At 41.5% G+C, this 134,570-nt stretch overlaps 3 protein-coding genes across 9 annotated transcripts; 1 reads left to right on the top strand and 2 right to left on the bottom strand.

The window, feature by feature from the left end:
- Positions 1 to 17,467: 17,467 nt before the first annotated feature.
- Positions 17,468 to 24,351, bottom strand: THOC7 (THO complex subunit 7). The gene is made up of 8 exons (XM_062007950.1): positions 24,182 to 24,351; positions 23,599 to 23,716; positions 22,677 to 22,804; positions 22,271 to 22,357; positions 20,792 to 20,849; positions 19,217 to 19,283; positions 19,022 to 19,091; positions 17,468 to 17,850 (listed from the first exon to the last, which is right to left on the bottom strand). Exons 1-8 carry the CDS (start codon positions 24,198 to 24,200, stop codon positions 17,783 to 17,785), a joined length of 615 nt encoding a protein of 204 aa, XP_061863934.1. The 5' UTR covers positions 24,201 to 24,351; the 3' UTR covers positions 17,468 to 17,782.
- Positions 24,352 to 24,387: 36 nt separating this feature from the next.
- ATXN7 (ataxin 7) lies at positions 24,388 to 111,208 on the top strand. Of its 7 annotated transcripts, none has more exons than XM_062007943.1 (15): positions 24,388 to 24,428; positions 32,508 to 32,595; positions 41,429 to 41,521; positions 48,816 to 49,004; positions 49,139 to 49,399; positions 50,058 to 50,126; positions 72,353 to 72,457; positions 98,877 to 99,129; positions 99,785 to 100,047; positions 100,791 to 100,873; positions 102,517 to 102,782; positions 103,201 to 103,399; positions 104,384 to 104,505; positions 104,783 to 105,740; positions 107,000 to 111,208. In XM_062007943.1, the coding sequence occupies exons 5-15, from the start codon at positions 49,150 to 49,152 to the stop codon at positions 107,015 to 107,017; spliced, it is 2,586 nt and encodes an 861-aa protein (XP_061863927.1). In that variant the 5' UTR covers positions 24,388 to 24,428; positions 32,508 to 32,595; positions 41,429 to 41,521; positions 48,816 to 49,004; positions 49,139 to 49,149; the 3' UTR covers positions 107,018 to 111,208. The 7 variants fall into 7 exon arrangements, with proteins under 7 accessions (XP_061863927.1, XP_061863932.1, XP_061863931.1 ...); XM_062007945.1 differs by lacking the exon at positions 32,508 to 32,595 and adding an exon at positions 25,184 to 25,329 and having other exon boundaries at positions 24,389 to 24,428; XM_062007948.1 differs by lacking the exon at positions 72,353 to 72,457.
- Positions 111,209 to 114,883: 3,675 nt separating this feature from the next.
- Positions 114,884 to 121,624, bottom strand: PSMD6 (proteasome 26S subunit, non-ATPase 6). The gene is made up of 8 exons (XM_062008548.1): positions 121,369 to 121,624; positions 120,356 to 120,561; positions 119,667 to 119,812; positions 118,174 to 118,393; positions 117,964 to 118,072; positions 116,713 to 116,881; positions 115,315 to 115,392; positions 114,884 to 115,191 (listed from the first exon to the last, which is right to left on the bottom strand). Exons 1-8 carry the CDS (start codon positions 121,511 to 121,513, stop codon positions 115,095 to 115,097), a joined length of 1,170 nt encoding a protein of 389 aa, XP_061864532.1. The 5' UTR covers positions 121,514 to 121,624; the 3' UTR covers positions 114,884 to 115,094.
- Positions 121,625 to 134,570: the final 12,946 nt, after the last annotated feature.

The raw sequence follows: 134,570 nt of genomic DNA on the forward strand, positions 1-134,570 counted from the left end.
GAGCCCAGAGATGCAATGGTGATTTTTGAAACATCTTGGCATGAATCCATAAAGAGTGAGTGTTATTGTTCCATACTTGGCCCAGGGATATGTCCCCATTTGCCCTCCGCACTGGGTGTTTCTCAAGAGCTGTCCCAGCATCCTGAGTAGCTAGCACTCAAATCACCATAGCTGGCCTTGTCTTGCAGCTCTCTCCCAGGAGTAAGCTGCAACTACATTTAATTGATGTGGATACTGGTGCCCACCTCAGCTCTGCCAGGAAAAAAAATGAGAGAGCAAGGTGGGCTAAAAATGCAACTCTGCACATTTACATGAAGGGACTAATTTTCACATTTAACACTCCGTTAGATCTAATGGAAAGCTGATATTTTTCTGTAGGTGTGAAATTAACCTTTCAATAAAACTAAAAGCTATCTTGAGCATTTTCAAGTTGAAGTTTAAAATAGAGCAATTATGAAACTTGCTGAAAGACTGCCAAGTTTTCATGTTGAGAACTGCTGCAAATGAATTACGTTTCCCTTGTGATTTGCAGCACAGTGTGAGGGAACTTTAGTTTGTATTTAAATCTGTTTCCATTAAAGACTATTTGCAGCTTAAAGAAATTTGATTTTTGTTTTTGGGACAAAGTTGTCAAACTCCATCAGAGAAAATTCCTTTCAATGTTTAATGCTACCAATTGCTAAACATGGCATTGTTTTCATGAATGCCACCTGTAGCAGTTGTATGTCTTGATGAAAGATTTTCTTCCTGAGTGAGGATAGCTGATGCTAAACAAAGCAACTCCCCATCTTACACACACTGTTAGGGAGCAGACAGGGGGGTGAGGGGAGCTTTGTCTTTGCTTAGATCCCAATATGATGTAGGATCTTCCACATCACGCTCCATTATCCTTACTTAGAGCAAAAAAAGAGAAGCTGAAACACACGTAGATTTTGCTCTCACAGGTGTCTGTGAACTCGTGGTGTCTGTGCAGAGATCAATGTATAATACCCAACAGCATTGCTACAGGACACTGGAAAAAGTAAGCCAGCATCTATTCTGGAAATCCAGCCAACTTTGCATCCTACTCCTAGAAACTAGAGATTAAATACCAATTCACAGCTTACTGCTCTTTTTTTATGCAGTGGCATTCACTGCAGACCACAGGGAAGAAGTTCCTGGGGACACAAAATTTCTGGGGAAATGGAGCAAGAGGAAGAAAGTCAGTCACAGTATCACAGCTTTAGTGTCTCAAGGGACAAGTGGGAGCTGCTTCACTGTCTAGTTTTCTAGGGAGTGGGTTGAGCTCTCTATGAAATACAGCTTATAAGCTATGAAGGACGGGAAAATAAGATGAGTCTGCAGAAAGGATTTTGAAATAATGAATTAACATTTAAAATATTCCTGTATGGAACAGCCTTGCATCATCATGTACAGATACCATCATTTCACATACATTGGCAGCTGCAGCTTCAGTTGGAACCATGTAAACTAACTGCTCAGTGACCTTGAAAGCTTGACAAAGTAAGCCATACTGCTAATGCTAGGTGGTTATTAAAAATATACATGGTTGGAATCACATATTCCACATAATTGCAAGGTAATTCTTTGAGGTATTCATATCTGAGGTCAAAAGTAAAAGAGCATTCATCTATTTACTTTTCCAATTGCATTCTGAAAATAATAACTAAGAGACAATCATCTCCTGCTCAAAGCCACCTCCATCCCCAGTAGTAGTGAGGCAGAAGTGGCAGGTCCAAGGGTGAGCACCATGGTAAGTGCTGGCTCCCACAGAGCAGAGGGTGTCCACTGGTGCTCTCCCCTCAGACATCTCCTCTGGCAGCTGTGCCTGGCAACCTCCTCCAGCCTGACTGAATACTGACAGGTATCCCACAGCTTCACAAAATCAAAGCATTTTGCTGTTTATTCTGGTTTAAATAATTAAAGGCATGACTAAGCTCCCAGACCCACAGCACACTATCTACAACTCTGTCCCACCTGTGTGGGGTTAATCATCTCAGAACAACCTGCCAGGGGCTCACTCCCTCCCCCAGATATCTCTCCTCCTTTCCCTGCTGCAGCTTGTGTACACCCAAGCCCTGTAGCACCAGCTGCTTTATGCCACATCCACCTTGCTTTCAGCTAGGGATGAGCTTGGGCCAGGCTAGATACCACCATAAATGTGGCAGTTTGTGGCAAACAAAGCACTTGGTCTCAGTTTTACTTCACAGATGGTGTTCTCAGCCTTGGCCTTGCTTGAGGAGCTTCTCCATACTTGATGGACTGCTCTTTGGCACATAATGAAGTACATCTAGAGACCTGTCCTGGTAAAGACACGTTATCTCAGCAACAACTGAATTACTTGCAATCACCTCTATGCCTGTGTATCTAATTAAAAAGAAGCCATTAAAATGTCAAAGTAACTGATATTCTTGCAGTCTCCATAATTATCCTCCATAAATGTCTGTCAGCTGTACCAGGTTCATATATTGCCATCCATCCTGATAGGAGATAGGCTCTTTGCCTGGCTCATGCAGATGGGCTCAGTGCTACCAACTCCAGCAAGCTGACGATGATTTACACCCCTGGAAACCTGGTTTGATAAACGTAATAGCTAATAGATCATTGATTTCTTGGTAAAATTCAGCTGAGAGCATGTCATGATTCTTGATAAACACAGCAAAGTGGCTTCTAAAAGTGATGAATCACATTTCTGATCTCATTTATGTCAGCTTTGCATTAACACGGCGGTGACATTTTTTTGGGAGGTAGGTTCAGCTGTGCCATTGCTGAAGTCAGTATTGATTTAAAGGATGCTGAATCCCACTCTGCTGCCCCAGAGCCATCTGTGCAGCCTCATGAAAGGCTGGCTCCTAAAAACACAGAGGACCTGATCCACTCTTGGTAGTGTTGGAACTGGTGTGAACTGAGCATCCAGCGCAGGTATTGAGGCTGGGATGCAGGTCCTAAAAGAGCAGGAAAAATATTTTTGTCATGGTTGTATAGTGTGTCAAGTCAGTATAAAAAAAGTGTAGGTGCAGAATCCAATGGTGAGGCACAGTGCTCTGGCACACAGCAGTAGGTACAGGGGGACTCCAGGTCTTACACTCAGAATAGTGCTGTGCAGGAACTCTTCTTGAGAGCTGGGATTTCCAGTAGTATTTTTAGCATACAGGAATCACTAAAGATTGCAAAGGATAGAAAAATAGAAGAGGAGGTTTTTTTCTTAAAGGGAAAAAAGGTGCATTTTCCCCTCATGCATTTACTCTGCACGAACCTGAACTTCTCCACAAGTGTTCAGGTAGGGAGGGTGTTGCAGAGTGGATAACTCTGGGAAGTCATTTGCTCTCCTGTCTGAAATCTCTTAACTGCAGTTCCAGCCATAATTATAAGTTGTCAAAAAGCTGCAACAGATACTGATTTTGTGCCAAAGTTTTTCTTGAGAAATGAGCTATACCTGGGCTTGTGCTATAAACAGCACCAAAAGCTCATCAGAAACTCTTCATCATAATGAGTATTGAAGATGCTGCCACACCAACAAACAGGAGCTTAGCAGCAGCCATGGCTTTGAACTGCTCTTGGTTCATGATGTGTTGCCAGTAGCTGTGGGACATTTTGGACACCACTTATTTTCTGAGAGTTCCCCTATCATTCTTCTGTCTCCAGTTCTTTCCCTGCAACCTCATCAGGATGAACAAATGATCTGAAATTAATTGACAGGTTTCCATGGATCTACTTGGGCTGAATAGTTTGCCATTGCAAAATGTAAGAGGGAAATATTTGTATTGGAATTCTGGAAGGATTAGGTTATTTTAAAGCTATTGATCTTGGAAGCTGATAAAAAAGTGGAAGACCCCATTTCCTATTCCAGGGTATAACACCATTCCTTATGTAGTTAATAGCACAACCAGCCTCATTTTCATGGGAATCTCCAAAGTTTTAAGTTTTCTGTTGCCAAGAAAGCAATATGTTCTTCAGTACACCTCCTCTCCCCAAGGTCCTTCAAAATGTCTGTTTACATGAAAAACCTATTCAATAAAACACAGTTGAGAGATTTCAACCAGCTCTCATTTCAGTCAAATAAATTAACAGACTCTTTTTACCCTGTAGAATAAAGATTTCTTTGAGAGCAAGTTACCTGCTGCTGCTGCCAAGACTTTCTGGTTTTGAGTTACTTGAGAGTATCAGTGGTGTTGGGTTGAGTTGTGTGGTGTGAAGCTGAGCTGTAGAGAGGACAAGGGGTTGCTGCAAGCTCCTTTGCACTTACCACTTACACTGTTTGTGATTACTGTTTCTTATTCTCCCCACTGGATCCTGTTTATAAGCGTGTGACTAAGAGAGAAAAGTTCTGTTGATTAAACTACGTCTCCACAAAGTGGAAAAGTGGGTGTGCAGTGCAAATGTTTCTAAGTTTCCCATCAAAATGGGTGTCAGTACAATACCCACAGACCTCACTGGTCTGCCCCAGCCCCCCAACAGTAACAGAGGGCCATTTGGCAAATGTCACAAACTTTTTGGGGTTGGGATAACTCATCAATTATTTTGTGGCTACCCCTAGGAAAAAAAAAAGCCAGTTAAAAACAGATTAAAAGAGAATAGGCTTCTATATTTAATAAGGCCAGAAAATATTAATATGCAAGTGAAGGGAAATGGCTAATGGATAGGATTTGTTCTTACTAAGGCAATCTATGACCTCTTTGAGTGCCACAAGTGGTGGGGGAGTCACTGCTGAATTGACTAGAATTAATGAGCTGTCTCAGGAATTTCATCAAGTTCTTGATAAAAGTCTTCCACTGAGTCCTGAGGAGATGGATATACTCAGAGAGAGGCAGAGGAAAATATTCTTTGTATCTGCTTAGAAGTTGAATGATCATGAAGGCTATCAAACCCCTGAGCTTAGGAAGCTCTTCATGCTGAATTTTTATGGGAGCTTTGAACTGCATCAGTCCCATTAGTAAAGAAATGCATTTCACCTCTTCAGTCTGCTGCTTTACCTCCTACGGCTCCAATCCATCAGGATTCTTCAGCGTATGAGCACGTTTAAAATGAGTGCAGCAGTATGAATAGGCCAGACCAGGCATGGGCTTTGATGTAGGTTTTTAATAAAGACACCAGTCTGCAGCTTGCACAAAACTGTTATTACTTAACGTTTTCCCAGGGCCAGACTGATGGAACCATCCTACACTAACCGGATTATTTATGTAGCAATTAGAGGAGTTTTAAAGGAAAACAAAACCTCAAGGGTATTAACATATTTTTGCAGTGGCTGGATCTCAGGTGAACCTGCGTCGTTTCTTTGGTAGCTACATTTAGGGTGGAGTAGAAATGAAACGCCACTCTTCCCTCCTGCAGAGGAAAGCTGATGATCAGGGGGATGAAGCATCTTTCATACGAGGAAAGGCTGTGGGAACTGGGGCTGTTTAGTCTGGAGAAGAGGAGACTGAGGGGGGATCTTATTAACATTTATAAATATCTAAAGGGTGGGTGTCAGGAGGTTGGGACATCCCTTTTTTCTATAGTAGCTAGCAACAGGACAAGGGGTAATGGGATGAAGCTGGAACACAAAAAGTTCCACTTAAACATAAGAAAAAACTATTTCACTGTGAGGTGAGGGAGCCCTGGCACAGGCTGCTCAGAGGGGTTGTGGAGGCTCCTTCCTTGGAGGTCTTCAAGACCTGCCTGGACATGTTCCTATGCAACCTGATCTAGGTGACCCTGCTTCTGCAGGGGAGTTGGACTAGATGATCTCTAAAGGTCCCTTCCAACCCATTCTATTCTATTCTAATTAGTTTTATTAATAAGTCTATAAAATTAGTATCTCTTTCTTTACCTTTATGCTGATGCTCACAATCACCACGTGAAGCAGTTACCCCTCCCTATGTCCTTCCGTGCAGTAACTGGAGGGTAAATGTGTATTTACTAGAAAAGCTGTGCTGTGCCTTGCTCAAAGTTAACTTATTCACATGCCCATGTCACAAGATAGCACTCTCTCTTAGATCAGAGATCTTGAGGAGGGTTCAGGTGCAAATTCACTCTCTTCCCTGCTGGGCTCCCCATTTGAGTAAGAGCTAACAGAAGGGCATCACCCTTCTTTAACAGTATTTCCTGCAAGAAACTGCAAGGTCTCAAAGGCTGTGGGTGCATGTTTGAGTGTGTGTAGATATGCATGTATTCATAACTTCCTGTGGCAACTGTCATCCTCTTTTTATTAAAAATCTCTCACACATATCTACAGATATATATAAATTGCATGTAGGAGTTGCTCTCTCCTGTATCCTGAGAAGAGCACAGAACAAGTAAGGGGAGATAAAGGACAGAAATGTGCCTCCCTGACATTAACACTTTGTGCCTGTGTGTAAAAGTACTACCTATAATTAGCACAAGCAAAGAACAGCATTTTTTTCTCTTGATTTTTGGCCTTTTGACACACTCAGGCCTGAGGGGCTCACTTCCCAGCAAGTGAAGGAACCTGCTGGACTGCAGTGGGTGAGTCAGCCCAGGCTCTGCCTCTGCCAGCCAGGAAGTGATGCTGGAGGAGCTCTGCTCCGAACACTGCTGGGATGGAAGTGGAAGGGAGGTGGCCAAGGGCAAGTTTGCAAGGCAGCTGTGGCCAAACTGCAGAGGGGAAAAGAAGTCCTTTCATGGGGTTTTCTCTTGATTATTTTTATTCTTAAAATCTGGAACAGAACAGCTCAAGAAACTGCTGAAAGTAAGCAGATGAGAATCGTGTGACACCTGAGGAGCAGAACACGTAAATGAATTCAGTGGTTGCCAACAGCCTTCTAAAGATGCAGGTCCAGGGTTCAGCAGAGTTTGTTCCAAACAGAAAAAAAATGGGAAGAAGCTGTTTTCAACAGCTGCCTATGATTTCAGTAGGGAAACACAACCTGCTCAGGGCAGATTCTCTGAAGAGTGGTAACCTCTTTGGTGGGTCTATCTTTATAAAGAGAGACATAGCTGAAACACATTTGTCTAGGGAGAAGAGAAATACATTCCAGAATGAAAGATAGCATAACACTGATTCTAGCATCAACAATAAATGCTTTGCTCCTGCACAAAAGCTGTAGGCAGTCCTGTTGCATACATAGAAAGGAAGGATGCTGCAAATCCTAAGGGGCATAACCCCAACATTTCTTAGTGTCCTATACTGTGAGGAAGCTCAAGCCAAGCACAGGACACTTCACAGTAATAAAATTCCACCCTTTACCCTTTAGAGTGTGTATATGTTCTGTACTAGCATTGGATGTCATTGCAGCAAAGCTTGAAGTAAGTTCTATATTGGAAAACTTCATTATAAGGTCTTAATATTATGAAAACTAAATTCCATGGTAAATGTTGGGGCTGACTGGTGTTCTGAGATGTCTTTATGTAAAATCTGCTGCCAGTTCAAATTAACATCTCACATAACTAGCCCTGGAATGAGAAGCAATCATCTGAGTGATGAGCAAGCCCCAGTTCCTGTCTTTGTTCATGCCCTGCCCTGAGGCTAATCCTCTCTCCTTCAGCACAGCTCCTCAAAAGCTTATGGAAAAGGTGTCAAATTATGGTTCATAAGGTTTAAGCAGGAAACAGACATATTTTATCATAGCTTAAATGTCACTAGTGCCTGCTAGAAGCTTGTATTTGTAGTGCATTTGGCACCTACATCCTTCTGGGGGAAGGAGATGGCCTCTCCTCTCTGCTGGAGGAGCCCAGCTCTGAGCCCTGGAGTTAACTGTGTCCATGACAGCAGGTAACTGCACAGGAACAGGCTGTCCCTGCACAGGGCACAACACTAACAGCAATTACTTGGCTGCCTCTGGATTCAACTGGGCATTTCTGTGGTAATGGGTGCTGTGTCATGCCCCTGCATGCTCAGGTATTTGAGCTCTTCAGAAGAGCAAGTCATGCTTAATAAGCTGAGGTTTAGAAAAATCTGTATGTTAAATGTAAGTAATGGAAACAAATGAGTATGTTTGTGGCATTTAGAATCACAGGAGGCCAGGCAGCAGCATCTGCTTCTGCAAAGGGCCATCCTCCTCCTTGGGAGGAGCCTCCCAAGCTGCCACAGGTGCTGTTGGTGTAAGGTCCTTCCCTCCATCCTATGACAGACCTCGAGACACATGTTTTAAAAGGCCCTTTAGGGGCTGAGTGCGCAGGCAGGTTCCTGGCCAAGATTTTCAGTGTGGTCAAGGAGGGAGAGAGGTCTCACAGTTTTCTCAAGATGTTTCTAAAGGTCCTGGTAGGTGCCTCTCTCTCTCTGCACATAAGCATCTAAAAGCTTTGCACCTCTGCCTTGTGAGCTTGTGGAGGCTGAGGGGCTGCTGCAAAAAGCAGGTTTTGTTTCTGCTGTTTGATGAGTGAGGTACTAGAGGGAAAGGGGGTACAATGCCTGTGGAGTGTAAATGAGTTGATGCCTCACCTGCTGTCACAACTTCTCTCTTGCTGCCCTTGGGGTGAGTGGTGCTTTCAGGGCTGTGGACAAGAGCATAGGCTCTGGACCTCACTTGATGCAGGTACCATTGTGCTAACCCTGACAGGCTGCATGTCTTACCCAACAGTGCCAGTGTCAGCAGGGCTGGGAATATAGCTCTGTGTAATTAAGATATGGTGTATCTCATTTAACAGGTTTTTATTCCCAAGTGTTGCTTCTGCTGAGCTCTGTGGGGACTTTTCCCTTGAGCCAGGCCTGAAGGGTGGGAATGTTTTCTCAGAAACGCATGCTAGTGTGGGTGACTTTCCAGGCAGTGAATGTCTCTGTGCAAAGCCTGAACATCCCTGTGTGTCCCCAGAGAGAGGATGAGGAAAAAGCCTATATGGTTGTCCTCTCATCCTGGAAAGGGCAGAGAGGTGTGGAACAGCCCTGCTCTGGCTGGGATTTTGTCCCCACTTCAGCAAGGGCTGGAGTAGCTGTGTAAGCCAGGCAATCTGGCTTATAACTCTTTGCTCTTGGGAAATCAGAGGTAGCTGCACACTCCTATCTTGCAGGCAGGTAATATGGGCTGCCCTGAGCATTTCTGCTGCAGCCTGTCTGTCCCAGGACCAGCCAGCAAACTCCAAGCCAGCAAAGGCCTGTCTGAATGATCAGTGTTGTGCCAACTGAGCAGCCACAGTCTGGGCAGGCTTCCTTGGATCTGAGTTTGTCATCTTTGTTATCCTTTTTCTAGCTCAGGCTTGGCTTGAAGACACTTGGCCTAATCACAGCACTTAGTGGGGGTATTTCCATCTCAGTCCTGGGATGTGCAGTGGCTGCCGCAGGGCTGGGAAGTTTTCAGCAGCGGGCTTGATGTGTAGATGATGCTCATGTGTCTGGTAACTGTCTTCACCAGGATCATGGCTGGGTGGCTTCTTGGACGGGTGTTGTTGGCTGCTCTGCTCCACTGCCAGGTTGAGCATGTGCTCAGAGGCTGAGCAGTGACAGGCAGCCTGGAGGAACTCTGGGTCTGACAGGTTTGAACTCTTTGTCTGAATTCCTGAACAAAAAATACATCCTGCTGAAGTATCCATGTAATCAGTTCATTTTGGTCAGTTACTGTTATTTCTTGGTGAAATTGTTGCTCTGTGTGCCTAAGTGTCTTCCCCCACCACTCCCCTGACAGATGAGCAATTGTAAAGCAAACAAGCAGAGGAAGCTTGACAATGGGTGATAACAGGACAATGTGAAATAGCAAGGTAGCCAAACTTTCCACTGCTTTCCTATGTGTCAAGACAAGTCTAATGAGTATTTGCTCCTCCACTGTGTCTCTGTTTGTGTTGGTGGCAGAGGCGTGGGAGTGGAAGAAGCAGAGAGGGCTCTGGGCTGGTTCCCTTGAGGAGCTGTGGTAGTGACAAGTGTGAAGCTTTGAGACATGGGTAGGAAAAATTTGAGCCACTGAGATGTGTGTATGTCAATTTAATCAGTTGAAGCTTCCAGAACTGCTTTTGTACAGTGTACCTGGCAGCTTGCAGGGTTTCCAGTTGCAGGGCTGGGGGAGGTGTGAGTGTGCATGTACATGCACATACAGAGGATTTAAGTCTAGTCCTGGAGAATGGAAATAACGCAGGAGCAATCAGCTCATGGTTAACTTGCTTTGCTTTTGTGCTGCTTTCTTTTTCTTTCTGCTCTTCCAAGAAAATAAGCCCACTGGCTTGCATCTCTTACATGGTCATTCCATGCAGACAATGCAGTGGTTTAGTGCTACAGCCTGTCTTCGAGTACTCAGCCCTGAGGAACTGTTGATTTAGCTATTTCTCCCTATGGAGCTGTGTCCCACAGCTAGCAGCCAGGCTTGGTTTGCAGCTGGCTGCATGCAGGTTACAAGGTTTTTGAAGCCCTTTGTTTGCCACTTGCATTAGCAGGAGAAAATAAATATTCCCACTGCTCTTCAGCAATTCTCATCCTCAGGCATTGTTAATGGCATAAACCATCTATCAGTTCGCAGCAGGCTACAACGGGAGTTGGCAACCTCAAAAACCCCATGACATTGGATTAAAAAGCATCCACAGGCCAAGTAAACAGTGGGGAAGGCCTGTGGGAGCGGGGAGCTGTGGCACAGTCCCCTTCCCTCACTGCCTCACCAAGGCCGAGTTCACCCAGCACAGCCTTCCCACTGCCCCTGCCACCAGAACGCTGCAGAGGGGCAGAGCTGTGCTGACAAACAGCCCTTCTGCATTCCCTAGCATTTTCACCTCAAACCATGCTGTGGTGTTTCTGTTCTTTCTCACTTGATTGTTTTCACCTGAGTGGTTTTGCAACCTCCCTGCATTGCATCACTTTCAACACAGCCCCTTACCCAGGTATGGGTTGTGTTATTTCCTCCATAAGACTGGCCACCACTCTGTCCCCAAAGAGAAGTGCTGGTTGAGTGCTAGCTGCAGCCCTTACAGGGTATCTAGTGAATCAGCATCATGTAAGAGGCCTGAACTGTTCCTTTCTCATTTCATGTTGTTATTTGTAATGTAAGTGTAGGATGGTATAGGCATACCAGTGGTAGCTGATGTGCTCGGAGTACTGGGGTCTGAGTTTAGTCCTGTCAAGCTTAAATATCTCTGTGTGCACCTTGAGAGATGCTGCAGTGGAACACAAATCACTTCTTACATCTCTTTATGTTCAGTAAATCTGATGACTATTTATTGGAGAAAGGGGCTTCCATGAGGGATTTTCCTCATGTGTCTCAAGATCCTTGGCCACTGCTTGGTGTACTTGGTGAAGCAGCTGGTGGGTTTGATGAGTTAGGCAGTAAGAAGGAGAAAGGGAGAGTTAAGCATAAGTACAAATTTAAGCATAAGTACGAATATAATCTGTCTCTTCAAAGAGGGATTTGCTGCCTCTTATGGCATCTTCCTGAACAAGTAGCACTGAAAAGTCAAACCCAAATACACCACTCTGCTCTCCCAGCTCTTTGTCACAGCCTTTATGTGCAGGCTGGTTTTGAGGAGCCAGCCCAGTGCCTGTCCCCCCTCACTGCCACCCTCTGCCTTGTGTACACAAGCAAAGGGACCCACAGGCATTGCCAGAGCCCACGCAACATATGGGAAGAAATCATCCCTTGGCTTTATTGAGTTTTGTGGGGCTGGGAAAGATCAGTGCCAGCGATTTTGTTCTCTCCATCAATGTGCCAAGAAGTGCTGAGAAGAACTTGATTTATACATGAGAAACTGAGTCAATATGTGCCCCTAACAGGATGAATCCTGAGATGCACAAGTTGTCTCATTCTTTCAGTGATTCCTGCTGCTGTTATATACCAGCAAATTGTTTTGATGCTCACATTTTATTTGAGCAAGGCACAGGTCTCTCAGGGAAGGTTTCTGTCATCAGGACCATCAGTTTGCCTTCAATCTCTTTGCAAGTCATCTCAACAAAATGCCACACTGGTATGTCAGAAGGGCAGAGATCTCTCACAGCTCTACAAGCTTTGAAAAACAACCAGTTCATATCAGTCAGTCTGAGGAAAAGCTCCAGAGTAACCTGGGGCATTCATGGATGTGTAGGCAGGTAGTGGATGTTCCTGCCATGGGAGATGTTCCTGCTGTGTTTTTTTCACCTTGCTGATGACACAGATGGCAGGGGGTGGTGGCATTCACTCTGGTTCCAGCAGTCACAATATCAAAGTGAAGCAGAGTTGATCCAAAAGCTTTCTGGGAATTCATGCAGAGTAAGTCAAAAGATACCAATGCTAACAGCACTAAGAAAAAGAAAGATATCAAGCTTTTTCCCCTACCTTCCCCCCAAGGTCTCCTGTCAAACAAGGTAAAACATCCCCCCCTTCAAATGTCCACCACAATGCAAGAGTCTTCTGAATGTAACAGGGTGAAGCTGCTTTGGGCAGTGGTGGTTGTTTCCATGTGTTGTGTCTAAACTTGTCCGTTGTGCTTGGTAATCAAGTAGAGGCTTTTGGTTTCAGCTTTGAAGATGAATGTAATTTAGGGAGGTTTTTTATTTGGAATAGGAGCTAATGCATGGGGATTTGGGTGCAGCAAGTTCAATGTAAAGATGAATTTCACCTAGGTTCATGTAAGGACACTTAAGTGTAGAGTAATACTTTATGTAAGAGTCACTGGAAAAGTGGCTGCAGACAACTTGTCCTGCCAGCTCATAAATTATATGTTGGTTTTTGTTTCAAAAGGGCTACTAGTGGGGCCTATTTGTTACACACAGTACACATCGTTATTTCCAGCCATGTCTTTGTGATGAAACAATGTTTTTGTTGAGAAGAGCGTGATCTTTACTTCCTTGGAGATAAACCATCACTTTAAATTCCCTTGGTGCTGACTTTTTCATTGCAAGGAAATTGGCAACACACAGAAAAGGTTTTGTTAGGTTTTTTTCCTCTGTGTGAGAGCAATTTAAACACACCTGTGTCCAGCCTGTTGCCTAGTTTAAGAATTCTCATGCAGCATAACCCTTTCAGCAAACTTTTGACAGGTTTCTTGCATGATGCTGTAAATTCTGAGCATCCTGGTATTGAGCAATCCCAAAAATGCTCTCACCTTGGCCTCACGCTGCTGGGACTGGGTGTGCTGGAGGCAGGAGAGCCTCATACCCAAGGGTGCTTGACCCTTGGCGCTGTCAGGCTGTGCTTGGACAGGTAGCTCAGGGGGGTTGATATCTGCTCTTCAGCATCAGTAGGAAAATGAAGTATTGGTCACTGTGTGCTGTGTCACTTCACGGGGCATTACAAAGAGCAGAGGTTTCTGCATTGCACCTCTCACTTCTTGGCAATGGTTTATGTATTTTGAGGTGTTTAAGGAGGGGCGTTGAGAATCAGGGTTTTTCAGGTGAGACACTGAGAACCGTGGCACAAGACAGAGGGGAGGGTGAGCAGAGTGGCTTTTAACCACTCCAGAGGCCGGTGGGGCTGCCCGCGCACGGAAAATTGAAACCCATAGAAAGGGTTTAAAAGGTACGGCGAGGCCGGGGAGTGATGAAAACAGCCACGGAGGTCCGTGCCGACCGCCCGAGCCTCTGCTGCCCCCTGGCGGCGCCCCCGGCGGGGCACGGGCCGCGGCTCCGCGCCTCAGCCCCCGCGGCACGGCGAGAGGGGAAAGGCTGGCGGGCAGCTCGCTCTGCGCCGCTGGAAACGAGGAAATGCGGCAACGGAACGCTGCCTCTGCCGCGCTTCAGCAGCCGCTCGCCTGGGTGCGAGTTTCAGAGCTGTCGGTAGCCCACGGCGCCTAACCCAGCTTGCCCTGCTCCCGCTCCCCAGAGCCGCCGTAGTTTGTGTCATGCAGATGCGTGGCCCCATGCAAAAGCGACACGAAGTGCAAACGTCACCCAAGTAGACAAATGAGTTTGCATAAGTTTGTTCCTTCTAGTTTCCTCGATTCAGCCAGCAACTAGCTGACAGGTGGTTGTAGCAAGGTGGAGGTTGGTCTCTTCTCCCAAGTAATGAATGACAGGACAAGAGGAAAGGGGCTCAATGCACCAGGGGAGGTTTAGATTGGACATTAGGAGGAACTTTTTCACTGAGAGGGTTCTTAAGCACTGGAACAGGCTGCCCAGGGAGGTGCTGGAGTACCCATGCCTGGAGATATTGAAAAGACACATAAGTAAGGTACTGAGGGACATGGTTTAGTGGTGGGCTGACAGTGGGAGGTGAGGGGTTGGACTTGATCTTAAAAGGTCTTTTCCAACCAAAACAATTCTGATTCTATACCCAGCACAGCCAGCTCTGCTACTTGGAAGGACAGACCTGGAGCTGCTTCTTTTGGAAAGAAGCTCCCCAGCATTTCACCTAGCATAGATGTGCCAGGCCCCTCATCCTGCCCTTCAGGATGCTGCTAACCTGGACAAAGACCACAGTGTACCGTGTCCCCAGCTTTGGGATCACTCTTGCATACCTCAGAAGCTCCTTGGTGTGAGGATGTAGAGTGAGGATGCTCTGCCTCCCGGCTGTCCCAGTGCTGCCTGGGACACAAGAGCAGGAGCAGCCTTTGCATTCTGCCTTGGCACAGAGCCTGGCAATACACAGGCCCTGTGCTATGAGGGGTGCTTGTAGGAACTACTGCCACACAGCTAAAAACATTTATTGAAACAGACTTGGGAAATGAAGGCTGAGGTAACCTAGGAGTTGGACAGTCAGGATGAAGCATGAAAGGTGCAGTGCTTCTCTGTTGCTGACTTGCTTCCCCTGGGGTCTGTTGTGTACATAAATAAGTGGTTCATACACTAGTACAGTATTTCCCTAATGCATATATTCTAGAAAGTAATGGTCATACAAGTTCCCCAAGCAAAACTAACAGTATTTGCCTCTATTTCCAAAATTTCTCTTCTTTTAAACTCACAAAGCAGAACCACCTGAGACTTGAGTAGAAGAGTGGGAGAAAAGATACTACAAGGTAGCTGTGACAGCTGGAAAACTTACATGACAAGTATTTAAAATAATTAATAATTTCCATCTCACAAATCTTTGTGATGCATTTTTTTCCATTTTCTTTGCTGGCAGCAGCTGCCTTCAAATTACCCTGGTTTCAGAGATATCTATCACTTGGCACTATGTCGCTGTGACCTTCTTTCTCCTCTTTCCTGTGTCAAGCTTGCTAAGTCTCTTAAAAACTCTGCCCATGTCACCAGTTCTGTCCAACATTCCATTCTATCACTCTCCTGTTGGGAGAGGACAGAAAAACAAGCCCCAGCATACAAAATGTCAGCTTGTTACTTCAGCATCTCTCTTTCTGCTTGTATTTTTGCATCCATGTGGCAATAGCATGAAGACAGAGCATTTAGGCACGTGGTAATCTTTCAGCTCGGATAGGGCCAAGACAAATCCTAAGAACAGGAAAGTTTTCTTATGTAAATAGTGTGGTGGTTGAGATCCTGAGTTTATGTACCTATGGATTTGTATATGTGTACATTTAGAGTCAACACAGGGAAGCAGCATCATAGAGGACCAGGTAGGAATGAGGCAGTGACTGTCATCTGTGCATTGGCAACAGGCCACAAAGAAAGCTTCAACAGATAAAGGGGATGAAGATACAGGTGTTCAACATATGCAGCACAGATTCCAACCTGGGCCTGAAGGGCCTACTAACAGAGTCAATATTGCCTGATATGAGTCTCATTTGGTTTTGTTTCTCTTTTGGTACAATTGTCTAAGAGGTTAGAGGCATAAACACTGAAAAAATACTAGAAACAAACATTTTGGATGTCTCACTGAGGGTGCATTTGCAATGTCTTGATGCTTCTTTTTGGTTGCTCAGGAAGGTGGGATGCTGACATCACCCTCTTGCTGCCACATGGCACTAGGGTGACTTGGCTTTCTAGGACAGCCATTGCTTTTAAAGACTGTATCACTAATTCAACCTAGAATATCGAACTACAATATCCTCCCTCCTTCGCTGTGTGTCTGTATTGCTTCTCTTACATGCAACTTCTGTTTCTGTGTATGTATTCTCTGCAGGAGGGACAGACTCACACACTGGCATATTTCTGGCAGCTTCTATAAGGAGCAGCACAAGTTCTGAGAAGGTACTTGAGTGATCCAAGCAACTTCTAAAGAACAAATGGAAAAACCTGAGGCTTTCATGACACTGCTGTTAAGATACCATTTTTAGCTGGTAAAAGTCATCCACCTCAGCAACAAAACACATTTCAGGTAGCTCAGAAAGGGCCTTTCACCACTCTCTCCCCCCCAAAAAAGTTAATATACTCTAAAAGTGTCTTGTAATTTTGTCAGTTGTGATCTTCATAATTCATACATTGCTGAAGGTGACCCCTCCCTGATTTGGCAATAATTTGGTATTGCTGTTTTACAAAATATTTCTCAGTTCACTGTTGTTAGGAGGGGAAAAAACACAGAACACTAAATACTTTTTGACAGTGGCTTTTTCACATTAAATCCCTTCTGTTTGTTCACCCCCCACCCCAGCTTGCAAACTCTGGAGTGCACAAGAAGCCCTGCATGTCTACACAGGCTGTATTGGGCAAACCTGAGATTTCCCTGCATTCTGAGTTGACCAGCTGTGAATCAGAAGACTTTTGACAGTTTATCAGTCCAGGGCTGCACTGCACCACTGATATTGTATGACTTCTCATTCAGCTGGCTTGCCTTTAGCAAACTTAGAATGTGAACAAGCTCAGAGATGTCTGTTCAGCCCAAGACACATAGATCCACAGCCACTGAGAGTGGGAATTATGTGGCATTTAAGACTATAAAAGGACAAAGTCACAATCCTGGAAATCCCCCTCAGCTGTCACCTCATTTGAAGAGGAGGCTCTATTCTGTATAACATTGATATTTTACTTCATAAATGCATCTGACTCAGCCTGAGCAAGGTCCTAATCACATTCCTTTACCCAAACCCCTGGAAGGTTTGATCTAACAAGTAGTTTAGAACGTAGCTAACAGGTACTGACATGACCTACTACAGTCCTTTGTTTCTTCCTGTCTTACAAAAGCTTAGAGCACACTCAACTTTCCTCTCCTGTTGGGAAGGTTAAAACCTGCATTTCATCCTCCTACCAGACAGCTCAGACTTCAGAATAACCTAAGTGGACAGATTTCACCTTCTCATTAACTTTTATTATTGAGATACTTTAAGATCATGATTGCCACTCTACTGCTCCAGTTTGTTATCATGAGACAGGAAAGGTTCAACCATCAGCTTCAGGAACTGTGACCTATTTCCTAACAGTAAATTGACAGATAAAATCCAGAAGCAGATTACAAACACTGTCAGGATTAGACTCCTGGTTCTACAAGAACAAAGCTTCTAAAAGGCAGTTTGTAATGTGTCACTTCAAAATGCAACTTCTGCTCTGGTTGCACAGAACACTGCACAGCAAGGCAGTGTTTCGTTGTTTTACACCCCTTGACCAGCATTAATTCTATAGAAGTAATCTGTTTTAGATGAAACTACCAAGCTCTAGTCCAATCACAGTTAAGTTCTAAAATGGCAGCTTTTTAGTTCAGTTTTGGGTCCCATCTGGACAAGAGTGTGGAAGCTGGGACTCTTGCAGAGACACACCCTCAGTCTAGTGTGAAGGAGGAAAAGGAGCCCTTACTATCAGGCACAATGCCTACTAGAAATATGAAACTCTTTCTACACACCTTTTATTGACAATGCTTTGCAAACACCTTAGTTCACAAGTACTGAGCAGAAGCTTCATCCTTTGTAAACCAAAATACATTTCTTGTCACAAATTACAAAGTTTGTGGATTATCACAAAGTGCCTGTTGGATCAGTTTTGTAACTGAAGCACAAGCAAAACAAGTATTTTTTGTATAAAAATTCACAGAAACAGTAGAAAACTATTCTTCAGTTTCATCTCTCTTACTGTGGGTTTCAATACGCACTGGAGACACTTGTATATTCTTCAGTAGTATAGCCAGACTTCATATCACATCTACTGTTTGGTCTCTGTTTCCATCGGAGTTTCTTGAGATTCTTCAGCTTCTGAAAGTTTTTCATCATCTGAAATTTGATATTACTGTTGGTCAAACAGGTTTGGTTGTATTTACAGACTATATTGCAGAGCTGTCCCCCACTTAAATGTTTTACGTTGATTGCCTTAAATGAGTAGTTGAGTATGTTGTACAAAATGCTATGTCCAAACAAAACCAAAATCCTTCCCATTTTTAAGGCTGTTGTCTGTAAGAGCTATTACAGGACACATGGGGTAAATCCCATAGTATCAATTCAGGCAAATAGTACCAGATTGCTTCAAATTACATGTCTTCTCTCTGCCTGTTAATGGTTTACCTCAAATTGAAGCTCTGCCTGTAACAAAAAGGTTACTTCCTTCACAAAATTCTAGAAGCTAAAAGGTAATCTATCCATTCATGTGAGAGTGTATTTTAGAGGCTAATACTTTAGCTAGTGTTAGTAACACAGTAAAAATAACCTTCTGCTAAAGTACACCTAGGATTCAGTTTATTCTGCTAAAGATCTAGATGGCCTTAGAGAATGAAAGTCTGCTCTTAAAGCCATCTCTGTATGCTCATCAGGTCATGCTCAAAGGTTCTACCAATTAGTCAGACATGGCAAAAATCCAGCAAATTGTGTTTTAAAAAATCCATATTAGAGTATGAAAAGTGCTGATTTGAAAATCTGAAGTATTTCTATGACAAAAGAGGAGTATGTTGAAATCCCTGAATTTAACTCTTGCGAATGACAGTTTTAGTCCCTGCTCTACTACAGACTCACTTTCTGAGTAGGTAAGTCATTTACCTTTCCTGTATTCCAATTTCTTTACAGTAAAGCCTCAAATGATACCATGATGGAAGTGACATGTTCAAAACTACCCTAACAGGAATTACACGAGTACTTTTCTTTAAGAAATACTTTTTCTGTTGAACAATTTGAGGTGGTGTGGGGATTTTTTTAATTCTCCATCCCCACACTGTAAAGAAGTCTGTTGTCTACCAGTTAATCTGAAGCTACTCAGGAATTGACATGATTTTGTACAATAAAAGAATTCTGAGGAGTCTCAGGCTCTGAACTACTACTGGGGAAAAAAGTACTGCTGATGCAAGAGCTCACACAACTCCAGTGCACATAACTAGCCCACTGCTGGAAACTGTGGCTTCTTTCCATCTGTTGAAACCCAACCTAGTTATAAATATTACCCAAGAACACTACTTACTTTCCAGGGTTTGCTGAAGTTCATGGATGGTGCTCAGAAGAACATGAAACTGCTTTCTTCTCAGCTCCAACTGGAACAATAAAATATATATTTTTAGGAAACAGAGAGCTAATATAGGCAAACAGCCCATAGCAGATTCTCCATTAAACATGCTCCTAATAAGTACTTACATAATGATCTCTGTAAAAAACCTACCTTATCTTCAACATTTTCTTTAATGTGAGAAAGATGTTGCAGCTCTTTTCCCAAAGCTTCCAGCTGCCTGGAAATAAATTGTCATAGTTTTTTTTTTTAAATTCTTGAAAAAAACAGATTTGATCTGAGTGGAGGAAAAGGAACTTAAAGAATATAGGTAAACAGAGCATAACAAAAGAAATGGCACAGAGACCTAAGTGTTACATTATGTCATAAACTTAGAATTTTGAGACTTTGACAGAAAAACAGGCCTCCAAGCTTGAATACAGCTGTGCAACAGGCACTTGGACTGTATTAATTCAGTCCTGCCGCAAACAGGTTATTTACTTGACCACACAAAGCAAGTTAAAGAAGTGGGTTCCACCAACCACCTATGGCGTTATCCAGAGTGAGTGCCTGGATAACATGTAGACTTTACAGTAGGTGTATGGAGAATAATCATAGAATCATAGGATGGTAGGGGTTGGAAGGGACCTTTAGAGATCATCTAGTCCAACCTCCCTACAGAAGCAGGTTCACCTATCAACCACATGATATAGCTTATGCCTCAGTGCACAGAGTTTAACACTGTGATCCATGTAAATACTCATTCCCTTCTCAAATGTCAGGGTTTTTATTTTAATTGATTGCCTCTGGCATTAAGAGATAAAGGAAACATGTACCACTTATAATCTTGTTATTCATATCCTTTTGAAACACATTCTCTTTCAATGCCTCTTCAGGATCCTTCTGCAAGCATCTATCTTTTCTCCCTTGGACCCACCACAAATCACCACAATCCTTTAAGAAGTAGGGCAAAGTACAGCAAGTACTATAATGGATACTAGCTTTCAAATGAGAATGGAGCATCAGCTCTTACACTTGAACCTTCAGCTCAGGCCTTGTACCTTTCCTCTAATGCCTACCATAATTTATGCTCTGTGCAATGAGACAGTCTGTTTAAAGATGAAGTGGATTGAGGTTGATCATCCCTGATTAATTACCAGACAGAGCTGTATATAAAGGTCAGCAAGAAAAGAAAATGGTTTTTTTCTGAAGCACTGACAGTTGCTGCAATTAGTCTGGAAGGGAACCACAAGGCCTCCAGTCCTAAGTAACTCAGGATGGAAGGGAAAAAGGTCTGTCTTAGAGGTAGCTGAGGGTGTTGTCTGTCTCTGAGTCAGTCTGCTTGGTACGTTGAAGGGGAATGCCTGAATGAGGGTTGGGTGTGACATTATCCCTTCCTATAATGGAAATAGGCTAACAGCTTACAGGCTCATACAGTGATTTTTGCTAATATTTGGTTTCTAGTTTCTGGAAGTCTTGTTTTGGCCAAATCTTGCTGTTTATACTGTGCTCATGTGTTCATCTCAATGATGGAAAAATGTGAAATACAAAACAATTAGCAATGCTTCTGAACACATCCAGATGCAGATTAATTAAAGCAAGCTGATAAGGACACAATTTGAAAACAAAACTTGTTTTTCTTGTGTCAAAAGAAATTATATAACAGTGGGGAAAGGTCAAACTGAAAGCAAGGAACTGTCAAATCTAGTGACTCTGGTTTACTGTAACTTAATGTAGTTTCATACTTACTTTAATGTTTCGTGTCTGTCTGGATGGTGCTGTATGACTTTGGCCAACGCATCGTATTCTGAAATGCATTTAAATAGTCTAAATGTTTACATTAAAGAACAAAAACTCAGGTACCATAGAATCTTGCACATTCTCTCTCCTTGAAAAACTGTTTTAACATTTTCCAAATATGTACATTACACCTTACATATATTTTGCAGTTACTTTTTTTATATAACATATCATTTATACCATGCTATAACCTTTCAAAGCAGATGACTATATCAAGAGATTTTAAATAAAGACATGATTGTAGGCCATCTCCTACTAACTCAATCAGTGGTAGTGATTCATAAAGGATGAGACCAGATAATACCACCTTTAGATGGCTCTGCATTTCTGCAACACATGGTCTTTTATGTACCATTCGTAAGCATTTGCTTTAGATACAGCTGAATGTGTACATAGTGAAAATGGTGCTGACGAGATGTTACACACAAACATTGGAATTTTAAGGAAAAAAAAAAAAGTATAAAATGCTGCATGAGAAACAATGTGATCTTTTTTTAAACTGTTTACACATTAACAGAATCATTATGCTTATACAGACAACAAACATGGCCATTTACTGACAGTAAGATTGTACATATGCCAGTAACCTTGTTTGTGTGAAAGAATCTGTGCTGCAGGCTGGACAGAACATATGAAAAACCTATCACTTCAGACCTATGTTTGTTAAGAGGTAAGAACTCTACAGTCCTACTGGCTAAGGTTATTTTAGTTTCCAGTTGAGTCTAAAATTATCCACAAAACTGATCAAACAGTTGCACTTAACCTTTCAGCTGTTATGCTTTTAATCATTTTTTTCACTTCATTTATCAAGAAAAAACAAATTATTGTTTCTCCTTGGTATCTTTTGATAAGACGGTATTTAAACTTAAAATACTTTTAAGTTTCAATTGAAAATATCAGCACATGCTTTTAAGAATAAGAAAAAAATACACCTCTCCTAACAGGGACTCTGTAATGACATATACATAGGTGTTGGGTGTGTAATTGGCACCACTGTCCCTGTGTATGCCAAGATGTTACCTTCCCTTAAGGGCAGAAGGAATACACCTGCAACATCTTCAGTGCTGGGTGTTAAGTTTATTCAACTCTCATTGTTAATAATGTGCTTGAGTTCTTCTTAAGATATCTGATTTATGGGGATTTTTTTGGGGTTTTTTTCTTTGGCCTGAAACCACCTCTCTCAACTACTGTTTAGGTTTTCCTGATGTTGCATGTCAGTGAGATTTACAGGTTCAAACTTGTCTATGTCATCCACCAAAAACTTTCAGCGGTAGGTGTGGAACCCACTACACTAAATAGAGTTCATAATGCCAGTATATTCTCTTTGTATGCCTTTTAAAAATTTGGAATCTACTTTCTGATATAATGTGTTTTAAAAGAGATCAAACAATGCAATTGGTCAGTGTAAATACAGATATTGCTCCTTACCCTGGCGATTTTTTCGAATCCTTTTTGCTTGCAGGATTTGTTTCTTGCATTCAGAAATCTTCTCATGTGCTGCAGCTATACTGTTTTCTTTAAGGAAAAAAAAAGGTTATTTTGAAATGGAACAATAGGTGTAAACAAGACAGAGCTATTTGTGATATGCTGGCTTGCTAGCTACACCAGCTTCAAAACTACATACACTTTCAAGAGGTTAGAAGCTTTTATTTGTGTGTATTTTACATACGCTGTAAGCATCTTATCAGCATTATACATAAGTGCTATATATTGAGAAAATAAGATACTCAAACCACTTGGCATATGTATATATCATGTTTACCAGAACTAGCTCAATAAAAGAGCTCCACATAAAAGAAATAAACGGAAAACAGTAATATTTTCTCATCTTTACCTATATCCTTATAGATTTTCTCATAATTTTCCATTTCTCTCAGGTTCATATCATACACCAGAAGAGTTTTTCCCATTGAAAATTCACACTGTGATAAAGTACTCAGCATTCGTTGGTACTGGCTGTAACTGAAAACAAACAAGATATTTATTCCTAAGCAGCATGAAAATATCCAAACCAAGTAAACAAAGCTTCATGTAGTACAAGGAACAGTTAAATAACAATTATAAAAGAAAGACAATATTTCAAAGATTCAATGTATCCTTTTTTTTTAAGTGCAGTTTGAAACATTGCACCCATTATTTCATCACATGCTTATGGGTGTATTGAAGCAATGGGCAGATGGGTCCAGTGCCTATAAACTTCCTAGTCACTGTGATTAGTATTTTAATATTCCAATACTGCAGTGTTTCTCAATACACAATGGTTATGTTGTATCCTGTGGGAATTCACCTCCAGTACTGGTAAGCACCCCGTGGCACACCACCACACTGTCACTCACCCTTACTACTTTAGCCCGTTTGTTTTTTTATATTAAGAGAATTGCAGCAGCAGAAATAACAGCAGTGCTACCCTTCCCTAACAGAACTGCCAACTAAAATATTCAGATCATGAGCCTGTTATAATAGCGGGACTCCCGGATGGATTGTGCAGCTGCACAACAATCCTGAGGATGTTCAAGTGGCAGTTTTCATGATCCAGCCTACAGCCTTTGCTAACTTCTGACCCATCTCTAGTCCTCACGTCCTACCATAGTACTCGGTGTTTGTACTAGAAACACCACAGAGCCACACTGAAATGCAGATGTACATGTTTTAACAGGGATCTCTTCAGCATGGATCAAGCCGAGTTTTCCACTGAAACGCAAGCTAATCAGTTCCACGCAAAAAAACAAACCGAAACAAAACCAGAAAACAAATACCCTTCCTCTTGAGATCCGGAATTACACCACTTAATGAAACTCTTCACCAACAAATTGATCCGCCTGTCGTCGCCAGCACCATCGCCATCGATCAGAAGTCGCTTGCGGATAACTTCATCTGAGGAGAAACTCATGTTTACTGCCTCGCGCTATGGCAGCCGCGTCCCGGAGCCGAGCGCGGCTTCCAGCCCAGGCCTTCAGAGAACGATTCGCGGGGCTCAACCGGGAGGACGTGTGAAACCGCAGGCGCCTCTGGGCCGCGGCCGAGGCGCGGGGCTGCGGGACCCTGGGGCCCAAGGCCCGGGCGTGCCCCGGCGTGAAGGGCTCGGGAACGGGGCTGTGGGGCTGGGGCCTGCATGGAGGCCCGTCTGCGGGGTGAGAGGCCGGGGGTCGGGCGCGGGGAACCGCGGGGAGAGGCCTGAGGCTGGGACGCTGGGAGCTCTTCCCCGGAGGGCGGCCGGGGCCGCGCGGCGGGAAGCCGGCGAGCGGGCGGCGAAGCGAGCCCGGCGCTGAGGGGAGCCGAGCCGGGCAGGGGTCGGGGCAGCGGGCGGAGGGAGGGAGGAAGGAAGGAGGGAGGTCTCACCGTCGGTCACGGCCCCCATGGCGGCGAGTGCCGGAGCCGGCGGGGCGGCGGCAGCAGCGAGTGAGGTCAGTTTCCCACAATGCAGCCGGCGAGAGCGGCGGCCATGGAGGGGGAGGCGGCGGCGGCTGGGGCCTGAGCCGGCTGGCGGCGGACGCGCGGCCCGGCGGCGGCTGCAGCGGGGAGGGCCGGCGGGCGAGGCCCGCGCCCCGCGTGGAACCGGCCCCCTGGCGAGGGGCGGCCCCGCCAGGTGAGGGGCCGACGGGGGAGGGAAGCGGCGGTCCCCGCGCCCGCAGCCAGGCTCCACCTCCCCGCCCCCGCCAACGCGCCCCCGGCCCCGCCGCCCCCCGCCCGGGCCGCCCCGCCATGCCCCCGGCACATGCTCCCTCGCCCTCGACGCGCTACGGCGGGGAGGTCACCGGGCAGAGGTGAGCTTCGGCCGCCCTCCTGCCTCGCTCCTGACTCGGAGCGTCCTCCTGGGGCCACTGTCACCGTCGCCCTTGGCAGCTCCGTCCTCCCCTCGTAGGGCTCCCGCATGGCCTCGACCCTGCGATGACGGCAGGGACGGTACAGGGCAGCAGGTGAATGGTCCCGCCATGGTGCCTGGCACCGAGGCGATGATGCTACAGGGTTGGTGGGACCCACTGCGGTGGCTGGCCGGTCCCTGTGGCTGGAGGGAGCAGGAGTGCTGGCCCTTTGGTGCTGGCTCCCAGGCAAGGGTGCAGAGGACATGTCCATGGCACAAGTGTGAGGGAGCTAGGCTGGCCTTCCCTGGGCCAGCCTTGGGCTCATCCCCACTTGATGGTGGGACGACAAGCAGCAATGTCCAGGGTGTGCAAATCATCATTATTCAGTTTGGGAGGAACAAAAGGTGTTTCTTCCTACCCTGAAAATTAAGGTGACAGTGGAAAAAAAAGCTAGAGGTGTCTGGAGAAAAGAGATATTAAGGTGTTGAGCTTTAGTCTTTTCGTCTTTGTCTTTGACACTTGGGCAATGTTATTATAGTGTATATGATGGTACTTGAGGCATGTGTCCAGAGCCTGACAACCTCCCAGTCCCTCTTCATTTTCATTTGGACACTTAAGTAGCTTATGGACTCCTTCTGCTCGGCACTTTGCACTGACATTTTTATGGTGATGGAGAAAATCACGGTAAGAAAAGAACAAAGTGAATGTGTGCTCTTATCTGTGCTTTCCTGGTTTTAGAGCTGTGAGTGATTACAAGGCGCTTTTTTGTTCTGGATGTCGGCATTTAACAGCTATTTATGGATTTGTAGATTGTTTCAAGCCAGTACTTTGTCTTCAATAGGCAACTGATTGAATTCTTTGGAAGGTGTTATTGTGGAAGCATTACAGGGAGCAGTCATTAAAACCATGCCTGAACTTTTGGGAATAAAGAGTTTCCAACATAGAAAACCTGGATAAGTGATTTCTGTTCTTGATATTTTTATGTATCATTATGTGATTCATGAGTTATATAATTTTATGTGAAAGCCTAATGCTCTGTTCAATTATACAAAGTATGGGCCAAGGAACGGGACTTGAATTCATGAATTATTAAAAAGCTCACTTTTATGAACTCTGAATTTGTTGCCATTTAATATGATTGGTTTGACAAAAAACTTTGGTTGTTATAAGGCTTTGGTCACTGTGATATAGCCCAAGTGTTTTGCCAAAGGGTGAGAAGAAGACCTAGCTGAACTTCTCTATGCAAATTTTGTACAGTGCTGTTTGTTACTGCCTTTTTCTTTTTACCTGCTGGTTATCTCTTAGAAGTCTTCAGCATTTTGAAGCATCCAATCTTATCAAAATATCTTTCTTGCCCTCCTATGAGCTCTTTCTGTTTTCTGAACCCTTTCTGGTCTGAACTGAAGACTGTTGTAGGCGATTCTCATGATGGAATACTTGCTTGTTAGTTTCTGTCATTTAATCCAATATAATGCTTTTTCTCTTCTTGTTCGTCATTCCCATGTTGGTCAGATAGCCTTATTAAACTCTCCACAATGACAAATAGATAGTCCTTGAATAATTAATTTAGAATACAGCAATCCATGTGATTAGTTAATAATATTTAATGACTTTTGTGCCGTTCATGTCTTCATATGTATTACTAATTACAAGATTCTTACAAATTCTCTGTTCTGAATCTTAGGCTCATCAAAACCGTTTTTGAGAACAAAGCCATTAGTTTTCTTTTAAAGACAGGGCTTTCAGGCATCATCAATGTTCATTAACTTTTCTCTTTTAAAAACAGGAAGTAGAACTCGATAAATACAATATCAAGAATCTCACTAAGGCTAGGTGTTGATGTGATAGCCTGTTCTCTTTCCTGCTCTGTTTTGCCATTTCAAAACATCCACAAGCTGTTTTAGCTCAGGAAGCCAGATCTAGCTTGTTGGATTTCACACCCTTGAGTATTCACTATGTCTTTGGAGTCTTCTTTTAATTTATGCCATTTCCAAGTAGACTTCTTCATGTTGTAAGTATGCAACAACCCTTGTTTTTCGTCGGGCTGTATACAAGCATGGGTTTTTTTCCATTAATTCAGAGTGTTCTATGATGTAGATCTCTGGAGCAGGGTTAACCTACTCTTACTTATTTGTCCTTCACCAGTGTGTGTATTCTGTGCAGATTCTATCAGCTACTGTCTTTTATATAACCCTTCAATTGACAGGCAGAAATACCAAATAGCATCAGACCTTTCTTAAGGCACCAGTATTGGAGAGTCATGCAATAGGAAAAAATGTCTTGCACGGGGTATTGCACCTTCCTGTGTGCCAGCAGTTTTGGAATAAGTACCTGTGCATGCAAGCTTTCAACCAAGCTAAATGTGATGTCGTTTTCCCTCTTCCTCTGAATTCCTTTATGTGTGCCATATGGTAAGACCCTGAAGCAGATTATACATAATAATTTGTTGCACACCTGTCCTTGTCAAAAGTGTTAAATGATCCCTTGTAATGTTTCCAGGTGACTCTGGATACATGAAGTAAAAGCTATGTTAGTTTAGTACTGCAAGATGTTACACGTGTGTGGAACTGGCTCAGATTTTTCGTCAGTATCCTTTCTGTGCTGAAAATGGCTTTTAGGTACAGCACATTTTTTTTTAATTGAGAAAACCTGTAAATGTTGAAGTTTTCTTTCATGAAGAAAAAAAAACAAACTATGAAAGACAAAGTTTAAAGTGACTTTTTACCTCCTCCCCCTTTCTTTAACTGTGTGTATATTAGTATTTTTTTTTTCAAGTGCAGAAGAAGTTAAAGGGGAAGAAGTTTTATATAGTATTCCAGGCTATAATGAGCTATGATTTTTAGAGCTAAGAAAACAGCTTTAACTATTGATGAGGTGAGTTTAAAATATTTTTCCTAAGCCTCCCTAATAATTTATGAGGTGGTTTTAGATTCCAGGTTTTCTTCGTGTTGAATAACTTCTAAATCAGGCTGATGTGTGGCACTAAATCTTACAGAGATCTAAGTATAGTAGGTCAGAAAATACAAGGTATTTTTATCCAGGCCGACCTATATTCTTGTCAGAAAGCCATACTGAATTTATTTAGTGAGACCTGTTTTCTGTAAGACCATGTTTAGCATTGCTTTTTACATCTATCCTTTATTTCTTTGTTGATTGAGTACCATGATTTTGTGCAAGACTGATGATATCAAACCAACTTATTGGTGTCACCATGTTTTCTCTTTTAAAATTATGTTAGTGTTGTATTTTTGTGTTGTCTTATTTAGCCTCAGCGTTTACTGAAAACTAGCATCAACATTTCAAGAGCTTGGCATCTCAGTCCGTAAAAATTCCTTAGACACTGGCTGCCCAGTTCTACAGTAGTAAAATACTCACTTTTGGCAGATAATCCCAAATTTTTTCACTCCAGTGGTTCAGGTGAAATGGTAATAGGGTTTTTCTTTTTTATTTTCTTTTTAAAATTTTTTCTCTTTTTTTCTTTTTTCCTTTTTTCTTTTGTTCCTTCTTCTCCTCTCCTTTCCTTTTTCCTACTTTTTTCTTCTTCCTTTTTCCTTCCTCTTCTTTCTTCCTTTTTCCTCCTTTGTTTGGTTTTTTTGGTGCTTTTTTCCTTCTTCTTTCTTCTTTCTTCTTTCTTCTTTCTTCTTTCTTCTTTCTTCTTTCTTCTTTCTTCTTTCTTCTTTCTTCTTTCTTCTTTCTTCTTTCTTCTTTCCTTCCTTCTTCTTTCCTTCCTTCTTCTTTCCTTCCTTCTTCTTTCCTTCCTTCTTCTTTCCTTCCTTCTTCTTTCCTTCCTTCTTCTTTCCTTCCTTCTTCTTTCCTTCCTTCTTCCTTCTTCCTTCTTCTTTCCTTCCTTCTTCTTTCCTTCCTTCTTCTTTCCTTCCTTCTTCTTTCCTTCCTTCTTCCTTCTTCCTTCTTCCTTCTTCCTTCTTCCTTCTTCCTTCTTCCTTCTTCCTTCTTCCCTCTTCCCTCTTCCCTCTTCCCTCTTCCCTCTTCCCTCTTCCCTCTTCCCTCTTCCCTCTTCCCTCGTCCTTCGTCCTTCTTCCTTCTCTCTTCTTTCCTTTTTTTTTTCCCTCTAACATGCTAAGCCATCTGGTTCCTAGCCTTGTAAAAAGCTTTCCTAACATGGACTCTTGAATTTCTGCAGAGCTAGCACATTTTCACAGAATTACAACATAGCAAAAAAAGGGAGAGTGAAAATACTTGTTGCAACTGTAGTGACAATAACAGTAATTGAAAAATGCAACATTTTATTATCCAAACAGTAACCAATTTTACTGCCTAGTGCCTATGTTACCAAGATTGATTAAATGTACTGTTAATACCGTACTTTAGAAAACAAGCTCCTGTCTGATAATAATGTAACCACAAATTGTGGGCTACAGGATTGGTTTTATTTCTCTCTTTTCATTTGTAACTGAAAGAAGCCCATAAAGTTCTAGAATTTTTGACAGAAGCAGTTTAAAAAATACGAGTACTAGAAATATTGAGTGTGTTATGAAGACATTTAATTACTACTACTTTTCTTGTGAAGACAGACAAAAGCATATGTTAGAGTGGTTTGTGTTATGTGTATTTTGTAAGGAAGCAGCCATTTATACTTTTGGAATTGTTTTCATCAGCATTAGTCAGTTATCTGGTAGCGTCTTGGTTTGTTGGCAGGATGTTTTCAGTGTGGCTTTCTATGTTTTTTATTTGGTAGTTATTTGGGTAGAACCCAGCATATTTTTATTTTTCCTTCCCCAGCCCTTCCATTGATGGGTTTGATAGCATTTACATTGTGCCCTGAAGATCATCAGTGGCATGCCAGAGTTTTCAGAGGAAGAGGTGGATGTTGAATGAGGTTTTACACTGCCTAAGAAAAAAAAGTCTTTGTTGGCATCAGACCAAATGGTAAATGTTTGTGTTTAACTGTGACTTGAAACATTGGATGAACAGTAAGAGAGTTGTGAATATCAGATTTGCTTGTATCATGTTTAAATAAATAACTGTGCTACTGAGGAAATTTTGCACAAAGATTACAAGAGAAAACAGGCATTTCCTCCTTTGGAAAGCAGCTCTTGCCCGACTTCAGAGCTACTTTTTCTGAATCACGTGGCCACATGCTTTGACTCAGCTAAGAAAGCTGAATCAGAGCTATTGCACAGCTTCTGAGTCAGCTTTTCAAAGGTTAATAAAAGTTGGTCATTTGGGATTGTTTCGTTCTATTATTTTTTTTTTAAAAGCAACCCAAATCTGTAAAAGAAGACCTAGAACTTTTGCAAGGCTTTGAGCTTGGCCACATCATGGAGAGATGTTGGAAGAAACTTCTATCTCAGAAGATGAAGAAAGAGAGTATCAGGTCTATATCAATAAACACATGTTTCTCATTTGTAATTGGGTTTATATTTTGCTTTGGGTTATGTTATGGTTTGTTTTCTTTTAATAGAGTAACACTGTCAGTGGGTAGTGTTTAAGCACAGCTACAATTTACAATTCTCATAAAACTTGATACACTGAAGCATATCCTCACCCCCTGATTTCTGAGTGAGGTACAAGCCTGAGCAGTGAAACAGAAATAATCAGAGGCACAGTCATGTGCTTTGGTGGTGCCTGCTCAGTTTTAATTTTCAGCATGTCCTGTGTTGAATGAGAACACTGAACTTCGTTTCTGAACATTGTTATCCCACCAATAGTGACTGGAAGAAGGGTAAAACCCCAAAAAGAAGTTGTGGCCTTCTTAGGAAGAGTGCGTAGTCTCCTTTTCTCTTCTGACTACACCAAATGTAGCTTCTAAACTAATGCTTCAGTTGTCATCAAAGAAGGTAGTTTAAACAAATATTTCAAGAGATGTATGAGGAGAAGAAAGCTGGTCTTTTCCAGTAGAGATTCTCAGATCCAGTGAGGCAGATCCAGGTTATGGCATTTCTGTATCTTCCTCAACCTAGTTGTACCAAAGGGAAGATTGGTCTGGCTGAGGCCAGTTGGGTGATGATTCCATTAAGGGGAACAAAAGCTTTAATATTTGGTGATATTTCATTAAAATCATTCCAGCTGGAGCAGCTTGAAGGAGATGGTGAATCTGCACATTTTCTGTGCGGTAGCTGAAGTAGGAATGTGCTTAAATCCTGCCTATATCCAGGCTAAGCACCTTTCTCTAGGGAGCATTTTGGATTCACGCTCTCTTGAAATTAGGATCATAAGCCCTTTCTTTCAAAAAGGGAGCAAAGGTCAATCTTTGCTTTCAAAACCCAAGAGGTGGCAATGGTTCTGGTTCCCTTTTCCTCGTTAGCAAAGTTGTTATCCGCTAGACTGCTCACCGCATGTGTGGGAGACTTCAACCCAGCTATCCTCCTTCCTGAGGGGATTAATGCACATAATTCTTTCTATCAGAGTGAATTTTGTAATCACCATCCTGTTGACTAGCATGAGGTGGTGTTGCTGTCAAAAAGAATGAACACAACAGTGTAGCCAGACACAGAAGCTATTAGACAACTGAGGACTAAGGCGTTTAAGGAAATAATCCATAAAAGCAAACTGGTAGTTTCAGAAGTGCAAGAGTAGAACATGCAGAATAGTTTTTGCATTGGAGATCAGATTCTGTTCAAAGATCTAGGAGTGCCTTCCTGGTGATCCAGGTCTTATTTGCAAGTAGGACTAGAGTTTGGACTTGAAAATATAGGCAAACAGGAAAAAAAACCAACTTGTGGAATAAAATTTTCTGCTTCCTAAACTGCTGTGTGGAGTTGCAAAAGGTAAATAGAAACGTTAATGTAGAACATCTATCTATAAAGCATGTGTATATATGTATATATTTATATAGACTTGTAAATTTTCAGTTGAGATGTGGCTATATGTGTGGCCAAAACCCTAAGCCCAAAATGTTACTTCTTTTGATAGTATTTACAAAACTCTCAAAGTAATTTTTCTTATAATAACATTTTGGTAGCGATTTGGTATAAACAAACATTCTGGTTTGCTTGTTGTTTTTTTTTCTTTTTCAAAACTTTACTGCTGAACTTTTGAAAACCACAAGAAGTTCTTTTTGCTCCTCTGCCTTTTGCCTTTATTTTAATAAAAAATTAAGTATTGGTTATACATGAAGAATATTCAACTAGTAAAAGAGGCAAGACAGATAAATTGGGATTTGTAGCTTACATGAATAAAGATTGGCTTGTAAGAGATGAGGTTAAAACAAAGCCATGCTAATAATAACTACAAGTATGCACCTGTGACTTTGTGGTTCATAGTAAATATTTTCACTTTAGTTTCATTCCAGTGTCGTTTCAGCAGTTATGGGTTGGTTTGTTGGTTTTTTTTATTCTCGAGACTGCTTGTGGTTTTTGGTATGTGGATGTGTGTATGTATATGTAAAGTCAGGATGATGTTGAACAATAACATGTCCTGGAATAAAATGATGTACATGTGTATTAAAGTAAAACACATGGAAAATTATTTTTTAAAGATCATTAGTTTGAAATGTAATTTTTAAAGTACCTAAATTGCACTTGAGCTGCAGACACATTGCCCAGATTGGAATAGGAGGATATTTACAGGCAGGTGTTCTGGTAAAGCTTTTCTTTCCTATTGTTACAGGAAAGATTTGCACCAACAGGAGCCACTGACTATAGCTGTGCTTTATGTCATCAGGCAAATGGAGGGAAATAGCTCAAGAGCTCCTGTTTTCAAATGTTTGTGCTAGAGAAGTTTGTCCTGTCATGCAAGCTCATGAAGGGATTTTGGTCTTTATGAGTCCTGTCAAATGTTTACATAACTAGTAATGTGATGATATTACAGGTAATAAGTTTCCTAATTTATGGATTATTCTTGTCGAATCTTTATTTGTAATTGCCTCTTTATAGAGTCTCTTCCCCATCATGTCTTTCTAGGACTGGCCTACTAAATTTGGCACAGAGAGTTACAACTCTAAGACAGCCATTTTGCAACCTACATTTTCTTCTCTTTCTGCTGGTATCAGTGAGTATAATTGCTGTTATGTATCTTTCTTACTGGTAGTGATTCTTCTTGTTGCTCTTCTGTGGAGATGGATGCTATGAGAATATGTTACTCCCTTGAAGAGGCCTCTTAATGTTACCTGGCAAGTGGAGTTGACTTTAAATAAGCAGTTGTTCTCTGCTGACTTCTGTGCAGGTGGTCTTTGCAGTAGCTGCAATGTTGTCATTGCTTGGGAAAAAAATAACTAACAGGTAGCCCTAGCAGGAGACAGCTTCCAGTAGGTATGGGTAGGGTGCAGGACTGCTTGTTGTGGTCAAGAAATGTATTGCAGTAATTCACATAAAAATGTTACTTTTTTAAAATAAAAAAATAAAATATTACCTTAAGTGCATGTCACTGTAATGAAACAATTATTTCTGCTAATCCAGTTGTTGACAGAACCCAGACTTTGCTAGGTCCTTTATCCTTTTTGTTGAGAAAGAAGGAAAGAATCGTTGGAAATGTCACGATCTTTTTTGCCAAAAATCATTTGATGTCAAGTCAAAGATCTTCCCAGGCAAGTGTCTTTATCAAGAGAAATGTTGAGACTGTGATATAGTTGTGTGTTGTTAGTGATGAGTTTAGAGCTTAAGAATAAAATTTACTTTAGAAATAGAAATACTTAAAAATAGTTTACGCATGTAAATGTAATATTGCAGGATATATAAGAGAAAAAACTCATTTTCGTGTCATATTCCACAAAGATTTACTTTGATGCTTTGAGATCAATTTTTTACTTTTTATTTTTGTTGTTTGACAAGCATTTTTCTGTGTTTCTGGTTGTTTACTAGCTCTTCTATGTGCATCATCTTTGATATCAACAGGAAAGTGCATATAGTTTTGCTGCAGGGCAGTGGTAACAACCTCCTTTTTATATTTGTGCTCATGCTGTTGTAATTAAATTTTATTGTTAAGGATCCTGACTTTGTGAAAATCAAATTCCTTGGTCTGCTTTCATTTTGAAATGAAGTATTAATTAACTGCATATGTGCAGGACAACAAGGAATGAAATTAGCAAAGCCTGGAGATGCCAGTGCAATTGCTTAAAGATCTGAAAACCACGATGCATAAACAGCATTGCAAAGTGAGGGCCTTACAGCAGATAGGGAAAGAAACAGATCAAGTTGCAGCAATAGAGATTAATCACAGACAAACACAGTTTTCTGGTGGAAGTATTGAAAGGTTGGAATGATCACCTGCAGGATGATGGAACTTCCATTGCCTGAGGTCTTTTAGGAACAGGTTCCATTGCCTGTGCTGTTCCCACCAGATAGTTCAATTATCATGCCCTGGGGCTGCGTGAAGGACTGACCTTTGGGAGTTCCTTCCATCCCTTCTTTGGTTAACAGACCTTTACACATTGCACAGATTTGGCTAGGATAAGAATACATGAGTGATACACTCTGAAACCTATTTTCCACCTCTGTAACCTTTTTAGCAACTTTGATTCGCTTAAAGAGTGTCTAGTGGTTGATTAATGCTTGAATACTGAGTATTGAATCGCTACATAAGTAAGTAGAAAATTATATTATTTTTATGTTATATATTAAACAGCCGTGAATTAATATGGTATATAAATATATGTCAAATATACAGAGTGTAAGCAGCATTATTAGCTTGTATTGGCTTTTTAAGCCATTATCAGTATGACTGTATTTCTTAAAATCCAAATGTTAAGGTTTTAAAATTAAGTTTCATGCCACTAGAAAGACAATTTTTGTCTCAGTAGTATCAGTAATGTCATTCATTTTAAAGCTTTGTTAGTGTTTTACAGAGGTAGCCTTTGAACAGTCACTATTGCATCTTCAGCTGCTGATGAAATTTTGTATTCAGTTTCTTAGCATGGCCTAGCCTATTTCTTAGCAAGCAATCTGAAACACAGGATTTACTTGAAAAGCAGTATAGTGCTGTTTTAAATGTGTTTTCTCTACACTTAAAACTTAAGTGTTTAAAACAAAATGCAATTGCAGTTTTCAAGAACAGCATGGGCCAAATGCTCATTAGTCAGAAGACACGTGAAGAATAGAAACCCAAACAATTTAATTTCTTAAACTAGTTGTAACTTTCTAGAATATGAATTATTGGGTTGGGTTTTGTTTTTTTTTTTTAATAAGAGTAGCATTTCTCACATTGCCCTAACATTTTTCTCCTCCTTGTTGCCAAGACCATGTTGCCTGTGAGGTGGTGTGCTCTGACTCTAGGTGGCAGTCAGTGGTAGGCAAAGAGGTTCTGGGTTGCTTGGCTTGGACCTGCAAGTCTCCGCACCGGTTGACTTCTCTAGTTGGAATTTTTATGGTATTGGACGGAAATAAAAATGTCACCTCAGCTTCTCTCCCTTCGAAACTGCAACAGAGATACTATGGAGAAAGGGAAAAGAAAAAAAAAAGGAAAAAAAAAAAAAAAGAGAAACTGAGAAAATGTTGCAGTGAAACAGTCACAAAAGAGAGCTTTAGTAATGCTGACAATAGTGATTTCTTTTATATCAACAAGAATTTGTCCTAGATTAACAGAAATAAATTTGTTTGGGATAGGAGGAATACTAGTTTCCCATTAAATTCAGTTTCAAAAAGTACCAAAGTACAACCAGAGACAGTAAGACTGTGTGATTGTAGTCTCATTTTAATAAATGAGGAATTCCTCACAGTCATGGGGGCACATGATGTTGAGAAGTAGTTCTTCTAGCTTAAGACATTGTGTCTTCCACCACCCCTTGCCCCCTCATCCTCTCTTTGCAGTCTCCATCCTCTCAACTTCTAAACTCCTTCCCTTAATTCTACAGGTAGTTCCTTTCCCCCATACCTGTTAGCAGTCTGTCACTTGACTCTCCACTCTATCTGTTCTCTTTAACGCATGAAAAGCTTTGATTTTGTTTTTTCTCTCCCTTTTTTTGTACAAGTGTTGTTTGCTTTTCTAACTTGTCACTACTGAACAGTTTGAAAAGGCAGCAGCACTCAAGCAAAAGAACAGCATTTTCTCAGCACTTGCTGTGTAGGGATGATTACACTTCATGACAGGAATACTGCTTGATAAGAAAGATATTATTATAATAAATTCAGTTCAAAATCAGGACTTAATCTGTACATTGTATTGATCTCTGGGTTCAAACACAGTGCCAAATTACAGTGTTGTTTACTTATGTGCAAATCCCAAGAAACTCTTTGCAAAGCTTTGGAGTTATTCTGAATTTACAGAGCTATACTTAAGACAAGTTTTGGCCTTCAGTATCAATAATAAAATCATTTACTGTTATATTGCTTATTGTATTAACATTAATAAATAAACTGTTATCCTCTAAGTGCTTTGCAAATATTCTGCAGGACATTTTTGCACAGAAAAAGAGTAACTGAAAAAGAGAAGATCCTGATTTTTACTTAATACAATTCTTGTAACAAGCTTTTAGTTTCTTAATGTACTATTTTAACTATGGAAAACTGATGAGTTTTGAAGGGAAAAGTGCTTTATTTGTGGAAGAATTAAAAATGGACCAAAGCTTTAGGTAGGTTTTCATTTTTACTCATTTATAGTGAAAAATACCACTGACAATAATGCCAAGTTTTACAATTGGCTGTCCAGTACATTTCCAGATGCAGTTTGAGAAATATGGTGTATTATTTGTGAGGAAAAGCTGTCTGAGAGACAGCAATGATCTAGTACAGTTTTCTGTGTGAAGTTCACACACAGAAAAGATAAAATAGAGATAATTTTGATATTATGTCAAGATTATATATTAGGATGACAGGTATCACAGTCCCTAATAGATTTGCACAGTGCAGAGATAATGACGAGTGATGCTTTCTGTTGCTAACCTTCTCTTGGGCCTGGTAGGTAACTGTGGGCACATCATTCCTTCCTCAATTTCTCTGTCTGTACAAATGATGGTAACGATGTGGATTATTTTGTGTTTCATTTTAGAACTAAAAGGAATACAAAGAAACGAAACAGTAGGAATGTGATGGTGGTAAAATAAGCATCTGTATTACAGACAGCTTTGTGCTGGCAACCAGTAATACAAAATTATCAATTTCACTGTTCTTTCTTGTTGAGGATATGACTATGTACTTGTTCGCAGGATTGCAGAAAAAAAAAATCCTACTATTTCTTATTCTAGCCTTTCTTTCAGCTTCTCATTCAGAATTTACCATAAGGTTATTCTACTTTTATTCTTGCCTGTTACCATCCACATGAGGGACAGTCAAAGCTGTAGTTAATGGAGAATAAGGACAGCAAAGGTCTGTCTTTCTTTTTCCTATCTCCTCCCTTTCTATCTCTCTGTCTCTCTTTGGCCATTGAAAATGTAGGTCATATTGCATCACCATAAAATGGAACAGTCAGAAAGGTGTTTGAAAAATGCTGACATCCTTAGCCTGGGGTGCATGCCAGTGTCCTTTGTTTACATTGAGAGTAGTGTTGTACCTGTGTAAGAACCAGCATCTCTGTTAAGGTTAGTGGTATGGTACCTAAATTATGAGTCAGATTTTAAGGTGTCTTTCATCTGCCTGCAGTAATTTAAAATTAGACAGATAAAATGCTACCACTCACAGTAATGATATACATGAGGAGCTAATTTGAAATCTTTAATCTGCAATAACTGTGATAGTGTAGTTTGAATAATATTATCTTTAACAGAGAAGCTCAGTAATAAATTTTGCAAATCATGTTAATCATATACTCTGCATTGTGTTGATTAGCTGTGCCTTTCTGTCTCAAAGTGTGTTTATATTACACATTTGTATATTCTTTTTAATATTGCTGGTTTACTCCCTGCACCTTTTTAAATGAGCCAGTTAGGATTTTATTTATTTAACAAAATAGAAAATCCTGCTGTCCAGTGTGTTGTTGCTTGCTACCAGTCTTTTGTTGTTTGTGTTTCTGGTGCAATGCCAGTTGTAATTGGTATGAAACGTTCTTATGGCATCAAATACTCACTGTATCTTTTTCTTCTTTACAGTTCTATGTAAATACCATTTTAAAGGAAATGTATAACTGTAATTTTAACTGTCCTTATTTACCTCAGATGCAGTAAGCTAATGTGTTTTATAGGTTGAACTTTCAAATGCTGATTTAAACCATGCTGCAAAATGCAGATGTTTTAATATATAAGACAATATACTAATTTAGATAATACCTTTATTTATGAAACCAAGTATTTTTTTAACCTATCTGTTCTACGCTTTGTGTGGTTGTAGTTAAGCAGTTGAAGTGCAATGTGCAAAGGCTTCTTATGACTTTGTTAATCTTACTGCTAAAGAAGGCTTCTAAGTTAAAAGAGAATTTGTTGGAATGTAAAACTTAAATTATTGTTATCATGGCTTGTTGAGCAAAATAATGAATGCAAATCTTTTCCTGTTGCCATTAGACAATGGAAAATGACAGCAGTCAAAGTTAAGACCCCTCAAGGGCACTTTACTGTCCGTAATTATTTTGCCATTTAAATGAATTTCTTTAGGGTGTTGTTGCTTCTCCATTGACTAAATATTAATTATTTCATAACTAAGATATTAGGTATTGAAGTTTGCCCCTTCTCATTATCTCTGAAGGTACCTGTGCATGTTTGAAATCGTTTCACAATAATTTGTGTCATTATTATTTGCACCAAACATTTTGTTGCTTTTTGTTTTCTCAAATAATAGTAAATATTTAGATAATTCTGAGAAATGCTTCATATTGGTATACATAGGAACTATATGAGATCTCAAAATGATGCAATTTTGTAATAAGTATTTTCAGAAGTTAGGTATCAAATCTCTGTTTAAGGCATGTAGCTGGTATTTATTTTTTAATCTGTGAAGATGTGAAGAATTGTGTCTCTCAAAGAGACTAGGAGAGCCAATTATGTATTGGTAAGAGCTTACAATTCTTATTCTGTCTTTGACCACCTGAGATTCTGTAGTTTGTAGGTCCTGAGCCAGTCTCCAGCAAAATGAGATTAGCTGAGAACTCCTGTGATTTACTCTAACTAGCAGGCCCAGCCTTCTGCTGGCCTGTTCCTCTATCTTCGACACACACCTCCTGCATCGATTTTTCTAAGGGACAGAATAAGAAAACAAAATGCCTCAATGAAGCCTAGTATTGGAGTGATCACACTTAGCATGCCCAAATACAATGTAGTCATATTTTATCTTAAGTTATATATTTAGTAGATAACAAAAGAGAAAGAATGTTGCAGTATTTAGGTATATTCTTTGATGCTTATTTCTGACATGAAAAAGAGTGAAAGTTTAGCTGAGGCATTAGTTTTGATACTTTCAAAAGTTAGGGATGCTCTGTCACATACATTTACATTTCCTTTATGTTAATGAGTTGCTTTGAAATTAAAATCGCTGTGGGAATGTGTTTCCCTTAAATGGCTAATATGTGTTAGTCATCACAAGTGTGCTTTTATTATGTATGTCTATGTAGGTACAGTTGTGACTGGGATATAGCTTTTGCTCTGCCAGGCTGTGGTTTCCTGTCTTGCATATCAGTAACTCCTCAAAGTGTAAAGTAGCGACTGCAATGAAGTTTCTGTGATAGTCAGGCATCAAGAGTGACATATTGCTGAATCTGCTTTGCTGGTTTGAAAATGCTGGCCTTTTTCTGTTTTCTTGGATTGCTGCTTGACTGTTTCTGTCATCTTTCCATCTTTGAACTAGTTCTCCCTTTTCCAGGGTGCCAAAGTGTCCACCTTCTGGAGAGACAGCTCCTCCTGCTAATTCTCAATCATCCCATCACATCCTTGCATTACTCTTTGCTGACAGTTGTGGTTGTAATTGACCTGCTGTAAATTATCAACAAGAATCATTCCTGTTCTTTGCCACCCATTATCCAGAGAGAGTTCTCTTTAAAGGGTCGTTAAGCTGTCACTTTACTCTTTTGAAACTTATTCTCTTAACTTCCTTCAAACTCAACTCCAGATGTAGTCCCTATAGCAGAATTCACAGGTGGTGACATAGTATGCTCTGATCTGTTGTATATAGGGATAATTTTTCTTCCTGATCCTTCCTTCACTCTCATCTGGTCTGGTATTTTTTTTGTCCTTACCACTTGTTGCCCTGTTTCTAGATTTGTAAGTCATTGGAGAAGTCTCCTGTTTTATGGGTGGTTTTTGTTTTCATTTTTACATGAAGCAACGGGACTTGTCTTTTATGTAACTATTTATATCATGATAAAACAGTGTTTTGCATGCAGAACTCTCATATCTCCTAAAGAAATTTGGGTAGATGGGAAGGAGTGAATTTCTTCCCCAGCAAGGAGGTCATGCACTTGAAGTGGTTGGGACTTAAGGCTTAAATGATCTTCTGTGAAAGGAATGGTCCATATGAATTCAGTTTCCTGCCCTAAACAAATGAAAAAGGATTTTTGACAAACTGCATTACTTTTCCCAGTGAGCAGCAGGAAGAGTTAAAGAGAAAATTCTATACTGTAGTATTCAATGAGATTTGTATGGGAAACAAAGAAATGCAATGTTTTGTGAGACTTCTAGTAGTGTAGAAATTTGTTAACGATTAGTTTTATTAACCATGAAGTGGAACAGTGACTGTAAGAGGAGAGAAAAAGTAATCACGGACTTGCTCTGAAATGTTGTCCACTGAAGACAAGAGTAACTAGAATATAATGAAGCTCAGCTATGCTTCTTAAGATCTCAAGTATGTCACTGAGCAGCGTAAAGCTTAGAAATGGTAACTATATCTATAGGTGGTCTCAGGCAAGGTAGTGTCAGCTGCTAAGCTGCATTTTAAAAGAAAACAATCAAAAAAGGAGTTATCCTCGGTGCATAAGATGACTTTAGAGACATGAACCCCATATGCAGACAGCTTCCCAGAGGAGCAGCAGAACCCAGGAAAAGCTTTATTCTGCACCTTCCACTAGGCAGAGCCCTACAGCCTGTGAGACATCTTGGATGCCCTCTTGGACTGCATTCCTCATGTCTGGACTTTAATCCTTAAGAGGGTTAAAAAATAGTTTTCTCTGAAGTGCCATCCGGTCTCAGCACTAGATTGTCTTATGTAAATCTATCTTCGTGACTTTTTAGTAAATGAAAAAAAAATCACCAATTTAATGTCAAAGCACTTATAAAAATCAATCATTTGGTCTTTAATATACCCTGTGTACAAGGATGGCTGATTTTTATTTTTTAACAGGGCTTTGATTTAGCATTAACCAATTAGGAATTGATTTATGCTCAACCAAAGCAACCTGCGCTTAAATTTGGTTTATAGAGACAGTAAGTTTATAAGCATTGAATCAAAGGATTTTAAAAAGCTGAGCTTGAGATGGTAACATTTCCTTTTGTGGGGAAGGCCTCAATCTGTACATCTCTCTAGTTTTTGTTAAATCCTTCATCAGTGATGCAGTAATAGTCACCAATTATGTGAGGGATCATTTTTAGCTATCTGTGTTCTATGACATGCTGGTAAAAAAGTCGATGGCTACTTATTGAGAGGCTCTGTTGTTGGAGTCATGCTATATTCTAGAAAAATCCTGTGTAGAAAATCCAGTGCTGTTGTGTTACCAGCTTGTGATAGAGACACAACTGTCTGCCTGGAAATCTGGTCAGTAGTAGTCAATGTAAGTGCAGTAACTGGGCTGAAGATTGAGATTTCATCCAATGCATACCTTTCTGGTAATGTCAGGCTGCCATTTAAAGAGCTGCTCTGTACATAAGAGTACATAACAGCTCCCTGCTTACCTTTCAATTTTAAATCCTTTGCAGAAACTCTATTTGTAAAATTGATAAAATACTTCATATTTGTTTTTAAATAGATACATTTATGGTTATGAAATGGAGATAAGGTTTCAAATGACTTATTGTTGTGCTCTTTTTGTTTTCTTTCAGAATTAATCAGGTATAAGTTAGAGAAAGCTTCCAAAATCTGAACAGATGAAGATCAATTGATAAATCAACCCAGCGATTCACCATACTTTCAAGGTACTGTGACATGCTTACCCAAATATTTTCTTCAAGTGTAATATTCACATACTTTAAATGTGAGAAGCGTGGAGAACAGGATATTAGCAGGGTTGCAAAGCAAGTCTGAAGTGTTACCAGATGCAGTGGGAGACTGGAAGCTTTTTGATTTTTATAATGCAGGTGTTTCAGTGGGAAATAAAGCAACCTTACAATCGACCTAAAGGGAGTTCAATGCACGGATCAGTCGAAAAAAAAAGAAGTTGAGTTGGATCTCTCAGTTACTTAGACAAAGTCATTTGGACAAGTAAGAGATGACAGGCAGGCAGTATTTTAAATGTATTCATTATATTTTAGAAGAAGTAAACTTTTTCTGAATAATTAGTTTTGGCTATTTCGTATTTCCATGATACTTTAAGGCATTTGAAGGCTGTTAGGCTGTGTTATATATTATAGCCTAACAGCTGCAATGGTTTTCTTATCTTACAAGTTCAGAAATTAGAAATGTAAACTGAAACAAAGACTATACAGTTGCCTGGCACAGGGGAGTTGTTCTCCATGACTAGCCTTCCTGGCAGAAGGTTAGGGAAAAGATAAAATGATGGTAATAAATTGAGATTTTAGCTAAAATGCTGCTAGTGCAGATTATTTTATCAAGTATGGCTAATTCATTCAAACAGTATCTGTATCTTTCTCTGTTTCCCTTACATTTATCTCTTTATCATCACATACATTTCACCATTTTGTGTATTTTTGCTTGACATCACAAAAGAAAAGACGTAATTCAAGTTTGCATTTGTCTTATGCACAGAGTTGAAAAATCCAGTCTGCTATAGCCTAGATAGTAATTGCTGGCAAATAATCTTTTAATATACTTTTAAACAGATTGCAGAAGAAAGTGCCATTACAGTTAGCATGGAGCTGGTCTGCTGAACTTGTTTATGTGGCAGTTAACCTGGGCTCAAGATGAGTGAGGAATGTGTGTCATGCTGTCGCTCCTGCAATATGTAACATTGGAAGCTGTTATATCTGAAGTTTCTACAACAAAGTGCTTCCCTGGATTTTCCATCAGCCTGAGAATTGGCTAAATCAGTGAACCCAGGGTGCCTGGATTTGCAAAAACTGTCGTTCTTGTCTACTCCCTTGCTCCTCATCACTAAATAGGGCCATGACATCTATCAGATTTTCATATAATCATAGGAAGATCTAGATTGGAAGAATCCTCTGGACATGATCAGGTCCACCTTTCTGTTGTTGAAGCAGCTCATCCAAGGGCTGGTCAGGCCAAATGTTAACAATTTCCAGCAAGAGGAAGTCCACCATTTCTGTGGGCAACCTCTTCCAATATTTAATTGTTCTCACAGTAAATGTTTTTGTCTTATATCCAGACAGAACTTCTGAAGCAATTTGTGCCTGTTGCCTCTTGCCCTGTCACTGTGTTTCTTGTGAAGAGTACCTCTATCTTCTCTATAATTATATTTCCCTTGTGATATTACCTTTTACTGTGATTACATCCCACCAGAGCAGTCTCTTCTTTAGGCCAAACAAACGCAATTCCTTCTCATTTCTTCAGTTAGACTCTCTGAGGGTTAGGTTTTCTGACCGTCTCATTCCTTTGGTTGCTCTCTGATGGACCCTATGCAGTCTTTTAACATATCTTGAACTGGCTCAGTCTACTTCCTGTAGGTGTATCAATCTTGTATCTGACTTCCACGTGTTCTGTAACGTGCAGATTTGGTGAGGACGCGTTTACTCCCATCATCCAGATAATTTTAAAAGATACTGAATAAGATTGAGCCTAGTATTTACCCCCAAGGAACCCCATTTGTGACGGATTACCAGTTTGATTTTGAGCCATTACCACCCTTTAAGCGCAGCAGTTTAGCCAGTTTGCCAGCACTCTCATGGTCTGCTTCCATGACCTTTCAAACTAACACCCTTGCATGCATCCTGTCAAGTCCCATAGACCTGTCCATGTCCAATTTGTATGATATTCTGTTGCTAACTTGCTAAGCATGTGGTCATTGCAGGTATCATTAGCAAGCAGTGATCAAATGTGAGAAGAATAGTATGATTTTCAATTGCCTTGTGCCAGAGTTGTCTGCATCCTCACTTTGATGTTCATCAGCAAGTCAAACTTGAGGGTATGCAGACTTGGGCAGTGTCACATCATAGGTGGGAAACCATTGTGGCCCCAAGGAACTCTTGAGTCCTGTGGGCTATGCTTAGACCCAGAAGTTTTTTGCCTAAATGAATTACCAAGGAGCCACGTAGACAAGCTGGCAAGAGAGCAGGCAGCATTGTGAAACCTCTCATCGTAGCTGCATTCCATGAGAAGATTGTTGATATCAAACTGTTCTCATTAAGTGCTTTGGTTTCAATAAATGAAATTCAGCACGAATGTTTTGTTACAACTGACCTGAATAGCTGTGCATTTTAATAATTCTGAATTGCAATATCATATTCTCTGTGTATAAATGAGAATTTAAAAGGTCATACTCATTTCTGATTCCTCTGATTATAATGATTCATCTGCATAGTTACACTGCCAAAATTGTTTTAACATTTCCAAATTCCAAAGGTGATTTCAATACCTTATAGAAAATTAATAAACATCAGTTTTATTTCCAAATCATTAACTGGGTGTATTTTGGGTAGTTTTACCTATTTACCTGTAACATCTGAAAACATTCTATCACTATTCAGTGTTTTCTGTGTAAAAGTCTCTTCAAGAATTGACATTATTTAGTGGCATCTAAGCAAAGCAGAGATCTGTGTTCCTGTATTCCTTACACTTCTTATTCTGCTTTAGATCAGTATGTCATCAAATGCTGCAGGAATTTGAGTTGCATCTAAGACATACTTGATAAGTAAAGAAGGAAGTGGTTGCAATGTTTTGCTAGGTATGTATATTTTATTAACAGCTGGCAATGACACTGGTTTATAATCTGTGGGTAAAAATGTTACATTATCATCAGTATAGTCATCGTGATATTTGGATAAATATATAGGAGCATCTATTGCACTCTCATCCTAATGCAGAATTCTTCACAGATTTACTTATGTTTATTAGCCTCCATTTCCCCATTCCTTGTCCTTAGAAAAAGATACTTTGTTAGTCTTCTAATCTTAACAATATTGTTCTTTTCCTTGGTACAGGTGGTTTATAGTAGGTATCCACAATAATTTCACATTTCTGTATTTAAAGCATTTCAGCACTTCTGAGCATCTTCAGCGCCCCCTTTGAAGTGTTACTCATAAATAAAATGACACACATCAACCTGTTCCAAGGATCTGTGGGAAAAGGATAATAGGCTGGCATGGTGTGTTGTATAATTTTTTATTGTATGCTGCTCATGATTATTATTCTGCAGGATCACGTTCCTGTATATAGTTATAAAGGGAGAAGTTGCTTGGGAGGTGGGAGTGAATTAGATTACACAGATTACCAGACTGTATTTTTCTTAATGTATAAATATTTCTCTGTACTGGGACTTAAATGAAATGGTCTGTTTTGTTATGGCTGGATAGTTCTCTCATCATCTGGATGACCTGATTTATATGAACCTTTTATCTTGTGCTTCCCTGCTTGCCCAATTATATTCTAATACTTCTCATACTCAAGACTTATTTTGAACTGCACAAAATGTACTCCCGGTTCCACAGTGGGAGCTGATGGGAGGGTCAGGACTTCAGCATTTCAGCCACTTGAGTTGTCATTTCATCCTGAATCTCCTCCACCAAATCTTCACTAATATTTGTTCTTAGTTTTTATCTCATGATAATTTGGTACCTTTTGGCTAGAATTAACTTATTTGCTTTCCTTTAATGCCCCTCAGGTCTTTTCCTTGACAGATTTTTTGAGTATTCAGTATTTTTCTTTCTTCTGAGTACTAATAAAGTGACACCCTCATAGGCTTTCCCTGTTTCTCCCTTCCCACTTCAATGCTTGCATCCTTTCCCTTTCATTGTGGAGAATCATTGGTGAAGCCTATCATTGTACCTCTGTTCTTAAAAGAGTTTGGCTGCAGGTCCAGCTTTCCTCTTTCATTCCTGTTAAGAGTTACCATATGTCAGGTGCTATACAGAGGCTGTCTTACAGATTCTAACTGAACAGCTGAGGTGGGTGTTCCCAGGTTGAACGGCTTTCCTGGACCACCTGGCAAAAGAATGAAACCTGCTGGTACAGGTGAAAAAATGCCTGCAGTGTCATGCCACAAAGCAACTATCCTCTGCAGTTTTAAGCAGTTGCATGCTGTTTGTTGGCACACATTTAATGGTAGTATCACCAACCATGTATAATATGTTGTTGAATCTATTTAGTGAGCATCGAAACTGGGGACTTTCCTTTTTTGTATGTTTCATTTCCTCTTTTTACCTTCTTTTCTTTTGCAGACTGTGTTATATTTTTGTTTGTTTGTTTATACTTTCTTCACCCCATTATTTGTCTGCTTTCTCTACGTCATCTGCTGTTTTCCTGCCTCACATTTCCTTCTCTACTTTCTATCTAAGCTTAACTCCCCCTTGTTTTTTCTCTCTCTTTTCTGAATACCTGTTCTCATTCACATGTATGAACAGTCTATGGTTATTCACACGCTCTCTCAGTCCCAGTGTTGCTTTCTGGACTATTTTGCTTCCTTAGTTAAGCCCTTTGAACTGGTAGCATTTCTGGGCCCCGTTTTCTTCTCTTAAAGGAGCATTGGATTCTAGGCAGTGCTTTCCACACTTCACTGTTCTACCCACTCCTGATCAGATCCGCCCCACTTAATTCTGGGTGCCTGATTTCTGTGCATGGTCATCCTTGGTTACTTCTGTGGTCAGAGGGAAGAGAAAAGCTTCTCCAGAAAGTGCTTTGGCCTAGAATCCCAGAAGTATCCCTGGCTCTCCACCGATTGCCAAGGGAGCTTTGACAACGTGCTCCAGAGCTGGATGTCCTGGATCTATAGTAGTGACTTCTGCCCAAAGTCTACAGCTTGCACGTGTGTTTTCAATTCTGATCAGGGCTTTCTCTGTTTTCCTCTAAAATCATCAATGCATCCGTTTATAGCGCTATGGAAGCAGTTTAAGAGAATCAAACTTAAAAAAACCCCAAATGCATAGTCGGACTGGTAAGTTTGTGGGAAAAGAAAATCCTCTCCATCTCCAGTCCTTGTAAAATTACCTTTTCATTTCCTTCTATTCCTGTTCTCTGACTAATCAGCCTTGTGCATTGGACTGATGAACTGATCTTTCTGCTGCCACTTCCCTCCCTCTGCCGGAATACTGATGTATGCACGACATAGTGGGAAAATATTTTATTAGTGGAAGAAGGTTTACTAAAGGACAGCCTGAGGCCCAGACTGCAGAATTAGATCTCAGTTTTACCAAATTAAGCCATTTTACTTTTGCGTAATTTGACCTACATACATCAGTAATGCTTAAAGGAAAGAGTCACATGATATGTGAACATTAAATTGATAACACTGTGGTAAAATCTGTCTCTGGTCAAAGGTAATTGTGGTGTTCTATGGCTCTGCTTGTTTACCCATCACTAGATTTGCTTTATGATCTATGTAAAGAAAAATAATAGAAAAGCCTTTATAAATTTGATGGACATATCAAGGATTCTTTTACAAACAGCAGCAGAAGCTGCTTTCTGGCAGCTTTCTCCAGAACAAAGGAGAACTGTATGAATGAAGTTTGTAATATAAACCATAATATTTGACATAGATAATATAGTTCTGTCTGTAACATGTCTTATCCTACGGCTGAAGTCTGCATTCAGCTACACACTGAATGTTAGTTCTGTTAGATTCTGTTCATGGAGCACTTGAAGGACTCAGAGGAAATAAGTCATGGACTTATCTATCTGGCTTCTACACCACAAAAAAAGCTTAGGTTCTAGCACCTTCCAGCTTGTTCTTAGCTTTAATGATAAGTAGTTTTCTATATTATAAAGTATACTATTTGATAATCAATCAAACAACAATGCCCTCCATTCATTGTTTATCTTTAGACTGTTGTTTTATGTTCTTTACTCATGCTTAGACTAAGATGAAGAGTTATTTCAGTGTTTTGGGAAGCTACAGTACAGTTAAGAGCAAGTGTAACTCTCGCAAAGATCAAAGCCCAGCTCCAGAAGTTGATAGCTGCAGATGTCTGCAGTAGAAGTCATTGATGCTCTATCTAAACCTCACGGTGATTGCTTTTCATTAAGGAGTTGTTAGACTTGCAATGATCAAGAGGAGAGAAAAATCTCCCTATCTATTCTCTGTTAGATCTACAGTTCTACAAGATTTTTTCTGAGTATGCCAAACTATTAGTTGGGTGTAACAATGAAACTATTCTGATAATTACAACCTACCCCATCCCATATAACGATTATCTGATGAGCTTGTATTTACACATCTTTTATATGCATGAATCTGGAAAGAAACATCTATAGCTTGTATACTTCTACACTTTAAATGACAATAGTGAAGCCTTAAATAAGCCTGGACTAGATGTACACCTCTGCAGGACTGAGACTGCATGGTCTCAACAAATTTATTTACAGTTTTGATTTCTACCATCTAGTTTTGTAAATACACGTTTGGGATCCATGAGCAGTTCCACTGACAACACGAGTCCCGTGCACTTGAGCCTACGCACAGGCTCCTCTACATATAGAGGAGGCAGCAGAGCAGATTTATGTGAGTTTTCAGCAGTTTGTCGAGGATGCTGTGACTGACAGTGGCATCATTTGGGAAGAGAAATCTTTGCAGATCACTTGAACGTTTTAGTCGGTTGGAGAGGAAACCCTGTAATAGATTCTAAAACTGGTTTGTTTTTTTTAATCCAATAACTTGATTTTGCAATGCCAGAACTTAGTTACTAAGAGGTTTCAGGCAGGAAGGCATCCTTGAATCCGCGCTTTTAACGCCGCTCAATGTCATCCCAAAGTTTAGGCGGAAAAAAAAAAAGACAGGTGGTGTTTAAAAAGAAGTGAGGAGTAACAATGACAAGACCCTCTCTGGGAGACAGGTAACGGTTGTATCGAATGCAGCAAGGCGCAAGAAATTCGCTCCGGGTGGGCGGCTTTCTCCCCCCTCCCCCTGCCTGGGGCGGCCCCGGGCGAGGCGCTGGGGTGGGGGGGGGACGACGACGCCCGCCCGGAGCAAGTTTCCTGCTTGCCGCTGCCTTTAAGGAGGCGCCGGGTTTAAGGTGGACCGGCGAGGAGGGGCGGAGCCGGGTTGCGCGCCCCGCCCCGCCGCGTCGCGCCGCTGGTCCGCCCCCCCACCCCTTCCCAGGGCAGCGGGTGCCAGGCGGGGTTGTGATGCGGCCGTTGTTTTTGTAGGGTCGCGGGCCGTGGAGCGCTTGGCGGGCGGCGTAGTGCTCTTCCCCCACCCCCCCCACCTCTCCTTCCTTCCGCCGCTTTGTTAGCGCGAACACACAAACGCGCCTCACCTACACGGTGAAGAGGAAGGGAGCTCTCTCCCCGTACAATAATGGGCACCCGGCTCCTGCCCCCCGGGCCGCCGCAGAGGTGAGTCGACGCCGCCCCAGGGCCGCAGGTTCCCCGCGGGGAGGAGAGCGAGCGGGCTTGACAGCGCCGCGGCGCTTCCTTAAAAGCGCGGCGCCACCTTAAGCGTCCGATGACTTTTTCTCGTTACATTATAGCAGCGGAAAGAATGTCGGCGCGGGCCGCGGGTGACGTCAGAAGGGAGCAGCGCAGCGCGGCGGCGGCCAGGCAGCGGCAGCGGCGGCCCCGCCACGGCGAAGGAGGCGGAGGCGGAGGAGGCGGGAGCGGCGCCGGCCCCGCCGCCACCGCAGCGGCAATGGCGGCCGTCGGGGAGCGCAGGTCCCTGCCCAGCCCCGAGGCGATGCTGGGGCAGCCCTGGAGCCACTGGGTTGATGCTGCTAAACTTCACGGGAACGACGGTAAGCGGCCGCCCCCCCCTCCGCCACAATCCACCCCCTAACCCCTTCTACCGGCCCGGCCCCCGCTCCCCGCGGGGCTCGGGGTGCTCCGGGCGCGGCCTCGCCGTGGGAGGGACCGCGGGGCGCAGATAGGACACGGCAGGGTGCCCGGCGGGAGGGCGCCGCGGGTCCCGGGCCCGGGAAGGAGGTCGGGACCGTTGCCCCAGCCCTTCTCCCCCGCTAACGTCGCGGCCGACTTCGTTGTCCGGTACGCGAAGCCTCAGGCGGCGGCGGCCCCCGGCCGGGGCTCGGGAGCGGCGCGGAGCGGGCAGCGCTTGCCCCAGTTCCTGTAATCCGGGACACGGTGCGAGGAGGTCAGAGGCAGTCCCAGGAGGCCGGCACTTCCAGCCCTCGATTCAGCCGAGGCTTGGGGCGGGGGAAGCTCCCGCTTCAGGTGAAGCATCCCCCTCTCCGCTGACAGCGGTCAGGGTAGCCCCGCTCCGGGGGACGGGGCGACAGATCTCGAGCTCTCCGGGTTTGCTGCGCAGCGCTGGGAGCTCCTACCCCCGGTGTGTTGGTTTGTCCCTATAGGGGAATGGGCAATAGGTCGATATCGGAGGCGGGTCAGGCCCACTCTGACTTCTGCGTGGATTGAGATCTTGTGGCTTTTTGGTTTTAGGAACAGCATTAGAAGAAAATTTCAAGGAATACGGAAGAAATCGAGAAGCAATGCGACTTTGCCGAGAAGGTGAGTGCAATTTATTCTTGAGGAAAAGTGCACAGAGAAGTTTTCCTGCTCGTAACTAGTTATGAGAGGACATGCCTGGGAGAAAGGAAGGAAGCTTCAATCCTGTCACCTTGGATTTGGGAATTGTGGCCTGTCAGTGAGTGGTGTTATTAGCATTATGATTAAATTAATATATAATCTAAAAAGTACAAGATAGGGCATAGGTTAGTTATTGTCTTGACTGTGTTTCTAGTTGGGTTATTTTGAGACTACAACTAGTTCTAAGGCAGCTGTGTCACCAGCACCGATAGTATCTTTTCTTGAACTAAAATATTTTGATTTGGAGTGTAATCCATGTCAATATTTGAACACTGATCCCTTTCCCTGTCATGTCAATGTGTGAAGTTTATTTCTTAGTGTACTGCTAAATGAGTGACCTTTCACCAGTGATTAGCAAAAGTACATTAATAGCCCACTTTGTTTCAGGAGTAACAGTGCAACTTGAAGTTGTAACCAGATGATGAATGGAAGCTAGAGATTATTGGTAACTTTGTAACAGGGAGCAGAAAAAAAGATGAGTCTCATTTGTGATGTTTGGGTTATTTTGTTATTGTTTTTCCAGTTCAACAATGGGTTTATAGCAGAGAAATGTTCTAAAACTTTCTTAGTATTGTTGGTGCTAGGTTGGTTCCATCGGGATTTTGGAGTAGTATGCCACAAGAGAGGCCTCTTTAGTTTAGATACCAGATCAGTTAAACCCAAGTCATTTATTTGACGCTGTAGTAGATGGAAGACTGAGTTTGTGAATTTGATTTACGATCACAGAAGGGAGGACTTGTCAGGGGCCTAACTTAGGAAATTATCTGATTCAGCTTTTACCTCCTTGTGAGCTACGAACAGCAAATGAAACCTAAAACAAGATGGCATGTGCTGAATCTAAATGTCTATCTGTTGTAGTTGCTAGTGTAGCCCTAGTGTTGCTGAGATTTGGAAAAAAACCCAATTTCCGCGTTACTGACCTGTAAGAAAGATGTAAATTGGCAGCTGAGCTGCAGCATTCAGAATCGTGTGTGCCACTTCGCCATCTTTGAAGTATATGTGTAAGTTTTTGGGCATTTGAAAAACCACTTAATTGATGAATTCCGATCTTTAGAGTTGTGTTGGATAATTAATTTGTTTTTTCTGAGTAGGCAAATCATTCAAGTGCTAAAGCAGCACTTATAACAATAAGCATACACATTATCCTAGTAAAGATTTTTGCTAATAAGGATTTTCAAACATTCTTGCTTATTTCTACCTCTTAAAATGCAAGCATCTAAGGTTTCCAGATTTTAAAGATTAGCTGGCAGGGTGAAAAATAATCTTTCTTTTTTTTTCGTCTCCTCTGAAGACAAATCATGAAACTGTTTTTTGCATAGGCTGACCTATGCAACACTGAGACACAGCTTCTCCACACTGGCTCCATCCATGTGAATAATTTGTAGAGTTATGAGTTGAAGGAAGTTCATAAAACACAGAGAGTTAAAATTGAAACTTAGTAGCTCTGTCAGGCTTCCAGAAGTCTGTTTATTCTGATGAATGAGACCTTGACTTGTTGTATACCTGTAGCTAGTCTATAGAGAGCTCAACCTACTGCAAAATAAAGCAAAATTGTTCTAATTAAGTTTACACTTAAAGAATTAAGGGAGGAGCAAAACATGCCAGCATATGTTTGTGTTGTGTTATCAAGGAAAATTTGGAGAGTACTGTAATTGATTCCTTTTCCCAGGAAAAAATTGTGTTTAAAACTGAGGAACAAACATTTATATCTAAACCATGGATCTTAACACAAAAAGATGTGAACTAAAGGTATAAATTCTGTCAAATCAACTCTAACCTCAAGATTTTGGTCGTGGTACCACACAGTATTTTAAATACGGCTGATGACAGAACTTGTTGTGTAAGAAAGTTATTTCTCTACAGATTGGGAGTTGACTCTGTGGCCCAACTTCACAAAAGGATTTCAAGGTTATTTAGGCTAATTTAACCTTGCATTGCAACTCTTCCAGTTTGCATAAAAGAATTAAATATTCATGGCCTGGAGAGGGAGTGAAGGAGAGAACATGACTTTACAGCTCACTTATTAGAATTGAGTTCAAACATAAGTGGTATTTTCTTTATTTAACGATTGTCAGCTTTTGGGTCAGGCTCCCACTGGCCCATGAACCCACCAGGTTATGGGTTGTTGTTGTTTCCTTTCCCACATACTGTTCCTCTGTGTCTTCTAGTGGGAATAGCTTCATCGTCAGCCTGGCTGGTAGTGAGAGGTGGATTTCAGGCTTGCAGGCAGTAGAGTCTGGGTGTCCTGAAAGAAGAGTGGGTGTTCCCATGATTGGAACACTATTAAAAAGGGACTTGACATTACCAGCTTCTGCTTTGAAGGAAAAGAATGATGCCTGTTGTTCTTTTAATGGAATAAAGGACTTAACTGTAATTCCAAGACGTTTTGCAGGCTGTGGAGACAGGCAGGATTTCAGGCACACCTCTGTCACTGGCATTTCCTATATGCTGATCAGGCAGCTCTACTCTCAGCGTGCTGGTTGTTGTGAAGCTTGATGAGTCCTTAATACCTGTCAGTGATGCTAGTTCCATGTAGGGATCAGGAAACTAAAATTAGTTCATAGTCTCAAACACTTTTTTCTGTATCTAACTCTCCTCAACATAACCAACCTCTCATTGAAGTAAGAACTAGAAACAGAGTTTGAACTTCACAAACTCCCAAGGTTTGTCATTCATAGCTGCCTGTTCTTTTTTCACTGCTCTTAATATGCCTTCTATTCCACTAATCCATAATGTGCAGTTGTTCCTGCTGGAATCCTCACAAACCCTCACCAGAGTGAGAAACTTACTGGATGCTTCCCTATATGTTGCTTTTTGAGGCAGTAACCGTTCATGCTGAGCTTTGATGTAGAAATTAGAGTGGCAGGAGTAAGGTATGGGCCCAGTGGCCTTGGCTCGCTTTTGGCATGGAAAATCCCCAACAGATGGAAATGGGAAAGGGGCATCGTGCAGGGGAAATTTTACTTTAAAGTACCCCTTAAAATTGTCTTGGACTTCATACACTGCAATCTTCTTGCAATGAGCAATACTGTCCATGTAAGAGCATGTCAGAAGCAATTGTACTTCGATTATTTTCATATGCAGTTTACGTGACAGAATCTTTTAGCTCATAGACACTTAGTTATTTACTGCTTGTGATCCAGCTAAAGGTGTGATTCCCCTGCCACACGGCGGGTGTGATGAAGCAAGTGTGGCATGTTGCATTGTGATCTGTAAATGCGTTCTGAAACAGTGAGGCAGAAAATCTTGCCCTCTTCATGCATTTTTCTTATACTTTAAAATGAAACTTTGCTGAAGTGCACCTTTTAAACTTGCCTGTGGGATATTAGGAGCATGTGCCATCAGACGCAGCCAGCTTGCTCACATACACTCAGTTCATTTTGGAGATGCAGCAGGTTTCAAAAGGAGGTTTATGTGTCTGTGTCTTTTTCATTTGAAGAAAATTATTCTTAGTGTCACATGTTGTAATCAGTGCTTCAAATGTTTTGGCAAACAAATTCATTTCTGAGGATTATTTTACTAAGCCACATTGAATTCAGTTTGCTTTTAAAGTATTTTCTAGCCCATTATTATTGTGAAGGTGATCTCAAACTAGAACCTTATTTGTAAGTGTAAATTTGTGGTAACTTTGACAGACTTCAGTAGTGTGAACTTTTGCTTCTTGCAAAATTTGACAACAGGTTGTCTCTCTTCAATCTGGAAGTATAGAGGAGCTCTGAATAGAAACAGTTAAGCCTAAAGTTGTTTATTGAGACTGGCGGCTTAACCCGATATCACCCCCCCAAATAAAACACTGACTCTCCACTCAGTAAACTTCCAATTATTTTGGATGTCACTTTAAATAAAGCAAAACAAAAAAATCGAAGCATCTCTACTCCAAGGCTATGTTGGAGAGACAGAAAGGACCTGTAAGCTAACAGAGATCATTACTTCCACTAATACTTCTTAATGTGTGGAACCCTTTTTAAGTGGTTGAGGTGAAAGTTTGTTAGATTCTTACATTGAGTCATGAAATAGTTTAAAAATATTTATATTAATAAAAATACACAAGAAACTGGAGCTTATCAGAATGGGAAATAAGTGTGGAGAACAGAGTAGAGATTAGATTAGACAGGTTAAAATGGAGTGTTTGGTTTCGATAGCATATTCAGTGCGTGCTGAAGCCATGGGTTGTCTTCGCTAGAACTTAAGCATTTCATTGTGTCAGTTACATATACAGTCCCTTTTTGTTTGTTTTTTTTTCTCATTTGTGTGTTCCATCCCTTAAGAGGTAAATCCCTCACTACTACTTATTTCAAGTACTTCACTAGTAGTGTCACCCTAGTTTATATCTAACTGGCAACAAAGTTTAGAAGGGAGGGAGGACAGAACTTAGGTCGTGAGCTTGATTTAATCAATTGTCATTGATGAAGATTGTTGAAGTTTAGCTAAAGAGAGGTCTTTGCCATCCTTACAGCGTCCTTACAGTCTGCTGGTGGTTTGTCCTAACTGTATTTGGTGCTGCTGTGAATCCCCAGGAAGTTTCTGATTATTTGCTCTGTGTAACTGAGCTGTTTTGGAGGAGGTGGTCCTTTCAGTGGTCATAGAGGGAGATGCAGAGGAGGCAGTTACTTTATTGTAGGTTCAAGTTGGTTGACTGATGATTACTGATGCATTAGATAATGCACGGGTCAAAGTTGGTGCTGGCTGTGTGGTGGTGTAGTGTGGCACCAGTCTTAGAGACTATACTGGTCTTAGTAAAGCAAGTGTTGAATTTTCTGTGTGAATACAGTTAATCAGTTTTTGGTAGGCACCTTCAGAAGACACTCCAGAAGACTTTGTTACTGTAGGAATTCATCAGGAGAGCAGGTGGGAGTAAATTCTGTTCAGCATCGTGTCACCTGATAACAGTTGACCTTCTGGTCTTGGACAGTTAGTACATCCTGAGGAAAACCCTGAGAGAATTCATGAATGACCTTTGGGGCATTCAGCAGAAGCTTTGGGATTTAAATGTATTAATTGTTATTAATGGAAGCTACCAGAGCTGTGAGGGTACTGAGAGCTATACAATGAACTCTTCTTGAGCCTGTGCTGGGCAGGACTGAGCAGTGAAATCCAGGACTGAGCCAGAAGCATCTTTATCACATAGACCCAAGGGCTAGAATTTTCCCAGCAGCAGATTCAATAAATAATTAAGGCATTGGTGAGACTTTTGTTCCAATATTAAGTTGTAAATACAAGTAAGAGACAGCATCTGATTTCAAATTTAAGTTTGTTTTTATTCAGCCTTGGGAGATGCTCAATTGAGTTGATTTTTGTTGTGTTAAATCATGTCAAAGATGCTTAGAGGGCTCTGTAGTCCTTGACTGCCTGCAAATAGGCTGTGAGAATTTTTAATAGATAAAAATAAATATTTTAAGGTAGCAATACAAAGTGCCATTCCTTTTTTTTTTTTTTTTTGACATCCTGCATAGCTATTCAGAGTCTGCAATCAGATAAATCCTCTCTTCATTTCATTGCATTTTAATTGACTATTTACACAAAGCATTTTAAGGATTTGTGGACTGGTTATTGTAAAACAATTACAAGGAGACTTTAAAAGTGCATTGAACTATTTAAGAAAATTGTAGCAATTTTATGAGATTGCATGTTTTTCAAGCTATTTGAAAGGATGCTGCTTTTGAGATTATCTACAGTGACTGGCCCTCATTTTTTTCTTGTTATTTTTGCCCTTAAAATCCAAATTCTGTTTACAATATTTAATTATTTCTGGCAAGATGAGTCAGATGTTATAAATAGAATATTGTGATGTTAGCCTGCAAGTTAGAATTGTGTCATCTTTTATGCTTTAAAGATACTTTGCAAGTTTTTAGATATTGCAGGAGTATTAGTGTGATATTGCAAGGCTGTGGGGACTTTCACTGAGACTGCAGCCACAAAACTGCTTCAATCCATCTGTAACGTGAGATAGCAGGATACTTCTGGCTTTTTATAAGAACCTTTGAACTTGTTGTCTACACACATACATAACAGTCAGGAATTCACTGTTATCTAATGCTTCTTAAGTGGTATGTATGATTAGCTAGGTTATCCCTATGCAGAAGAGGTGGTGTCTTGATAATACTTGATTAAATACTGCTTTTTGTGTAGTTTCTGTTCTATATTTAACAACAAATGCTCAGTAAGAGAAGAATAATGTGAAAAATATTATGTAGAAATATGACTTTCCCATGAGTTGATAACATTATCTAAGTAGAGCAGGAAAGACAAAAAGACTTAGTGAAGGGTACTCTTAAATAAATTAGGTTAAGAGGATGCAGATTACTCTCTCTCTAAGATAACTATTTTAAAAGCTACTTTTTTCATTGCAGTGAATCTATAAAAGAAAATGTGTACAGTTCTTGCACCTTTTCTGAGTGTGCCTAGGCTGTGGCTGTAACTGCCAAAGGCCAGTTAGGGATACATGTGATCTTTTATAAATTATGGGACAAAAGAGATCACACCTTTTACAAACCATTATCATATCTGATTTATAATTAGGTATTCCAAATAGTCTATAAGGTGCTTAAAAATTGTTTCTCTTCCCTTTCAATGAATGAAATCGTGGCTGTGGAAGTTGCCCATATATATGATACCCAACATTATTTCCTAGACATTCTTACAGCGTAGGTGATGACACAGAGGAATACAACTTGGTACTTAGTTTTTAGCAGCAAGTGTTAAAATCTGGCAAAGGGAATTGAAACTATAATGGAGCAGAGTAGCACGACTGTAAAAGCAATTGTCCTGGAAGGCAATGAATTTGTGGTAATTGGTGTTCCTGTTGCTGGAAGGCTTTGCACAGTCAAAAGTTCTCCCTGCTTGTGCAGGCTGTGTGCAGCTGTGAGCCAGGACTGGTGGTGCAGTGGTAAGTCAGATACTTACTTGTAAGCCCAGATGCTATGGGGTATGACTTCATCAAAGTAAACTGGACATGCAGCTGCTCCCACATCACTTGGAGTCATGATCGCTAGCTTTGGAAATGGTCACTGTGAGGGTAAATATTTTAGGTTATTGTCTCAAGTAGATTAGAAATACTCAAATGCTCATTTATTTGTGTGTAAACACTGCTTGTCAGCCCTTGTGGAATAAGCTGGTTTGTGGTAACGTGTTTTCCCATGAGAAACATCGTTTATTTACAAGCTCACCCCCACCCTGATTTCTATTTTCGATAGCTTCAGCATAGCTTATAGACAAATTTCATTGATAATGGAATGTGAAAGGGATATCTGGTTATGCTTCCCTTCTAATGGGATTATATCAGCCAGAAAACTTAGTCAATGTTCTTGATCTGCTTTTCTGTGACTAAACAGGATCTTGCATCTTGCATCTTTCATCAACTGTTTGTAGTATAATAGAAAATGCAATGTTCTTGACTGAAACATATACAAAGCAGCTGAAGGGCTCAAATCCAATGGGGAGCAGCTTTGAGGTTTTAAGTTAGTAGTTTGCACTTCTGTTCTGAAATCTAGAGCTCACAGCTTTGTTTGCAAGAAAGTTTGTTAGACAATTTCACGCTCATACTGCTGCTCAGAAGTCTTACAGCAACCTACATTAAAACAGAGTGTGGAAACTTCAGCAAGTGGCATTTGAAAAGCAAATATTATGCAGGATACACAGTAAGCTGGGTACTTGTTTTCCTTTAACATCAAGTTCTGGTTTATTTTGCACTTCTGAAATTCAGTTTTCCATCTACTTTTTTTTTTCCATTGCATGAGTGATGGGGTAGATGATGTCAGTGGGAAAACTGGAATTGTGCTGGTTTATTAAGTGGTATTTGGGGATGTAAGGCCTTGTCATGAGCCACAGAGGTCAACAAGGGCTTTTGCTTGTGACTGGAGGGGAGGATCCAGGACCAGGAGAGCTTGATTGTGTGAAAGCCACATTCAGGACAACCTTGTGATCAGACAGCAGTCAGAGAAGTACTTCACTATGCAAACATTCTAATTGTCAGTCCCTCGATATTGTAGCCATTGCTTTGTCAAGTTGTTTATAGCCCAAATGGCACCCTCTAGCTATTGTTTCAGGTTGAAATACAGAAGAAAATCTGTATCAGTTTACACCTAGGGTGTGGTTCTACAATCTTTTTTCCTCCCAGTAATGCTGGACTGAGCAGCTGCTTCATCTTTACTGAGTGAAATGTTTGTGAAATCATGGTTGCATTCTAACTCTAAAGCTGGTTTCAAAACCAAGTGATGGTTGCTTAAAGAAGATAATGAATTTTCCAGTGTGTATTTGGTCTGGTAATCCTAGAATCCATTGGACTGTGCTTGATTATGTATTTTTTTCAGAGTGAAACTGACACTATTTTTACATGACTACCTGCATGATTGTATATCATAGTAGATCTTGTGTCTTGGTTAGTTGTGAAGATGTTACATCAGTGAGTAACTGCAGTGTAAATCTGGATCAATTATAAGTAGCGTACTGTGAAAACTAAGCAGTGAGTAAGAATTAGTTTATGTTATTGAACATATTTGTTAGGGAGGTTAGTTTATTTACTTTCAATAATGAGCTATGTCAGAAAGCCAGGTAATAGAAATCAAAAGTTTCTTTGAAATAGCCAGGACAGTTTCCAGTAATTTTGTGAACTGGAGAAAATACCATTTGAATCTGGGTTACTCTGCTGAGGAAGAGTTATGGCATCATCTACTTTTATCTCCTATTGAAGGGCTATTGCAAATGATGCCAAAAGGAGAAAGAGGCATCATCTATACAGTATACCTAAATGTGAGCTGTAGCAAATATTTTTCTTACCCCTTCATAACAAATCTATAGTAGCATGGAATACCCAGAGGCCTCAAACTCTGCAATGATTGCGTTAACTGGCTGTGTATTTGATGGACACATCAAAGGAATGGAAAGTGTTCCCAATATTCAGACAATATGAGTATTGGATTATTGAATCAGACATGTAAAATAATTTGAAAAAGCAGCTTTCAAAATAATACATTTTCCCCCTTTACACAGGAAGTGTTAAAATTGTCTGCTTCTTATTCAATTAGAATGATGCCAGAAATGTATTAAAGGAGTTTAACTTTCTTCTGACAACTAAAAAGCTTTACTGGGCTTCAGTTTGTAAGGAATGTAATTTTGGGTTTTAGAACGTTTTCTTCAGATAATTTACTTTTTAAAATGTAGGATCTGTGTCTGAATATGTTCTGCTCTGCTAAGACAGATGGCAGTCATCCTGCTCTCGCTGCTGCTAAATGGAGGTATTTGAGAGGAAAGGCTTAAATGAATTTCCTGATAGGGAGGATTTACTTCATAAAAACACTTCAAGATGAATTTCAGAAAGTGATTTTATTTTTCATTTCTGTATAAGTTGTGTTGCCCAAAGCAACTGTCTAGAAATCACGCTTGTTAAGGAGCTTCTTTTACATGTTGTAGTTTGTAATATACAGAGAAGTTTGGAGCCAAATTCAGTATGTCTCTGTTGCCCATCAAAGCTAGTGTAGTACCTGTTTATATAATAGATTGCAATATTTTTGTCCTAAATACTCTTCTACTTTTTTTTTTGGGGGGGGGGGGGGGGGGCTAAGTGATTGAAGGAAGATTTCTATTATCAGTTTTGTTATGAGACTCCAGAGGAACTATGGATGTCTGAGCTGTACCTGAAATGGTTTGATTATGTTTTGTATCTAGGCTGGACAGAACAGCTCCAAATCTCTCATTCCTTCTGTAGAACCTACTCTAATAACCAGCTGACTTGGTTTACTTTGCCTGGCTATTTCAACACTGCTATTTCCATGGAGTGTTTGGAGAAGTGCACAATGCATCAGCCCTTTGGGAAGTTTCCTTTTGGCATGACTATCAGCTTGTGCCCTGAAACATAGGAGCATAGACCATTGTGTCATTTACTGGAAGAAAACTTGCAAGTCTCTTCTGTTTGTTTTTGTGGCCTTAATTTAATGATCTGAAGTGTTAGCTTGATAACCTTAGAGATAAGAATGCTATTTTTATCTGTGGAGTAGGTAGAGCACAGGAGTACAATCTTCAGAGCGCTGCCAGTGTGTCTTGTCTGAGGCTTGTTTACAAATGCTTGGCGTGAAGAAGAGATTCTCTGTGCAACACTGCAATTCCCTGTCCTCCTGCTGACACCATCGTGGATAACCACGGCAATGTGAAGGCCCCTGTCCTGGGCAAGGAGCAAAACCACAGTCTGAATAGATGGTGCTCTTCATTTTAAAATGGGAAGACGTGATGGTAAGGTGCAGCATCAGTAATTTCATTTCTCATTTAATCCCACTAAGAGTTTTGCTGCATTCCTGTTGTGAGATCGAGTCCTCACACGGAGCACCGTGGTGTTCGTCATCGTGGTGATTCAGGGTGACGTCACCAAACTGATGAGAGCATTTGAGGTGTCCACAGTGTTACAGAGGCCCCACAATGCCCCACGATACCCTTCCTTGGACTCCTTTGGCATCTTTCCGCACGTGCTCTATACTGTTGCTGGAAGCAAAAGCTTTTGAGCAATTTCCAAACACAAAGCAGTGCATTGTGGGCCAGCGCTGGGAAGACTGGCTCAACAAGTTTGGCAGCAGTGGCTTTGGCTTCCTGCCTACCCTGGATAGGCACCAGTGGTGATTGCAGTAGTCTCCAAGCAGGTTTGATCTGAAGACCTCAGCCTAGGTCCTGAAATTCATGTGCGTGCAACTACTGTGTCTGGCAAAGGATCCGCTTGTGTTGTAAACCACCGTTTTGTTAGCTGAGGTGTATTTGCAGTTACCTCTGTTTGCTTTAGGGAGGTGGATGTGTCGTTTGGTGGTGGTGTACTGAGGGTGGCAGACTCCTACAAATTTGTCATAATACCAGCCTTTCAATATTTACCTTTCAATGTTCAGTTATCTATTTAATCTTACTTACCATTGTCACCCTGAGTCACTTGGCAGGTAACTAGTGCTCTGAAATATTCTTTTCTGTGCCTTTTTTGAAATAGTGACCACATATGTTCTTTGCTGTGTCTGTTGCTGAATACTGACTCCATATGTCTTCTGTGACATCTCCTCTACAGACCTTTGCAAAGCCTAATCTTGTAACATGATTCATTGAGACCTCCACTCAAAGTCTGGGGGGGTTCTCGAGGGATGCAGGACCCCACTTGTCCATGTCGCATAGCACAGTCATACACAGAATATGTCTAATCTGTCTGTGTAAGGATGCCTTTGTCTTGCTGCTTGTTTTTATGTCCTTTTTGACATGAGATATCTAAAAATTAAAACTTGTACCCAATTCAGTACTTTTTTCCAAGAGCAGAGTATCACAGAATCTTAAGGGTTGGAAGTGACCTCAAAAGCTCATCTGCCAGAGCAGGACCACCTGAAGTAGGTCACACAGGAACTCGTCCAGCTGGGTTTTGAATGTTTCCAGAGAAGGAGACTCCACAACCCATCTGGGCAGCCTGTTCCAGTGCTCCATCACCCTCACAGTATTTTGGTTTCTAGCTGGCCTACAACAGGGACAAAAGGTTTTTTTCACCTCCTGTGTATAACCAGAAGAGAGAAATAATCTTAGAAATATCTGTCAAAAATGTGAGTTAAACCAAACCAACTAAATCAGTACATTAAGTAGTCTGAACAAATTCTTCTCTCCTTTCGTTTTGTTTTGCTGAAGGGATTACCTTCTGTGCGTATCACAAGTGGGCTGGTGTTTCAGATTTTTAGAGGCCCAAACTGTGAAAATGCAGAAAATTTGCTTTAAAGTATGTCAGCCATTTCAGATCTTCTGCCTGTATCGTGTGATCTAAGTGATCTTCATTTTTTATTACATCTAAATGTAAAAATATTAATAGTTGCAGTCCTTCCCAACCTGTTTCTCTTTAAGAGTGAAATGAGTGATTTCAGTAGCAGAGAACTAGTGCCAGATATGGAAGAACAATGTCAGGTCCAGATTTGTTCACTCAGTCTTTTCAAAGTTGGGTTTCTTTCATTCTGTGACAGGTATCATGTATTTTATGTGCAATGCTTGGAGATAGGATTCTGGAAAAATTTGTGAAGGCAGAAGAAATATATCCTGAAGTAAGAATAGTGATGGGCTTATTCTAGACAGGAGACAATGTGCAAAGGCAAAATCTAAATTTCTTCTTTAGAAGAACTTGAAATTCTGTAACAATAAAAAAACTTCACTTCCACTGAGAGCTTTTAGGTTGAACTGAGTTTGTCTTGTCACAAACAGCCAATAGTGGAATTACTGACCTTCTACTGTGAACAGGTAGCCCGATTCTATTCAGTGCTTGCTGATTCAGTTGATAATAACTATGTGTCAGAGGACAACTAGCACTGGTTTAAAGACTAACACTTCTGAGCAGATGAATTCCCCTTTGGGAAGTTCAAATGGCTGTAACTCTGTATGTGTTGGAATATATCAACTGTGAGAAGTAAAGTCTTATGGTTTACCAGTTCCTCAGACAGAGAATTGAAATGGTCATATTTATGTGTCCAAAGTAATGTAATAGCCAGGTTTAAAACACTTTTGTCACTAAATGTGTGTTCAAACACATAAGTGGGTTAGCTGTTCACTGCACTGTAACAACAAAAACATTGGTTTATCTTCCACTTTATCTTTTAATCTTACTAAATATGACAGTACTGTTGGGTGGTTTTTTTGCTATAGCACCTTTATATGCCCATTGCTGTGCAACTTCCTTTTTTTTTAATTAAGCTTGTATAAAATGAACTGCTAGTAAATCTGGAAAGCAAAGGAAGAAAAATTTAATGGAAAAACTAATAGTGCTTGCCGAGTCAAGAGGGCTGTGGAAATGTAAGTTAGTATGTGAAAATCGGTAGGAATCCGTTTCCTTATAGCTACCTTAGACATGATTGAAACAGTGTTATTTTTGAAATGGATGTTGCAGTGCAGGGAGAAGGGGAGTGGCAGGGGTGGGGTGGTTTTAGGTGGTTGCATTGCTTAATAAAAGAAAATACTGAAATAGAGTTCAGTTGACAGGTTACCTGTATTATTTTCCTTAAATTTTCTTCTTTTTTTTACATGTGCTGATTTAGTCCCTCAAGGATCAACTGTTTGATGTAAAATGTAAGCAGAGTATTTTTTGTGCACAGAGGCATTGTCTTTGCATGATTACAGAATCACACTGTGCTGCTGTCACACAGGAGTTGGGACCATGGTCAGCAGGAAAGAGGGTAGAAGAGATTGAAAGCTGAGCACTATGCCTGTCCTGTGTAGCAGGGAAAATTGTGTTAACTGATGATACTTTAAATAAAAAGATTGCACTAATGCCATCATGGAAGGGATGCATAACTGTCTCAACTTCTTATTTGTATGATTTTGCAAATGTTTGCATCTTTCAAGACTGTATTGACTCTGGTGGTTCTGGTGTCACTTTTTGTTTATTCTTTTAAATTCTTACTAAATTTTGTTGTTTTCTTCTATTACAAAAGATGCAGTTATGGGTACATTGTAGTCCTCCAGTTCTCAGTTAGTTAGAAAATGTGTAAATTTGTAAGGGAAGGGTTCTTAACCTACTTCTTCAGTTGCTGAGCATTGAGATATGACTGGCACCCCATTGCATTGCTGTAATATTGACATTTATATAGGGAAAGATGACAAAAAACACACATACCAATTTCTTTTTTCCTCAAAAGCCTATCTAGATAGAAGTTGTGAGAGTGTCAGTAGCTTAGAACACATTTACCATTTGCAGTCGTGATATATCAAAATACTTCTGCTGCAATGAGCAGTTTTATATACACTCATGAGTTTAGGGTTAAATAAAACAAACTTTCTTACTACAGAAGTACAGCTGCTGCAAAGTACACAGAGTGCTGTGTGTGAAAGGAGAAAAGTACCATACCTGTTGATGTTAAAACAATTTGTGTTGGTAGCATGCTTTAGGGTATATGTCTCAGGATAAATTTTGAGTGTTTTATGGATTATTTGCTTATCCAGATGCTGATCCAGAATGTTTTTCTCCCTTCATAACAGACCCAGGTTTTCTGCATAGTAACAAAAGTGTTCCTCAGTACACTTTCACATGAAATTAGCCCAGATTTTAATTTTACTATGTAAATTCCCAGTTATTTTATTTCCTGAATTCTATTTAATTTTTGTATCACGATCACAAAATTCAACTCAACTTGGAGAGTTCCTTAAGCTATTTTAGGATTGGTTATGTAACATAGGGGTGTGTTTTTCTGGCACAAAAATGTAAATAAGAATTTGTTGGCTTCCTTAAAATACGGCAGTGACATCATGAGATCATGTCACCTAAAAATAATGCATGCCTTTGAAGATTTCTGATGTGATAAATTGTGTGTTCAGCATTTGTCGTGTTTTACAAACTGTCTGGAGAAATGTAAAATATCTTCAACTCAAACTCATTAATGGGTAAATGGGAATAGTTTTTGCAGATGACTGACTTCATTCAAATTGCTGATGAAAACCTGATGTAACAGAATACAATGTGTGGGAGAGACCTTTTCATCTACTGAAAAGCTTTAAAAGTGCTACTTGTGTTTCATTCAGAAATTTATTAATGTCTTTCTACAGACAATCTTCTGTAAACTTGCTCACTGGAAGTTTTTATTGTTCTGTCTTAAACTTAGAAAACCTGTTTAATAGTTTTGATTGAACAATTCAGCATACATTTTGTGTTAGATTTTCCAGAAGATTGTACATAGCTGTATTCATATACAAAGAATTTAACAAATTACTTGTTTCCTTTAATGTATTTTATATATCATTACAGGAACAGTCAAATCTTGGGAGCCTAAAATTAGAACTCCCAGCTGCATACTAGGCTGCAGGTGCACATGTGCATGACACTTCTCTGTGATATCTGCTGCTCGGTTTTTATCGGTGGGCACGATGCAGAAATTTTCCAAGACTGTTAGCTTTTGGAGAACAGGAAAGATAACAACTGTCAGCATTGCATTGTGCATCCTCCCAGTTAGAGACAGGAAAGGCTGCAGGAGAATTGCAGTGATCAGGTACTCGTAGCCTTACAAAAGGACCGGCATATGGATTTACTGTGCTTGGGTATGCACAGAGGAGTGTTACTGCCTGCAGCATGTGGCAAATCTTTTTGCTGGAGCTGAAGCTGGAGGAGGTGGTGCAGGGAATGGGATTCTGGAAATGCAGCATGGCTGAACCCATGGAAAATGTGAGCCAGGACAGGTAGGTCCTCCTTCACCCTTTCAGGTTTCACTGGGCAAAATTCTGCCTTAAACTTGGGAAAGCAAAGCAAAAAGTACAGAACTATAGCTTTGAAAAAATACTGGTTTGAGTTTTGAAAGGAAACTGGACAGAACGGACTCTGCTTTTACAGATAAAGCGTTCTGATAAAGATTTACTGTAGTGATCAAATCTGGTAATACAGCTCCTGTGCCTATTTAAACTGAATTGTGGGGGTTTTGGGTCTTGAATTGAAAGTAATTTCTCTGGGGAAAAAACTTTGAGGTTTTAGATATTCTTAGGACTTCAGTAATATACTGTGTAACTGCTGTATTTGCCAAAGTGGAAAACGTAGTAAAAACATTTGATCAAGTCTTCAGCTGTTCCTTCCTTCATCCAATCAATCAGCGACTGCATGGTGAAAAAAGTCCTTGCACTTGTGCTCAGAACCTAAGGAGAGCTTTGCCTTTCAAATGTCTCCTCACACAGCTGGGCTTTCAATGCTCTATATGCAAAAAATGTGACTTGATGTACAGAGCAGAGTTGGCAAGGAATTAAAGAATAGGTAATCTTGCAGAAAGTACTTAGCAGGACTTCCCTCTGAACCTACACAAAACAGCTCAGGTATGGCAATATCCATTTGTTCTGCTTTAGTTTATGTTAAAAGGTTCTTTTTTATTACGAGCACAAATACTGAGACAGTTTCTCTTTAAAAATGTTGCTGTATTTAAATTTGATTGGTTTATGTTTGATTTGTTTGCCTACACATGTTCTTTTCAGGCACAAATTTGTTACATCTGCACATATGGTTCATGAAATGCTTGTGTTCTATTAATACAGAAGTGTTCAGTTCTTGAAATTTTGCAGAAACCCCTTAAGTATGTATTTTTTACTAGAATCTCTTATTTTGCTTTAAAACTTATATAAAGCAGAGCACTCCAAATATTGTCTGGTTTTAGTTATTTTATTCACAATGGCTATTTAAGAAGATTGTTAATATCATCTTGCATAGTACACAGTAAAAAATTAGCCAGTAGTTGAACTTCAATATTGATAAGTATACAAAACCAGATGTGTGTTCATGAGTGATAAGCACAAGAGTGTTTCTGGAAAGTAGTTTGGAGTAACATTGTGTAGAAAATAATATTTTAGTTGCAGAAAGTGGAGTATTTGTGTGTGAAAGGTAAGTTTTGAGATATTAACTCACCTTTTTTAAAACCATTCATATCAATGAAAACAAGGCTCTGTATGACTTAGAATTGACAGCAGCTTTATTTAAGATAACTTGTAGTGCTGTTTGTGCAGAAAGCTTGCTGCCTCAGGCTTACATCTAAGATCCTCCTTGCACCTGAAGATTACTCGTTGCTGATATTAGTCAGCAATAGTTCCAGCAGGACTTGCTTGGTGTGCAGATTTCTTGGTACAATTTTAGCTTTTGGGGCTGACTCTAAGCCTTTGCCTGGTTGTAGCCAAACTCAGCTTTCTGTCTAAAATCTGCCCCGGTTTTGTGCCAACTGTTTCATGTGGTCCTCAGTGCTGGTTAGTTGCCTCCTCTTGCCTCTTCCCCCAAATCACAAGCTCTTAAAAATAGTGATTTGAGAGGTTTTGTGTTCTTTCAGGTATTAAAATGACATTCATGTTCTCCACAACCATAAAGGGTAAAACAACAGAAATATTCGTATTACTTTAATGGGATCTGTCAGTACCTGAGACAGATGTTATAAGCAAATTATGGCAGCTGGCACAAAACTTCTTTTCCTTCAAGATGTCAACTAGTTTAAGCTACTGCAGCTGTGTTTTTTCTCCCCCTTTTTCACATTTTTTTTGTGAATAGTGGAATATATTTACAATTCCTTAATATAGTAACTCCAAACCAGTTCCCTGATGTCTTGATGGAAAGCCTTGTGAATTGGTGAAAGTTGGTATGTTCACTCAGGGTGGATTTGGATCAGGCCCTAGTAAGAAAGGAAAAGAAGTTCTTTGTTTGAAGAGTTGTTGTAAAGATAGTAGGAAGTTCTGTTGGATGTGAGTGGATTAATAATCAAAGGCACCCCATTTTTAATGCATCTAATACTAACTGTGGTGATTATAAACATCCTGTAACTATAATCAGGTTGGCTGTGCGTGGAAGATGTGTTGCGCTATGCTGTGGAGCCCTTTGTATTTAAAGCATTTTGCTGTTCATGTTGGGCATCAGCATGAAATGTCCATTGTCAAAGTAGACTAAATGGCAAGCTGTATATACATATTTATGAAAAATTGGGCTCAGACTTTTAAAAGTCATCTTAATGAGCAGATGTTTATACTGTGAATACATGGAGAAGTGAGCATTAGCAGTGCTCTGGATCAGAAAATATTTCTGCAGGTCTTTCATATATTCTTGTCACTTTTTTGATCAAGCTTTCTATTCTTTTGCCCCAACTCAATCAATAGAGTTTGTTCTTTGCCTTTTCACTTCTGCCCTTGCTAGTTTTACTTTCTATTCCTCTGTTTCAGTTTTCACTCCCCTCCTTGGTTTTTCAGTTGTCATGAGCAGACTTCTGCAAAATGGGAAACTTGTGTTCTGGCCTCTGCAAACAGCCAGGATTAGGGCTCCTTTTGCCCTCTTCCTCTGATGTTTGCTGTCCTGGTGAAGATTTTAACTTGACTCTTTTTTTGGCAATATTTCATTTCTAGAAGAGGTATTGTTGTATTAGGTGCTAGGATAAATAGACTGTGTAATGGTCCTAGCCTGAAAAGACATAACAAGATTTATAGGTAATCTGCTAAATTTGGGGGGCTTAAAACCAAAAAAATCTAATAAAAATATGCAGCAGAGCTGTGGTTGTCGTTGTTAGTCACTGTATCTAGTGGCTTGATAAACACAAACTGCCCATCTGTGATCTCTGTGTGGCTTTTAGTTGTCTGTGATGTAGAGTACACAGACGGTTACTCTTAATGATCACAAGAATGAACTCCTGTAGAGTAACTATCATGAAAGAGAATGTTGGAAATGTTAAGAAATCGCTGGATTGCTTCTATGCTTCTACATCCCTCTGGAGAAGACATGGTAGCTCGGTTTAAGACAGTTTTTCAAAGTAGACGTGCTGAGTTCCATGTTAGTTGGTGTATGGTGTGCCAGATTGTCCATTATTGTTTTTCTTTTTTTTATTAGAAAAGATGCTATATTGGCCTTTTCCAAATAAGAATCATTCCCATTATTACATACTCAACAAATAATGCAGTTACTAGACATCTCGGATTGCCTGTGGCAGGGAGCTTGGCCTAAGCTTGGTAAAAAATACAGCAATGTATCATTTAAAGTTGCCTTTTGAAAAACATTGTCACTAAGTTCCATTTGAAAGAACTGAATTCTAGAGGTCACAATGTTTGGAGGTTTCATATTGTAAAGGTAAATTAAGTTGTTTTTCTTTATGCTGTTAATAGAATTAATGTAACTGGTAACTCCTGTAACAGTATTTGCATGTTGATTCTGTATAAATACTGACAAATAAATGGAAAGTTAGAGGTCTTGGTTTAAATTTTTGATTTGACCTTGAAAAACATTCCCAGATGGAGAGAGTTAAATGAGCCCAGCTTAGCAAGGGGAACATATGAATCACGGTTGCTAGGCTCTTCTTTGAGAATCACAGGCTTTACATTTTCAGTTAAGTATTTCAGAAAGTAATCTTTAAACTCAGAGGAGCAGTGCATTTGAAATGACACTGGTGAAATACTATAAACTTCATTAGACTTTTAAATAGAGAATTTACATGTCATTAAATGATATAGGTATAAAGAATTAGATATTAGAATATCAGCTGCAAGACCTGGGAAATTTCGTAAGTGGCTGAGGGGGGAACAAAAATCAGGCATCTGTCTCCTGCTCTTGGTAGGTACTTCTTACGTAAGTTTTGTTAAACTATTCTGTATATTATTCTCTTACATTTGCAGAGTCTCATTGGTCATTCTGATAACAGGGCCACATAGATGTTTGCCCCATTGAAACACAGAAAAAGAAATAAGAGTTCCCTGAAACCTACTCTTTCCCTGCTCAGCTAAAATGAAGCCTGTAAAACATGTGGGAGCTTACCTGGCTAGCACTGAGGCTTCTGGGTTGGGCAGCCTGGATTCAGGTCTCTTCCAGTTGTCTTAACTGAGCTTCGTGTGGTCACACTCTTTAGAACAAATGTCCATGTCTCAGTCAAGTATTGAGACTTCTTTTTGCCCAGTGGTATCTAATCTGTGGCCTTTATGGGCTGGTCTCGTGTGTTCATGCAGTGCTCAGCATAGTCAGGTTCCAGTTTTATTTGAGACCCCATGAGTTTCTCTAACAAAAATGTGTGAATGCATCTATTTTAAATAAATGCTTTGATAATAAAAGGCTATAGTTTATTTTACCTCATCTGAGAAAACAGGAGTTGTGTTTGTGGTTCTAACCTTCACTACTCCAACACTGGTGACATTTTTGGATGCTGCTCTAGTATCAGTATTGTAGGAGAGTCCTGCAGGGGTGAAAGATCTTTTACATTGATTTGTGTGATCTGGCTAGTGTCTTGTGCATGACTTTCTTTGAAATCACAGTTGTGATTTGGGGTGTGCAACAAGTATTTTTCTCATGTTGAGTGGTTTTACTCTCAGAATGGTTCTGTATGAGTCTGTGTATTACCTAGTATTTTGGCATTGCTTTCTGTCACTTGGAATTTTGATTTGAAAACTCTGAAGATGCACTTCACAGTGTAAAGGACACTTGGAAATTATTGGGATTTCTTGGGATCCCCAAACTGAAATAGGGAAACACTTTTATTTACATCAATTTCTGCCAGTTTGTTTCACTTGTTTAAAATTGCAGCTCTGTATTGCCAGCAATGTTCATAAAAGGGTACGTAAATAGCATGGCTGTCATCCCTCAGACTTAGTTTCAAGGAGTGCTTTATTTTGCAAGAGAGACAGAAACAGGCAGTCTCTTTCTGGTGTTGAGGATATCCCCCTGCCTTCAGTACAAGTTGGTGTAAAGCCTGTGAATTCAGTGTTGGCTGAAAGGTATGGTTGTGAGAGCAGGTTCCAGGGTGTGGATCTACTCTTTGTTAGACCTTACACAGTAGTAGCCCGCCCGTGTGCCATTAACAATGTAAATAGCAGGCACTGTGTGCTCTTATTGTCCCATTCAGTCATCACGGTGTGTTAATAGTCAAATGGAAGTGACCCTGGACTATTTACTTGCGGTGTGGAAAGTTTTTTTACGCAGGCATACCCAAAGAGTGCCTGTGTGAAGTATTATCAATGACATTTAAGTTTATACTTTTTTTTTCTTATCTACCTTAATATTACATCACAGAAAGTAGATACTGAAAGCTTGAAGTTTATTATTCCTATCTGATTTCCACCCTAGCATAGATTTTTTAGTTTTGCCTACTTTGAAGTAACTTAAATGTTCCCAAGATCTTAATAATTTAAGCAATAGATACCATGTAAATAAATAAGAGTTGCTACTTGATGAAGTGCAAATCAGGGCTTTAAAATGTATTGATTTATTCAATGAAACCTCAGTTGTGGACAAGTGTCTGTGGCTTAGATAAACGTAGAGCTGATCTGTCCCAGCCATGTCAGATGTCAGTGGTGCTTGTATTTGTGTCCAGCTGCAAAATCCAGTTGCAGCTGTTACTGCAGGTATTGTGCTTCATTTTAAATATAGCACCAGTGAGGCTTTTGGAAAACTTGAGATAGACCTTATTTTTTTAAAGAAAATTAATTAAAGCTTTATGATGAAGATACTTAGAACAAAAGGAGCCCTTAATTCTGGAAGCCATTTGGTGTGGATACATTCTTTTGTCTGCGAGGAACAAAGTGGAGTCGGTGGGGCTCTGCAGGGCTGACAGCATCATTCTGCCAGCGGTTACCTCGCCTTACAGCACACTCACACTTCAAACATAGCCCACTCAATTTATTTTGTGTTTGGTGTTCCATTAGTAAACTATAATATAGATGCTGTTAAAAATACACATAAGCAAATTAATACATTTAAAATGAAAATCTGGGGTCAGTTCTAGCACAGAGGAAAATAAGTTTAACTTAATTTTTAAGTTACTGCCAAGATAAATCTACTACCTGAATATCTTTTGAAGAAAATAAGTTTTCTGTATCAGTTTTGAACCTTCCCCTAGCCACATGTTGGCAATAATGAATTTATACTGTTACGTTTGCAATTTCCTAATCTTGTATTCTAATGATGGAATAATATTTTCAGTTGTATGAATATAATATTCCTTTAAGTCGTGTAATAAATGTATTTAACGCTCTAGTAGTCTCTGAATGCAGTTCTAATTGTTAAACTGTGTTATTAAGAAACTGTGTTCTTAAAAACGAAATTGTAGAAGCAAATTCTATGAGTAAAAGTCTGCAAGTATGTGTGTTATCGCTGAAATCCACACATGCTCTGACATACTGTTATCTCTATTTCTCTCTCTCTTATATAGCTGTTACACAGATCTCTGGCAGCAGATGGCTGGACTATAATGCACTGTTAAACAAATAAAACCATTAGGCATGTAATACTGCCTGGTAAATGACTGTGTGTTTAAAATGGTTTTAAGAAAAATGAATAGGAAATAAAGTTTCATTTTTAAAAATTAATTTAATGAAATTGCAGTAAAATCCCAACCCCTTTCAGAACACATAAAACATCCTCTCATGTTGTGATTGTCATTTGAAGTCAGTCTTTTTTTTTTTTTTTACATTCTTGCATCTGGTGTAAGATAATCAGTCCTAAATCAGTTTTCTAATAGATGTTTTCTCCAAGTAATCACTCATTTTACATTTATCTTTGTAGGAAGATTTTTGCTTTTGTCATACTCCAGCACAAAATTACCTATTGCATTATATGCTCTTTTTTTCCTCATTTTCAAATTTGATACAAATGTATTAAAATTATGATTCAACACTAGTGTCATGGCTCTGTAATTAAACTGTTTTTCAATAACTGTCAGCAGCTGAGAGATGCCATTTTGTCTTTTTGTTTTTAGATATGCCAATATTTGGTCTTTGCCCGGCTCATGATGATTTCTATTTGGTGATGTGTAACCACTGTAATCAGGTCGTAAAACCACAGGCATTTCAATCACATTATGGTAAGTGCTTAACTATTTTTAATAATTAAGGGTGAGATTAAATCAGGATTAAGCCTGGCAATATTTTTTTTTAAATTGGTGGTAGATAGATCTTTACATTCTTAACTAATGTCAATGAACATAACCCATGTTTAATCATTTTATATACATTGTAATGCAGTTACATAAAAGTCTTGTTCCTTTGATTTTTTTTTTAATGCCTTCTTGAAATGCTGCACACATACAGTTCAATTTTGAAATGACATATATAGTGTACTTCACAGACAGTATGTGTAGTGTGTTTGTGTGTCACCTCTTGTATATTTATACAGATTATCTTTACATGGGCTTTGTTACAGTGTGAACCATGCATTTGAGCTAAAAGCTAAACTTACAAATGTAGTTGTGAAACAGTATCCTTCCAATGGCCAGTAAGCTTATTTGTTTATTTTCAGAAGTATCAATTTGTATTTGTTTTAGTGCTCCAATGGTTTTGGATATAAACTATGGTAGGAAGCTCTTGTTGTGTTGGTTGGTGTTAGCCAGTGTTTACAGAGGACTGAGAAAATGTGAAGTGCTATGCAAGTCCAAGTGCTCCGTTCCTTCCTCCAAACTCTAACAGGAGGAGGTTGGCAGTTCTTATCCAAACTCCTTTCAAGACTAGAAATTAACCTCAAACCGTTTCATGGCAGTATTTGGATAGGAGGGTGTTTTGATATTTTGCCTTTTGTTTCTTGAGAGGTTCAGGAGATATTTTGTGATCCAAAAAGGTGGACAGAGCATCTTCTGAACTACTCCTCCCTCTGTGTGTGTGTGTATTTGTACAAGTTTCTAGGCCAGTGCACCTACTAATTGCCTCAGTGTTTAAAATGATAGGAGACTCTAAATATGAATAGGGAACCTCTTCTTAGTGCTGACAACAGCCAACAGCTTTTCTTGCATCTTAAATAATCCATCCTTTTGGCAAGAAAAGATATACTCACTTCTGCTGCTTCCTAGAGACTGGGAAAGAGTCTTCATATGCTGTGCAGAGGGTGAACTTATCCTTTCACTTGTTTGCTTTTGTGTTATAACGCCTTATGGATTATTCTGCTACTATTGCTGCAGTTGTCACAGAGTGGCTCAGAAGAATCTGAAAAAGTTTTGAGACATAATTCTTCACAATTTTGTGGATGTAAATCTCCAGAGCTGTAGGGAGCCAGAGGAGGAAAAGGGCATCAGCTTTGCTTACTCTGGTTGCTATAAACCTTCATGTCAGCCAAGAGCAAGTCTGTCCCTTGCCAGTGTGATTCCTCACCTGTCACTGAACATCAGTTTGGGATGTTCAATAAATCCTTCTAAAATATCATATTAAATTGATTCTGACAGTTAAAAATAAATTTATGAGGAAGGACTGGATGGTACCCAGTTCTAAGTGTTGGCATATTGAGTCTTCTATCTTGAGGTCAGTAGTATTGAAACTGCTTGAGGTTGGTAGTGGTTGAGAGCTGTGGGTATCTGCAGATACTTTGGCTTGCCTTTCTGAAAGGAGCAGATGATCTCCAAATACTGTCTGACAGAAAGGTATCCATGCTGTAGGAGTCAGTACTGTAGCTGTTGGCATGACAGCTTTGTGGGCAGACTGAAGAAGCAGTTTAAGAACTGAGTAGATAGATACAGCATTGCTTCTTGACTGTGTACTTGAAAACGTGGGGTGTTGTAATGCTGCTTGTACCACTGTTAAACTTTTGAAGTTAATCCAAACTTCTCTGAAAGCATTGCTTGCAATTGAAAAGGGAGAAGTGAAGAGGGAGCTGCAAAATGAAGATATGGAGAAAATTTAAATCCAAAAAAAGCATAAATACTAACAGAACGTTCCCATTCTGTGCCACATTGTAGGAGCATGATCTCTAAACATGACACTTTCTCTAAGGTAAACCTTGCATCAGTGGGCACATTCGTACTTTGAGAGAAATGTAGAAGAAGGGGATGGAAATGAAGAGGTTATTCTTAGTATTTCTTAAGGCCATTCAGAACAATGAAGAGGTTTGAGGACTGTGGCGTGCAGAGGAAACAGGCGGGGTTATTCTGATGAGAAAAACAGGCTTGGGTGGGGTGAATGTCGTTAATGGACTGAAGTTTGCCAAACTAATAGCCTCAGAAAGGTAAGGAGGCTGACTTGGTGGTTTTGTGTAGCACCAGCTCTCTTTGCTTTTTTATCAGCCTTCACATTCTTGAAATCCTTATGCAGTTGTCCCTTGTTTTAGCAAATTGAGTGAAAGCTGATAAATATGGCAGGTGAATGATCACCAGGCAGTTAAGTTGTTTTTTTCTTAACGGTGTACTACAGGAGAAGGAAATCACTGGAGTCACAAACAACACAGCTCTTCTAAAATAAAAAGTATACTATCGTGGTAGCAAGGAAGTAAAACACTCTTTGCATTCATCAGTTTACCCTGAATTATACCTTTTATTTGTGGTAGTGTTTCAGGGCTTGGTAAGGGAGAGGTTACTTTCAGAAATTCTGAAAAATGGCAGTGCATCAATTAAGCTGTACCTTTTTGTGATGTTCTTAGGGTCTCTTAAAGTTATTTTTAATTAGGAAATAGGAATTCCAGAGAAAAAAGAATCTCTTAAAGTATTCTACAACTCCTGGTGGCATGTGTGGCTTGTACTTGGCAGTCGATGAAACTTGTCATGTGAGACTTTTTCTGAAGTAGTAGAATATGCTCGTTTAAAATGTCACTTTTGTCAAAGGAAGGCTAAAGAAGCTATTAGCTAAACCTAATGAACTAATTAATTTCTTCCAAAGCACATTTGTGATAAACTGCTTAACAAGGTAGACTGAAAGTGCACTGCAGGACATATGCTGGCTTTTTTCTCTGAAACACAAGTAGTCAGAACTAATTTAAATGTAACCTTCCTCTTCAGAACATTTGACCTTTTCAGTGAAACACTTTATTGGTACAAATCACAGATATTTTTTTGTGTAACCAATACTTTGTTATTGCATGGGTTTGACTAGAAGAGATATTAACTCAAAATGAAATTCTCCCTTTTGAGGCGATCTAGGCATGCATTTGGTGTATGAATTTCCATTGTAATGATTTGTTCTATGCTATTGATATATACTGTCATTGATTTGTAATTCAGTTATGTATTTGGTATGCATAACACCACATGTAGGTTAGTTTTTTTTAGTGACATACTTGAAGTCTGCTTGTGGTGTTTCTTCTAGCCTGTGTACAGCAACTGACTGTACACTGAAATATTTTTATCCCCTTGGCCTAGGGTTGCAGTGATGCTGGCAATCTAGTGGAGCTGAAGCAGGCAGGCCAGCTGAGGAGGAATTGTTTCAAGACAACTACTTTTTTTTTTTTTTCAAGAATCCTCTGTTCTGTCAGATCTCATCTGCTTCATTTAGGGGGGGTTGGACGAGTGATTTAAGTCCTTTTTTGCTACAGTTCTTGCTACTGTGTTTTGAGTGGTTACGTATCGGTATCTCCTTGGATAACTCAAATTCAGTTCCGAGGTGAAAGATGGAAAGAAGGTTTAATGCTCAGGCATGGAGTCTCATGGGTGAAGGACCTGAGATCACTTATCATGATGACTTGTTCTGAGAAAATGCAGTATTTTTCTCCAGCTGGAATGCTTCTCTATACTCTGAATGACTGTGTGTCAGCCTCTCCAACTTCCATGTCCCATAGACACCTTCCCTCTGTATTTAAATCACATTTCTTAACTCCCTGCACAGTTTCCTCTGTTAATATATAAATTCTTAGAGAAGAAATGTCTTTTCTGTGTGTCAGACTGCTAACTGTTGTGCTCCTCAAGACAGCAGGATGTGCCTGTGTCCCTTTTATTTCCTCTCTCTCCTTCCCACAAGATGTGGTAGATATGGTTCTCATGCTGCACCGAAAGGTTGCTTTTTGAGGAAGCCATCATGACAGTTATTTTGGGTTGTTGGTGGAAACCCTGAAGTGACAAGGTTTTCAGGCTGTTGTGACCTTTTGGTGGTATTTCAGCCGTTTATCATATCGTCCTGTGGTTATCAGCCTTCTGTCTGAGGAGAGCTGCTTCTCTGCACAGCCTGGGTTGCTTTGTGGCTCAGAGATAGGAGGCAGCTCAGCAGTGTGGAAGTAGCATCTGTGTAGAGATGTGGGGTTTTTTTCCTTCTAATTTTTCCCTCTTTTTTTTTTTCCAGAGTTCTTTGTTTCTTCTCTGCCTCCGTTTCTGTAAATACAAAGTGGGGTTAAACTCTGAGCAATAATAATAAAGGCTACCTGTAAAACTTTGACTGAAAGTGCCCGTGAGTCATGTACTGATTGTGAAAACCATTAATACAGAACATATTGGAAAGAGATGATGATGGCATATTAGGCTATTGAGTCATTGAAAAGCTATGTCTAGTGTTTTGATTAACTTCCCTGGGTTTGGCATGCAGTGGCAAAGGTGAGCAGCTCCTGTGAGCTTTGCCTGCTGCTGCTGTGTGAGCCGGTAGGGAATCACATATACATTTCGGTTTCCAATCAGTGCATGTTCAAACGTGAAGCATGGGATTCAGAAATGGGTAACTGTACAGATTGGCCCACCTTTTGTGATTTCTGGGAGGCTGCCAGATTGGCATAGAGAAGGTTGTCACACAATCTTACACTTGGTCTTGAAGAGACTGAGGGCAGGTCCTGGCAGCAGAGAAAGAGATGTTCAATTGTGTTCAACTGACTCCATCCTGCAAGTCAGTGTAAGGTCTCTTATGAATCTCCTTCATCTAATTGTATAACCAGACTCCTTGTTCCCTCAGCCAGTTCACACACCCACCTTTAGTTAGCAGATTTACTACTTTGGCTAGTCATAATAGGGTTTTTGGTGTTGGTGTTAAGTGCTTGGATTCAGAGAGAACATGTGGTATTTGTTGTGATTTTAATTGGGATAAATGATCTGTTAACTATTCCTGCCAATATGCTGTTGTATTTCAGATGTTATATGTGATTGAAACACTACAGTCCTGCAGCGCTACATATTTGGGTTCTTCTGACGCACTGTGAATTGAATATAAATTTCTCCAATCTTCTTTCTGTTCCCTCAAATTTGGCAGCAGCTAGTTGTTCTGAAAAATCTGACATCGGGATTTAGTATTTTTAAGGGTTTTCTTTAAGGGTGGGAAGTTGTGCAGATGTTGCTTGTTTAGAATACAATAGCGGGAATGTTTACAATGGATTACAAAGTCACAGATAAGTGTCTATACAGGACAGTATTTGAAGCAGATAGGAAAAGAAGGAAATATACTGAATATTGTTCCAAAGCCATTGGGCCTGAGGATTGAAGGTGATTTTGATTAGGAAAGGGAGGGTAGTTTGATTTTGTTTTGGTTTTTTTTCCTCATAGGAGATTGCCTGAGCTCATCTGCATTTTGGAGGGATAAGCCTTCATTACAGCAGGCACACTTTTGGCAGCCAGGAACCTTTTTTTTTTCCAGTAATTAAGTGTCCACTGCTCAATAATGTCTTTTTAAAACAGTAAGAAAAACGTTTTGTAGAAATTAGACAAATTTTCTTGGTTATCAGTAATCTTCTGTAGTAGTCTAATAATCAAAATAAAACTTGAATATTATGTGGTGTCACAGATGTGCTGGAGTAATCTGCCAAGCATATTGCCAAACATGCACAGGTGGCATTTGGCACCTGATGGTTTGAGTTAATGTATATGATTTAACAAATTGTCATTGGCAGCCTCAGCAGCTTCTGTTGAAATACACTGTCCTCTCTCAGTAGTTCACACAGTCCACATTCCAGCAGTTAGATCTTAGTGTCCGAGCCCAGCAACAACTAGTTTAATTTCTTGGCAGAGATTTGTGAAATTCTGTAGCTTTTGCAAGAATCATCTTGGCATATTCCCAAAAAGGAATGGGCTCAGAGGTCAGCACAGGATCCATTTCAGGGGAAAAAAAATCCCACCAAACTAGAAACATTTCAGCTGATTATTTAGTTACTTTTTAAAATAATGATCATTAAATAACAAAATATTACTACCTGTAAAGAAACTCTGATAATATATTTGGGGCTTGGAAATGTGTACCCCAAAGCTGTTAGCTGGGTGCCAAATGTGCCATGCAGATTTTCAGGAGGGATGAAGCTACGTGCTGTGGTTAATTGTAGCATCACAAACGGTTCGTGTGCAGAAGGTTATTTTTGTGAGCGTTATGGCTGTGGTCTGTGTGTGTGTTACGTATGAAAGCGTAGGGAGTCTGTTTGAGAAGTTGGTGGCAGTTTTCTAGCAAAACTTCCTCCTTTTTTGTGGGGTTTGTCAAGCTCTGACTGAAGACATAAAGCAATTTTAAGCATTGGCTAACAAAAAAGGTGATGTTCAGATTTAAAAATAAATGGATTTTTCCTTTTATCACTTACTCATGTTATTCTACCTACAGCACTTTAGGTGCTAAAATACTACAAACTTGGAGTGCTTTGGTGTGCATTTGGTTTTTCTTACCTTTGGTTACTGTGAATCGAATTTTATGCTGTTCTGTAGCAGAAGACCAACATGCAGAAATCCTTGTGGCTTATTACTGGCTGAACAAAGAATGTGGGGTTTTTTTTAACTCTATTCTTACTAAAATGTTAAAAGTATTTTAAAACAACTAGTATACAAAATTACACAAGGGTCCCATGGAAATCCTGCTCCTTTGTAGTGATCTCTTTGGTAGGTATTGGGGGACTGGGACCAACTGCTTTCCTTTCAAGGTAAACAACGATGAGGGAAGAACAAGTGGAAAGAAAGAAAGACAAAGATATTTATCGTTGTGAGAAAAGAGGAAGCAGTGCCACATTCACTGTCTCTTACAGAATTATTGCTCTACAAGATGGAGAAGTGTTGATCAACAGATTGGAGTGAGACCTGGACAGAACAAGTAGTTGTAATAAAAAGTAGCTGTTGAGTGTATTTGACTACAGCTTCACTTTGAAAGAAGCCAGCTGGGATAGTCAGGTCTACAATTAAAGATGACTTGCAATGTGAGAGTTAACCAATCTGAAAGTCAATGTTAAGTTTCCTCATTCAGAACTCATTTTGAATCATGAAACAGCACGTGGAGCAGAACACAACTCTCATAACCATTGTTTCAGATGTTCTCCAGGTTCAGGGAAGGCCATTCTGCATCAGCTTACATGCTCCACATCCTTGGAAGGTTTCCTTCACAGCTAAAAGGGCTCTTTCTAATGCCTAAGCCACTCCTTCAAGCTGGAGCTCAGCCAGAGGAGGTGGCATGCATTGCGAGAGCAGGCCATGGGCACACAGGGTTGGGCACACAGCCCTAAGCTGAGTGCAGAAGAATGGAGCTGCAGCCCCTTTAAGAGCTGGGGAGGTGGAAGAAGCCTGAATCGGGAGGTAAAAAACAGGGCAGGGTTTCTGCTGGTGGAGAGGAGAGTTGGGAATGTGTCAGAGCCATCAAGATGTGAACTTGGTGTTGGAAAGTGGAATTAGAAACAGTTTAATTTCAAAAGCTGACCATATGCAAATCAATTCTTTATAAGGACCTGCTCATTTATTTTGGGGGGAGAAATATGTGTTCTCATGAACTGTGTAGATTATTCCAAGAACTATAAACCTCAGATGAACACCACAGCGCTTCGTGATCCCGAGGAGAAGTATTCTGGGAAGCTTGTAAAACCCTGTTGAGTATTGAACTGTCATGAGCAAAATAGTTTGGGTTGGTTTTTTGCCTTTTTTTTCCTTGTGGAAGCACAGTTTCAAGATGCACAGACTGTACCCTCTCATCCCACTATTCAACTCTCCAATGACAGCCACATTTGGAAGAGAGGGGATTTGCACATAATCTCTTTTTCTCTGCAAACACAGATAGAAAATCTCATCAGTAACCATCAATTACATTATTTTTTTTGGCCAAGACACCATTGCTCCCAGCACAGAGCTGTGCAGCACCTGACTGGGGCAGCAGTACCCAGCTAGTGTGGGCAAGGAGGAGGGCAGCTTTGGCAGGGCTGGTTCAGCACAGCTAGAATTAAGTGGTTTGCAGTCTGGGTGGGTGTGTGTCCGAGGAGGGGAAAGAGAGGACACGGGGGAATAGCTAAAAAGGGAAATGTAAAACAAAAGCACTTCAGCAAAATACATACAAAAAGAAATAGATGAAGACAATAAGGAGGAAGCTAAATGAGGGAGGCAGGAGAAAATGACCTTGCAGGATGGAGAATGAAGTAGGTACAGTTAGCAGTCTGTTGAGGGAGAAAAGTGGAAGAAAGAGGAGAGGTTTAACAGGGCAAAACAAACAAAAGCTTTTTCACTAGCTTTTCCTCTTGATTTTTTGACAGCAATGCTCTTAGTGTGGTTTGTGTAATGTCATGACATTCTTGGGTTTTACACACTTTGGTAGGGGGTGGGAACAGCAACAGTATCTCCTACTTGAGACATTTCTTCTGGCTTTATTGGCCCCAACCATCAAGGAGAGAGATGGATACGTACATGCATGTGCACTTAATAACCTTATGTTTCTTCTCTTATACATCTGTTTTCCCGTTTCTTGCTGGACTTTTAAAGTTTATTTTAAAATCCTCATTTTCTGTACTCTTAATGTTTTTTTAGAGAGTAGGATGTATTTGTAGCTGCTACCTAGTTTACTTAGTCATTATGTCAAACAATTTTCACATGTAATTTATTTCCTCATTTTTGATCACCAGTTTGCTGGCTTTTTAAGAACAGACTCACAGTACTGACATAACACTGTTTTGGTTTTGTCTTTTCTTCCAAGCAGTATGATACACTTAAAATCTAATGTGTGATACACAAAGTCCTAGAAACTGTGTTTTTAAGGTATAACCAGAAGAGGGAGTGTGTAACACTTTGTATACAATGAAACCTGTGAGTTTATTGATGATTTGCATTAATTTATGTAATGTATTTGAAAAGTGATAATTGCAGGCTGAAAGTCACTTTCAAAAGAGCACAATTAATGCCACCTTTTTAATCTTACCATTAGACTTAATTCAGTTTATCACTAAATAATTATATCCAAGTAATGTAAACGGCCTTGAAGACAATTTAGATTCCTAAATGTTGTGTTGTGTCTGCCTGTACCAAAAAATAGCTTTTCAATAGCAGTCTTGGATTAGCTCTTGCAGTACGAAGCTCTGTAACAGCTCTATAACAATATGAAAGTTGAAAAAAATAACAAATATAGTTTTAAAATGTAATAAATAACAAAGAAAAAGACATAAATAAGATAGAACATTTTACATGAGTATCTGATACTGTTATTGACCAAATAGGCCATCATTAGCTAGCTCAGGCAGTAAAAGCCAAAATACTTCCGAACCCTCTTATCTGCTCCTGATGAAATAAAAACATAATGTAGTGCTTGTATAGAAAATCAATATTTTTACTCTATAATTTATGTAGATGTTCCTTCAGTTGTCATGCATCAGGGCAACAGGTTAATCCTTTGAACAACCAGCAAAATGATGTAGGAGAAAAAGCCATTAATGTGTCTAATGTGTAAACTCGTGATAAACGTTGCCTGCTCTGCTGCTTCATATGAGTTCTGCAATGTCTGAGAGTGCTGCTGGCCACAAGATTGCAATTACATTTTGTTTCCCCAGGTTGTATTAGAGAAAGAAGAACCATCATCAAGAGATTCCTGTCCTCTTTTCTGTTCTCTGTTCCCCAGATAATGAGTTGCCCATGTTGAGATGAAACTCACTTTTTAGATTGCTTTGTAAAGGATGCAATTAGACCAGGCTCCTGGAGAGCTGAAGCAGTTCTTACATAGCTGAGTTTTCCCTCGTTGTTTGTCAAGATTGTCGGGAAACCTTTAACTCACAATTCTCTATAGAGTAGCTTTTCGAAAGGAAGCCTTCTCTTTTGGCCAGTTCACCATCTTATGTTTTCACTCCATAGGTTTTCCTTCCTTCGCCAGGCAGAAGCTATATTGTGCCATGTCCTCTGTATGTGACCCCGCCAGCTGCAAAGAACCTGTTTGTCATGTCTGGTGGTGGGAAAGGCCCTAGATTCTGTGGTGTGTTGCAGCTAATTCTGCAGGTTAGATAGAAGGTGTACCCCTTTCAGTGTACCCTTCCACCTTTGAACCTAAAGCTTTCAGAGGTTTGTGGATTGTTTGTAGAGCTGGATTTGAGCTGATCAAAAGTTTTGTGTGAAATACTTCTTTTAGTTTTAAGAGCTGTCCATTATCGCCCATAGATAGTCACATGTAATTCATGGCTCCTCTCCTTGCTAAGAGAACAATTGGCTGTGTCTCCATTTTTACTGCATGGCTGAAGTCTTCATTTGGTTTGTAGCAGCACTTTGATGTTCTGCTGTATTAGGACTTAATGAAGTAATTCTTTTTCTTTCACTTCTCTAGATCATAATGAGAAATCTTATAGTAGTTTGTAAGGCCCTTCTCATCTTTGGCATGGGACTAGCTAGCACTCGTTTTCTTTAGTTTCATTTTGGCTTACAGCCTCTGACAAGCCACATGTAACCATGTATATGCCTGGAAGCATGCCATATTGGCCCTCTCCTGACCTCTAAGGTCAAAGAAAAGGTTTTTAAACTGCCACAGTTCAGTCTCCTCCCCATCATAGTGCCATGTACTCTTTGACCAAAGGTCATCATGTAGGTCACAAAGATGTCCCTCAGAGAGCTTCTAAAAATACTCAGGGCCGCTTTGATAGCTACAGAAATGATATAAACTTACACATGTGTGTAGAATTGCAAAGCTTGAACATGGAATCTTAAGGGTTGGAAAGGACCTTGGAAGATCATCTGGTCCAATCCCTCTGCCAGAGCAGGACCACCTAGAGTAGCTCACATCTTGCTTGTCATGGATTGAGAATGACAGCTAGAGTCACTTAAATTTAGTAATGACCAGTTCCCTTTTCTGTCTAAGTCTCTGTAAGAATAATCAGTATTCAAAATGAGGATGGGAACTGACCCTTTAGGACCATACCCATCATCTTTTTCTATGATCACAAGAATGTACCTTGGAAGGCTGGAGGCTTGGCAGATAGTTAGGATGTGCCGAAAGCCCTGAGGAGCTCCTGAGCTGCTTGCTCTTTCCTCTGACCTGTCCCAGTTGTCCAGATGGCACTTGAAATCTAGTCTACTAAATGTCTTTTTCTAGTTTTAGTCCCTGAAAATGGCGTAAGTCTATATAGAAGCCTTCCCTTTCTGTGTTTACACACATACTGTATGGGTAGCAGTTGAATTTTTTATTTCTGATGTAAACAAGCACATTGCACAAGTCGAGTTGGTACTAAAGCATAAAATGCTGTCACTTTATTGTGCACCAACAAGCTTGTCAAGTTGTTCCTCTATACTCAGTCATCCATTTTTTTTTGGATTTACTCCACTTTTCTGAAACCTGAAATATTTCTAATCATACCCACTTGGAAAAAAACCCCACCAAAATTGGAGCTCTTGCACAGTATGTTTCTGTTTTCTGTAGCACATAAGACATTCTCTAAAGTGGCAGCAGCTGGGGAGAAAATCCACTGATTTCAAAATCTGTTGCCCTGTCGTTCTAGAGGATCTGGGAATTTCATTCATGATGTCATTCATGATGGTACTTAGAAGCATTGATTTCCAGCTTCAGAAAAAAAAAGACACAGAAGGCCATAAATACAAGTCAGTAGCACTACTTTTTATATGCCTTTGCCATTCCCTTCACCAAGGCTGGTTTCCTGGTGTCCCGTAGCACGTGGCAGGGTTCTTTCCATGCACCTCCCATAGCAGCAAAGTCATTTTTCCAAGTAACCATGCTGGAGTTCTCAATTGATCAAGAAGTGTTGGCTCAAGGCCCATCATTCTCTTCCTTCCAGGAAGAATAATAATAGTAGCCAGTAACCAAACAATCTCTTGAAAGCAAAATATTTACAACAAAACCATTTTGGACAGTACTAAATGTAAACATAAGCATACTGCAGTGTAAGCAAGCCCAGCTTATGCAGTGTTGATATCAATCAGATGAAATCCCTTGGGAGTCTACATTTTTTTACATACACCTCAAAACTTCTAGGAATTTGCAAACTAACTGTTCCTGCAGCTCACAACCTAGTTCTTTGTCATCCTCAGTTGCTTAGGCCTCCATCCTGTTCGCTGGGATCAAGTCACACTTGAGTCCTTGCTAGTCCTCGCTGTTAATTGCTAACTTTGGCAAAAGAAGGCTTGTGGTTTGTGAGACTGTCAGGTCTTTGAATGGATGGGTTTGCCCTTTGTTATGGAGAGAGCAGATGGTGCAAAGGCTTGAAGTGAGCATTCAGGATCAGGGGAGAGGGCAGGAGTGCTCTTTGCTGTGGCAGTATTAGCTTGCACCAGCCAGCTTAAAGTGATTGGGAAATTAATGCCTGAGATTTCTTAAAATTCAGCAAGGATAAATGGGTTGTTTTATGTGCAGTGGAGATAATGAAGCCTGATCCTCTGTGGGTTTGTCCTGTATATTTTGCCGTTGCTCTCCCATTGCAACACCTCCTGTTCTGTGCACTTGCATAGCTTCAGGTTTCATGTCATATTTTGCTTTTTTTTTTCCTGGCCTGCCAGTTTAATAAGACACACACATGCCACAACTAGGCAGGAGTGTGCACGTGATCACCAGCCACTGAAAATCTTCCTGCCTTTCTTCCATAATAGCACTGAGAGTTTCCTACCTTTCCTGTCTGAATATGGGTTTTAATGCCAGTATCTTTCGGACTTCTCTCAGCAAGGGGGTGGGAGGACACACTATGCTGTCTTAAATCCAACCCTTCAGTTCTCTTAAAATTAACCTAACTTCAAAATGCAGAGCACTACAATGTAGATAAGTGGAGGGAGGTATAGTAGAGCAGCATTTATGTTATTTCAGAGAACCAGAGAAGAAAACATAAGGTATAGGTTCTAGAATGTTTGCTTTGTTTGGATTTGTTGGTATTTCTTACTGTTCTCCAGTACTCGTTTATACTAGGGAGGTACTGGACGTGTGTGCATAGTGATAGCATCACAAATGGTATCAATATCTTTTCATGTTACATATGTTCTGTGAGGACATAAGGAAAGGAGGAAGATGATGATGTTCTTTACATTACATTGAGTAGGAGGAAGCAAACTGTCTTCCCCTGCATGGTTTCAATACAATTTAAGTTGTCCTTCTTGGATGATCTTGCAACATCAAAGAGCTGGAAACTAGGTTCTCTACAGTGTTTCGTGTGGAACTGCTTCTCTCCACTCTGCCCTGCCTTTCTTTCCTGTCCTGTTGCAAGAGCAGGAATCTTGTCACTTCAGCCCTGTTCCCTGGGGATGTTTTTTTAAATGATTTTAAGTGGTCTTGATTAGAAAACACAACTTAAAACCTCTTGCAGTATTTAGTACCAGGAAAAAAAACTTTGCCTTGTATAACAGGTGGGTTTTACTCCATTAAGTAAAATTACTTTTGCATTTGTCAGAGTCTACTTGCAGTATGTGATTTTAACTGTGGCCCATGCACCATCCTTTTCAAGGTGAAATCCCATGAAACTTTACTTAATAAAGTTACTTAAAACCCGTGGTCATTGGAAAATAGTAAATAAGAATGAACACAGAGATTGAGACAGTTGCCAAATACGCTGCTGCTGTTGTAACATAAGCAGGCACCAATTTCTATTGCATTCTCGCTCTGCCATTGTGTGCTTCCCTGTGGGCCGTTGCTGTTTTCTCCCCATGTGAATATACCGTCATGCCTCTCCCTTCCATTTCAGCCCTGCCTTGATGCCCAGCTGTGAGGATTTCTTAGCAGTTGGATTCTTTGTCCTCACTCTTACTCAGAAGGAAGAACAGCTTTCTCTATTGTCACACGTGTGAATTAAATTAAGTGCCTGATCTTGGTCAGTTTACTTGCAGAACAAGTCCTAAGATGAGAGTAGGCCAAAGCAAAGACTTAAAGAACCATAAATTCTAGTTTTTAAGACAGATGCATTGGTGCTGGTTCCCCACATAGTATTTTAAAGTCAAGAATTTTGTGAACCACTAAAATCTGTTGGAGACTTACCCAGTTTTAATTACAGCTGTCAAATAGAAGAGTGTACAATATAAATAACTTCTCCAAAAACATACATGCCTCGGGTCCTAATTTTAGCAATGGAAGATGTGTTTTAAAAACAACTTTAATCCAAGGAAATACCTTTGTATTCCTGAGTTGTCCTTAACAATTAATGGGTAGGTGACATGAGCTGTCAACTTCTTGAAATTCAGAGTGAAGGAGGAGCTGGTTGCTGTCTTGTATTCTGAGTACAAGACATGGAAAGTTTAGCATTTAGTATTGGTGGTTTGGGATTCAGTATTAATTTCTAAACCTGTTAATGGGAGAAATAGTCTCTAGGTTTCTGCATGTTCCATTTAAAAAAAAAAAAAAAACTAACCCAAACAAAACTCAAACTAATGAAAATGGTGCTCTCTGCTTTTGTTTAACCCTTCTTCACAGAATCACAGAATCTCAAGGGTTGGAAGGGACCTCGAAAGATCATCCAGTGCAACTCCCCTGCCAGAGCAGGACCACCTAGAGTAGGTCACACAGGAACTCATCCAAGTGGGTTTTGAATGTCCCCAGAGAAGGACACTACCCATCTAGGCAGCCCCTTCCAGTGGTCCCTGACCCTCACACTCAAGAAATTCTTCATTGTATTTCTTTGGAACCTCTTACATTCCAGCTTGTACCTGTTGCCCCTTGTCCTATTATTGGCCATCATTGAGAACAGCCTGTCTCCATCCTCCTGACACCCACCCTTTATGTACTTGTAAGCATTAATAATATCACCTCTCAGTCTCCTCTTCTCCAAGCTAGAGCCCTGGCTCACTCAGAAAATGTCAGGCTAACACACTAATATTAGTACCCAAAAGACTTTTATACAAGCCAACTGTCTTTCCTGATGGCAAACTTTTCATTTTAGTAAAAAAGTTATTTGCTTGGTTTTAAAATCTAATTTGAGTGCAATTTGATAAGTGAGGAATGACCAGCAATTTAATCTTTATTTATGGCAGTTAAAAACAAGAGCAGGAGCCACAAGCTTGTTCTTCTTACTCTTTTTGTCAGCAAAGGCACTGTATTTTTTATGAGTGATTACTTAAGAAATGGTCCAGTAATTAGTAATTTGTTAGAAATTAGATTTTAGTATCCATGCACTGACTTTGAATGAAAATCAGACCTTGACATTCAGATCGGAGAGGTTCAGAATGTCAAGAGTTGGAGATTAAATCTCAGAGGTTCAGAGTTGGGAGGTTCAGAATGTCAAGACCTGTTAGCAACTTCAGGGCAGTAAATACTGGAGTAAATTTTTGCTGCTGGAGAAACACACCGGGTGTGTGCCCTGATGTGACAGTGACCATGTCTCCCTGGGCTACCAATAGCCTAGGAAGCTGCAGGTTTGAGGATGCTGAGTGCCTCCAGGCTTGGTAGTGTAGCTGCAGGGCAGCTGTCCCAACATGGAAGTGCCGTGGCCATAGCTGACCAGTGCCGATGCCACCTCCATGGCTCCAGTGCCCATGGTCAGCAGCAGGCTTGTAGTTAAAGTCTAAGAGGGCAACTGCTTGCTGCAGAGGGCGTGAGGCCAGCCTGTAGCCCCAGCACCAGTGGTGAAGCTGCCCAGTGTGGATGGTGGCATTGCCCAGGGGTGTCACAGGGCAGAGTTCGCCAAGTGACGTGGATGATCTCCCTGTGAGGGATTAAGCACTGCAAGCGGCCTGCCTGAGCCCTGCTGAAATGTCACTGGAGTGGCCTGGCCTGGCTCCAAAAGCAGGCGGGTAGCGAGTTGGCTGCCAGCAGGGGCCAAGTGGTGAGCTCTGCTCTGTACTGTGCCACCCAGCCTCTGCTGAAGCCTGCCACAGCCCTGCACTTCTCTCCTGACCATGGAGGCTGCAGGAGGAGGCTGCTGCTCCCCAGTTGTTTCCTCACAGAAACCTGAAAATGCCCTAGAAGTACTCGGAAGCCTCAGCTCTGATGGGGAGGATGCAAGGGGAGAAAACAGCAATAAAAACTTAGACAATGGTAATCCTGTCAGGCCTCTGTTGACAGTTGTTAATCAAAGTATTAATTAAGGAAAAGAAAGTATTAAAAGCACGTTCATTTGACATGTTTTCCTGAGTGTGCTCATCCATGTAATTTATAAATCAGAGGGCAAATAACATTCCTTGTTTGGGCTCTGCGGATGGCTGGCTGTGGGCAGAGAATGGCCTCTGCCGTTATATCTCATCTTCGCAGGAAATGGGAAATGCAGACAGAGCCTGAATGTCGTGTTTTCATTTAAAATGTTAAACTTGCACAAACAGTTCAGTTAGCACATCGTAATTACAGCTTTCCTCTGTTCTTCTCTCAAAGTGAAATATGAAAAGGCTGGTTTATTTCATTTGAAAGACGTTATTGTGCAGGCACAGTAGATTTGTGGCCCCCGTTTGACTGTATTAATGATTTCTGTGAGAGTTTTCTGTGCTAATGCTGCAGTAAAACGTTAATTGGCTTGTAGTTAACATGGTCAATGTTTTTAAACATGGAAACAGTTGTTTCATGCCAATTGTGGTTGACTAGTGTTAATGAAATAAGCTGTAATGATCCTTTTTTTGTCATTGAAAAATGAATGATGCTTAAAAATGTTAAATCAGGGTTAAATCAAGGAAACAAATTATTTATTGTGTTTCAAATAGAGTATTTATGTTCTGAGAGACTTCACATTTTGGAAAGTTATTTGTCTCTTGAAACATCTTTTAAAACTGTTGCAATTCACCCTACTCATGTTTGCTTCCATCCTGAAAAAGTTAAAAATATATTGTTTAAAGCCTTGGAACAGAAAATGGGTTGGTAGCTGTGCAGGCAGAACCCCAGCCTGGATCCCTCTGACTAGTCTCATTTCTCTGTGAGGTTTTCCTGTATGCAGGTGTTGCCAGGTACAGAGGCCGAGTAACGCTTTTGTCCCTTTTGCTGTAGGGAAGCACGGGAGTTATTGCATCCATAGGGGGTGTGGGGTCAGTGCTCTAAGTACGGGGACAGAAATAAGGGACAGGTAACATTAAAGATAGCGATGGGAGCTTCCTTCTTGACTGCATCAGCCAGCATTTCCTCCTCTCTGCTGTGAGCAGTTACACCTCAGAGGAGAGGAGGGGCTGTTGTAGTTGGCTAGTTCTAAGTAGCCATGTGCGTGTTTCTCTTTAATCTTCTAAAGCTTTTGTATGGTGTGGCAGTGGATGTCACTAGTTAGTCGTGCAGTACGTAATTTATCACAGTTTCTTAATGACAAAATCAAAGCGTGTGACTTAGCTGACACTACTATCTCTGTGCATATCCTGTGATGTTTTCTCTTATTTTCCTGCTCAAAACAAAGTCAATTCACTCATCTTTATCTCTTTCAAGGCCTTTTCTTTAACGCTCATCTCCAGAACTTTACCAGTTACCCCTTTTTTGGATTTGGGTTCACTGACAGCTTTTAAGCAAATTATCTTTTTGGTAGCGGAACTGAGTCTGGCAGTCAACATACAACGATTCAAGATTGCTACAGGTAGAGAAATTAGCTATGTTAAAATTCCTGATTAGGGTGTAAGTAGGGAGCATAAGCAAGATGAAAGCTAGACAGGCGTTGGATGTGTGAACTCACCTGAATACATTATGCAATACTAAAATGTTACATGATAAGGTCTTGTGAGGAGTATTGCTGATGCTGAAGGGGAATAACATGGTGTTAAAGGTGTAAACTTGATTTCTGGGTGGAAAATGGGCAGAGAGTGAGAAAATAAAAAATTAGGTGATAGTTCTTCCCTTAGTTCTTTATTCCCATGCTTTCAACCCACAGTCCGTTATAAAAATTCTGTTTGCTCAACTTTTTATGAAGCTTTGGAGTAACATGATTTTTTCTTTTTATTTAGCTTTAGGCTCTTTTTGAAAAACTGGAGCTTTTTTTCAATGTTCAGAGTAAGCCCATATGAGACAACAGCTTTACAGATGTATTTTTGAGGAAGTTGACCCACCCTGCATCTTGATATGCTGCTGCCCTGTTCTGGCTACCTGTGTCTGTTTGCTGCTTGTGTTTGTTATCACTGTGGCTTTTCTAAAGTTTATTCCAAAAAAACAGTATTTTTTTTAATAGCCAAAGAATTATTTATTCAACACCTGCTTTTTAGTCAAACAGTGCAGGTATTGTCATGTCATCAAAAGGCTACACAGAGATTAGTGCTCACAACGTGGACATTTTAATCTCTCTGTGGCCTGATTACCACCTAAGACATTCTACTGTCCTTCTGTAATAACTTTGCAGTATATTTATATTCCAGCACTTGACAGATTTACAAGACAACTACTGACCATAAGGGCTAGGGCTAGTTCCCTAGTGAGAAATCTCTTTCTCATCTCTTGGCAAGGTTGTCAAGAAAGCAAACTGGAAGTTTCATCTTTGATATTATGCCAGAGACTTTTTGAGATCTTAAAGCCCCTGTGTTTGGGTTTACCTGAGCAGAGAAGGGGATTGGGAGAAGGATGGAAAACACCCTTCAATAGGTAATGAGGAGGAACCTCCCAACAGCTGCTCTCCCTGGCTCTGTTTTGCTTGTGGTTTGGCTCCATGGTTAATGTCCTGCCTCTCAGTTTTCCCATGTTGCTCTCGACAATTTTGCTCATCTCCATGGGGCTCTGAATAGCTGAAACAGATCTGATGGGAGCATCCTTAAATCTAATTTGCCACTGGGAGCTGCACAACACAGAAAAAACATAAGTTTGTCTGCAGGCTTGAGGTGACTACATGTTGGTTGATGCTTCAAAGTTTATTTTACATGTCTCAGGGGAAAATCTTGTGTATTTTAAAAAGGAATTTTAAATCCTGTGGCAACTGATTACAGAACTACTCACGTGCACTGAATACAAGGGCTTTTGAAAGGAACAAATTATTAACAACTATGAAAAATGGGGAAAACCAGCTTTAGTAATGTAGAGAGTTGTAGAGAGGCAGCAGTGGAGAGATGTACTTGTAGTATGTTTATTTAAATATATTTCAGCATTGCTGTTTTTTTGGCTACATTCTTAATAACTGTATGTGCAATCTGTTCCTCACCCCTTTCTCTGGGAGTAAGCTTGGAGATCAGAGGAGATGTGCTGGATTTGGGGCCATTTTGCAGCAGTTGCCATAGTGGAGATGGCCATTCCTGCCCAGTTAGTGTCATGCTCTTAGAGAATTACACCACCATCCTGGCTGCACTGCAGTTGTACCATTTTTAGAAGTATTGTATAAATACTCTAAATTATAGCTACAGGGTCATCTCCTTTTTGAAACACAATTTTAAAGTATTGAAGTTGGCATTCAGAATCTTAGTAGTGAAAATTATCTTTTTACACTTTTCCCTCTTTTTCTTCAATAGCAGCAACAAAACCGTGACCCCGCTTACACAGAATTTCATGCTGCTTTATCTAACATATTTTGCACAGTGATCCCTTGCAAGTGGGTTTTGATTCTTGAAATTAAATCTCTAGGCAAATTATAAACACATTTAGAAATGGGAAGTTCAGGAATTGTTTGTGCAGTTTTCAAAGTAGCCAGTGCTTCTCTGTAACTATTGTCATGGAAGGAACAGAAGGTTTGCATTTGAGTTTTGTTCAAAGGGATGTGGTTAACTCACTCACTAACTGTCCTGGCACCTCTAGTGAGTTGAGTAAATGATTTGCAAATATTCAAATGTATCAGTGTTCAGAAGCCAGAGGGTTGAAGTGGTACAGCTAATGCAGCACAGTGAGGCTGGGGAAGAAGAAAGCCAGAATACTTCTCAGAGAATGTTTTCCACTTTCCCAGCTCTGCTTGCATTTGCTATATTAAGTGCACCTGTAAACCTGTGTTTAAAAACAAACTAAAGTGAAAGTTGAACTAAAATCTGTCAGTCCAAGACTTCTAGACTGATAGGAAATAGTTTACACACAGCTTTTAGCTGTTACAAAAACATCATTCAAAATTGTCAGTGACTTTTGTTTGCATTGAAGTTTGGATTTCCCAAGGACAGTGCTGGACCGTCATAAACATTCAGATGTATCTTAAATCAGTGTGAATTACTGTGGAATGGGTTCTGGAACTGGGATGATACACTGAAACCCCAAATATTAGTACATATGTGAGCTTTGGGTTTTGAACTGAGCATTTCTAACCAAAGCATAGCTTAAAAAAATAATTTGTAATTACAGGGTTTCCAACTAAATCAATGCACCCTGGTTAAAGCAGAGACAGATTTTATGTCCTAGGAATTGACACATTATTTTGAAGCATACTCAGTATTTAGTTTTATTTCTTTGTTGGCTTCAACAAAGGGTTTTCTGAGAGGAAGATAATTTTCTGAGTTCTCATTAGGGAAGAACATAAATGTTTCATGGCACTTCCTATGCTGAAGCCTCCACAAATTGCTCTAATGTGAAAGAATATTTTAAAGGGACTTTTAAAAGTGATTGGTCTCTGTAAATGTATGACTTCAGTTCTTTTTCCCTTAAAATGCTGTAACACATATGTGGTAAAGGTGTGATGTAAAACCAGAGAAACCAGCACATTTTAAATCCCTGCTGGGCAAAGCAAACCTGTTAATGTAAAGGTGTGGAGGTAAACTCTGGGTTTTTAGAAATACTCTCTTCAAAAATGGCTAGGCTGCATTTTAATGGCTTTTTGAGAAGAGTCACATTCTAGAAGCAAATTTTTATCATAGCTTAACTGCCTCTACCTAGTGCTTTCTACACAGGTAATAGAAACAATCTGTACTGCAATTGTGCTGAATATTTTTGAAGTGAGGGAGTGCATGCTGTAAAGTTGCATCAGTATTGCTAACTTGGCCATAGTCTGTATAAAAGCTATTAAATAATCCTATTTCTTAGATAAGTAATTTATACCTATTACTAGTTATCTAAAATATTTAAGAACTCTGGTGAAAATAAGGAAGACCATTGTGGTAAGTAATGTAAATACATAAAGAAACATAATGCTTATGTATGAGCCAACCTGACTTTCATTTGGTATGGTGCAATATAGATTGTATACTTTTTTTTCTTCCTAGCTTTATTTTTCTGTAAATGGAGTTTCATAAGCATACATCACTATCAGTCAGATTGTCATTGTGGTTTTGCTAACACTGAGTGGGAAACAATAACATTAGTTGCTAGTTGCAAAGCAATGTTTTTTAATGGCAAAGTAAGAAGAATTCTCTCTAGAGATGTGACAGATTGTATTGGTGCCAATCAAGCCTTGACAGTCTGTCATACTGGTAGCTTAGACTCCATATATATTCTTTTCTGTCACTTTCTTGTTGGAGTGAAAAAGGAGCTTGTTCAGATATTGTCTATTCAGCTAAGAGTGTGAGTTCAAACACCCCACACAATGGAAGATGGAGTGACCTCATGCTGACTTACAGTGCAAACAGAACTGATGGGATGATTAAAGGGACATCAGTGGAAGATTAAGGCAGAATCCTTGGTATCTCAGCCCTGTGATTAGGGTGGAGTAATCAAGCAGCAATAAGTGAGTGAGCAGCAGATCAAAATCCCACACAGGCAATTGCTCCCAAGCAGCTGCATGCTGCCAGCATGGCATCAAAGGGAGAGTAATTTCCCTGCTATGCCTGTGATTGCTTTAGCTCCCAAGTTTCCCCTGTGAAAACCATCACAGGTCTAGTTTTTTTTCTTCTTTCGTCATTGTGGTGAGGTCAGAGTGATGGTGGATCACAGCCCAGCACAGGCATTTGGGGTAGGGCTCCAAAAGGGATGGTAATTGCTTGCTGCAGTAGTATCTGTAACTGTGGTAAGGTGCCCTTCCACAGCAGTGCTTTCCTCAGATGTCTTGGATCTGATCCTTCTGGAGAAATTAAAATAAGTAAATTATCTCTCCACAATTACTCCAGAAATGTAATAGTTGTATGGGCAGAAAACAGATTTTTCTTCTCAGGTAAGAGGTGTTTGTTTTAATATTACTGTACTAAATAGTTTCTTGAATGAGAAGTCAAACGGTAGCTCTGTATGAAGGTAAAAAATAGGAGTTTGCCTCTAGTTGCATTTTTATCATGCTTACACTTTATACATTGAGACAGATAAATGAAACAATAACTTAAAGTTACCTTAATGCTTTGTTTCAGTATGCACATTTAAGGGTGTAGTCTTGGCTAACCTGCATTAAAGGTGACTTTTTGAAGTTGCAATGTATTTCACTGACCTAAACTTTTCTGTGTTGAAATGGGCACACTTCGTTTTGATGATGGCTCTGCTACCTCTGACACAGGTCAGTTTGACTTTTTGCCCTGTGCTTACGTAAGAAGTCAGGATGAAAAAATGAGTTTATGAAATTTGATCCATACATGTTGTACTTGCTGCTTAGAACTATTAATTGATGCCCAGAGAGAATGAAGAGCACTAAACAGCTCCTAGGTTTTTGAAACTAAGTCTAGACCTGGGGGGAACATGTTTAGAGTATTGTTACTATTAAATATTCTTTTTTATTAAGGCATAGAGCGAAGAAAGTAGCATTTTATGAAAAATAGAATACTTTTCTCTATTAAAAGATATCTTGTTTTAATAGAGTAATAAAGTTATAAATCACAGTAAGTCCAAGTGTTTACTCATTGGTGGAAGAAGTAGTAGCCAAATATGGTGAGAAGCTTTCTTTTTTTCTCATCCTCCTTTTACTCTTCTCATTCCAGGTTACTTTTAATGTATTTTGTCAGAAATTAGTGCATGTTTAGTAGGAAATATAGAATGGAAAATTGGATTTTAAACCTAAGAAAATTGGCAGCCAAACTAAGGGCCAAGTGAAGATGTTTAATTTAACTTTTTCTTTTTTTAAAGCACTTGAAGATATTTAAATTATCAGTATCCATTTTATCAGGAAGGCTTGTGTGCTCTGGCAGCACACAGGTATAATTCGTGGTCAACGCTAAGTCCAGTAGCACAGAAACAATCACTTTATTTTTCCAAATTGATAGTTGACAGATATCCCCCTCACCAAGCAGAGACAGGCTTTGCTGGGATGCTGTCTCTTCACAGCTTTCTAACTCTCTGTACAGCCTTTCTCCTGACGTTTCCCAAATGCAAAGATATTTAAGGAGGAGCTTATCTAAAGTTTAGTGTTGAATGTGGCTTTCATTTTAAATCAGTTTCTACTTGGTGCCGTGGGATCAATAAAGACTTTAAGTTTCTTTGCTCAAAGCCAAAACTTATATCTTTCTGATATTTAAAAAAGAAAATAAAACACAAGTGTAACATCTCACTCACATGAAAAACCCTCCTCCTAAATTTTAGAACCCTTTTTCCCAGGCACAGTATTTGAAATACCACTTTAATGTGATGTAAAAGCAATTATGACAATAAAAAAACCCATGTTTTTCTTCCAAGAGTTATGTGAAGAGAAGGGATGTGAATGCTAACTTTTAAAATTTGAAAACTGAACACCTGGAAATAATTAGATATTTAAATGTTTTTAGGCTGAGTCAGAGTTAATAGCAAGTGTTAGATTGGCAGTTGATTAGTAGAATTTATCATTATAATATGCTTAGCATAATAAGCATGGTGGTCTTGATTGTTCAGTGACAGTTTGTGTAGTAATTTTTCCATTAAAAGACTACATAAGTCTGTCAGTAAATACATTTATTAGATCAAGTATGCCATGCTTAAAACGTGTCTGCTTTCAAAAATTATATTCACTTTCTTCAATAAGACAAGATATCAGTATTATTCAGATATTTTACAGACCTTAAGCAGATTTCACTTAAAATCCTTAATTTTATGAAAAGATTGAAACATTAAACATAAGGAATTCCTACTGGCAGCCTTACCTCTGCTTGTGTGTAAGTCAACATGAAGCAGGTCCAGGCAGGTTATAAAAAAAATCAGCTGAAAAGTTGTCTCATTTGGTTGACCAACCACACAAGTTGTGGTTACATTCAGAAGGAGGAGTGAGTGAGTGAAGGTTTCACAGTTACAGTGCTATAATATCTCTTTCAGAAGTTGTCTCAAAGTTCTAGAAAAAGACATTTGGGGGAGGGAGGGGGAATGTGTCCAAATCATACACCTGTCTGTAGAACTGAAATTCTGTCTGACAGGTAGACTATAATCATGGTGTGAGATCAACCATTAGCCGTAGTTCTCTTAGGTCAATTTTTGTTGATTATCAACAACTTGAAACTCTTGTATGAACTCACTCCTACTGAGATTGGTGCTACGAAACATTCAGGCAAATGGTAGACAGTAACATCTCAGTTCCGTACCAGAAGAGTACCAGTTAAAGTTGCCAGAGAAGAAGTGTTCATATCATTTGCATTCATAAGTGAGATTAATATTTTGTCTGATGATGGCCTAATGTCATCCACTGCCTTATTAGAGATTATTTGTAGCTGTGGTAAGAACTTAGACTTTGATTTTTCTAAATATACAGAAGGTGGAAGAGTATTGAGCAATTTTTCTCATTATCTCCCAGAGCAATCTCACAGGGTGTAGCATCGCTGAACTAATGGCCCTCAAATAGTAACTTAGCAGAGCTGCTCAGGGATTCTTGCCATTGCTATAAAAAGACATCTGGCAATAAGCAGGATGTCCTATTAGAAGCACAGCCATTTACTAGAACATAACTATGCTAACATTACTTACAAACACTTCAGTGGCATCTGCTTCTAGAAAACTAAGTAGCTGACTTTGAACATCACAGATAACCACTCATTCTAAATAGTACAATTTGTAGGCAGTTAATTCTTGAGATGGGTGATAAACTGGAGCATGTTACACATTTCTGTTGGACATTTCACTTGACCTCTCAGAGCTTTTTTTGTAAATACTAATCAAGATGTGATGACTTTTGCAGTAGGTGTGTTAGGTAGCTTGCACTTATTTTGCAGTTAAACACAGAAACATGTATCCCGTGGTTTAGTCTGAGGTCATCTCTTGACTGAAGTTTCCCGGTCTAAGGTGTGTGCATTTTATTTTATTTTTTTCTCCTGAGCTAATGAATATATTTGAAATGCTGCTTCCTCACCTCTGTAAGAAATTAGCTTGCCAGGTTTTAGTCTTCCTCTTGCACTGCTGTAGGGGTTTGACTCTTTGCCCCTGGTTATTGCTGTTGTATGTTGTCACAGCCTTGCTTGAGGATGATGTGCCTGATGACACTGATGCAGGGTCAGTGCTGTCTTGTTTGATAGCTTCCAGCTACAAATGGAGTCCATCTTCTGAGTGGCATATGATTGCTGTATTTAGGAGTGGGGGAAAATAGGTCATATAAACAGAACACAGATGAATTAATTTCTATTTTCCAGACCATTATAGACTTCCATACCATACAGGTTACGTGTACTTGACTTTCACTCTTGTCTTGTAACTTCATGAGTAGCTGCTTCTTTCACAGTTTAGGTAAACTGAACTAAAAAAACTATTCCTGGGATTGATTGGTGGTGAATTTTGGCACCTTTAACAGTACTTGGCTGAGAAAGAGATATTGTTGCTGTTGAGGATAAGGATGCCTTTCCAGTCCCTTGCTGGAACAGCTAATTCTTGATTCTCCTAGATCTGTGGTTTGCATACCCTTGAGTGCCAGACATGTCTCTTAAGCAGGTGTTGATTACACAGATCATTGAGGAGTCACAGGTGTCCAAGGATCAGTCCAGAAAGTGGCAAATTACTCTGTCCATGTGTGTAGGCAGAGCTGGGTGCTCTCTGAAGCTGTCAGGTGTTCTGTGAATAAGAATTCAATGTTCGAAAGAACTGCCTTTATAATAACCACTATTTTAACTGAAATGGTGCTAACAATGTATTAATGAAATGATTTCTTTCCAACACATTAATTGATGGAACCTGAGAGCTCCAAATTAAAATGTTTAGATGTTTTCTTTGTAGAATATCTGTTGCTCCTTTTAATATTGTTCTAAAGAAAAATCCTCCCTAAAAATGCTCCCATCATGCTGTGACAGAAAAAAATGAATATAACAAAACCTCATAACACCCCAAAAACCAATGAAGGTCAATACTTGAGCTGCTGTTCTCAGGGGCATTCCACACTGAAGTAGTTCACACCAATAGCTTGTCATGAAATGAAAGTTAAAATGTTGGCTTCAATACAGTTTTGACCTTTGGGAGACACACTTAGAGATAATTGTTATCCTTTGAGGAAATCTGATATTCAAGCTTACTTGGCCTGAGGATAGGTACCTCTTTGCTTTGTGTGTCTGAGGTCTAGATTGGATTCTCAGTTCCTTGTTCTTTAAGGTGGAGAGAGAATGAGGAGAGTGTTATTAAAAGCTAAGCTTTAGTGGCTGATGAGTGTAGCTCTCAATGTTAAAAGAGACTGTATTCAACTGGGGACCAGCAAGGAGTGGAGCCTCGTGATTACAGTGAGGCTTGAATCCTTGATGTTGTGTATGTGGCAGATCACCTCCCAAGCCAATGAAGGAAAAAAATCAATGTAGTAAATGACAACATGAAATATATAAGAATGGTTTCTGTATGGGAGCTTAAAACCCTTTTTATTTTCCTCCTTTTCAGAAAGAAGACACAGCTCCTCCAGCAAGCCGCCTTTGACTCCTCCTTCCTCTTCAGTATTTTCCCTCATTTCATCCTTCCCTTCAAAAAACAAAGGTAGCAGTGGAAGTGGGAGCAATCGTTCATCCAGTGGCGGTACTAGTGCATCATCATCAAATTCCAAGTTGTTGAAATCACCCAAAGACAAGCTGCAGATCAGCGGAAACAACAGGTTAATGCATTCGGTACAGCATAGCAAAGTTCCCCATGATAAAATGTGAGTACACGTTTTGACAAAGAATTAAATGTTACTACTTCCATAGACACTACTGTAGCACTAGAAATTCCTTTGTTTCAGAGTTTTTGGTTTCAGATAATCACTTTAAACTCCTCCAGATCTTTTCCAGCTGCTTAGTCTGAGATTATAGATAATACTCATGACTATGTTGAACAAGAACCCTTGCAAAGCTGCATCTTAAATCACTATAAATTAAGGTCATTTTATTAATTCTTTGGTCTAATCCACATACATTGATTGTAAGGGAGTTTTAGCTCTGAGTTTTGACCTGCATGTGTGAGATTGCAGAATGAGAACATAATTTGCTGTCACAGAACAGGGCACTTCTCCCAGAGCACAAGAGGCCCATTACCATTGCTTTGGTGATAGACTGCATCTGTGAGTCCAAATAACAATTTCTGAAGTCTCTGACTTTCTGAAATACTTATAAGGAAATGGGGAAAAGAGGACAGAAGAGATTATGGACATCATTAAAAAAAGTGTAAATAAAAAAAGATAAGAATAAGGAAAAGGGGAATAAAGGAGTTCTGTGTTTGCATTGGGAAGACATCAGAGTGTTGTTGAGTAATCACATTTAAATACTTTTAATAATTTATTATTGCAATTTTCCCCCCTTGTTTTTCATAAATAATAGTATGACTCCATCTGTCAAAGTGGAAAAGATTCATCCAAAGATAGATGGTGCCCAACTGAAAGCTGCTGTTGGTCCAACTTGTTCTACTACTGTGAGTTCCTCAATAAAGACTGGCCTTAATTGTCCCTCAATACCAAAGCCACCCTTGCCTTCCCCTGGACAGATACTGAATGGTAAAGGTCTTCTCTCTGTGCCTCCATTTTTGGAAAAGAAACCTGAAGAAAATACCAATAATAGGAAATTTTTACATAAAAGATTGTCAGGTAATTGTTTTAAATTATTTACTTACATTCCCCTTGGTAGTGTATTTAAAGAAATACATATACAGAACATATAGAAATAAGAAATAACACCTTTATAACACTGTAACTTGTAATTACGTACATTTTCTATATTAGAATTGAAATCTATAACTTGACATACTTTTAAAGGGCACAAACCACTTGAGATGTGGCTGTTGCTTTCAGAAGCCCTATAGACCTCAAAGGCCTGACAGTTCTTACTATCTTTAAAAATTTTCTATTCCTTTCTCTCTTTGGAGGGTCCAAGGCAGGTACATATTTAATGGAACAGCTAGTACCTCAAACTCAGAAGCATAAACTCAGTCTGCTCTTTGCACTTTTTGAACATAGTAACTTTGGGTGTTAGTGGATTGGTAGAAAAGTTCTTAACACCAAAACCAACAACAGAGCTCCACCATTTGTTTGTCACAGTTCATGTTGATGGTGACCTCTAATCCTAACATGCACAATTTTCACATCCTTTGGAGTCCCTTACAGCTGTAAATTTCTCCATTCTCTTCATAGACTTGATATTTCAGCACACCATAAGCTTGCTGAGAGTGTGGAAAGTAATTTGTACAGTCTTATTGTGCATTTGTATTTGTACATTTGCCTGTGTTACATTTGAAAACAGTTTCTAATATGGTTAATTTTTATAATGAAAATAAATGTTGGTATTTCAAAATGTCTTTTGATAACTCTTCAATGCTGTGTACCATTGACAGAGAGAGAATTTGATCCTGATATATACTGTGGTGTCATTGATGTGGAAACCAGGAAACCTTGTACTAGGTCTTTGACATGCAAGGTAGGCCATCTTAATCAGAATAACATCATGTAAAGTTTTGATTCAGTTACCTGAGGAATATGACAGAAAACTACAGATTTTTACTGTAATAATAGTACCTCAAAACATATTGACCAGAACCAAGAAGGAATTCTTTTGTTAATTATTTATTTGAAAACATATTTCTTAAAATAACCTGGAGACTTGTATTTTTTACCAACATAAACCATTTAAATATGGATGTTGACACGGGACAGATGGTGTTACTCCACATGTAGGTAGTAGAGGGCCAGCATCACGATTATAAATTTCCTTGTATGCATTAAAAGTATTATTTGTTTATGGAGGATTTCAATAAATCAAGCCCCTCCCCTGTCCTACTCCCTCCCTTCCCCCAGCAGAGTCAGCAGCAGATATGTAGGAGGGATTTGTGTAAATGCTAATTCTGCCTGATGTGTGACTGCAGCCAGCTCAGAAATGAGTCTTCTGAAAAAGCCACACAGTATGCCTAAAGGTCAAACTCTAAACTAAGCAATCTGTAAAAACTTTCAGTCAGATGAAATGTGTCCTCTGGCTCCAAAATTTTGGGAGATGGGGACATCATTTAGTCCTGAGGAGCCAAAAGTTCCCATCACCTGCAATTGTGTAATATTAGCTGCTTTCCTGCAAAGCAGCTAAACTATCAGTAGGGGAAGCATGTGGTAAATAAACCACCTACAGAACAAAGGTAAATGAAGCTGTTCCTAACAACCCCAAGGAACTGAACTTGAACACATTGCCCTTTTGGAATTACAGGGAGAAGGCAATTGTTTTGCTAATAAGAGTAGAGAAAAGCAATAAGATTTAACTAGGCAAGTCAAAAGTGTAAAAGAGAAAATAAAAATGTTTCTTAGCCATTCCTTATATTATATCCACTAATAAAATCTGTTGAGGGATGCTATTTGTCTGAATTATGATGGTAATAATTTTTACCTATTAAAATGAACCCAATGAAGCCTTTTATGCCACGTGAAAAAAAGATGTTGCATGTGACTTCAACGATTCAAAAAATAACTACCTGTTTCGCTTGACCTAGAACTGTGCTGTGTATACACACAGGAAGATGTGCAGCATCAGGACATTCAGAGGACTTTGGGTTCCGTTTGACTGTGGATTCTGCTGCACTTTTCTACATTCCTTCATATCTATTTGATAACTAGTTTTCAGGGAGTGTATTAGTGTATAGAAAGAAGCAAAGTTATAAATATTTTCCATGTGTCCCCCTAGAAGTCTGATTTTAAACATTATTGTGTTAAATGTTTTCATAAGTGAAAGTAAATATTTCGCTGGTTTTGGTTTTGCACTCCCTGGCAATTAAAATATCAACATAAAATTGTTTTCAATTCTAGTTGTAACCTTTCAAGAACTTCAGCAATTTCTTTTTTAGAAAGAAACCTGAAAGAATCCTGTTAACTCAGTTGCTGTTTGTTTTTGTATCAGACAGGGATATAATCACCTATCAAGAATTCTTAAAGTTGGTTTTCAAAGTCATTCTTCCATTTGTTTACTAAACTACGAGTGTGATGACTTTTCTCTGTTTTAGAGCTCTAGACATGCGTTTTGAGTGTTTGATTTCCACAAATCTAATAGCCTCTGGGATTAATGATTCATTCATGGTTTTGCAGACACATTCCTTAACCCAGCGGAGGGCTGTACAGGGTCGAAGAAAACGATTTGATGTGTTATTAGCTGAGCACAAAAGCAAAACCAGGGAAAAGGAACTTCTTCGACATTCGGATCATCATCAGCAGATGCCCCCTCTCAGGGAACCACATCCCTCACCTACTAAAACTTCCCAGGAGCTGCACCAAAATTCTCATGGAGTTACTCTTACAGAAACAAAGCCTTTATTACCTAATAAACCCAAACCTCACCCCCCCAGTCTTCCAAGGTAAGGAAAATCTGCAGATCCAGTGGTATGAAATTAATACTGGCAGCTTCATCAGGTGGATTTTGAAAGAGCGATACAGATCTGTTGGACAGAGCAGTATTTTTGCTCAAGGCCTGGTGACTGTCTGCAATTAGCAATTACATGCTGAGCTGTACCTCCTAGCAAGGAGGGTTTGGTGTTAGAAATAGTAAAAGCTGACTTGCCTCACTGCAAGTGATTCAGCAAAAATTGGGTAATGCTGTTTTTCCAGGGGTACCATACCTCCTGTCTTTCCTCTTGATTGGTGTCCTGGGAGACTCTGGAAAATAACAGCAATCTGTTAATGTAGATTTCCTTCTGTCAGTGACAGCAAGCACTTAAGCTTGGAAAGTTTCCCTACACGTAGTTCAATAACATCTCTGCTGCTTGCCTTGCCCAGGCCTCCAGGCTGTCCAGCCCAGCACAGTGGAAATGCCCCTAGTGAGTCTCCTTCTGTCCACGAGTTCCCGCACCCTCCCTTGCCTGCCGCTGAGCCAGCATCTCGGTTATCCAGTGATGAGGGAGAATGTGATGAAAAAGAAGAGCCTGTTGAAAAACTGGATTGTCATTATTCAGGTCATCATCCTCAACCAGCCGCTGTACGTTTGAAGTCCAAGTTAACTTTGGTCTCTCTCTGACTCTGAACCTTTAAACAAGTTACCTGGGGGTTTAACAGGGGCATTTCTGTTGGACATGTGATCGGTGTTTTTCCCCCAGATTTTAAGAAGATTTCTTGCCTAGTAGGCAGTGAAGGTCTAACTGTAGTTTCAAAGTAAATGTGCTAAAGAAATAGGTTTGGAGCTCACTTCCCCAGTGCAAAAGAAATCAAAATGCCAAAATATTGTAGGTGAAATTAGTAACTGTTCTAAAGGGCTCTGATTTTGGAATAAGGACATGTAAACAGTGCCTTTTTGGTGAGATCTTGGTATTGATTGCAATGTGTTAGTTTTAATATTAAAATCTTGACAAAATCTATTTAGTCTAATTAAAAACACAAGCTTTGTGGGCTAGCCTGTGTATCAAATTATCTCCTTTTTTAAAAGACTGTGAGGGAGATGGAGCATTGGAACAGGCTGCCCAGAGGGGTTGTGAGGCTCCTTCCTTGGAGATCTTCAAGACCCACCTGGACACGTTCCTATTCAACCTGATCTAGGTGAACCTGCTTCTACAGGGGGGTTGGACTAGATGATCTCTAAAGGTCTGTTCCAACCCCTACCATTCTATGATCCCATAGCTCCTCACAAGCAGATGGTATATATATATATTTATGGAATGTTTTTATATGTGAACACCCCATTGTCCTTCCTTGTTCAATGAGAGGGATTCAAATCTGATCACTGCTTTTGGCCCTAAATATGGGAGTGTCAATTGGGAAGAAAACAATCCCATTATAGCAAGGCCAAAAGTTTAAAATAGTTGTTATACCATAGAAATTTTAAAAAATGACATTTGTATTATTTTATCCTTGATTTAAACATCTAAAATCATATTCCTTTAGCAGTGTTTATTAATAAATGAGTGCTTTGTTGTTTGGAGAGTTGTTAGTGAAAGCAGAAGACGCCAGTAAAAATCTGTCTTTTCAGTTTTGCACATTTGGTAGTCGGCAAATTGGAAGAGGTTATTACGTGTTTGACAAGCGGTGGAACCACATTCGATGTGCACTTGACTTCATGTTGGAGAAGCATCTTAATTCACAGATGTGGAAGTGAGTAAAAGTGAAAGAGCTCTCATTTTTCTTGGCATTTGTAGAAATACACGAAGCCTGTGGTTCTAGTTAAAGAACAGCAACCTTGTGTTCAGATTAATCAGATCAAAGGTTGACAGTGCTTAAGCACTAAGATTTTTTGCAAGAGTTAACTATTGAAATATTTGAGTGGTATTCATCAGCCTCAGGAGATTTTGATGTCGCGTTACTAGACTGGATATTATCCTGACAAGTGGTAGCTACGTAGGTTTTGATTTGTTTTTCTGTTCACCTACAGGAAAATTCCTCCAGCATCTAGTACCACAGCATCCATTCGTGCACCACATCGGACAAACTCGACGCCTGCTTCGCAGTACGGTGTCAGTGCAGCAGGTTTCCTCTTGCCCACCACGGTTATGTCATCGCCAGCGTTGGTATCTCCTTCCTGTGTGTCTCTGAATAATAAATCGGTACCATCACATGGAACGACACTAAATGCCAATCCTGCTACTTTGGGTGCAGTGGATCCCGTCTGCAGTATGCAATCAAGACAAGTGTCTTCGTCCCCTTCAACACCTACAGTGCTTTCCTCTGTACCTTCACCTATGCCCAGCAAACCTCAGAAAATGAAATCCAGCAAATCTTTTAAACCTAAGGAATCTTCTGCTGGCAGTGGCACCTGTAACAGCACCGGCAGCGTCAGTAGCAGCGGCGGCTCAGGAAAGAAGCGTAAAAACAGTTCCGCACTGCTCGCACCTTCTCATTCCACAGAGTCCTTTAGGAAAAACTGTGTGGTTAACTCTGGAAACTCTGGGACCTCCTATCATCCATCGGTGACAGCTTCGTCCCACAGCGTTGGCCTCAACTGTATGACTAGCAAAGCTAACTCTGTTAGCCTCAAACATGACCAATCAGGGAGGGGCCCTCCGACTGGAAGCCCTGCAGAATCGATAAAGAGAATGAGTGTGATGATGAACAGCAGCGACTCCACGCTCTCCTTAGGGCCCTTTGTTCATCAGTCTAGCGAGCTGACTGTAAATTCCCATAGCAGTTTTTCACATTCACATACTTCCCTTGACAAATTAATAGGAAAGAAAAGAAAGTGCTCACCTGGTTCAAGCAGCATAAACAGCAGCAGCAGCAGCAGCAAAGCAAACAAAGTTGCCAAATTGACATCGGTGAACAACGTTCATGCAAAACACACTGGTGCAATCCCAGGGACGCAAGGACTGATGAACAATTCTCTTTTTCATCAGGTATGAATTTTGTCTTGAACTGAGCCAATTTAAACATGCCTCTTCACATGTTTGTATTACGTGTGTCAGCTAGCCAAATCCTCTTCAAGCGAAGAGAGTTCTCATGTTTGTTCACTATTCATTTTGAGTGACTTTATCATACATCTACACAAGGTTTTTACAAACATAAAGTATAGCTTTTTTTAAAAAAGGAAATGACCATAAATGTGATGTTACAAGTTCTTTACACATTGCCTGGGAATTGCTCTCAGATGAAATTCAGTCATCACATTTATAAAAACAATTGTAAAAGTAAATCCTGCCAGCCAGTCATGGAAATGAGCTGAATGACTCAGCTTGACTTCTTGTTTCTCTGGAAGTCTCCAAAGTGGAACATAGTGATGCTGATAACAGAACTGTGATACTGTGATAAAATAAGCCTATTATCCCAAGGTGTCATTGACAAACTTCTTAGTAATAACAAGATTAAATGTTATAAATAAGATAGAAGCCTTTTTAGTCAGTAAAGTGAACTGATTTTCTACAAAGGAAGCAGATCTCATGGATAATACATAAGATTCCGATTTAAAAAATAGTTTGAGGCTTTGTGTTTTTAGACAAATCACATTGCAAAAGTAGTGTATTGGGGGAGAAGGTTCTTGGTAAGTTAGAGTGAGACATAATTAGGAACTGGTAGCTCAGATTTATTCATAATACTGTTCCAATTGACTTGGAGGATCACTTGGAGGGGTAAAAATAATTTGATACATCTCAAGGAGAGTGTAGAAGATGAATTTCAGAGAGAAGCCTTAGAACTAGATATATTTCCTCTGCTGGTAGTCACCTGAAATCTGTGTGCCTGGCAAGCTAGGAGGTCAGTATGAGCTTTTTTCAGGACGGTTTCTCAGTTTTCAGTTTCAGCCACAGAGGATTTTCACCATTACATTGTGTTTACTGTAACAAAAAGTAAGCATTCAAATAGCTGAATGGATTTTGGGTCTTATCTAATAGTTACTATTTCAACTGTGCAATAGAAATGGAGGAGAAATGTAATTTGAGTGACTTAAGGAAGGAAATCATGTCTGAAACCATCATAACTTTCAACAGCTTTAGCCTAAGAATTGCCAGGTCTCGGAGAAGCCGCCCACATTTGTGGTATTGTGCTGTGCCTGCTGATTCTCCCCAAAATGCACTCTCCTTACCTTGAAAATGTCTTTTAAGGGCGTGTACTATAACAGCCTCGTTCACTCATCCTTCTCTTCCTTTTGCTTGCTCAAAAGCCAAAGGCACGGCCCTGATAGCTGAATGCACCACGGTGAGGAACGAACTGGACAATTTTCACTACAAGCAAAACCTCCATCTGGATTTCTGGACTCCAAGATGCCTTGAGTTTTCCCAACTTCCCATGGTCCTCAGGTGTGGAAATCTACTGGACTGTCACTTAAGGAATTTCCCTGAAGCCATGTCTGTAGCAGCGAATATACTAGAAATGGACACTGGATGAAGTTCAGCCACATAATTGCTCTTATCAGTGTTAATGGTGGTCTGGACTGTTTGCTACAAATCTGTGAGATTTTTACTTACAGGAGTACATCATCTTGCCACTATTTGACATAGATCGGCTGGGCAAACGAATGTTTTCTGGGGGGAAATAAACGTTACTGTGGACTTATTTTTATACTGATGGTGTCTTTTGTAGGTGATAGCTGACCAGACAGACACCCTCAATGGAGAGGACCCCATGACTTGGGGGAAAAAAAAAATGTGTGAGGCACAATGGAAAGAAGCCCTCAAGAAGGGAATATGGCTTTAGTGTTTTTATAGCAATGTTCCTTTAATGGAATATAAAAATAGCACAATTCAAAGAAAAAAAAACCCAACAAAACATGTTGTCTGTGTTTTGCCCAGCCTTTTGCAAGTAATTTGGGATAAGAAGCTATCAGGAGTTTAAACAAAAACCCACAAAACAAACCCAACAATGACCAGAAAAACTTGTTTGAGGCTGTTGCTCAGAAAACAAGTCTAAAAATACTCGTGTGATACAAGCCCTGTTTGCTGTTCTTCTGAAACAGGTTTCATTGCAGAAGGGGAAATAAATTAATTTTGTGTTTGAGAAAAATCCCCAAGCATCAAACCAACAAAGGCAAATAACCTCTACAACTCTGTGCCCAAAGAAGAGATTTATTGACCCATGCTGTATACCATAGGCCTTTGTTATTGAAGCAAAATAACAGCCCTATTGGTTAAATGAGGCTGGATTTGCCTTTTGGGCTGGTAAAAAGAGCCTTTTAAAAACTTAACTATTTAAAGCATTTAAATATTCTCTAAACCCCACAAAAGTCAGTTTCTTTATGCCTCGTTTGTATAACGAGAGCACTTTCAACCACTTCTGTGAGGTTTTATTTTGTTCCAGGTTCTGGACTACAGGCCAATTTGTCATCAGTTGGCAGGGCAGCGCAGGCGTGTGCCTTGTGCTCACCCCATGCCTTCCCAGGCTTCACACAGTTTGATACAGTCCAGGCCATTTTTTAATGAAATGTTTTTGTCTTGCTTCAAAACACCTCAAAAGAGAAACCTACTGAAGGGCTTTGTTGCGTTATGATTTGATTGGTCTGGATGTGTTTAAGTTTTTAAACATCAGGTAAAATCTCAAAATGGACTAAACTTTTATTGAAGGGGCAAAGTGAAGCAAAACAAATCCCTTAATGGAGAAGACAGGGGGTTTTTCTGCCTTAAAGGGGCACCAGCTGTTGCTGAGAAAAGACAATCTGAGCCTGTCCAATTGTTTGTGTAGCCCAGCCTTCTCCCCAGTTCTGGTGGCAAGCAGTACATCAGGGAATCCAAAGCCACGCTGAGTAGCAGTTGCTTAGTTGTTTACCTAACGATGCTTTCAGTTTAACCTGAACTTGCTACGGAATCATGGTTATACGGCGACACAACGTGAAGCCTCTATGCAGACACTTTAGCTTTGAATTGATAGGAAAGATCACATTGAGAAAGCAACGTACTAGAGACACTTATGCAAACTTTAGTTTAAAAAACAACAAAAGAGACAGCTTTTCAGGAACAAAAAGGATTGACCTGTGAAAGGATTGTTGGAACGGCAATTGGTTTAATGTAAAAAGAGCCAAAGTGATAATGCCACAAAGAGAAATCAAAGAGTATTAAATCTGGCACGTTTGGAGTGGAATCCACGCTCTGCTGGAGTGAGTCCCTGGGGCAGCGCTCCCACCGCAGGGTAGCATCAGTCACAAGTGCAATTTGACTCAAAGGTAAAGGAAACGAAAATTTGGCAAGATCCATCAGTAATGAGTTTGTGATCCAACTCTCCTCTGAGTTTTCTTTTCTTGTTTTTCTTTTTTGGTAAGGTTCTGTTGATCTGAAACCATAATGGCAAATCTGTGTTCCTTCTATAGCGTGCACACACCTTAAAGTGAATTCCCGGTGGCTGCTCGTACCGAGCCAGTGCCCGCAGTCACCCGCACCTGGGTGTGAGCCATCCCAGCACAGTTAGAACATCTCACCCGTGAGCATAGACCTGCCTCGATACCATGGTTTGGATCTTGGTTGTAAGCAGAACACCGTTCCTGAAGCTTTTATTGTCACATAGTTCTTACTGTAAATAATTAAGGAAGCTTAAAATTAGTTGTCCTTGCAAAATCGAATTTGCAGTGGCTGGGTTGTTTCTAGACAGATTTTGGTATTAATTTAAGAGATACAGTTTTTATAGTCTTTCCAACTTCTCGTTATGACTCCTGCAGTTTTCTTAACCTAAAAAATTGCTGCAATGATGAACAAAGAATTATACAAGAAGAAAAAAAAAAGCATACTTTTGTATCTTTATTTTGGAATTTCTTGTTCTATTATAAATATTGAAGTATCCCTATTTCAGAAGACATATTTTGTTAATTGATTGTACATATTTAAATATGTATTTTTGCACAGGTCTTTTTTTCTTATATCCAGTTTTGGTACAATTGAGATCATCTAGTATTTATTTATTAATTAATTAAAAAAAAAAGGTGAAAAAAAAGAGGAAAAAAAGCAAATACCTTTTTATAATTTGAAGTGGTTCACTGCCAAGCCAATAGCTAACATGCCTACTTTGCAACTTAAGGGATGCCTCTGTTTTTGTGAAAGCCGTGTCCCTTTTCACGTCTCGGGAGTGGACAGACCGGTCGGGTTCTGCCACGGGGCCGAGAGCCGAAGCGCTCGGTCTGGCATTGCTTCTCAGTTGCCTGATTCCCAGGAGACTCCTGTTCCGTTCAGTGACACACTGCTTCTCTCTCTCTCTCTCTCTCCTCTCTTTCTTTGGTGTTAGTGTGCGTGCGCAGTCGCGTGGGTCTCATGTGGTTCAAAACTTAAACGGAAAAACTGAAAGTGCCTGATATAACTAGTTTTAAGCTTGGACTGTTTAGACAGCTTCTCCTTAAAAGACTTGAATGTTCAGTTGAAATTTCGGAGCTTGCTTTTTCCACCTCTCTGTGTGCAGATACATATGTGTGTGTGTATAGATATACACATATCTATCTATTCTGAAATGAATGAGATGGGTTGACAAAAGAAAGCGAGTGATGCCGGTAACTTTTGTAACATCTTTTTAATTGGCGTACCTCGTGTTGGAACAATCCCAGTGCTAACTCGTCTTAAGGGTTTGAAAAACAGTTTTAACCAGCAGTGTATTTAATTGTCTCATTTTGGGGAGGGAGGGAGGGCAGTACTCATAAATGAAATGATTTCTAAAATGCTCAAATTAGTTGGTATTCCCAGGAAAACAAAACAAAACCCCCCGAGTAAGTACCTCTTTAAACCATTTGAATAATAAAGATGTGATTTCCAAATGACCTTTCTAAGGCAGTTGTCTTCCTGTAAGAGTTCTCTTGCCAAGGAATCTCTCTCGTCTTTCACTCGTTCTGTCCTGGAGGAGGGAATTGGGCTTAGAAAGATTCTTAAATGTTTCACTGCTCAGCAGAAAATAATCATTTTTACCTTTTGTGCAAGATATTTTAGGTTTTAAAGGTAATTTTAAATGAGCACTACATAATGTCAATGTGAATGTAGGCCTTGAAAGCATCTTGCTCGGTGTTGAGCCTGGTTCTAAAAGCAATCTCCTGTGTAAAATGTGTGAATAGTTTGATAATTTGTATACATAATCAAGAGCATCTGATCAGCTGAACTCTGTGTTGGCTGCTGTATAGTACATGAACAAATGTCATGGGATAGAAAAATTACTTTGGATATTTAAAAGAAAAATAAATATATAGTCTATTTGTTTTGTAACAAGTTTCTGTAAATAAAATAATTTATACTATTTATAAGAAAAAGTTGTGCTTTGCTTCATGACAAAGATTAGTTTGTTGAACAAACATGTTACTAAACAAGGCAATAAAATTAGGACTTTTCAATAAATGAGGTTGGTTGCATGGAATACACTATATGTTTCTGCTTCATTATAAAATCATTCACCATTAAAGGAAAACATTATCTGATTCGGTGCCTACGTGAGCTGATTTCACAGAGTTGGACGTGGTCAGATTGTGCCACCGTAACCTCGGTATAGCGGGAGCAGCTGCCCACTCAGCCCGGGGGGCTCGGATCTTCACCCCCCGCCCTGGGGTGCCAGAGGTGGCTTTCCTGAGCAAAGGATGGTTTGTTACTCAAGGGTGATGCTTTGTGTTATTTTCTGAGTAGAATACAGCCCCAGACACGGTGTGCTGAACGCTCGGATTCCCTTCATTTATTCCGTTCCATGTTTTTGCAGTTTAAAGGCGCAGTGAGTGAACTCGGCAGGTGAAATGCTCTGGGAGGCTTTTCTCTGTGTGTGCCTCAGGACTCGTGTGTGGTAGCTGACTTCCGAGGAGTGGTTTGCAAACCCAGTAAAATTCCTGTTAGTGGGACAAGAGTTCACATTTGCATCCATGGCAGGGCTTCCTTTAGCCTCCCTGGTTATAAATGCTACAGGATACAAAAGGGGTTCAGGCAACAAGCAGATTCTGATTTGTCTTTTTATAGAATGATCTGTATTACTGAAGCTACCCCTAATATTTCTGCATTTACCTTTTGTACTGGCTGAAGATTCATGTTTTGTCTCACTTTTCTGCAAATATGTTTCTTTTTCAGCAGCATTTTGTAAGGTCTGGGCCAGGCTGTGTTGGCCCTGGAGCTGGCTGTGCTGGTGGGACTGAGCAGAGCACTCCGCTTGTTATCACGTTCAGGCAAGTTCCTGACTGAGCTGTTTCTGCTTCACAACTGAAGGATTAAGTCTGCATTTAACTGCATTTGAAACAGAGTTTGGTGACCTCTCAAGCTGCTAAGGTGAAGAAAGAGGATAAAAGGTGTGTGTATCCCATAGAACCCTGAGCTCTTGGAGTCACTTGGAGCTCTGCAGGTTTGAGTGTCCTCCCTCTCCTGTCACTGTGCTCAGTACTGAGGGGCTTCCTGGGTTAGGTCCTCTCCCGGTGACTCAGTCAGTTCGGTGAAGGGCTTTGTCATGAGAAATGCCTTCTGACCAGGTGCTGGAGCAGAGTCCCTTCCCTGAAGGAGGCAGAAAGCCATTTCACTCCTGTCATCGATTGTCTCCTAGGAAAATGCTCCAGTTTATACTGGGGAAGAGTGATTTGGTGTTGGGAGTTTGAGCCTGCCAGCACCTGCAATGAGCCTCCCCGTGCTGGGGGTTCTCTGCCTGTATGGTTTTGTGCATGTGTGTGTATCAATGCCCTTTGCATATAAAATGGAAGCCAGGGACATGTCCTTCAAAGCCAAAGGTGACAGCCTTCTCCTGGTAGTTGGGCTCTAAGGCTACAACCTGGCAAAGAATGTTCACACACAAACTATTTGAGCCACTTTGCAGCAGAGCTTTACTGACAAACCCTACAACACCCATCTTCCATCCTTTCCTCCTGCATTTTCACAGCTTAGTGGCAGTGACTGCACTGCAGAGCAGGCTGGAAAGCGTCTGCATCTGGCCCCAGCAGGCTGGTGTGGCTGCATCTCAAAATCTGTGTCCAATTCTGTCTGCCTTGTCTGAAGTCCAGAGTGAAATTGGAGAATGGCATTAGTTCAAGGAACTGTACAAGTTTGAATTACGAGAGAGAATGTACAACTTTGGCATGTGAACTATAAATCCAGGGAAAGGTGTCAAGACTAAGGCATGAAGGGCTGTGTCTGGAGCACTGCTCACAACCAGGGTTAAACAAAGGGAAACTGTGAGGGGAATCAACCAAAGGCAGAACTGGCAGGACCCTGGGACAGTGAAAGGTAACTGAAGTTACTTCAGGGTTTAAAGGAAGCAGAAATCCTCTTCTGATTTGATGTGGAAATTGAAGTAGGCAGTTAAAAATGACAGAATAGAAAAAATGATGCCTTTGATGAGCTGAAGGCCTCACCACCCTGCACCCCTCAGCTTTCCTATGCTTGGCAAAAAACTGTCTACCCAGATTGCTTTTCTGCTTTACCAGGAGAGCAGTGCTCATTGCTGCTGTGGCTGTGCTTTATACATAATCTTACAGCACACTAAAATCTTTAGTGATACTTTTATTTTCCTCACAAAGTAGACACTTCTTTATAATTTTTTATTGCTGTTTGATACAGTTAATTAAGGCCAGTTCAGGGAGAAATTCATTGGAAAGGAAAATTAACCTGTGCAGCAGAAATGAAATCCCTACAACCCATAGTGTCTGCAGTACCGATGGTCTCCTGTAACATTTGTATGCCTGGTAGGTGGAAAACATGTTACCAAAAGGCAGCCAGAATGCAAGTCTTTGTACCTAGCTCTACTTTATTGGGTATGGAGCAGATCTAGCAAAACTGAGGGAGATTAGGGCAGCTCTGGAAAGTCTGAATATTGGCCTAAATCACTTAAAACTTTGACAGAAATTCAAATGTGTGTCAACACCCAAAATACAGAACTGGTGGTTAGGCACATGGTAAACAACCTAGGATTCTCTTTTATTAATTACTCCCACTATTGTAAAGAAAGGGAAGATGTGAATTTTCTTCTAATCAGTACTTTCTGAAATGGAAATCTTTAAACTCCAGCTAAATAGCTACTTCTTAGGCGAAAAAAAAGCCAGCCACCCAAAACCAAAACAGCTTCTAGTGAGTTGACAAAGAATACCAAAAATCGTTAAGTTGTATTTGCAGTGTCAGAAAGTTGAGAGATGTGACTGGACCCTCAGGCACTGGTGAGAGGAGGAGCCCATGGAGCTCCTGCTGCCCCAGCCCTGGCCCTGCACCCCCCAGCATGGGGATGCTGAGGGTGCAGCTGGATACAGTTGGTAAATAAATGGTAAACAGAACTGAGGCACGAACTGTCTTGGGGAGGAAAAAAGAAACCTCAGGCCAAGCAAGCAGGGTAAACAGCTGCTGCTGCAGGCTCTGCTCCGGCCAGAAGCCCTGTGTCATCAGTATGGCAGCAGCCTACTTCAAACATTCAGTCCTCAGCAGCTGCGAGGAAGAAATCAGAACCCCCAACAGTATGGGATCAGTTGTGTCACACTGATAGTATCTTCCCCCGTTCCTGCAGATCTAGCAGGCAGGCAGGACAAATGGAATGCTTTGCTCACGTGCTGACTGTCTTTTCAACAGCTAGCAAAAATGTCACTTTAAAGGAGAGGCTGCTGTAATGCTTTTCTATGTGAGAAAACCTGAAACTATGAAGGAAGAATGACTCTTGTGAAGGTATTTGAAACAAGGCATTTCATGTACATAAGGTTAACTTCTCACTTTGTGGTAGTTCTCATCGTGATCTAAACCCATTGGTTTTACACAAGGAAAGAATCACAAAGTGAGACCACGGGGGGTGTTTAAGTGAAAAACATCAGATCCTGTCCAGCAAACAAGATGTTACAGATGTAGCCAAACTTACAGTCCTTATAGTTTTGGGGGTTATGTTACTGCTTCACCATAGTCATCTGTATCCTTACTCCTTCTCCCTCAAGCTGTAACCCTCTGGTAACAAGAGTTTGTTCTGTCTGGACAGTGCACAAACTAACATTTTTGGCTACTTTACTATTATGCAACTGATTCCTTTGAGCTTTTGTATTTGAATCAAGCACGGAATCACTGTCAGTTCTCTCTGTTCACAGATCTTGACCCTGCTTTGCTATGAACCACTGAACACTGTCTAGGCAGTAACATAAAGAAACAAAGCATACTACACGAGATCACCAACTGTATCATACATTTAATAAATGAACTAGGATCCATACACCAAAACAGAACATTGTTTACATAATGAAGTGGAAAGTAAAAACACTACCCCTCTCTCTAGTTGTTTTTTTTAACCTACAGTATACCAAGTTATACAATATATTTATAGGTTACTTCCAAAATGTTTTAAACAGCTAAATCTTGCATTCCCTTGCATTAAAAAAATTACATATTAATTACTCTGGAAAGCTTCTGAACTCTGTTTAGCAGCAAATCTCCTTTCTTGATGGTTTCTTGATACTGCCAGTTCTTGCTATCAGGCCTAGGAATTGTAGGGTGGAAAATAAAAAGGGTTTAGAGAATATGTTTTACACCAAGCCACTTACATTTCTGTACAGAATTCAAGTGGGCTGTCAAAAAGCATTTATGGGAATTGTCAGCATACCTGTTAGTCTCTACAATCTCGTTTACTTTGTCTATTTTGCAGTGTAATCGCCCAGCTGCAATAAATCTTGAGAGCTCCCTGAGTAAAGAAAAAAACCACACCAGTTGGTTAAGTCCTGTTTCACCAAGGACTGTCAGACTTAGCAGCACCAAACCTGCTACTACAAAACAAGTGTCACAACAATGTATTCCCAAAGCAACAGCCTGTGTATTTTCATAAGGTGCCACGTGCATCATCGTCATGTTAAGGCTGGGATGTTACACACAAGAATAATCATTGTAGTGATGGGAATACAAAACATCCTTGTATTTTCTTCTCAGGCCAAAGTGTCATACTGGAGTTAGTGACATGGATCACTTGGCTGAGCATCATCCACTCTTCAGCTGGAAAGGCGGCAATCATGTACTATGTCTATTTGGAGATCATCCTGAGGTAAATATCTTCATGCCAGTCAATTCATAAGGAAAGTCTCTTAATAGTTCTCTGCTCTCTAGTAGCTACTATTAATATTATTAATCATAATTATTATTTTGCTTAATCAATTAGTGGTCTATACCACATTACTAATGGTGGAAAAATATATCCCTGTGTAATATTCACCAGTAAGATGAGTTCCAACTAGTGATACATTACTGGAAAGCACAAGAACTAGTGTGACTTTAAAACATTTACCTTCGAATTAAATAGGATTTGGTTTCTCTTGAAACATATGAATGAATTTCTGAACACTTCCAGCAGTATTCATATTTCTGAAATACTTTTCTATGTCAGAACATCTGAAAGTTGTCTATGAAGGAAGAATGGCTCTTGTGAAGGCATTTGAAACAAAGCATTTCATGTACATAGAGTAAAAGCCAATTTCTCGCTTCATGGTTGTTCTCATGGTGATCTAAACCTGTTGGTTTTACACTGGAAAAGAATTGCAAATTGAGACCATGGAGGGTGTTTGATTTAAGTGAAAAACATCAGATCCTGTCCAGAAAACAAGCAAAACCAGGTGAGGACACTTGCAGGGCATGTAATGTGAGGATCCTCAAAGCTGTTAACAGTTGACTTTTCCCACAGTTGTCAACTGAGTCATGCTCTAAGATGTTTCACAGCACATGGAGGTCCACAGATGTAGCAGCATAAAGTTATTAATAAAAGACTAGTTCCTCCTATGGCATTTAGAGTGAAACAAGTACTGGAAGAGTTGTCATGAGAGACTGCAGTCAAATTACTTTCTTTACTGAAACATAAAGTTCACTTAAACTTAGCCAAGGCCTTCCACAGGAACATAACTTGGCACGTTTAGAATGAAAGGAGAACAAAGATTTTTATTCATGATGGGATCACTATAAATAAATAGAAGGTGTCAAGTGAGATCTTTATGAGCTTAAATAAAGCCCAGTCACTTACTGATCTATGAATTCCACGCTGACCCCAAAGGCTTCTGCCATGTAGCCCAAGGTGAGGGAGCGGTAGGACTCCAGGAGCTGGCTGTAGGCGTGAATCCGCATTTCCCGGACGTAGTAGCGGTAGTGAGGTGCAAACAGCCAATCTTTTTTCATCTCTTGCTCTACAATAGCTGAAAAGAAATAAACCCAAGAAGACAGAGAATGAGTCAGTGATCTGTCAGAAATGTAAAATATCAGTATGTAAACACACAACTGCAGTTGATTGGTGTGAACATAGCTATGTTGTAGCCTTGCGTACTTTGGGCTATGAAAGGTAAGTTTACATTATCTGTATTAGCTCCAGAACCAGAAGCAGTGTTAACGTGCAAACAATATTGTGGCAAAGCTCAGGAGAGCCTGTTTGTGGGCCCTGAACCCTCCTCTAGGCTGTGAGCTGTCTCCTCTCTACCACCAGGAACCGCTCTGCTACAGGCCAGCCCTGGGATCTGAGTGCCTGAAGGAACCCCGTTCCCCAAGGCTGGATGAGGAGGGAAGATTCACACTCTGGTGCTAGCTCTTCAATCAATTACAAGGATTTCTAGGGACTGAGGGGACTTTTTTCTCTTGATAGTTTTAGTTCTCAGCTACTGATGAGGCCAGTGATAGAAAAAATACTGCCCTTAGCTTTTAATCTCATCAGGCTTGGTCCTCCACAGAATGAAGGATCCTTTATTGCTTTTTCTGAATATCTTGCTTGCTTGTATTGTAAGTTTCACAGAAGGAAAGCAAGAAGAAACAAACAGCTGAGAACTGGCAAGAGTTGTCTGAAAAGCTTCTCTTGGGTGTCACCCTCTTCACAGAAACTCCAGCAGAAAGCCAAGGGACAACCACAATGAAAACTTTCTAAGTTCTTTCTTTTACAGATTGAGATTTCAGGGCCTTTAGACTACAAGCCCTATAATTTCTTGCAAAAGCAGAAGTTTCCAAAGCTTTTCCATCTGACCTGTCTCTGGTACAACAGTGCTCCATAGCCACTTTCAAAATGCTTTTTCTGGGACCTTTCCAACAGCTCACTGGGTGCAAAGGTTGGGGGGTGGTTTGAAAAACCAAACAGCAGCAAATTTTAGTTCACTGTTTAAAAAACAACAAAAAAAAGCTTTTTTTCCCCCCCTATGCACAAGTAGCTCTAGTTCTAGACTGTAGCTGCTCCACAGCTGTGGAACAAATCAGTGAAGTGTCTGCAGTAGTGGAGCAGGACGAAGCAGAGCTTTACCTAACGACTGGAAGAAGGCTGCGTAACGGCACTCGTAAAGAGAAAAGAGATACTGTCGTACAGCTGGCAAACTGTGTAACACTTCCAGAATCTCTGCTCCCTTAATAACCTGAAAGCAAACAAACATGTGTAAAACACCAGCCCCTTCAGATAAACAGCTGAAAGAAAGGTTGAGTCTGTTTAAACCGTGTTTCCACCTGCTTTCCTTACCTTCTCCCTAAGGTCAGGCCTATCTAATGCAATCATGCTGACATAGACAGTGTAAGTTACAAATGTTTTGTAATCCATAAGTTCATAGGATGTAAACGTTGACACTGTATCCAGGAAGAGCTCTGCTGCTTGTTTGAAATCTCGAATAGCCACGCAGTAGAGGCCCTGGTACACCTTGAGGCGGTTTCTCCTGTCCCAGTCTCCTCCTTCCTCTATTAGACTTGAAACAGAAGAAATATTTAGTAAGTGACACCAAACGAGTTCAGGAAATCAACTGATACCCTGTGATTAAAGAATAACTTATTTTAGGTTACAGCCTGTTGAAACAGTCTGGGCTCTGCACATCTGTCAGGGGAAGGAAAGCAGCTTCCCTGGGACAGCAGGACAGATGGTTTGCACAATGCAAGTTTCAAGTGAAAGGAAAAGTTTACAGCCTCTAAAACTGTGACAACAGTCTTTTTGAGATGTGCAGGTAAACAGTACTGGCAGCCTCAGCCATGGCAATGTATTTCCACTGCCCATGCTGCTCAAATCAAAGCTGTTCAGCATAGAAAAATGTTAAAAGTTGACACTTTTCAAGGATCACAGCAACACAAAATTGATGTGGCTGTTGCAGGAGCCAAGGTTGAGACAAAATGTGCTGAGAGGCCAACGCAGAACATCGTTGTCCATAGAACATGGTAACTGGGAAGACTCTGTCTGCACCAGCAAAGATCCTAAAAGCTGCGGCTCACTACAGGAACCCCTGGAGTTCAAAATGCTGGGAGCACAGAGGCACTGAAGCTCACAGTGGAAGCACAGGAAGGACAGCTGCTGCAAAGCACCCTGTGCTGACACTGGGCTCTTGCTTCTAGAAGAGAAGCTGGTGCTTTATGGAGGCAGGTGGGTGACACTGGCAGCAGCTGGATTCAGCTGGCAATCCAGCACTGCACTTTGTCATACAATCTAATCCCACCCAAAGGTACTTGTCTTCTAACAGCAACACAACAGAAAAGTGGGAGTGGGCTACAAATTAAAATCAAGTCACAGAATCACAGAATGGTAGGGGTTGGAAAGGACCTAGAACTCATCCACCCTAACTCCCTGCTAAAGCTGCTTCCCCTTGATCAGGTCACACAGGAAGGCGTCCAGGTGGGTTTGGAAACTTCCTGAGAAGGAGCCTCCATACCCTCCTGGGCAGCTTGGGCCAGGCTCCCTCACTAGAACAGCAAACAAGTTTTTCTTTGTGTTTAAGTGGCACTTTTTATGTTCCAGCTTGTGTCCATTACCCCTAGGCCTAGCAGTCATCTGCTAGAAAACAGCTGACACAAAATACTACCCTTTGTTTCTCTATCTCCTCCAGGACTAGGAAGGTCTCTAGTACTGATGACACCCCTCTATCACTCTGATTCTGTCTCTCAGTCATTGCTTGACAAAAGGTATTTATCTTCAACTCGCTGTGTTACAGTTTGTCTCAGAGGAGCTGAGGTGCCCTCTGGCAGCCCGGGCAGTACCTCTTTGCCTTCTCGATGTTGCGTGTGATGAGGTCGTTGTCCATGTAGAACAGGCCGATCCTCAGGAGGTAGAACACAATATCCAGGCGGTGCCCCAGCGCCACTGTTTTGTCGTAAGTCTTGCGGAAGGCGGTCAGAGCTCCCTCCTGACGAGACACAGCACTTGCTACTGTAAGAACCTTAAAGGCACCTCACAAGATGCCCATCCTAAGTACACATGTTGTCATCTTCTGACAGGCGTGGCTTTGTTAAGGTTCCCACAGGGCTTTCACGTTATGCACCCTGAATAAGCTTGGGAAAGCAAAGCTTCAGTGAGGCTACAAGAGTTGATCCTCACATGTCATTGACGTCTCAGGCCTGTGAAAATCTGCTCTGTAACTTGGAGGTAAGTCACGCTACATAAATAGCACAGAAAAGCCTGAGACACAAGGGAAGTGGGAAATAACCTCTGCAAATGGAACTAACTTTTCCCCTTCTCAAGAGAAAAGTGTTTTCTTTCAAGGGAGACTTGAGGTTTTTCTGGGTAATTTAACTTTCAGTAACACCCTCTCCCCGATCTCCCGCCCATGTCTGAGTTGTGCCACAGAGCAAACGCCCTGTAAGTCACCCAGCGCTCCTCAGAGGCTGCCTGGCTACAAGGGCTACCATGCAGTGGTTTGGAGTCTGCAAAGCCTCTGCTATCAACCAACCTTGTCCCCAATCCTGCACAGGTACTCAGCTTTAGCCATCATTGCATCTCGGATTTCGCTCTCCCCCAAGATCTTTTCCGCGTCTTCCAACTCGTTGTCGAGACGTTTCAGTTCCTCCTCGTTGGCTTTCTTCATTTTGTTTAACAGGTCTGTGTCTATCTGCCACTCCAGAGACTTGCAGAGAGCTTCATAATATGGAGCCATATCTGGAAGACAAGCAGGAAAGCTTCTGTCGGCTGCTGCAACAAGCGCGTGTGTGTCTAGAGCCGAGCACTGAAGGACACCACCACTGCCTGTCACTGTCAGCTGCACCCTCTCTGCCATCAGGTACCTCTGAAACGCAGACAGGACAGAGCCAGTGTTTCAGGCCTGGTCTCTTGTGCATCGTTTTGCAGACTCTTTCCTATCACTGCTCTCTCTACAGCTCTCCCCTTGCTACTGTTGAAACAGCCCAGGCTTTGCCTGCCTGTCAGGGGCAGGACAGCAGCTTCCTGGGGCCAGGACAGAGGGTTTGCACAGTGTGAGTTTCAAGTGAAAGGCAAAGTTTGCAGCCTCCAAGCCTGTGACAAGTGTCATTTGCGAGGTGCAGGTAAACAGTACCGACAGAGTACGAGCACAGTGGCCCCCTGCACTCAACTCCTGCGTTTAACAACACCCGCAGGATGCCACCAGTGGGAACTGCACGGCCGTGTCCCACCCCCCGCTACTCTCGGGCTGTGCCCCTCGCTCCCCCTTCTCCCGGACACCCGGGCTGTGCGCCCCGCTCCCCCTTCTCCGGAACACCCGGGCTGTGCGCCCCGCTCCCCCTTCTCCGGAACACCCGGGCTGTGCGCCCCGCTCCCCCTTCTCCGGAACACCCGGGCTGTGCGCCCCGCTCCCCCTTCTCCGGAACACCCGGGCTGTGCGCCCCGCTCCCCCTTCTCCGGGACACCCGGGCTGTGCGCCCCGCTCCCCCTTCTCCCGGACAGCCGGGCTGTGCGCCCCGCTCCCGCCCGGCCCCCCCCCGCACTCACTGTGCAGCCGCACGGCCGCCATCAGCTCGTCGCGCGCGGCGGGGTCGGGCGCGCGGGGCCGGAGGCTGAGGAGGAAGCGCAGCTGGGCGATGCGGAGGTCGGGGTTCTTGGGCAGCCCCTCCTCCTCCAGGTTCTCCAGCGGCATGGCGGGGGGAGCGGCTCGGCTGGGCCCGGCTCGATTCGGCTCGGCCCGGCACGGGGCTGCTGCGGCGGACGGCGGCGCGGCACAGTGACTCAGCCGCGACGGGCGGAAACGGCACCGCGCTTCCGCCTCGCAGCGCCCCCCGGCGGCACGGAGGTCTGCGACGGGCTGGGGCACGGGCTGCGAGCGGGGACAGCGAGAGCGCGGGGCACGGGCTGCGAGCGGGGACAGCGGCTGTGCGGGGCACGGGCTGCGAGCGGGGACAGAGAGAGCGCGGGGCACGGGCTGCGAGCCGGGACAGCGGCTGTGCGGGGCACGGGCTGCGAGCGGCGACAGCGAGAGCGCGGGGCACGGGGTGCGAGCGGGGACAGCGAGAGCGCGGGGCACGGGCTGCGAGCGGCGACAGCGAGAGTGCGGGGCACGGGCTGCGAGCCGGGACAGCGAGAGTGCGGGGCACGGGCAGCGAGCGGGGACAACGAGAGCGCGGGGCACGGGCTGCGAGCGGGGACAGCGAGAGTGCGGGGCACGGGCTGCGAGCGGGGACAGCGAGAGTGCGGGGCACGGGGTGCGAGCGGGGACAGCGAGAGCGCGGGGCACGGGCTGCGAGCGGGGACAACGAGAGCGCGGGGCACGGGCTGCGAGCGGGGACAGCGAGAGCGCGGGGTACGGGCTGCGAGCGGGGACAGCGAGAGCGCGGGGCACGGGCTGCGAGCCGGGACAGCGAGAGCGCGGGGCACGGGCTGCGAGCGGGGACAGCGGCTGTGCGGGGCACGGGCTGCGAGCGGGGACAACGAGAGCGCGGGGCACGGGCAGCGAGCGGCGACAGCGAGAGCGCGGGGCACGGGCTGCGAGCGGGGACAGCGAGAGCGCGGGGCACGGGCAGCGAGCGGGGACAGACTGCGTGTGCAGTGCAGGCTGTAGGGGTTACGAGTACCGTGGCTGTAAGGTGCAGGGGAGCTGTGCGGGCTATAGGGTCTATACACACACACAGGGCCTGTAGGCAGTGTGGGTGCACAGCACACTCTTCTGTTCATGGGAGGAAGAATGGAGATGCCCCGGGTGGGCAGTGGGGTGCAAAGGGCAATTTTGGGTGTCCAGGGCTGTGCTGTGGGGACACTGGATCCCCCTCTGCCCAGCATGGCCCATGCTGACTTTTCCAGCTGAGCTTCTCCAGGCTGTTTTTGGTTTCAGATGCCTCCTTTTGCTGGAATTGGTTTTTAAACACACCGCGTCTTGCTAGTGCCTCTATTGTGGGGTTGGGTTTTTCACCTAGGACATGGGAGAAACTGTTCCCTTGACTGTTCTGGCACAGTGTGTTCCTAAGATTGGCTTCTTGATACTGCAGCCAGGTCATTCTATTGAAGCCAATACTTAGAAGTGTGCAGGAAGGAACTGCCCTCTGCTGTGTTTCTGATAAGTGCTCATACTTGGTACGTGGAGTCTGATTTTTTTCCCCTTCTTTATTTAATTCATTGGCTTAAGTAGTTTCATTAAGTAGTTTCAGTGTTTTACAGTAAAATAAAGAAGAATCAGTGTTCCTTTGTTTCTTGAGGATCAGTCACTCCTATATAGACTGTGCAATAAGGGGTTGCTGTGATGCTTTGCAGAGAGCTGCACGTAGATCTTTTGCAGCAGTGTTTATGTTACTCTTCTCTTGGCCCTTGCCTTTGCTCAGAGACCTATTCATTAGAGGCTTTTATGGCAAACACTTTCAGGCCTCTTGCATATTTCTGGAGTCCTGTGCCCAGCTGTGTTTCTTGGGCAGTGTGCAGGGAGCTGTGGTATGCTGGTTTTCCTTACTGTGCCTTGTTTAGGAAGAAAAGGATGGTGTTTTTCTGCTAAGCAAGGCTGCTGTTTGACCCTCTCAGGCACTGCACACAGGGGTGAGTGTTGCTTGGGTGAGTGAGCTGGGATCAACTCCACAAAAACTGAAAAAGAAGAAAACCTGAATCATGTCCAACGTCCAGTTCCTGCAGCCCGTCCCTCCGGCGCTGGGTGCAAGGTGGAAACTATGTGCAGCTCCCTTGTAAGCAGATAACCTGGCTGTCACTTTAGCTCATTTCCTAATTCCTAATAAAGATTGGTTTGCAGCCACAGCTGGAGGCCTGCCTCTCTTCCAAAACACACGTCATCCATCGCTGTCGTGGCTCTGGCCACTCTTACTGTCCCTACAAGCGCACATGCTCTGTCAGCATTGCTGCACGTTTGGCACCCACAGTTCCTCGTGGCAGTAGGAGCCACTGTTCCTGTAGGGAAAAAAAACTTTCCTGTTCCCCCATTTCTGGATTTAGCCCTTTTTAATCATCCCCAGAATAGCTGACGGGTGTGACAAGGGCAGGGGAGCTGAGCTTTTGTTTTCCTGGGTTTAGTTATTGCTCAGATATCATGCTTTGTTTTGGAACCATGTGAAACTGTAGCTGATTGAAACCCCCCTGCATTTATTGCCTATAAGTATTTGCCCACAGTTTCATGTGTGTCTGTATTTCAGCAGTAGGCAGGAGCAAGGGAGCTGGCTACACGCACGTGACATTCACTGCTGAACAGGAAGGGAAACTTGGAGAGGGTATTTATATCTCCAGTGTCTAGATGGAGAAATAAGGCCTTGTGGGGGCTGTTTCTGACGTGGCCTTACGGTATTCAAAAGGGTCCAAGAGAGTAAATACTTGTTGCTCCCAAATGGATCTCAAATGGTTGTTTCCTTCTCTGCACAATACATCAGGTTGGCTCCTGGTGGCTCTAATGCTTGAAGGGTGACAGGACTTTTAAATGGCATGACACACCTTGGATATGCAGCTGAAAGTAGGAACCAGCCCCTTTTGCAGCCGGCAGGAGCTTCTCAGCACTTCCCTGTGGCTCTGCACCCACAAAGCCCTAGTCCTGTCTGCCTTTTTGCTTACACCAACCCTAGGAGTGGTTCTGGTGATATTCAGGGCATTTAAGAAGGTCTCCTCTGGTGATTTTGAAGGAGGGCAGGTTTGTCAGCCCCTTCAGCTGTGTGCTCAGGCTTAAAAATAGCAGAATATATGTAGTGGTATTTGGTGTTGACAGGCCAGTGCTGCCTGTGGTGCAGCTGGTGGCTGTGCTGCTCTCCCAGGGAGCAGAGCTTTGCCATCCAGGGATACAGTATCTCTCTGGTGTCTAAGAGGAGCAGACACACTGACCTTTTGTGGCTGTGGCAGAGAGTTCTCTCTCCCAGAGCATTGCAGAGGACAGTGCTGACCCCCCACACCCCCAGTGATGCTCCCATATGTGGAGAGGTTTGGTTGCTCCTCACAGCCTTGCTCATGGCTGGATCCATCCTGCCTGGTCAGTACCCAGCCAGCCACAGGTGATCATGTACCACCACCCTCCCTGCTGTAGCTTTTGCAGCTGTGGGAGACCACAGACAGAACTGTAGGTGTGAATCCAGATTTCCAGATCACCTCCTTCCCCAATAACAGTGGTTACTAAGTGCTACCCAGAACAAGGTGGCTTCCCATGCCCCTGTGTGGGTTGCCCCTTACTGTGTCCTGGCCAGCCCTTGGGGCAGTGCCCAGGCCACTGATGTCTCTCAGGCCACATCTGGGCTGGTACAAGGTGACAGACTCCCAGAGCAATAACTGCACCACATCTCTGCCTTCAGGGTGTTTGGTTTGTTGGGCTGATGAACCCAGGAACCCTGGCCACCACTGCTCCCTCTGCCTGTGCAGCACTGCCAGGCACTGGGGCTCCTCTCTCCCAGCCAGCAAAGGGAAAAGCTCACATCCCCTCAGGGTGCACTTGCCAGCAGCAGGTGACAGAAGTGCTCTGCTTTCCCCTGCCAGGAGGTCCCGTGGCACTCCCAGACTCCAGAGACAGGGACAGCCCCCGCACTATGAGCATCCTCTGACAGCAGATCAGGATCCGTGGCAGGGCCCTGGATGAGACCCAAGTATTGCTGAATATCTTTGCTTTCTCAGGGTCAGAGGCTCACACAAAGAGTCCTGAGAGCTGGTTGGGGTGTCTACGAGTGCTCTTTGTGCACAGCCATCACACCGCGAGCTGCAGGCTCACCTCAGTCATACCAATCACACTGTCTCACCTTGCTGTGATCTTCAGGCAGCTTCCAGGGCACTGTATCTGTTTCATTTGCAGGGCTGTTTTACCTCAGCTATGAAAAAGGTGGCACTTGAGTCACATCTGGTGTCATCCCTCAGCCGTGGAAGTGTTGACAGCAATACTCAGCTGTGCTGCATCAACCCACAGGTGTTGGGCATCCATTTCTTCCAAATAATCTGCTAGAAATTACCTGCTTCCATAAGTCATTATTGCTGGCACAGATATGGCTCTCATCTCTGCAAGTCTGGCTCTCAGAAATGATGGTCTGTATTAGCAAGGAGTGAAAGGCATAGGGTCAAGCACAGCTCCACTGGCCAGCTGCTGTTAGACAAGCCCTGGCACGAGGGTAAGGACAGTTAGAAAATATCCTTGGAGTGGGATGTCTGCATCTCTTGACCTCCTGGTGTTGTTTTGTCACCCTGTCCGTATTGGTAATTGCTTCTGATGAGGCAGGTCTCTGTTTCACAGCAATTAGTGTCTTTATTTATCTGCCTATTTTCAAATCACTAAATCCTTCCCCTTGTGCATCAGCAAGCTTTGGAGGACGTTTCACATGGTCCCCAAATTAAGCCTTTAGAGTGTTTAAAGTCTGTTAATCAGGGTGTTCCAACAAATAGCTGTGTTAGGGGGAGTTTATTGCCCAGGGAAGAGAGGATGAAACCACATAATTAATTACAGATCTGAAAAGCTATTAATATCTAACAGCCATGAGAAATCAAACTGGCAGATGGGGAGGGGGCGGTGGGAGAGCACCTTCACACTGTACCTGCAGCAGGGGAGGGTGATGGCACATTGCTGCCTGAAACTGCATTTACTTAACACCACTGCTTCAGGAAATCTTGTGGGGAAAGCTCTTTCTGAGCAGGTGAAAAGCCACTTCATTGTAGTACTATGAAAACACAGAGGAGGAGACAGCTCCTGGGTGAAAGGGCTGTCCTGAGGAGCGGGGGAGAGCGCAGCCAGCATCGGGGAGAGGAGTCCTGCACTGTGTCCGTCCCATCATCAAACCAAGAGACACTGCAAAGATGTTTGTAGAGATGCATAAATACACATGCATGAAATGATTTACCCCTGCACCTTTTATCTCAGGTCCTGTATTCCAGCTCCCCTGCTTTCAATGCGGGCTGATAGATGCAGATGGTGAATGGTCTGTATGAAATGGCAGCCTATTGATGCCTCCTCCAGACTGATGTGACAATTTGGGGGGGGGGGGAACTATCCATGGGGTGAGATCTGCTGCTTATTAAGGTCTCCTATTTCACATAGAAACTCACAGATCTTCACTGAGATTTGTCAGCTCCATCTCCAGCTGTGTGTCTGGATCTGCCTTTGTTTTTGAAGTAAATTGTGCTGTACACTTTCACCACAGGATTGCTTTTACTGTATGAGGTTCCTTCTGCTGGGCACTTCTCTGTTGCCTGTGATTACTACCACATCAACTGAAAATACTCCTGTACTGTGTAATTAATTTTATGTGCTTTGCTACAGTGCCTTTCACTGGTAATTACACACACTTCAGCTCTTTCACTACGTTTCTAAGGCTTTAAGAAGTGCTGATTGCTCTTGCCCGGTCTCTGTCCAAACTGGAGGGTTTTTACATGTCTGCAGTTACATCCTTTTCCTTGCAACAGCCCTGCTGTAATCTAGATATTGATTATAGCACATACAATGTGATCTTTAAATAAATCATCTGTTTGGAATTCATTGGGGTTTACATGAGCTGGTAGCAAAAAAGCTTATTTAAGTCCTCAGGCTGTTGGCTGCTTGAAGGGATGGTTATCAGCTTGCAGTGATCAGTTTGCTGAGATGGTTTGAAACGGAGAGCAAGGATTCTGAAATCTTTCCTCTGGGGAGTTACTCCATTTTTCTCCTCCTCAGCTCTACCTTGTCAGCCTTCCCTGCTGTGCCTTACTGACTTGTGTCCTTTGATGATTTTCTTAAAGCCTCTTTTTCTAAGGCAATAGCCTCATGCTATTATGCCCTCTGCCCATCAGCCTGGTGTTCTGTGCTCTAATGCTTTTGAACCCCTCGTTCAACTTGAACCAAAGATGCCACGAGCTCTCCATAACGACCGCTTCCTTGAAGTTAGTGCAGATCAGGTCAGGCAGATGCACTCTGGAAAGACTGAGCTGTTCTGGCTGACCCACTCCCTGCTCCCCTGCAGCACCTGCCTTTCAATACCCTGTCCCAGCAAAGCTTTTTGCTTAGCTGGCGTTTAGGGGCCGTGGCCAGTAGCCAGGACTGCTGGGTGGCCATCCCAGGGTACCTGGAGGGATGGGGAATACATGGGAGGAAGAGCTGGGAGTATCTCAGTGGTGGGGCTGTGGGTGAAGACAGGGGAAGGATCCATGAGAGAGCAGTCTTCATGTGTGACTGTTCTCAGAGCAGTAGCTGCTGCTGTATTTATAGATGTTGGTGTATCTCCCACAACTTCTTTTAAAACTCACAGCCTCAGTTCTTGTTTCTTTTCACTCTTTGTACAACTCATTTTCACATCATTCAAAGAAAAGTGCTTGGCTGAGAAATGTTGTGTAACTTCTACTGAGATCTAGCAAACCAGGCACACATTTATTAATCAAAGGAAGTGATGTTTGATGCAAACCCCAGTGCAATGGTGTAATATCGTGTTGTCTTTTAAAGTAAACCCAGTGGTGGTGTAGACACAGTCTGAACACCCTGCTAAGTTCACAGGGCAAGGAAATTCTCTAAACTGTGTGGGAATTTAGCTCTGGCCATTGCTGCAGACTGTTGGTTTTCCTAGAATGCATCTAGCAAATGCCCATTGACTTGAACATCAATTTGAGTGAAGCAGGTGCTCTTGTTTCCCTCTCCTGAGTGCACTGCAAGCCCCAGGGCGAGTGGGATTTGAGGGCACTCGCTCACAGCACGGTGCTGTACTGCCTTGGCACTGATCACCCAACGTGTTGCTTTTACTAATGGGCAAGTTGCTAGACCATTAGTAGGGGGAAGAGAAATGAAAGGTTAATAGTTTGTGTCAGCTGTTTTCTAGCAGGTGAATTCCAGTGACAGGACTAGGGGTAAGGGACATAAGCTGGAACATAAAAAGTGCCACTTCAACACAAAGAGAAACTTCTTTGGTTTTCAGGTGAGGGAGCCCTGGCACAGGCTGCCCAGGGAGGGTGTGGAATCTCCTTCTCTGGAGGTTTCCAAACCCACCTGGACACATTCCTGTACCCCCTGATCGAGGGGAACCTGCTTTAGCAGGGGGTTGGGCTGGATGAGCTCTGCAGGGCCCTTCCAGCCCCCACCATTCTGGGATTCTCTGATTCTGTGACTGTGGGATTCTGTGTTTCTGTGATTCTGTGCCTGCTGAGACATGCTGCTTGGCAGTTACTAGTGCACAGACACCATTTGCTGTCACAGGATTATTCCCATTCACTGCTTTTTCCAATGTGGCATAAAGTAAGAATGAAGTGAGATTATCCCAGTTGCAGCCAGCAGCGTGTGCTGGTGAGTGATAGAATGTATATTCTGCTGGTTCTTGCATCTTCCAGCTTACATTTTTCCCTTTTACAACTCAATTATTTCCCTTCTAACTGCATAGATTGCCCTTTAATGTTTCCCTAGTGTGATCTGTGTGACAGTACCTCCACATCTCATCTATTTTCCTCTATGTTCACACTGAATCCTGCCACAGAGGTGGTACCTGCTGCCCTGCTTTCTGGCATCCCCCACTCCTTCCCCTGCACCTGCAGCTCATGTGCATCAGCCCACTGGCAATTTTGGCTGCAATAACCCTGAGCATGTCACTGTCCTTCTGGCACAGGGAATCGTTCCTCCCAGTGAAGAAAAAGCACTTTATGAAATGTGGTTTGCTGCTCTCTTGAGCAGAGACAAAGGTGTCCTGGTCTGTAGCCATCAAATGCTTGTTCCTCATTGCAGAGTCCCTCCTGGCTGGTGGGTTATACCCCACTCTCTGCAGACACACTGAGCTCCCTGGTTCATGCATTCTCTGATTTCTTCAGTTCTTTGGCACCCATCCATTCTGCTGTTGGGTGGCTGAACCTCACCCTCACTGTGTGTTTTCTGGTCATCACCATCCTTGGTCAGATGCCATTTAGACACCGGTCCAACTCATCAAACAACTTGCTTTCCTGCTCAAGGCCTTGGACTTCATCCAAGTTAACCTCTGAGAAACCCTCCTGTCTTCAGTTTCATGCAGGAGGTATTTCTTTTGTGATGGCTTTTCAGTATTATTTTTTCAGCAGTGTATATAAATAGTGTATTTACACACTATATAGTGAAATACATGCTCACTGTACTGTATACATGTAACCACACACACACATGAGTTTGTCTGTGTGTACATACATAGGTATGTGTGTAATAAGGCTTGCAGTAGTCTTCCTTGCACTCATTCTCCTCCCAGAGCTTTTCTTCTCCTCGAGTTTTTTCTGAGCCTCAATTTCCTGGTTTGTCCCATTTTGCCCTTTAACATCCATTTTCCAAGAACATCTCAAATTACTAAACTGTTTATTCAATTGACTTCTAATGTCTAGAACCTCTGCAAAGAAACATTCCCAGAGGAGCTATTTTCAGCTACCTTTTTCATACCTACTTGTGTTTTGTGCTACTTTACTTGTAGTTTCCATGACAATTATCCCTGGAGTTAGAGGCAGCCTTGCCCTTGGGTGCTGTTTTGCAAAGCTGCCCTTGCTCTTGCCCACCTGAGACTCTGACTGTAGAAGTTCATGCTCAATTCAGTTCTTCATGTTCATATCTCCTGTGTGTCCATAATACACCTTGCATTCTGCATATTGCCATTTGGAGGGCAAAGCTAGCTTGTCCTGGAGAGGAGCAGCACATTCTGGCTGGTGGAAGAGGACACATCACCCATGGAAGGACTCGTACAAAGGATTAGCTTCACCTGCTGCAAGGTAACCTACTGCCCACCACGAATTCCTGGCAGTGCAGTGGAGCAAGGTTTGTTATCCACTAGAATGAAAGAGGAGGGTGGAAAGAGGTTTGGGCTGTGTGTGGGTGCTGGTTTGTGCAGAGCCTCCTGCCCCCAACACCAGCTCCCTGGCAGCACAGCCCCTATGCAGCTACATCTTGGGGGTTGGACTAGATGATCTCTAAAGGTCCCTTCCAACCCTACCATTGTATGATTCTGTGATCTTCTCTCACTTCAGGCTTACACAAACATGAACAAAAAAAAAGTATTTTGAATATTTGGAACTGTGTGTTGACTATTTCAACATTTCACACTTTTAGCATCTTCTTGGTGTTTCCCTCTGGCTCATTCCCCTTTTCCTGTTTTCTCCAGCCCACCTCTAGTGACTCACAGCCCTTCCTGAAGAGCTGAGCAGCAATCCCTTGACACATTGTCCTTAGATTTTCCCTTATCATCCTTATCTCTTCACTCTGGTATGGGTAACCGAGCATTCTGTATGACCTACTCTCAGTCCTGCCAGGACCTCCTCACCCTTTCTGTGCACTGTTTTTCTTCTTGAGTTGACTGTTTCCTTCCATTTTCCCATGCGCTGCCTCCTCTCATTCTTACCTACTCATGTCCTTCTGTCCCACCTCCCCCAGCTTCCTCTCCTGAATCCACTTAAGTGTAATGTAAAACATACTGCATGAAAGTGGAAGCCCAGAGAAATATTTGCTCTGGCTCTCACTAGCACCTTGCCATGCCAGTGAGCTCTGAGACAGTGGCTTCTCAACACAGCAGTAAAATGAGCCTTTCCCGTAAGTCTAAAACTTGAGTCTTTCTCACAAGCTGCAGTTAAAGTGATTGTCGGCTCAAAAAGTGCCTCTTGGCTCAATTCAAAGGGAAGCATCCAGAGCAGATATTTTAATTTCCACCACAGAAAACCAATTACAATTACCAGCCTGTTACTGAAACAGAAAACACCTAGAATGCCACAGTATTTGAAGTTGTGTTTTGAGGAACAAACGTACCGGATCAGAGGAAAAAGCTTCAAAGTCCAACGTGATTGTTGCCTTAAACAGTCTTAATTGCTTGTAAGACAAATGAGAATGAAGAGATAGGGCAAAGAGAGAGCCTGGCAGATAATCCACGTGGAGAATGTGATCTCCTGTAGCAATGAGATGTGTATGATCCAGTGCTGACTCATCCCAAATTACCGACCCACCTGCCCAAATGCCACCAGCTACCACCTGACTGACCGGGCTCATCGCGTGCAGGGGAGACCAAGGTCCCATTTCAGGTAGCTATGGGCTAATGAATGCTCCTGCTGGCTGCTGAGAGCAGCTCTTTGAAGCTCCTTTAAGTGTTTATTCATCCTTGTAGTTGCTCTTACTGATCCCATCCTCACATGAGGCGCAGAGTTTTGCAGTCGTGCTGGGCGAATTGCTCTGCCCTGTGGAGACAAATGATCCCAGTGGGAAAACCTTTGGGTGTGGAGGGAGATCTCCTGGATATGTGAGGTTGAGCTGCTCTTGGTAGTTTTTTCCAGCTAGCTTGAAAAGTCCACTTCTCCCTCTGGAAGGCCTTATTTTTCTGGAGATGTTTAAAAGCCGTGTAGCTGAGGTGCTGAGGGCCATGGGTTAGTGGTGGGCTTGGCAGTGTGAGGGCAGGCTCTGGACTTGATGATCTTAAAGGCCTCTTTCAACCAAAATGATTCTATGATTCCCAGGCCAGCCCAGGTTGTGGGATGGGCTATGGAGAAGCCGACGGTTGGCAGAAAAAAGGAGGAAAGTAGGCAATGTAGGACCAGCCCCTATGTTCACCACCCCACTGTGCACTGCAGCTTTGTCTCATTAGCCAGGAGCAAGGCTGTGGGTGAGACCCCAAAAAGCAGGGATGGGGAGCAAGAAAGAGCAGGGGAAAGCCACCCATCTGATGAGATGGGCCTGGGAATGGCATCGGGAGCTGGAGCTCCCCAACCGCGGCTTTCTGCGTGTGAGGATGTGGATGTGGGCAGCAGCCACGGCTCGGTTCTCCTGGAGCTCTGGTGTTTATGGCCAGCTGTGGTTTTGGCACAGGGTTGCTGTCTCAGCTTCTCCCCAGCTGCATGGTTTGGGTCTGGCCCTTCCCTGCAGCACAGGGGGCTGCTCCCAAGGGCCAGGAGGGTGATGTCGCCGGTGGCTTCCCCAGCACCTCTGTCCCATGACGAGGGAGCCAAGATCTGCCTCTCTGCTCTCCCCTCTGTCATTACAAAGCAGCTGATATTTTATTCCAAGTTAGACTAACCATGAAAATGTGCTGGACGCTGGAGAGAGACGCTTTGAGCACACAAAGCAGCTCACAAGGCTGAGAAGAGAGGAGGGAGTTTTTCGCTTGGCAGAAGGACGCGCATAGCGAGCGCTCTTGTTTTTAATAAGCTCACAGAGCTTGCTTGAAAGCCAGGGATCTTTTTTCTTCTTCTTTTCCACCCTGAGCACATGAGGTATTTTCATTTCCCAATGAACTCGTGTCATGTCCAACTTCCAGAAAGCTTTTCCTGTGAAAAAAGAGGAAAAAATATAGCAAAGGGGATTTTTTTTTGGCATCTGCTGAAGCGACCAGGGTGGAAGTAAATCAGGGAATGAAGCGCTGGAAGATTGGCTCTGTGCTCAGAGGTTGGGTGGCAGCTTGTATTGTCTGCAACAGCACCAGCTGATGATCTTACATGCAAGTCTCTGAGAGTGGGGCAATGGGGAGAGGAGTCAATCTCTGTGTCTCCACAGAGCTGGAAGAAATCTCTGATATTTCTGTTTGTCTGCAGAGCAGCTGGGGACTTCTCAGCCATGAATCTAATTAAGCATATTCCTCACCACAAACACTTCAAGCCCTGTTTCTGCAATGTGAGTCTCTTTCCAGAATGGAGCCCTAGGAGCATTGCTTTCATGCAGGCTGCTTTTCTTGTGTTCTTCTTTAATATTTTTCTTTGGTCTGGGCAAAATTAAATTACAGTCCCAAGCTCAGAGAAAAAATGCTGAAGTCAATACTATGGATTGATATTGGGGTGTCAGCAGAATGTCATGCATTAATGACAGCTGAATGTAATCCACAGGCCCAAGAGGGCTCCCAGCAGTGCTGGGGGTGTTGGGCTGCCAGGTTGGGGTGATATTTGAAAGCCCTGATCCTCTCCACACATCCTCCCCAGCACAGTATCACAGCCCCATCCCTGCCCCATCCCTGCAGATGCTCACCTTAGGACCAACGTTCAAATATTGACAATATTGAGCTGTTTTTTTTCCTCTGCTCACCACATCTCAAGCTTTAAAATAGAGCATTAATTTTTCTTGGTAGAGAAAAAGTCTTACTACAGCCAAGAGCTTGACTGGAGCCTCTTCCTTCTGGCTGTGCTGCGGGGCAGTGCAGTGCTGCTGCTGCTGCCTGGGTGCAGGGGCTACAGCCCACAGCTCCTGCTCCCTCTGGCCCTGGGCACACTGAGTTCCTTCAGCTGTTTTCATGGCACAAATCCTCTCTCTGTCACTCTGTGGACTGGCTGCCAGGCAGACACCCATGCCCAGATCAGCCCCACCACTCCCTTGCCAGGGGGTGACCAACCCCCAACCCCACCATAGCTCTGCAAACCACTAATTTCCAGTCTTGCAGCCACTTTGGGTTTTATCCTGGAACCCAAACCAGAAAGAACATTGCTGCTTGCTTTGCTTCGTGACACAAGATTGCCACCAACCTTCCTGCTGTGTGTGAAAGCCCTGTCTGGATTTCTCACAGATCTGGAGGGATCTTTTCCTGCTGATAATCCAGAGAATAAATTGATCTCAGGAAAATCTCAGTATTGATGCACCACAGATTTCATCTGCGTGGCTTTTTTTCCCCCCCCTGCTGTCTTTTATTCCATTCTCAATCCATCTGATGCCAAGTGTAAGGCTTGCAGAAGGCTGATCCTGGGCTTCAGGTCCTGCTCTCTGGAGCAGCTGAAGTACAGCCATGGCAAAGGTTGTCAGCAAAGCCATATTCCCTAAAACCATCTGATACAACTGGAAAAAACAGCTTTTGGTCATGCATGCTCTTTCTCATATGCAAAGTTTCTTGTCTGTGCTC

This window comes from Colius striatus, chromosome 15 (genome assembly GCF_028858725.1).
Source record: "Colius striatus isolate bColStr4 chromosome 15, bColStr4.1.hap1, whole genome shotgun sequence".
Classification (NCBI taxonomy): domain Eukaryota; kingdom Metazoa; phylum Chordata; class Aves; order Coliiformes; family Coliidae; genus Colius; species Colius striatus.

What these genes read in the sequence shown, in the direction of transcription:
- THOC7 (XM_062007950.1), bottom strand. An exon ending in GATTCGAAAAAATCGCCAGG is followed by an intron (nt 20,850 to 22,270) that starts GTAAGGAGCAAT and finishes AATGCATTTCAG; the next exon opens with AATACGATGCGTTGGCCAAA. An exon ending in AAGAAAATGTTGAAGATAAG is followed by an intron (nt 19,092 to 19,216) that starts GTAGGTTTTTTA and finishes TTATTGTTCCAG; the next exon opens with TTGGAGCTGAGAAGAAAGCA.
- PSMD6 (XM_062008548.1), bottom strand. Translation starts at nt 121,513, where the DNA reads ATGCCGCTGGAGAACCTGGAGGAGGAGGGGCTGCCCAAGAACCCCGAC. An exon ending in GGCGGCCGTGCGGCTGCACA is followed by an intron (nt 120,562 to 121,368) that starts GTGAGTGCGGGG and finishes CTTGTCTTCCAG; the next exon opens with ATATGGCTCCATATTATGAA. An exon ending in GGCCTGACCTTAGGGAGAAG is followed by an intron (nt 118,073 to 118,173) that starts GTAAGGAAAGCA and finishes GTTTGCTTTCAG; the next exon opens with GTTATTAAGGGAGCAGAGAT.
- ATXN7 (XM_062007943.1), top strand. Translation starts at nt 49,150, where the DNA reads ATGTCGGCGCGGGCCGCGGGTGACGTCAGAAGGGAGCAGCGCAGCGCG. An exon ending in AAAGTTCCCCATGATAAAAT is followed by an intron (nt 99,130 to 99,784) that starts GTGAGTACACGT and finishes CATAAATAATAG; the next exon opens with TATGACTCCATCTGTCAAAG. An exon ending in CTAGGTCTTTGACATGCAAG is followed by an intron (nt 100,874 to 102,516) that starts GTAGGCCATCTT and finishes ATGGTTTTGCAG; the next exon opens with ACACATTCCTTAACCCAGCG.